This window comes from Arachis hypogaea, chromosome 1, assembly GCF_003086295.3.
Source record: "Arachis hypogaea cultivar Tifrunner chromosome 1, arahy.Tifrunner.gnm2.J5K5, whole genome shotgun sequence".
Lineage (NCBI taxonomy): Eukaryota > Viridiplantae > Streptophyta > Magnoliopsida > Fabales > Fabaceae > Arachis > Arachis hypogaea.
The window spans coordinates 89,590,828-89,735,006 of NC_092036.1; the positions used below are offsets into that span (position 1 = coordinate 89,590,828).

Here is a 144,179-nt window from a genome sequence, read left to right on the forward strand (position 1 = left end):
AAAGATCTCCTCTAGCTCTGATTCGAGACTCTCAGTCATATTGACCTCTTTTACCAGAGATTCAATAATATCAATGCTCATGCAGTCACTTGGGGTGTCTGGATGTTGCATAGCTTTGACAACATTCAACTTGAACTCATCCTCATTGACTCTTAGGGTTACTTCCTCTTTTTGGACGTCAATAAGAATTCGGCCAGTTGTTAGGAGAGGTCTTCCTAGAATGAGAGTTGCACTTTTGTGCTCCTCCATTTCCAGCACCACAAAGTCAGTGGGAAAGGCAAATGGCCCAACCTTGACAATCATGTCTTCAATCACGCCTGATGGGTATTTAATGGAGCCATCAGCAAGTTGGAGATATATCCGGGTTGTTTTAACTGCATCAGTCAACCCAAGCTTTTTGATAGTAGATGTAGTTATTATGTTGATACTTGCCCCAAGATCACATAGAGCTTGCTTGGTACAAGTACCCTCTAATGTGCATGGTATCATAAAGCTTTCGGGATCCTTAAGCTTCTCATGTAAGCTTTTCAGGATAACTGCACTGCATTCTTCAGTGAGGTAAAATTTTTCAGTTTCCCTCCAATCCTTCTTATGACTTAAGATCTCTTTCATGAACTTAGCATAAGAGGGTATTTGCTCAAGTGCCTCTGCAAACGGAATCTTTATTTCAAGAGTCCTGAGATAGTCTGCAAAGCGGACAAATTGCTTATCCTGTTCCTCTTGGCGGAGTTTTTGAGGATAAGACATTTTGGCTTTGTATTCCTCAACCTTAGTTGCTGTAGGTTTATTGCCTACAGATGTGGGTTGAGAAGCCTTTTTAGAATGGTTATTATCAGCATTTGTATGCATGTGTCTGATCTCCCACTGGCAATTGAATGCCAGGGGTGGAAGTTGGAGTAGCGTTAGACGCCAACTCCTTATCTATTTCTGGCATCTGAACGCCAAAACTGTGCCTCTTTGGGCGTTCAACGCCAATTCCTTGCTTGTTTCTGGCATTGAACGCCAGGATTGAGCATGGTTTGGGCGTTCAACGCCAGCTTCCCACCCATTTTCTGGCGTTTGAGCGCCAGAATCATTCCTCTCTAAGCTCTTACTTTCCTCAGATGGATTTTGGGTAGTTTGCTCATTTCTTGGCTTCCTGCTACCTTGAAGTGGGGTATTTAATGTTTTCCCACTTCTTAATTGAACTACTTGGCATTCTTCTGTTATTTGTTTTGACAGTTGCTGTTCTGTTTGCTTTAACTGTACTTCCATATTTATATTAGCCATTCTTGTTTCTTGTAGTATCTCCTTGAATTCGGCTAGCTATTTCGTTAGAAAATCCTGTTGCTGATTGAATTCAGTAACTTGTTCTGCAGGACTGAGTTCCGCAGTTACTGTTTTAGCCTCTTCTTTCATGGAAGGTTCACTGCTTAGGTACAGATGCTGATTTCTGGCAACTGTATCAATGAGCTCTTGAGCTTCTTCAATTGTTTTTCTCATATGTATAGATCCACCAGCTGAGTGGTCTAGAGAAATCTGAGCTTTCTCTGTAAGCCCATAATAGAAGATGTCTAACTGCACCCACTCTGAAAATATTTCAGAGGGACATTTTCTTAGCATCTCTCTGTATCTCTCGCAGGCATCATAAAGGGATTCATTATCTCCTTGTTTGAAGCCTTGGATGCTCAATCTTAGCTGTGTCATCCGTTTTGAAGGAAAATAGTGATTCAGGAATTTTTTTGACAGCTATTTTCATGTCTTTATGTTGTCCTTAGGTTGGTTATTTAACCACCTATTAGCTTGGTCTTTTACAGCAAATGGAAACAGTAATAATCTGTAGATATCCTGATCTACTTCCTTATCACGTACTGTGTCAGCAATTTGTAAAAATTGTGCCAGAAACTCTGTAGGCTCTTCCTATGGAACACCGGAATATTGGCAACTTTGCTGCACCATGATAATGAACTGAGGATTCAACTCAAAGCTACTAACTCCAATGGAGGGTATACATATACTACTCCCATATGAAGCAATAGTGGGGTTAGCATATGACCCCAGAGTCCTTTTGGACAGTTCATTTCCACTTAAGTCCATAGTGGAGAAAGGGAGATGATGTGAACTTATTTTATTTATTTTACTATATATAAAAATTTCAAAATAATAATAATAAAATAAAATAAAATAAAGACGACAATAAAAATAAAAATAAAAATAAATAAAAGTAAAAATAAAAATAAAATAAAAATAAAAAAGAGAATTTAAAAATATTTTATGAAGATTTTTGAAAAAGTGAGGAGAGAGAAAGTGGTTAGGATATTTTTGAAATTGAAATCTAAAATTTTTATATAAAAAAATTAAAAAATATGCCTTAAAAATAGTTAGAAAAGATATTTTTTTGAATTTTGAATTTTATGATGAAAGAGAAAAACACACAAAAGACACAAGACTTAAAATTTTTAGATCTAATGCTCCTTGTTTTCGAAAATTTTGGAGGGAAAACACCAAGGAACACCAAACTTAAAAATTTTAAGATTAAAACACAAGAAAGACTCAAGAACACCTTGAAGATTCACAAGAACACCAAGAACAAAATAAAGAACACCAAACTTAAAATTTTTAGAAAACCACAATAAAATTTTTGAAAATTAAAGAAAGATTAACAAGAAAACACCAAACTTAAAGTTTGGCACAAGATTTAATCAAAGAGAAATTATTTTCGAAAAAAAAAAGATTTTAAAAAGAAGATACCCAATTACCAAGAACATAAACCAATGCTCTAGACAATTTAGCTGTAAAGGTAACACTTGTTTTAAAGAAGTATTTTTAATAACTAAAACTAAATTTTTTTCCGAAAACTGATGTTTTGAAAAAGCACAAGAAAAACAAGAAAAGACACAAAACAAGAAAAACTAAAGATCAAACAGGAAAAATAAACAAGAACAACTTGAAGATCCAGGAAAGACAAAGAACACAAATTCGAAAATTTAAAGGAAAATATAAAATATGCAATTGACACCAAACTTAAAATATAAAACTAAACTCACATAAAAATTAAAAATTAATAAGGAAAAAATAATATTTTTGAAAAATTTTTGAAAAGAAAATAAAGGACTCAGATTTAATGACTCTATAGCATCAAAAATAAATTATTCCTAATCTAAGTAACAAAATAAACATTTAGTTGTCCAAACTCGAACAATCCCCAGCAACGGCACCAAAAACTTGGTGCACGAAATTGCAATCACACTTTTGCAATCCGCACAACTAACCAGCAAGTGCACTGGGTCGTCCAAGTAATACCTTACGTGAGTAAGGGTCGAATCCCACTGAGATTGTTGGCTTGAAGCAATCTATGGCTATCTTGTTATTCTTAGTCAGGATACCAATTATGATTATCAGTTGACTTGCAAATGAACAAAAGGACATGGATTAAATAATACAAAGTTGGAATAAAAATAGTAAATGATGTTGAAAAATTCGAATTACTTATTATGCAATAATGGGGAATATGTTGGAGTTTTAGAGATGCTTTGTCTTCTGAATTTCTGTAACATAATGCTTCCTCACTTTCAAAAGTGCAAAGTTCCTTCCATGGCAAGCTGTGTGTAGGGTGTTACCGTTGTCAATGGCTACTTCCCATCCTCTCAGTGAAAATGGTCCAAATGCTCTGTCACAGCATGGCTAATCATCTGTTGGTTCTCGATCATGTCGGAATAAGATCCATTGATCCTTTTGCGTTCGTCACTACGCCCAACAATTGCGAGTTTGAAGCTCGTCATAGCCATTCAATCCTTGAATCCTACTCAGAATACCACAAACAAGGTTTAGACTTTCCGGATTCTTATGAATGCCGCCATCAAATCTAGCTTATACCATGAAGATTCTGATTAAGAGATCTAAGAGATACTCATTCAATCTGATGTAGAACAGAGGTGGTTGTCAGGCACACGTTCGTGGATTGAGGAAGGTGATGAGTGTCACGGATCATCACCTTCTTCATAGTGAAGCGCGAATGAACATCTTAGATAGGAACAAGCATGTTTGAATGGAAAACAGAAATAATTGCATTAATTCATCGAGACGCTGCAGAGCTCCTCACCCCCAACAATGGAGTTTAAAGACTCATGCCATCAAAGAGTATAAAATTCAGATCTAAAAATGTCATGAGATACAAAATAAGTCTCTAAAAGTTGTTTAAATACTAAACTAGTAACCTAGGTTTACATAAAGTGAGTAAACTAAGATGGATAGTGCAGAAATACACTTCTGGGCCCACTTGGTGTGTGCTGGGGCCGAGACTTAAGCTTCTCACGTGCCTGGGCTGTTTCTGGAGTTGAACGCCAGGTTGTAACCTGTTTCTGGCGTTGAACTCCAACTTGTAACCTATTTCTTGCACTGAACGCCAGACTGCAACATGGAACTGGCATTGAACGCCAGTTTACGTCATCTATCTTTGCGCAAAGTATGGACAATTATATATTGCTGGAAAGCCCTAGATCTTTACTTTTCAACCCAATTAAGATTGTGCCAATTGGACTTCTGTAGCTCCAAAAAATCCATTCTGAGTGCAGGAAGGTCAGAATCCAACAGCATCAGCAGTCCTTTTTCAGCCTAAATCAGATTTTTGCTTAGCTCCTTCAATTTCAGCCAGAAAATACCTGAAATCACAGAAAAATACACAAACTCATAGTAAAGTCCAGAAATATGATTTTTGCCTAAAAACTAATAAAAATCTATTAAAAACTAACTAAAACATACTTAAAATCTACATGAAATTACCCCAAAAAGCGTATAAAATATCCGCTCATCAAGAAGCTCCCCATTCTCTCTAGAATTAGGGTTTCTTAGTTTAATTTCTCTTTAACGTCAGTATTTAATTCTTGTTTTAGTGTGATTTTACTTATGTTTTCATGCTCTCTTGCTTTGATCTTCTTAATTTCTTTTGTAATTTTCTCAATTTTGTCATTTTTAGTTTATGGATACTCATACTCTTGTCAATTTTGATTTTCTTTAATACAATTTTGATATTTTGTCTTTCTTTAATATACTTTTTGAGTTTTTATTATTATTCTCATGCAATTGGTAGTTTAGATTTTTTTTAATTACAATTTATGATATTTTTCCTTTTATGCATACTAGGTGTTTGAAAAAATGTATCTTATAGTCTTTGTATAGATTTTCATACTCTTGGATAGGAATTGGATAATTAGGTGACCTTGAGTCATAGATGTCCATTCGATATTGTGATTAGGATTGTTAGTTGGTTTGGTTTCCACTAACGCTAGTCTTTCACTAAGTTAATTAGTGAGTTGATTAGGACTTGTGGATTGAGATCAATTATGAACTTTTGAATTATTCTTGATGTTAGGATAGACTAGTTGGGATTAATTCTTAGCAATTATCATGTTTGTGTTTTATGATTATGATAGGAATCCTCAATTCCCCAATCCTTGCCAAGAGTCCTTTTGGCAATTACATTCCATTTTTGATTTATTGCTTTGAGTTTAATTCCTTACATGCTTATTTAATTTCTTACCTTTTAAATTTCTTGTCAATTTCCATCAAAACCCCCTTGTTTCTTCCATAGCCAATAATAGGACACTTTATTGCAATTCTTAGGGAGAACGACCTGGGACTTAAAACTCTCGGTTATTTTGTGTTGATTATGACATCTATTTTTAAACTTTGATGTTGGTTGATTGTGGATTTGGAACTATATTTGCAATGCCAATTCTATTTTGATAAAAATTCCTAACCCACTTTGGGCCACCATCAACATCACTCGGTAAGTCCAACAGTCTGGGGTCATCAAGAACATGCTGTCCAGATAGGTGTCTAACGCAGCAGGCCCCCAATACCAATCCCAATACTCTTGGGTGGGCCGATAGTACATGAACGGATGAATTAGATCCTATGTCCCTCCTCAAACCAAGCCCTAAAACGATTATATAACTCCCAGAGCTTAGTCGGCCAGCAGACGTCCTCGTCCCGTCTTGTGTAGGTTAGGAACCTGTCGACGTTGACCGGGGGTCCTTGGTACTGGTTGCTTTCCTCCAAACTGTGTTTTACCCGGTCTACGTGGTAAAACTCAACTATATTGAAACAGACGAGGGGCACAACAGACATCCATGTCTCCCACTCTGCTTCATTCTTCAGCTACAGCGGGCAGAGCTCCTGTAGAGCTAGGTTGTCGTACGGGTCCCCAAAAACTACAACAGAATATGTACAATAATGGGCAGTATCATTTTCCAACGCACTAAGTAATTTACTTTTTTGGTAACTAAATTAAAAAATTAAAGTTTACCTCATCCAACTGTAACAGGTCCAACTCACGACGCCATCGGAGGATTCTCTGCTCGTGTTGGTCCCAACTTTGCTGCGCAATACCTATCAACCTGTGGATACTCAAAAGAATGACAAAGCATCAATTTATTGCATATCATATCGTATTACATAAACGATGAATAAGAAAACTATAAATCACATTTACCTCGCAGCCATGAGATACGTATAAAGTCATCCCTCTGGTAGACACCACTGGAAAAATCTGTGGTATACCTAAGAGACTAGCAGCAGAGTGCATCGTGCAATGTCCATGATCGTCCGATGTGATGTAGAGCATAAGGAGTGGTACGTCCATGCAAGCACCGTAGAACCCTAAGATAGAGAACAACACTGCTGAAAGTCATCAAGGAGTGGTAACCATCGGAGATGGACCTGATTGTTTGACTTATCAATCATCAGATAACCCCAAATCAACAACATAATGTAGCACCCCTGGTGTACTGTCGGAGGGTAGCTGGGTCATCCATAATGGGCATCGGCCGGAGTTGCTCCCGAAGCCATGTCAACTTGAGTGAGAAATACTCCTTCCTTTGTGCGCGCTGCTGCTGAACCATTAGAGGCCAAGCACCAAGTAGCCACTCCACCAACTCCTAAGTCTCCATCCCATACCATGTATGGAAATAACGAAAATACCCACATACTAACTCTCCATGCACCCGTAACCCGACATGGTATGTGACGTTCTATAGGGTGATGGTGCCCGTAACCTAGTGGAATACATCAACTCTGTCTTGAAGGGTGCACGCAATTTTCCTATCACTGCACTTGTCAAAGCAACATTCTACAGGCTTAATGAGTTGTTCACCCGAAAAAGAGTCGAGGCAGATGCTCGAATTAATGTTGGACATGTTTTTTTTAGCTTGTGACCTCAAAATTGCATGCAAATCAACTTACATCAGGAAACATCTAGGTTAATTGCTTCGACGGGCAGAATGAGGTCTTTGAAGTGCGTGAGATGCCAAATGGATTGGAGTATGATGTTGACCTCAATCGACAATAATTTGACTGTGGCGAGTTCTAGGTGGACCGAATTTCATGTCGACATGTGTTTGTATGTTGTGCAAATCAATAGGTAGATTGGCAAGTGTATGTTCATGATGTTTATAAGATGGACCAAGTTCGAAGGGTTTACCGAGCTAGGTTTAGGCCACTGGAGAATTATACTTCATGCCATGCTTACAACGGGCCTCGATTCGTACCAAATCTATTCCTAAGACGAGTTACCAAAGATCACCCAAAGATGACACATTTCTTGAATGAGATGGACACTCAAATGTTACGTGGTCCTAGGCGATGTAGGCAATGTGGGGCCGAGGGCCACAGCCGTAGTAGATGCCATCATTCGGGTGATGCAAGTGCCAGCAATAATGCTTGGTAGAGTTATATATTTTACATTCTATGCAAGTACTCCATGACATTTGTAACTTTCGTTTTATCAAATTACTCTATGACATTTGCGACTTTATGTTTTATCCAAACACTCTATGATAGTTAAAACATTCTATTTAATCAAATTACTCTATGACATTTGCGACTTTATGTTTTATCCAAACACTACGAAATTTGAAACTTTATAATTTATCCAAATACTCTATGACATGCATAGTAATGATACACAGAAAAGTTAAGTACACAACTACTTCCTCATCGCCCACTTTACATATTTCACAAAACTCTTGCACTTCTTGGAGGCCCTTTTGAACATGGACGGGTTGAATTGATTAGTGCTACGATGTGGTGGATCAACTCTAAGATTGTACCCTTTGCCTATTTCATTTGGAGTTCATGCCTTATTTATATATAATTTAATTAAACAAACCATCCAAATATGAATATAATATTTGCAATAAACAGAACCTCCAAATATGAATACAATATAATCAAAAAATAGAATATCTAAATATGAATATGAATCATCATTGTGGGATTGTTGATCCTCATCCATATCCTCATCTTCACCCTCCTCGTCATCCTTATCATTTGGTTCCTCTACTAGATAGTCATCGGTCTCTTGCTTAATTGCCTTAGTATTTTCTTCAAAGAGACCCATTGAAACCTCAACCACCGTCATTCCTACTAGAGTCTACAGATACTAACCCTCGAGAAGTATCCGAGGAAGTGCGGCATGGATGCCTCACATCCAAAGAATACCTACCCGTCATCATATCAAGCTGATGGCTAGATTATGATTGGCTTGGATCTGTAGCTATGAACCTAAGTAACCAATTAAATGAAGCTCTGTCTCCTATGTCAAACTGTGGAGTACTCCAATACTGCTGATGTAATGGGTATGACGAGATAAACTGTGTTTGAGGTACATATGGGATCGAGGACTGTGGTTGTTCTTGTGGAGGTGGAGGTGGAGGTGGCGATGATTGTGGCTCTTGCTCTTGATTGTTATAATCCCTAGCTGGATTACCCTCATCATTCTCTTGCACCATAAGATCCGATAAGTTCAAGTGATTGCCATACTTTGTATGGTACCAATACATGTAAATCTCTAAGGGTTGCTGTGGAGGCACGGGAAGCTCAGTAAGAACATGATTATACCTGTTCGTCTATTGCATCACCCAAAATGAATGAGTCGTGGTTGTGGACTGGTGCACGAAATTGTGATCATCAATGGCGCCATCAACATGGTACGCTCAATTGCAATCTCAACTCTTTATCACAACTTCGCACAACTAACCAGCAAGTGCACTGGGTCGTCCAAGTAATAAACCTTACGCGAGTAAGGGTCGATCCCACGGAGATTGTTGGTATGAAGCAAGCTATTGTCATCTTGTAAATCTTAGTCAGGCAGATTCAAATGGTTATGGATGATATATGAATAAAGCATAAAGATAGAGATACTTATGTAATTCATTGGTGAGGATTTCAGATAAGCGAATGGAGATGCTTTGTCCCTTCCGTCTCTCTGCTTTCCTACTGTCTTCATCCAATCCTTCTCACTCCTTTCCATGGCAAGCTGTATGTAGGGTTTCACCGTTGTCAGTGGCTACCTCCCATCCTCTCAGTGAAAATGTTCTACGCACCCTATCACGGCACGGCTAATCATCTGTCGGTTCTCAATCAGGTTGGAATAGAATCCAGTGATTCTTTTGCGTCTGTCACTAACGCCCAGCCTTCAGGAGTTTGAAGCTCGTCACAGTCATTCAATCATTGAATTCTACTCAGAATACCACAGACAAGGTTTAGACCTTCCAGATTCTCTTGAATGCCGCCATCAGTTCTAGCTTATACCACAAAAATTTTGATTAAGGAATCCAAGAGATAAACATTCAAGCCTTGTTTGCTTGTAGAACGGGAGTGGTTGTCAGGCACGCGTTCATAAGTGAGAATGATGATTAGCGTCACATATCACATTCATAGAGTTCTTGAGTGCGAATGAATATCTTGGAATAAGAACAAGCTTAACTGAATAGAAGAACAATAGTAATTGCATTAATACTCGAGGTACAGCAAAGCTCCACACCTTAATCTATGGTGTGTAGAAACTCCACCGTTGAAAATACATAAGAACAAGGTCTAGGCATGGCCGAATGGCCAGCCCCCAATGATCTAAGAACTAGATGTCCAAAGATGATCCTAAGATTGAAAATGATCCAAAGATGAAAATACAATAGCAAAAGGTCCTATTTGTAGAGAACTAGTAGCCTAGGGTTTACAGAAATGAGTAAATGACATAAAAATTCACTTACGGGCCCACTTGGTGTGTGCTTGGGCTGAGCATTGAAGCATTTTCATGTAGATACTTCTCTTGGAGTTAAACGCCAGCTTTTATGCCAGTTTGGGCGTTTAACTCCCATTCTTGTGCCAGTTCCGGCGTTTAACGCCGGGCAGTTTTGAGCTGATTTGGAACGCCGGTTTGGGCCATCAAATCTTGGGCAAAGTATGGACTATTATACATTTCTGGAACGCCCAGGATGTCTACTTTCCAACGCCGTTGAGAGCACGCCAATTGAGCTTTTGTAGCTCCAGGAAATCCACTTCGAGTGTAGGGAGGTCAGAATCCAACAGCATCTGCAGTCCTTTTCAGCCTCTAAATCAGATTTTTGCTCAGGTCCCTCAATTTCAGCCAGAAAATACCTGAAATCACAGAAAAACACACAAACTCATAGTAAAGTCCAGAAAAGTGAATTTTAACTAAAAACTAATAAACATATACTAAAGATTAACTAAAACATACTAAAAACATACTAAAAACAATGCCAAAAAGTGTATAAATTATCCGCTCATCACAACTTACTAAAAACGTCCATTGAGGTCTTCCTCAGTGGCGTTCACTGCCTCTTCCTCCTCTCCAAATTCGGCCATGTAGGTCATGTTAATGGCCTTGCATTCTCCTTTTGGATTCTCTTCTATATTGCTTGGAAGAGTGCTAGGAGGGAGTTCAGTAATTTTCTTACTCAGCTGACCCACTTGTGCCTCCAAGTTTCTAATGGAGGACCTTGTTTCAGTCATGAAACTTTGAGTGGTTTTGATTAGATTAGAGACCATGGTTGCTAAGTCAGAGTGGCTCTGCTTAGAATTCTCTGTCTGTTGCTGAGAAGATGATGGAAAAGGCTTGCCATTGCTAAACCTGTTTCTTCCATCATTATTGTTGTTGAAACCTTGTTGAGGTCTCTGTTGATCCTTCCATGAGAAATTTGGATGATTTCTCCATGAAGAATTATAGGTGTTTCCATAGGGTTCTCCCATGTAATTCACCTCTTCTATTAAAGGGTTCTCAGGATCATAAGCTTCTTCTTCAGATGAAGCATCCTTAGTACTGTCGGGTGCAGCTTGCATTCCAGACAGACTTTGAGAAATCAAATTGACTTGCTGAGTCAATATTTTGTTCTGAGCCAATATGGCATTCAGAGTATCAATCTCAAGAATTCCTTTCTTCTGATTCGCCCATTGTTCACATGATTCTTTTTAGAAGTGTACATGAATTGGTTATTTGCAACCATTTCAATGAGCTCTTGAGCTTCTGTAGGCGTCTTCTTCAGATGAAGAGATCCTCCAGCAGAGCTATCCAATGACATCTTGGACAGTTCAGACAGACCATCATAGAAAATACCTATGATGCTCCATTCAGAAAGCATGTCAGAGGGACACTTTCTGATTAATTGTTTGTATCTTTCCCAAGCTTCATAGAGGGATTCTCCTTACTTCTGTCTGAAGGTTTGGACTTCCACTCTAAGCTTACTCAATTTTTGAGGTGGAAAGAACTTTGCCAAGAAGGCATTGACTAGCTTTTCCCAAGAGTTCAGGCTTTCTTTAGGTTGTGAGTCCAACCATATCCTAGCTCTGTCTCTTACAGCAAAAGGGAATAGCATAAGTCTGTAGACCTCAGGGTCAACCCCATTAGTCTTGACAGTGTCACAGATTTGCAAGAATTCAGCTAGAAACTGATGAGGATCTTCCAATGGAAGTCCATGGAACTTCCAATTCTGTTGCATTAGAGAAACTAATTGAGGTTTAAGCTCAAAGTTGTTTGCTCCAATGGCAGGGATAGAGATGCTTCTCCCATAGAAGTCGGGAGTAGGTGCAGTAAAGTCACCCAGCACCTTCCTTGCATTGTTGGCATTGTTGTTGTTTTCGGCTGCCATGGGTTCTTCTTCTTTGAAGATTTCTGTTAGGTCCTCTACAGAGAATTGTGCATTAGCTTTCACTTCAAGGTCCTTTCAGGTTCAGGGTCAGCCTCAACAAGAATGCTTTTGTCTTTGCTCCTGCTCATATGAAAGAGAAGAGAACAAGAAAGTATGGAATCCTCTATGTCACAGTATAGAGATTCCTTAAGGTGTCAGAGGAAAAGAAAAATAGAAGGAAAAAGTAGAAGAATTCAAACTTATCAAGAGAGATGGAGTTCGAATTGTTCATTGAGGAATAGTGTTAGTCCATAAATAGAAGGATGTGAGAAGAAGGGAAGAAATTTTCGAAAATTAAGTAAAAGATTTTAAAAACATTTTGAAAAAAAACTTATTGATTTTCGAAAACTTAAGATTGGAAAAAAAGAAATCAAGTGATTTTTAAAAAAGATTTTGAAATTAGAAAGTAAAAAGATATGATTGAAAACTATTTTGAAAATAATGTGATTAAAAAGATATGATTTAAAAGATATAGTTTTAAAAAGACATGATTGAGAAGATATGATTTGAAAAACAATTTAAAAAGATTTGATTTTGAAAATTAATGACTTGGCTAACAAGAAAAGATATGATTCAAACATTAAACCTTTCTCAACAGAAAAGGCAACATACTTGAAATGTTGAATCAAATCATTAATTGATAGCAAGTATTTTTGAAAATGGAAAGAAATTGATTTTGAAAAAGATTTGATTGAAAAGATTTGATTTGAAAAAGATTTGATTTTGAAAAAAAAATTGAAAACTTGAAAAAAAAATTTGAATTAAAAACAAAATCTTCCCTATTGTGCCATCCTGGCATTAAACGCCCAAAATGGTATCCATTCTAGCGTTTAACGCCCAAAACACTACCCTTTTGGGCGTTAAACGCCCAGCCAGGCACCCTGGCTGGTGTTTAAACGCCAGTTTGCCTTCCTCACTGGGCGTTTTGAATGCCCAGCTTTTTCTGTGTAACTCCTCTGCTGTATGTTCTGATTCTTCAATTCTCTGTATTATTGACTTGAAAAGACACAAATTAAAAATTTTTTTGGATTTTTAATAATGAGGAATAATCACAATGCAACTAAAATCAAATAACAATGCATGCAAGACACCAAACTTAGCAGTTTGTATACTACTGACACTAACAAAGTGAGAATGCATATGAGAAACAACAAAACACTTAAGTCAAGAGAATTTAAAGATCAGAGCAATGAAATCATCAAGAACATCTTGAAGATCACTTAAGACACATGAATGAATGCAAGAAGAACAGAAACATGCAATTGACACCAAACTTAACATGAGACTCTAGACTCAACAAGAAGCATACAATATTTTTGGTTTTTATGATTTTGTAATTTTTTTTTGGTTTTTTCGAAAATTAAGTGGAAAAGAAAATAAAGATATCAAAATTCTTAATGAGAATTCCAGGAATCATGCAATGTTAGTCTAAAGCTTCGGTCTAAAGGAATTAGACATGGCTAGCCAAGCTTCAGCAGGACATTGCATTCAAGAGCTAAATTGATGAAGATCAATCAGCTTTGGTGATGATAAGAACATCACCTTGAAACACTAGAATTCATTCTTAAGAACTCTGAAGAAAAACACCTAATCTAAGCAACAAGATGAACCGTCAGTTGTCCAAACTCGAACAATCCCTGCCAACGGCGCCAAAAACTTGGTGCACGAAATTGTGATCATTAATGGCGCCATCAACATGGTACGCTCAATTGCAATCTCAACTCTTTATCACAACTTCGCATAACTAACCAGCAAGTGCACTGGGTCGTCCAAGTAATAAACCTTACGCGAGTAAGGGTCGATCCCACGGAGATTGTTGGTATGAAGCAAGCTATGGTCATCTTGTAAATCTTAGTCAGGCAGATTCAAATGGTTATGGATGATATATGAATAAAGCATAAAGATAGAGATACTTATGTAATTCATTGGTGAGGATTTCAGATAAGCGAATGGAGATGCTTTGTCCCTTCCGTCTCTCTGCTTTCCTACTGTCTTCATCCAATCCTTCTTACTCCTTTCCATGGCAAGCTGTATGTAGGGTTTCACCGTTGTCAGTGGCTACCTCCCATCCTCTCAGTGAAAATGTTCTATGCACCCTGTCACGGCACGGCTAATCATCTGTCGGTTCTCAATTAGGTTGGAATAGAATCCATTGATTCTTTTGCGTCTGTCACTAACGCCCAGCCTTCAGGAGTTTGAAGCTCGTCACAGTCATTCAATCATTGAATTCTACTCAGAATACCACAGACAAGGTTTAGACCTTCCGGATTCTCTTGAATGCCGCCATCAGTTCTAGCTTATACCACGAAGATTTTGATTAAGGAATCCAAGAGATAAACATTCAAGCCTTGTTTGCTTATAGAACGGGAGTGGTTGTCAGGCACGTGTTCATAAGTGAGAATGATGATGAGCGTCACATAATCATCACATTCATCATGTTCTTGAGTGCGAATGAATATCTTGGAATAAGAACAAGCTGAATTGAATAGAAGAACAATATTAATTTCATTAATACTCGAGGTACAGCAGAGCTCCACACCTTAATCTATGGTGTGTAGAAACTCCACCGTTGAAAATACATAAGAACAAGGTCTAGGCATGGCCGAATGGCCAGCCCCCAATGACCTAAGAACTAGATGTCCAAAGATGATCCTAAGATCGAAAATGATCCAAAGATGAAAATACAATAGCAAAAGGTCCTATTTGTAGAGAACTAGTAGCCTAGGGTTTACAGAAATGAGTAAATGACATAAAAATCCACTTTCGGGCCCACTTGGTGTGTGCTTGGGCTGAGCATTGAAGCATTTTCGTGTAGAGACTTCTCTTGGAGTTAAACGCCAGCTTTTATGCCAGTTTGGGCGTTTAACTCCCATTCTTGTGCCAGTTCCGGCGTTTAACGCCGGGCAGTTTTGAGCTGATTTGGAACACCAGTTTGGGCCATCAAATCTTGGACAAAGTATGGACTATTATATATTGCTGGAAAGCCCAGAATGGCTACTTTCCAACGCCGTTGAGAGCGCGCCAATTGGGCTTCTGTAGCTCCAGAAAACCGACTTCGAGTGCAGGGAGGTCAGAATCCAACAGCATCTGCAGTCCTTTTCAGCCTCTAAATCAGATTTTTGCTCAGGTCCCTCAATTTCAGCCAGAAAATACCTGAAATCACAGAAAAACACACAAACTCATAGTAAAGTCCAGAAAAGTGAATTTTAACTAAAAACTAATAAACATATACTAAAAACTAACTAAAACATACTAAAAACATACTAAAAACAATGTCAAAAAGCGTATAAATTATCCGCTCATCATGGACCAGTCAAGATTCTTAGGACCAGTCAGGACTTTTCCGTGTGCCTCATCCAGACTCCGTTCTTGATGAGGAACTCCCTGAATGAAACCAAACTATCGCCTAATGCTATCAGTTGTATGCCGCTCAATGCATTCAAATGATACCAATGGCACCGTTGCACTCCACACAATTGAGTGCATGTAGATGTCTACAAGAATTATATTTGGCTCAATGCAATCAACACCATAGGCAACCCACACAAACTGCACACAATAAAAGAAACAGATGATTACATGCCAAATAATAATAAGAATAAACCCGAAACAAATACTTCTTTATTGAAAACATACCTGGCCTTCCTAAAGATCATCCAATGACTTTCTAAAGTGAGCAAGACTAAGATATCTATAGCGTTGGTCTGCACGCTCCTAGTTACGCCACCTAATATGATTTATTTCATTAACACACTTGGATTCTAAATATGAAGATACGATGTAAGTCGATAATGTTTCCTATTTGCAGGCAGAAAACTATGGGGTTCGGTAGGAACCGACGCAAGAAATGATACACGGATCAAAGCCCAAGCTAGAAGAAATGTTAATGGACCATTGATTTTCTTGCAGTCAAAATGAGATTCCCTACAAAACACCCTGTACAGGTGTGCAAGGCATGCCGATCCCCAATTATGCTGTCCGATACTGCCAAAATCACAAAGCAAAGGCAGAAACTTCAAATACATAGCTGTCCCAGACTTGTCTACAAATAAGATCATATAAATAACAACATAATGTGGTACTTCATGTACCTCTAAATGCTGTTTGCATCAATCTACTGTAAACGTTCTTTTAAATATCAAAGCCATGTCAATTTTATGAAGCCTACAAGAGAGGGGTATGTTGGTATAAGGAGATCACCGTCCCAAGGAGAAATTCATGCATGACACGTGGCAAGGAGGACACAAATCAGACGATCTAATTTGTGCACCTTATATCAGACCGTCCGATTACTTACCTTGAACTCGAACTGTCCGATTTCTTTGATCCTAATACCAAACTCACGTAAAGTATCTATACACTCCATAACTGCGTTCTATCCCATTCTCGCTTCCATATCTAAATTAAAAAGTGTCATATGGACTAAAATCCTTCACCAAAATTTGATTTTGCAAGATCATATGGCTCCAACAAATTACGCTTCCAAAAATTTTTCATTTATGGAGGCAAGAGTCAATATACATCACAATATAATCATTTTAGGCAACCATATCATTTTTTATCATACTTGAATTTTATAAAAATAAAGAATTAAATAAATCATCACATTTCAATTTTTTTGGGTTAAAAGAATTAGGAACATTGTCCCACAACTTTACCATCAACAAATCATTAGAAACTTTTTCAAGGGACAACTTTTTTGTTTGATCCACCTAGCAAATGAACCAAAAACCATCATGGCAAAATAATTTGTTTAGAGTCATTGCAACTAAGTTCATCAGGCTGCAAAAGTCAATTATATATCATTTTATGACCTTTTTTTCAGAGGCTCAAACAAGCATTGCATCAGGTTGAATTAAAATAATTCAAACTCCAAAGTCACATGCAATTTCCAAATCATCTATAATAAAAGAGGAAAAAATAGTACATTCCAAACTTAACAAGATCACAAAACTTTATTAATGGATAGAGAAATAACTGGAACACTTTTTTAAAAAATAGAAAAATTTGCAAAATCAATTCATCTCTAAGATAATAAAAAAGTAACGCCAACAATAAGAAGCAAACAATTTTCTTGGACTAAAATATTTTCATAATAGAAAATATTTGCAAACAAGAAACTATCTTTATAAAGAACCGTTATGTGAAGCAACAAAAAGTACCTGGCAACAGAGAGAAAACTTTAAGAGGAGCAAGAACCACATATAATGAAAGCACATCCAAATTGCGAAGTGAAATTGAGAAGAGAGACTCACAGTGCTATGTAGATTGCTAATGGCTTGTTTATTCACTGCGTGGATTCTACGCAGCAAAAATTTCTTTAGTCAGTTAACTATCGTTTGTTACTACTTTTTTCTTTGTAGATCTATGCATTTAAGTTTGGTGAGGCCTCACGTGCACGTGTCTTCACTTTAAGTTAAATTGATCATTGAAAATTGTCAGATAATTTGACATATGTTTGACTATATTATTATTGAATAATTTTTAATTATTAATTTCACATAAATATATAATTACACGTGAATTTTCACCTTTATGTTTTGTTCATACCCTAACAACTCAAATCCAAATCCAAAATGACTAAACTTCATTTTAAAGTCCAAAGCCACTCTCTTTACACGCGCATCCAACCTCATTTGTCTGATTTAGTATGTAGAGTCTTAACTACACCTACAAACATGCTCATATATTTAAATATGAGATCTCAACAACCCCAAAATAAAAGAAAAAATAACCACCCACCATTATAGGTGGATAAGTTACAGGAAGATAATAATTTATCTTCCTTACTATATAAATACCACATCAAACTCGGGTATTGCTCAACTCTAATTTACTAAAAAACTAGCCTAAAATACTTGCTAACTTAAGTATCAGAGTCCATTACAGGTGCCACCCCTAACCTGATCGAAGAATTCAGACAGCATCACTTCGCTAGAGGAGACATTGGAGTATTCCACCAAAAAAGAACTTAGACCTCACATTCAGACCTAAATTACACTAATTTCAGGTAAGCCTTGGAACACTAGCGTCGTTTCTAGGGAGCTGGAATTCGACACCCAACCATGGAGGATGATCACCCAAAAGAGGGACACACGGAATCCGAATCAGAACACCTAGAAGAAGGGCAGATCAATGACAATCAAGCACTTGTAGTCCCTCTACAAAGAAGTAGGGAGACCAATGAAGGAAGAAACATGAACGACCCGGAAGGACAAAGGTTAAGATCCAAAGTTCATAGACCTGGAATGCCAGGAGATAAAGACGCAATAGAATTAATTGGTTTAGTCCAAGGACACAGTCTAGCTAGAGCAACTCGAGATCGAGCCAGAGCATAACGTGAGTCTGAGAGAGCCTTAAGACGAGAAATAAGATGGCATAGGGAGTTAGAACACAAATTGGTGAGATTGGAATCTAACCTCAAAGGTAGGAGATCTCGGGTACAATGAGAAACCACACCCTTGGGGAGTGAAGATCCATTCTCAAAAGAAATTATGTGGGCTAAAGTTTTTAGAAATATCAAAAGCCCAGACATGGACCTCTACAATAGAACGGCCAACCCCCGACATCTCCTAAGCAATTTCAAAAGTTGAATATATTTGATCAATGCGTCGAATGCAATTTGGTGTAAAGCATTCCTGACTACCTTAACTAAGGCAGCTAGCAAATGGTTCGACAATCTCCCTCCCAAGTTAGTCACCTGTTTCGACGACTTGGTAAGGAGTTTCCTCACCCGATTCTCCAACCAAAAGGATAAAGTCAAGCACACTCCAAGCCTTTTGAGTGTTAAACAATAGGTCAGAGAGTCCCTTAGGGCATATAAGGAAAAGTTCAAGGCATGCTTAGAAATCAAAAGTTTTCCCACTAAAGCAGCGATCATAGGGCTAGTTAATGGCACTCGAGCTCTTTGTATGAAGTTCAAGAACGAACTGAGAAATACATCAACATGGAAAAAACTAGAAAGTTGAGGAAACCTACATCAGGACAAAGCATTCAATATCAATCTCGAGAAAAAGACAAAGAATCAAAGAAAAAGGAAGAGTACAACTCAGACAAGCCTAGGAGATACCATTCCTACACCCATTCCGAGTCTCTCTAGTCGATGTCTACAGAGAGATATGCCATACTAAAAAAGTACCGCTTCTTAGACCCATCCGAAGCAAGAAAGGGAAAATTGATCTGAATACTGTGAATACCACAATATTTAAGGCCATTCAACTAATGAATACTATGATTTAAAGAATATGATAGAAAAACTAGTCATAGAAGAGAGACTAGATAAAAGTTTTTCTACACCCTTGTTTTAGCCCCTGGGAGATTGTGAGCTTACTTCCAAGCTCATACTATCAAATTCCAAACTAATCAACCCATGAATCATATCAAACAAAAAATATATATTTTTGGATGAATGTTACAATGGGCAGCGGAACTGTTTGAATTTGACTTGAAATATAAAGCTTTGATGGCTATCAAGTCACAATACTTAGGGGACTTCTTGGTAGAGTACACGAAAAACAAAAAAGGGTATTCCACCACTTGGAACTTGTATTAGATGGCTTATCAAACAAAACTGGCAGTGGTGTAAGAGTTAATTATCCTTGAGAATGAAGAAGGAACTCGGATAGAGCTCTCACTAAAGTTTGACTTTCTAGTCTCTAATAACCAAGCTGAGTATGAAGTTGTGCTTTCCGATCTCCGAATGGCCAAAGAGGTCGGCACCTTGAAGGTCGTAGTCTTTAGCGACTCACAAGTAATAACTTCACAAATAAATAATGATTACTAAGCCAAATATCCTAACATGAAAAGGTATCTAGATAAGACGTTAGCTAAACTAGCCAAGTTTCAAGAAGTTGAGGTTAGACATATAACTTGACAATTGAATGGCCAAGTTGACGCCTCTCCAAATTGGCCAGTACTAACCCAGGAAAAATAATAGAAATTTGATCTAGGAAGTTCTGCAATCACCATCAGTGGCCAAAAAAAGATGACAAGTCAGATACCTTGGCTAGCACTAAGCTGATGACCCTTATTATTGAATATCTTAAATTTTATATCATTCCCAAAGAAGGAAGGGAAGCAAGGAGATTAGTATGGAAAGCTCAGAACTTCAACCTGGTTCATAATGTCCTCTATAGAAGGGGAGTATTCACACCTTTACTAAAGTGTATCCTGACCTTAAAGACAGAAGAAGTCTAGATAAAATCCATAATGGTACCTGTGGAAATCGTCTAGGGGTAAGGTCACTGGAAATGAAAGTGCTACGAGCTGGCTTTTATTGGCTGACTTTACGGAGGGATGCAACTGACTTTGTCATAAAGTTCTCGTCCTATCAACTACACGCTAACTTCCATGTGACATCGCCAGAAAAGCTTATTAGTGTCACTTCTCCATGGCCCTTTGTAAAATACCTCGGGTCATTTTTCCAAGCATCCGGATAAATGAAATACCTCATAGTAAGATTTGACTACTTTACCAAGTGGATTGAAGTAGAGACACTGGCAACCATCACAACTCAAAAAGTCAAAAGTTTCTTTACAAGAACATTGCCACAAGATTTAAAGTCTCAATCTCAATTACTACTGATAACGGAACTCAATTTACCGACTCAACATTTTGAAATTTGGTGGCAAAGCTAACCATCAAGCATCAATTCACATTAGTAGAGCATTTCCAGGCCAATGGACATGCAGAAATTGCAAACAAAGTCATATTGGTTGAGCTTAAAAGAAGACTACTAGATGCTAATTGAGCACGGGCTGAAGAGCTTCCACAAGTCCTATGAGAATATCGGACAACTCCCCAATCAACAACTGAAGAATCCCTATTCCGACTTGCATATGGCGTAGAGACCATGATTCCTATTGAAATCAGTGAAGGAAGTCCAAGGAAAAGATTCTACAATGAAGTTGGTAACTGGTGCACAAAATTGTGATCACACTTTCAACAATTCCGCACAACTAACCAGCAAGTGCACTAGGTCATCCAAGTAATACCTTACGTGAGTAAGGGTCGATCCCACAGAGATTGTCGGCTTGAAGCAAGCTATGGTCATCTTTTAAATCTCATTCAGGCGGATTCAAATGGTTATGAGGATTTGATAATTAAAAGATAAATAAAACGAAAAATAACATAGAGATACTTATGTAATTCATTGGTGGAAATTTCAAATAAGCGTTTGGAGATGCTTTGTTTCTTCTGAACCTCACTTTCCTATTGTCTTTATCCAATCATGCGTCCTCCCTTCCATGGCAAGTTGTATGATCCTCTCAGTGAAAATGGTTCGGCTACGGTTTCTGTACGGCTAATCAACTGTCGGATTTCTCGTCTCGAATGAAAAATACCAGGCACAGCTACCACAGGGCTAATCATCTGTCGGTTCTCAATTGTGTCATAATAGGATCCCTTGATCATTTTGCACACTGTCACTGCGCCCAACAGTCGCGAGTTTGAAGCTCGTCACAGTCATCCCGTCCTAAACCCTACTCGGAATACCACAGAAAAGGTTTAGACTTTCCGAATCTCAAGAATGCTATCAATTATTTCTAGCCTATACCACGAAGGTTCTGATCTCAAATTCAGATGCTCTGTTGTCAGGAGAAATGATGCGAATCGCGGATCAGAGACCCAAGAGAATATACACCGGCTGTCATCCAATGACTATGTTAAACATCATGTAGACCGCTTGTTGTTGTCAGGAACGCAGATCTTGGTTAAGCGAGTAATGAAGATAGTGGGTGATTGTCACGGGTCACCCCTTCATTCTGACTTAACTGAATTAAGTATGAGAGTATATCTTAGAGAAGAAGTAGGTGTGAATTGAAAGAGAAACAATAATACTTGCATTAGTTCATGAAGAATAGCAAAGCTTTTCACCTTAATCTTTGAGGTGTAGAAACTCCACTATAGAAAATACATAAGAGAAGAAGGTCTAGGCATGGCCGAATGGCCAGCCTCCATCAAAGTGATCAAAAGATGATCCAAAGATCAAAAGATGATCCAAAAGATATTCCAAAAGACCTCAGATACAATAGTCAAAAGTGCTATTTATACTAGACTAGTAACCTAAGTTTACAGAAAATGAGTAGATAGTGCAGAAATTCACTTCCGGGGCCCACTTGATATGTCTTTGGGCTGATCTTTGAAGCTTTCACGTGCATAGGCCATCCTTGGAGTTAAACACCAGCTTTAACGCCAGTTTGGGCGTTTAACTCCAGTTCTGGTGCCAGTTCTGACATTTTACGCCAGAAAAGGGTCTTTGGTGGGCGTTTGGACACCTGTTTGGACCATCAAAACTCGGGTAAAGTATAAACTATTATACATTGCTGGAAATCCCAAGATGTCTACTTTACAACGCAATTGAGAGCGTGCCAATTGGGCTTCTGTAGCTCCAAAAAATCCACTTCGAGTGCAGGAGGGTCAGAATCCAACAGCATATGCAGTCTTTTCTCAGCCTCTGAATTAGATTTTTGCTCAAGTCCCTCAATTTTAGCTAGAAGATACCTGAAATCACAGAAAAACACATAAACTCATAGTAAAGTCCAGAAATGTGATTTTTTCATAAAAACTAATAGAAATATACTAAAAAGTAACTAAAGCATACTAAAAACTACCTAAAAATAATGCCAAAAAGCGTATAAATTATCCGCTCATCAGTAACATTCGAACCCATAAAAAAAACTTCGACCTTCTCCAAAAATTCCAAGAACAAGCTCAGATAAAGGAAGAAGCATTGAAGTAAAAAATGGCAACAAGGTACAATAAGAAAGTCATAAGAAGAAACATTTCCGCAAATAACCTCATCCTTATCCGAAATGACATCAGAGTACAAAGGTCGAGCGAAGAAAAACTGGCAGCAAATTAGAAAGGACCTTACAAGATTATAAAATCCTTAGGAAAAGATTATTACAAAGTGTCCGACCTCGATCAAAAGTGATGAACTACCCAAGTCGTGGCATGCTTGTAATATGAAGAGATACTACAGCTGGAAATCGAACCTTGTTCCCTGGTGTACTATTTTTTACGACTTTATAATTTTTTTCCCAAAAGGATTTTCCTGAAAGGGGGTTTTAACAACGTTTTAAAACAAGGACTAAGAGTTAAAACATGAAAAACTCTTGGTAGTAGCAAAAAATAGTTGTAAATTATTTTTTATTAATGATATCATCTTTTCCTATTAAGTTTCTCTACAAATTACTCACATCAATTTAAGCTCGATAAAATGCAAAACTCACGACCGACTTCTTGTGGTCGGCATGATAAAGCGATGAGATCCAAGATGGTGTACAAGTTATATAAGCAAGTCATCATTCGACCTCAAAGTCATCTCCAGCAAAGAGAGTTGATAAAGAAGCAGAACTATAAATGACTTGCAAAAATAACTTAGAATGGTACATTCTCAAAATATATACTACATCATGAAAAAGCGCTATACTAATTATTATAAAAATGATGCAAAAATCATAAAAATAATAAGTAACAAAGCAATATGCACAGAAGCAAAGTGTAACTCGAAAGCCAAAAAGCAAAAAATAGTATCCAAAAGTGCAAATAAATTGTCCATCAGCCCATAAACTTGGGCACCACACTTGTACATATAAACAAAATAAAAGAAACTATAAGACGCGGGGGCAGACTGGTCAACACTGGCAAAGGTCTCTAGTTTGGGTTCAGGAAGCTCGATCTCAGACTCGAGGGCAACAACCTCAAACCGAAAGCAGCAGATGGGGTCCCCAACTCGGTCACAAAAAGCTCGGCCTCAGAAGGAGATGTCGGCATGGTAGGGGAAGGAAAGGGTATCTTCGAACTCTCAAAAGTAGGAGCATCCTTGTCATTCTCAAGAATATCAACAATTTGGCCATCAACGACCATCTTATCAGGGTACACCGCAGATAGGTCGAGGTCGAGAGCAAGGACGTGGACTTGAGCTTTCACATTCTCTATAGCTTCGTCTAAGCCCTTGGTAGAATCATCCTCCAACTCTTCGTACCTTTGCTTGAGTTCTTTATAGTCCTTGGCCAGGGACATCTTCTCTTGGTAAATTCAAACGTTCCTCGCCATAACATGCTTTCCCTCAACGACAGTTTTGGTACACTTCTTATTCGCCGACTTAACCATCTCTGTCAGCTAGGTAGCAGCCGACTTCATGGCTACTTCCCTGGCCTTCCATGAAGCATTAGCCTTCTTTAGCTCCTCCACCTCTTTTCTCAACTCAGAAGCCTCCAACTTAAGAGCACTAGGAGGCACCTCCTTCAGCCTCTTCATCAAAGTTGTACACATGACGAATCGGATTCTCTATCGGTAAAGAAATTCACAAATATAATCGCGTTGTAAGTATAGCTTCTAAACCAACAGAAAATCCTTTCGTACAAACGTTTGGTTGTCACAAGAAACAAAACCCAATAAATTTATAAACCAAAGTATTCAAACCTCAGGTCGTCTTCTCAAGGAATTGCAGGGAGGTGTGCTTTATTATTGGTTATGAAAAACAGTATTTTTGGGTTTTGAAAAAGTTTTGAGCAAGAGAAATAAATTGCAAGAGTTAGTAAATTAATAACTAATAAAACTCTTGGCAAGGTATGAAAACTGGAAGTCCTATCCTAGTTATCCGTATCAATGGTGATGAGAATTATATTTTTGCTCCCACTTAGTTAACCTCTAACTATGAAGGTAAGTCAAGTGGACAAATCAATTTAACACATAAAGTCCTAGTCAACTCCTAAGGAAAGACTAGAGTTATAGGAATCTAAATCAATCAGCAAAGATACAATTATCAATCACGATGAGTTTGATAACTCAAGAGTCACCAATTAATCAACTAAAGCCAAGAATATAAGAAACTAAAAAAAATCATATGTCTGAAATACCTCAATTATTAATAAAAGAAATCATATTCAACATGGAAAAATTCATAAGTCAAATTGAGAAAATAAATAAAAGGAACATTTGAACCTGTGATGAAGAAATAATCCCAATAAGATAAATCCTAATTCTAATCCTAAGAGAGAGGAGAGAACCTCTCCCTCTTAAAAACTACATCTAAATCCTAAAACTATGTATGAATGTATGTTGTATCATCTATATTGATGAATCGATGGATTCCCCAATTTATAACTTTTAATTTGTGTTCTCTGTGCTTGGATCTGGACCAAAAAGGGTCCAGTAGTCGCTGGGGCCGACTTCTGCAATTTCTACAGATCGCGCATGTCACGCGTCCGCGTGGGTCACACGATCGCGTCATCTGGAGTGTTGCTTTTCCATGCGGTCGTGTCAGTCACGCGTCCGCGTCATCTGTGTTTCGCATGAGCCACACGTTCGCGCCATGCACATGTTCGCGCATATGCCACTTTTCACAAAGCACGCATTCGCGTCGTCCATGCAGACGCGTCACTGCTAGTTTCTTCAATAACTCCATTTTTTGCTTTCCTTCCATTTTTGTATGTTTTCTTTCCATCCTTTAAGTCATTCCTGCCCTATAAAACCTGAAAGTACTCAACGCACAAATCACGACATTGAATGGTAATAAAGGATAATTAAATTTAATATTTTTCAAGCATAGGAAACATATTTTCTCATATGTCATATCAGAAGGAAGGAATTGTAAAACCATGCAAATTCATATGAATAAGTTGGTGAAGAGTTGATAAAAACACTCAATTTAAGCACAAGATGAATCATAAAATAGGGGTTTATCAACCTCCCCACACTTAAACAATAGCATGTCCTCATGCTAAATCCAAGAGAAAAGAGTAAAGGTGAAATGGTGGAATCTTATGCAATGCAATCCATTCTAAATGCAAGCTACCTCAATGAGTCATGCAATTCTAGTTATTATTCACTTGTATATAAGGCTTACATGTAGTTAAATTAATTTATATCTTCAAGGAATCATATATGTACTATTAGGGCCAAATCATATTAAAGCACAGTTACAATTGAGTTGAGTTAAGATAATTCACAACTTGCAAGACAATTAATAATTAAATGTGGATATATGAGAATGAGCTATTGAACCCTCACTGGATTTTGTGTTTACGCTCTAATCACTCAGTGTTTGGGGTTAATCACTCTCTTCTTTTCTTAGTCATGCTTTCTAAAACTTTGTTTTTCATCTAACCAATCAACAAATATGGAATATAGACATACAAAAAATCATGAGGTCTTTTCTCAGGTTGTAATGGGGCTGAGGTAAGGGTAAGGATGTATATATAAGGCTAAGTGAGCTAACAAAGTGAATCCTTGATTAGTCTAAGATCTCACCTAACATATACATACTTTATATAATTTAAAATGCTTTACCTAGCTACCCAAATATTTTCCACTTTTGTATTACATGCTCTTGTATCAAATTTATTTTTGTATTTTGTCCCATGTGCATTGATTCTTTTTATTTTGCATTAGGAAAATTTTTGTATCCCCTTATTTAATTACTCAATTTTTTTTGTTTCTTTTATTTTTATCTATGCACATGGTAACTTAATTTATTTTGATTTCACATGAGCATGCTTCCAAAATTTTTTTAGATAACTTATTCAATTTAGTTTCCCTTTTTTTATTTTTTTTTCATCCCATGTTCCCATAAAATTTCCCATACTTAATTTATACACAATATCTATCTTAAGCTAACCAAGGATTCAACTTGGAATTTTTATTTTGTTTTTCTGCTTAAGGCTAGTATCGTGGTTATAAAATAGAAAAAGCGGTAAAAAGGCTTAAGGGGGCTAACAGAGGTGATTGCAAGGGTAGGCTATTTGGGATAAGTGAGCAAAAATAAGTAATGGCCTCAATCATCTCTTAGTATGTATCTATATTCTATAATTGGACATACATATTAAAATAAAATCAAGATTGCAAGCATAGAAAAGAAGCGCGAAACACACAGGAATAAAATTTATAGTTTGATGTAACCATACAATTAAGCTCAAAACTCGCGGGTTGTGTGTTCTCAAGCTCAGAAATCATATATCAGTTATGTATGTCATGCAAATAGAAATCAAGAGTTTCCATTCAACTCAATGTAAATCTTAAGGTGCCCTTTAAAATCTTAGTGTTCCTTCTTGAAGAAATGTTGTTAACTAACTAACATGTAATGCTATATATACAAGGTGTGTGGATTGTTTTAATTTACTAAAGTTCCTAGTTTACTCTTTTATTTTCAATTAAACCAACTTATCATATGCTTAAAGGGCAACTATACTAATTAATCCACTTAATATATAACTAGTAAACTAAAAGTGTAAATTAAGCTAAAATATCTAAGATATATACAGCCCAAAGTGTAGAATACAAAAATACAGCAAAAGCAAAAAAAAAGAGGAAAAATGTGCAAATAAAATACAGAAAATGAACAAAATAAGATAAGAGTCTGTAGTGGTTCACCAAAAAATATATGCTAGAGATGGCGACCTCCCCACACTTAAATAATAGCATCGTCCTCGATGCTCACTCAAACTGGGTGTGAAAAAGTGTCATCTCCGGAAGGATGGGCTGCCGGTGTCTCTGTGAGTGGAAGGGGGTCTGTCTGCTGAAGGGGAGGCTCAGTCTGTAGAGGGATCTCTAGGTCAGCTGGCTGTATCGGATGGGGCTCCTCATGGCGTTACCTGGGTATGTGCCTCCTCCTCAAGATCACTCACCTCTAGATGTCTCTGAAGGTGTGTCGGGCTCTAAGGGGATGTCGCCACAGATCGGATCATCAGCTTGAGGTGCTCATAGCGTCTCTTGTGGCGACGCTCAGACCTCTCAAAACGTCACCTGTTGTGACATTCAGACCTCTCAAATTGCTGCTGGTGGTGGCGCTCCATCTGGTCTAAGCGGTCAAAGAGTCGGTATACCAGAAGATAAACTGGCTCAGGAGTAGGTGGGGATGCAGTGGATGGAGCTGGGGCAGCAGATGCTGAAGGGTCAGCTGAAGATATAGCTATCTCAGCAGAGTCAGTGAGAAACGAAGGTTAGTAGCCAAGAGCCTGAAACTTTCTACTGTGAGGGATGATCTTCCTACAGTCCACGGCAGATGACTTTTCATCAGTAATTTCCCAAGGTACCTCAGCTCGGCGACCCAACTGAGTAATCAGGAATGGAAATGGGAAGGTGCCTCTCACATGGACCCTGGTCATGTAATGCCAGATGAAGCGGGCAGATATAGGTCTTTACCCTCCATCACATACCAGATGAGGGTAATCATAGCAGCTGGCACCTCTGTCTCATGAGTGATCGGTATTACGTAGTTACTCAGAATCTGCTACCATAGTCGAGCCTCATTATTCTGATATATTAGCCTGATTTCCTTGGGTACCACTGTGCTCTTTCCCATTACCCATGGAACAGTAGGATCAAGAGCTATAGCCCGTTTCACTGCATCCCAGTCAAATCTCAAGAATCTCATATCCTCCTCAGCCTTTTGGTAACCGTTTGGCTGATCTAATTTAGGTGAGAGCTAGAGGATGTCTTCTATGGCTTCCTCAGTAACCAAAATTTGCTTGCCTCTGAGCTGTACTGCATCCAGGGATGTTTTAAAGTAGTTACAGTAGAATTCTCTGACCCAGGATGAGTTGATCTCAGTCAAGTTTTTCTCTAGGAAGAACCAGCCTCACTGTTTAATTTGGTCTGAAGTGTATTGCTTGAGTTCTTCCAGAATTTTGAGAGTGTCCTTTCCAAGTATAGGTTCCTGGATGTGGCAAAAACTAGGTACCGCAGCTCACAGTATTTGTTTGCAAATTTTACTGGGTCAGCTGTAGGTACTAACTGATCAGCCTTTTCCTGCGGGGTAAAGTTCTTCTCCCGCCAGGAATCATCATGTAAGATGCCAAGGATGGACATAGAGGATTCGCCTCTTTTTCTTTTGCCAGTGGTTGCTTTGTCCTTTCCTTTGCTTTGAAGGTCAGACATCCTAAAAAATAGAAATTCCAGGATATAATGGAAGAATAAAAGCAGGAAAATAAGTAGGCAAATAGAATAATAGCAATATAAGCACAGAGTGGCAAAAGAGCAAGAGAAGCATGAAATGAGTTAAATATATGTGCATTGTGGATTGTATGCAAGTGGAAATGTCTGAAAATAGAAATCACAATCCAAAATATATGATAAGTGGAAGTCATTTTAATTAGGAAAAACAACGATCATGCCCTGAGTTAGAGAGTTAAAGTAGTCAGGTAAAAAGAGAAGTTGGAAAGTTAAAATGGTTAGTAGGTAAAAAGAAGTTAGAAAGTGAAAATAGTGAGTTAGTGATAAACCCCATTTGTAGGGTTTATCTTGTATTGATTTTAGGAGATTTTAACACCTTTTACCCACATTTATTCAATGAATTCGCATGGTTTTGTGATTCTCCCTTAATTTGTGCTTAAGTGTGAAAACATGCTTTTTAGGCCTTTAACTTGATGATTTTAATCTCCCTTTGATTCCACTAGATGTCTTGATGTGTTTGTTAGTGATTTCATATTGAAAAGGCTAGGAACGGATCAAAGGAGTGAAGAGCAAATAATGCAAAGTGGAGAAATCATGAAATGCCAAAGAATTGAACTCGCCCATAGACGCGCGTGCGCACCAGGCGCTTACGCGTACCTTGCGAAATGGCCCATGGACGCGTACGCGTACTGTGCGCGTACGCGTCGATGTTGATACTTGATTTTTAAGTGAATTCGCACCCAGCAAATTCTCAGGAGTTGTGGGGCCCAATCCCAACTAACTTTGGCGCCAAAGATGCTATTTAAAGCCAAGGAATCAAGAGCAAAGGGATTTTTAGTTCATTCATACACATTAGGATTAGTTTAGAGTTAGTTTTTAGAGAGAGAAGCTCTCTCTTCTCTCTAGAATTAGGATTAGGATTAGGTTAAAATTTCTTAGATCTAGGTTTTGATTCATTTTCTTCTACTTCTAACTTTTAATTCTTTGTTGTTACATTCATCTTCCTCTATTCTTTTGTTGTAATTTCCTTTATGTTGTTTCTATGCTTTGTTGTAGATCTACTATTGTTCTTTCCATTTTCATTCAATTCAATTCAAGGTAATTCATAATAATTGTGTTCCTTTTGATTGTTGTTGTTGATTTCTTACATTCAATTGTTGTTAGATTCTACTCTTGTTATCAATTTACTTTGCTTTTCTTTTGTACCTTCCAAGTGTTTGATGAAATGCTTGGTTGGATTTTAGTATAGATTTTGTTCCTCTTGGCTTTAGTTGAGTAATTAGTGACTCTTGAGTTATCTAATTCCCTTGTTGATTGATAATTAGAAGTTGCTAATTGATTTGAATGCCTCTAATGCTAGTCTTTCCTTTAGGAGTTGATTAGGACTTGAGGAATCAAATTGTTTCATCCACTTGACTTTCCTCCATGGTTAGAGGTTAACTAAGTGGGAGCAATGAAAAATTTGTGGTCATAATTGAGGAGGATAACTAGGATAGGATTTCTAGTTCTTATACGTTGCCAAGAGCTTTGTTAGTTGTTAGTTTATTTTCTTTGCCATTTGTATTTCTTGTCTAAAATTCCAAAAACCCCAAACATACCTCATAACCAATAACAAGGCACTTTATTGTAATTCCTAGGGAGAACGACCCGAGGTTTAAATACTTCGGTTTATAGATTTAGGGGTTTGTAATTGTGACAAACAAATTTTTGTATGAAAGGATTATTGTTGGTTTAGAGACTATACTTTACAATGAGATTTCATTAGTGAAATTCTAAACCGTCAAAAATCCAGTTATCAAAATGGCACCGTTGCCGGGGAATTGCAATGGTGTTATGTTATTGGTTATTGTACATATGTGAATAGTGTGAATATCTTGCTTTTTGCTTTATTTGCTAGTTGTAGAATTTTGTTTCTTTTATTTTCTATTATCTTTTGATTTTTGTTTTCTCTTTCCATTATGAATTCTCATTTTGGCTATGAGTGTGATTACAACTATGTTGTAGGTGATGGAAGCTACAATGAGGATGTGTATCAAGGATAGGACAACCAAAGGTGGGAGGAGCCATATGCATATGATCAATCTTCATGGCAACAACCTCCACCAATGCACTATGAAGAAGAGTCATTCTATGATGCATACCAATCCAATGGCTATGGTGAATCTCCTTGTGACTTTCAAAAACCACCACCATATGCCTATGAGCCATATCCCCAACATAACCCTCAACCATACTCACAAGCCCCTTCTTACCAACCACCTTCATATGACCCTAATCCATATCCATCCTACCAACAACCATATGAGCCATATGAACCACATATAGAGCCACCACTATTCCAACATCAACACTTTCAAGAGCCACCCCCTCCATGTTATTACCAAGATGAACCACTCCCAATATATGAAAATTTTCAACCACAAGATGCATTCTACCTTCCACCACGACCTCACATGGAAGAATATTTATTTCCATCGATCCAAGAGCCCTATGATCCTACTCATGATATCCAAGAGGAACAAGAGTCAAGGGATCGTCTCAAGGAAGCATTGGATCAATTTCAAGCAACCATGGAGTGTGTTGTGCAACAAGTGGAAAGAATGGAAAATATTGAACAACCACAACTCTACCAAGAAGAACTACCTTCCTACTATGAACCCTTCCATCCACCCTAATCTCTAATGGATGAAACCCTTGGTGTTCTTGTTCAAGGGCAAGAAGAGATGAAAAAGGATGTGCAAAATTTCATGGCCGCCTTGGATGCGGTAACAAATCAATTAGCCTCCCAATGCTTAAACACTCAAGGAACTCCTACATGTGGAGAACCGAATGAAGAACATAGCATCAAAGAGAGATTGGAAACTCCGGTGGGAAATGAGGGAAGTTACTTTGTGTTGGAACAATTAGAGGAAGCTAGGATTATCGAAGAAAAATAAGAAACGATTGAAGACTTAGGAGATGCGGAACCTCTATGGGAACCTAGAGTTGAAGAAGACCCCTCCAAAAAGATTGAAATTGATGTTGAGGAGGGATGTGCACAACCTCCAAGGCATATTCCATATGAAGATTGGATGGGGTAGAACAAGAATTGAGTTTCCATGGCAATGAAGAGCAAGAATCAAATTCTAGTAGTGGTAGATCCTTTGAACTTGAAGAACCTGCTCCCGATGAGATGGAAAGTAATGTGGAGGTAAATTTCTCTCACCCTTCCATTTATGAATTGAGTAAGGGAAAAGGTTTAGACAAAATTGTTGAACAAAGAATTGAGATTAAGAGATCTTGTGAGGAGATGGAAGTCCTTAGAAATAGAAGGCTGGGAGTGGAATGCGCTTTGTCAAGAACCTTGGAATCATCTTTGCCTAGGTAGCCATCTACTCCTTCACTTGAGTGGGTAAAACTCATTTCTATTAGCTTTATTGTCCCACTTGAGTATGGCTTGCTTGAAACGGATGGTCAACTTAGGGAGCTTTGTGGGATGAAGCGTAAACAAAAAAAGTCTTGTGGTTGGCATTGCAAATCAAGGCTCATTATGGTTGATGCTTCAAACATGAGATATAAAGGTTGGAGTAGTGCTCAACTAGATGGGTCTAGGAGGATTGTTGACCACTATATTGAGAATTCATCATGCCTACCACCCAGATGGACTAATAATGATGATCAACTTCAATACGGGTGTGAAAATAAAGTGTGGGATCCCAGATTATAAAAAGATGATCAACTTTGGGAGCCCCAAGCTTGTGAAGAACTCCATCAACACTTGGCTCAATCCATAAGAAATCTTGGGGCACAATGGAGAACCAAGCATTGGTGGGAGTTCCAAGATGAATTCAAGCACAAGCCACCTTGAGAGGAGCTCCCCATAAGTCCAACTTAAGGACAATAAACAAAAATGCTAGGTGGAAGACACCCCACCATGGTCAATTCTTTTCATTTTCTCTTTTTGTACATATTAGTAATTAGTTTAAATTCATGTTTTTGGTTGATTTGTTGAGTATAATTGGTAGTATAATATGCTAAATAAGGTTTTAGGGTGTTTTGGTAGCTGTTTGGAGGTTTGGAATGCTTGGATTGGTGCAAAAACATAGAAAAATTTTGAAAAAATAGAGCACCATCCACGCATATGCGCACTGCACGCATACGCGTGCATCAAGCATTTTTGCCAACCTACACGGACGCGCAATGCACGCGTACACGTGGATCGAGAAGTTCCACCTTCCATACATTAACCCGAGAGTTAGGCATGCACTGTGCGAAAGTTAGGTCTAAGGCACAAACCAATTCGTGCGTACGCACACCTGGCGCGTACGCGCCCTTTTGGCAACTTGCGGATTGACGCACAAGCGCACCGTGCACGCGCGTGCCGATAGTGCCACCTGCCCTCCTGGTACATTGATGAGAGATCTTTTGCATGGTCTAGAATTCAGAATAAATTCCCGTTGCAAGTATAGCTTCTAAACCAACAAAAGTCACTTCATACAAATGTTTTGGTTGTCACAAGTAACAAACCCCTTTAAAATTGATAACCGAGTATTTAAACCTCGGGTCGTCTTCTCAAGGAATTGCAGGGAGGTATGTTCTTATTATTGGCTATGAAAAAGGTAAAATTGGGGTTTTGGAAATAAGGAAGAAGTATGACAAGTAATTCAAATGACAATTAAAATAAATAAATACTGTAAAGCAAACCCTTTGGCGAGGTATGAGAAATTGGAAGTCCAGACTTAGTTATTCTTATCAATAATAATGAAAGTTGAATCTTAATTCCACTTAGTTAACCTTTGCTAAAGCAAACAAAAGTCAAGGGACTAGTTAGTTTGATCTTCAAATCCTATTTATTTCCTAAGAAAAAGTTGGGATTATTGAAGTTCAATTCAATTAGCAAAGATAACAGTTATCAATTATGTTGAGCTAAGATAACTCCTGAGTTACTGATTTCTTAACCAAGACCAAAAAGGTGGAAAGCCAAATTGAAATCATAAATCTAAAAACATCTCAATAATTTATAATCCTAACATGAAAAGTTCATAAGCCAATTGGGCGACACAAATCAAATACCAATAAAAGCATTAAAGTATCTAAGATAAGAGATAAATATAAAGTAAAGGAAATATTGAACCTGATGAAGAGTCGAATTAAATTCTAATTTCTAAAAATCCTACCTAAATCCTAAGAGAGAGGAGAGAACCTCTCTTTCTAAAAATTACATCAAAAACTAAAATTATGAATTATGAGAGCATGATTATGAATGGATGCACTTCCCCACTTTATAGCCTCTAATCTGTGTGTTCTGGGTTGAAAACTGGGTCGAAAACAGCCCAGAAATCACTCCCAGTGCTTTCTGGTCCATACAGGTCGCGGAAGAGTGACGCGGAGGCGTCGTCCACGCGTTAGCGTGGGTTGTGTTCCTGCCAGGTCAAGTGGCCGCGTGATCCATGCATTTGCGTTATCTGGCGTCAGAGCTACTATGGCAAATTATATATCGTTGCGAAGCCCCGGATGTTAGCTTTCCAACGCAACTGAAACCATCTCATTTGGATCTCTGTAGCTCAAGTTATGGTCGTTTGAGTGCGAAGAGGTCAGGCTGGACAGCTTAGCAATTTCTTCAACTTCTTGTATTCCTTCCACTTTTGCATGCTTCCTTTCCATCCTCTGAGCCATTCATGCCCTGTAATCCTTGAAATCACTTAACACACATATCACGGCATCTAATGGTAATAAAAGAGGATTAATATTAACAAATATAAGACCAAAGAAGCATGTTTTCAATCATAGCACAAAATCCGGAAGGAAAACATAAACTCATGCAAATAGTATGAAATAAGTGGGTAAAGAGTTGATAAAAACCACTCAATTGAGTATAAGATAAACCATAAAATAATGGTTTATCGACCTCCCCACACTTAAACAATAGCATGTCCTCATGCTAAGCTCAAGAGAAACTATAAAGAGATGAAGAGGAATGATAGAATGTATGAGATGCAACCTATGAATGCAACTAAATGCAAAATGTTTCTACCTACTTGGTTAAAAGTAAATAAGTTCTTCAAGACAAATATGAATTAAATTCCACTAATTCAAATCACAGAATAAAAAGCAAGTAAACTTGTTAGAAGATAGCTAATGAAAGCAGGGAACATAGAATCAAGCATCGAACCCTCACTGGTAGTGTATATCACTCTAATCTCTCAAGTGTCTAGGGTCAATCACTCTATTCTTCTCTAATCATGCTTTCTAAACTTCTTTCTTCATATAACCAATCAACAAATATTTAATATACTAATGCAAACATCATGAGGTCTTTTCAGGGTTGTAATGGGGCTGAGGTAAAGGTAGGGATATGTATATAAGGCTAAGTGAGCTAATTAAGTGAATCCTTGATTAGTCTAAGATCTCACCTAACATACATACTTTGTAAAGCAAAGATTCTTTACCTATTCTCCCATATTTTTTCCACTTTTGATGTTACATGCTCATGCATTAGTTTTAATTTTGTCCCATGTGCATTGCTTTATTTTGCATTTGGGGAATTCTTTTGTATCCCCTTTATTCAAATACTGAATTTTATATATATATATATATATATATATATATATATATATATATATATATATATATATATATTTAATGTCATGGTAATTCAATTATTTTGATTTCACATGAGCATGCTTCCCAAAAATTTTATTTTTAATTATTTCATTCTTTTCAACTTCCTACCCTTTGTTTTTATCATCTATGTTCCCAATAGGTTTCCCACACTTAAACAATTACACAATTTTTTTATCTTAAGCTAACCAAGGATTCAACTTGGGATTTTAAATTTGTTTTTCTGCTTAAGGCTAGTGTTGTGGTTTATAGAATAAGAGGGAATTAAAGGCTCAAGGGGGCTAACAAGGGTGATGTAAAAGGTAGGCTAATTTTGGGATAAGTGAGCTAGAATCAAACAATGGCCTCAATCATATGCAAGCATGTAAATATATTAAATATTGGACATATAGAATGGAACAAAGCAAAGATTACAATTATAGAGAAGAAAACACACAAGAATAAAAATTTATGGTTAAATAATGTAACCATGTAAATAAGCTTAAAATCTCACAGGTTGTGTGTTCTTTGGCTCAAAAATCATGTTCCAAATACAACTTCAAACAAATTTAACACAAAAAATTTTCAATTTAAATTAGTGAAATATTATAAAATAAAGTCTTGAAAAGAAATTTATTACTTCAACCAAGTGGTAAAATATGCAATCAAACATGCAAATGCAATAACTAACAAGGAAAATAAACCATTGGTGTTGAGATAGAAGAGTAACTAACCCATGGAGATCGGTATCGACCTCCCCACACTTAAAGATTGCACCGTCCTCGGTGCATGTTAAGATGTGCAGGTGGACGGGTTGCTCCAACTGATGCTTTTCTCTAAAGATTGAGCAGATGAATTTGTTTGTCTCCCCAGTAAGAAGCTTTTCCTCTCCCTTTGTGGTGGCCATCCTGAAAGAAAAGGGAGAAGAAGAAAAAGTAACCCAAAAATAAAAATAAGAATATAAATAAAGTCTGGGTGGGTTAATGCCAAATAATGGGAGTCTCAATTACATGGTAGCTACAACATGCAAGTGAGAAAATAGTAGAGACACATGGCATATCAATAATATAAAAATTTACAAAAATTAGGGAAGAGAGTGTGGGTAAGGAGAGATAATATTAATTCATGTCAATGCAAAAGTGATACAGGTATAAAAGATTGGCATTGATATAAATAATATTACCTAACCAGAATAAAACAAGTCACTAAGCATTCAAAATAATTCAAGAGAAGATGCAACAGTTAAATAAGAAAATTCAACACCAAAGGAAAAATAATGAAGTTAGAAAAGAAGGAAGAATATACACTAAATTAAAATGCAATGAATGGAATATGCAAATAAATAAAATGAAAGATAAGATGAATGAGAAGGGAAAGAAGTGAGTAAGAAAGGAGGGAGGGAAAAATTAGGATTGGGGAAGAAAAGATAAGATATTTGGCAAATTAGGATAAGGTGTGCGGCACAAGTGATGAGCGGATAATTTGTACGCTTTTTGGCATTGTTTTTAGTATGTTTTTAGTATGATCTAGTTAGTTTTTAGTATATTTTTATTAGTTTTTAGTTATAATTCACTTTTCTGGACTTTACTATGAGTTTGTGTGTTTTTCTGTGATTTCAGGTATTTTCTGGCTGAAATTGAGGGACCTAAGCAAAAATCTGATTCAGAGACTAAAAAGGACTGCAGATGCTGTTGGATTCTGACCTCCCTGCACTCGAAGTGGATTTTCGGGAGCTACAGAAGCCCAATTGGCGCGCTCTCAACGGCGTTGGAAAGTAGACATCCTGGGCTTTCCAGAAATATATGATAGTCCATACTTTGCCCAAGATTTGATGGCCCAAACCGGCGTTCAAAGTCACCCTCAGAAATCCCAGCGTTAAACGCCGGAACTGGCACCAAAATGGGAGTTAAACGCCCAAACTGGCATAAAAGCTGGCGTTTAACCCCAGGAAGAGTCTCTACACGAAAATGATTCATTGCTCAGCCCAAGCACACACCAAGTGGGCCCGGAAGTGGATTTTTATGTCATTTACTCATCTCTGTACACCCTAGGCTACTAGTTATCTATAAGTAGGACATTATACTATTGTATTTGGAATCTTGGTTCTTCTGGTTCCCTCTCTAGGACCGAAGCCAATGATCACTCTTGTTCTTATGTATTTTCAACGGTGGAGTTTCTACACACCATAGATTAAGGTGTGGAGCTCTGCTGTACCTCGAGTATTAATGCAATTACTATTGTTCTTCTATTCAACTCCGCTTGTTCTTGTTCTAAGATATCACTTGTTCTTCAACTTGATGAGTTTGATGATCCGTGACACTCATCATCATTCTCACCTATGAACGTGTGATTGACAACCACCTCCGTTCTACCTTCGATTGGGTGAATATCTCTTGGATTCCTGATACACGATGCATGGTTGATCGCCTGACAACCGAGTGCTCGCCTGACAAACGAGCCAGCCATTCCGTGAGATCAGAGTCTTCATGGTATAGGCTAGAACTGATGGCGGCATTCAAGAGAATCCGGAAGGTCTAACCTTGTCTGTGGTATTCTGAGCAGGATTCAATGATTGAATGACTGTGACGTGCTTCAAACTCCTGAGGGCGGGGCGTTAGTGACAGACGCAAAAGAATCACTGGATTCTATTCCGGCCTGATCGAGAACCGACAGATGGATAGCCGTGCCGTGACAGGGTGCGTTGAACATTTCCACTGAGAGGATGGGAGGTAGCCACTGACAACGGTGAAACCCTTGCGTAAGCTTGCCATGGAAAGGAAGAAGAAGGATTGGATGAAGATAGTAGGAAAGCAGAGAGACGGAAGGGAAGGCATCTTCATACGCTTATCTGAAATTCCTACCAATGAACTACATAAGTATCTCTATCTTTATCTTTATGTTTTATGCGTTTATCACCATACCCATTTGAGTTTGCCTGACTAAGATTTACAAGGTGACCATAGCTTGCTTCATACCAACAATCTCTGTGGGATCGACCCTTACTCGCGTAAGGTTTATTACTTGGACGACCCAGTACACTTGCTGGTTAGTTGTGCGAAGTTGTGTTTATGCCATGGTATTGAACACCAAGTTTTTTGGATTCATTACCGGGGATTATTTGATTTGTGAAAAGTATTGATCACAATTTCGTGCACCAAGTTTTTGGCGCCGTTGCCGGGGATTGTTGAGTTTGGACAACTGACGGTTCATCTTGTTGCTTAGATTAGGTATTTTTCTTCAGAGTTCTTAAGAATGAATTCTAGTGTTTCAAGGTGATGTTCTTATCATCACCAAAGCTGATTGATCTTCATCAATTTAGCTCTTGAATGCAATGTTCTGCTGAAGCTTGTTTAGCCATGTCTAATTTCTTTAGACTAAAGCTTTAGACTAACATTGCATGATTCCTGGAATTCTCATTAAGAATTTTGATACCTTTATTTTCTTTTTCCACTTAATTTTCGAAAATCACACAAAAAAAATTACAAAATCATAAAATCCAAAAATTTCTTGTTTGAGTCTAGTGTCTCATTTTAAGTTTGGTGTCAATTGCATGCATTCATTCATGTGTCCTAAGTGATTTTCAAAGTTATTCTTGATGATTTACTTGCTCTAATCATTGAATTCTATTGACTTGAGTGTTTCGTGTGTCTCATATGCATTCTCATTTTGTTAGTGTCAGTAGTATACAAACTGCTAAGTTTGGTGTCTTGCATGCATTGTTATTTGATTTTAGTTGCATTTTGATTATTAAAAATCCAAAAATATTTTTAATTTGTGTCTTCTCAAGTCAATAATACAGAGAATTGAAGATTTAGAACATACAGCAGAGGAATTACACAGAAAAAGCTGGGCGTTCAAAACGCCCAGTGAAGAAGGACAGACTGGCAACGCCAGCCAGGGTACCTGGTTGGGCGTTTAACGCCCAAAAAGGTATAGTTTTGGGCGTTAAACGCCAGAATGTGCACCATTCTGGGCGTTTAACGCCAGGATGGCACAAGAGGGAAGATTCTGTTTTCAATGCAATTTTTTTTCAAGTTTTCAAAGTTTTTCAAAATCAAATCTTTTTCAAATCATATCTTTTCAATCATATGTTTTCAAAATTGATTTCTTTCTATTTTCAAAGATACTTGCTATCAATTAATGATTTGATTCAACATTTCAAGTATGTTGCCTTTTCTGTTGAGAAAGGTTTAATGTTTGAATCATATCTTTTCTTGTTAGCCAAGTTTTTAATTTTCAAAATCAAATCTTTTTAAAAAAATGTTTTTCAAATCATATCTTCTCAATCACATCTTTTTAAAACTAATCATATCTTCTTAACCACATCCTTTTCAAAATAGTTTTCAATCAAATCTTTTTTACTTCTAATTTCAAAATCTTTTTCAAAAATCACTTGATTTCTTTTCCACTTTCATTTTCAAAAATCAATTAGTGTTTTTCAAAAATGTTTTCAAACTCTTTTACTTAATTTTCGAAAATTACTTCCCTTCTTCTCAAATCCTTCTATTTATGGACTAACACTATTCCTTAATGCAAAATTCGAACTCCATCTTCTTTGACAAGTTCGAATTTTCTACTTCTGTCTTCTACTTTTCTTCTCCTCTGACACCTAAAGGAATCTCTATACTGTGACATAGAGGATTCCACATTTTCTTGTTCCCTTCTCCTTCTTATGAGCAGGAGCAAGGACAAAAGCATTCTTGTTGAGGCTGATCCTGAACCTGAAAGGACCTTGAAGAGAAAGCTAAGAGAAGCCAAAGCACAACTCTCTGTAGAGGACCTAACAGAAATCTTCAAAGAAGAAGAACAAATGGCAGCCGAAAACAACAACAATGCCAACAATGCAAGGAAGGTGCTGGGTGACTTTACTGCACCTACTCCCGACTTTTATGGGAGAAGCATCTCTATCCCTGCCATTGGAGCAAACAACTTTGAGCTTAAGCCTCAATTAGTTTCTCTAATGCAACAGAATTGCAAGTTCCATGGACTTCCATTGGAAGATCCTCATCAGTTTTTAGCTGAGTTCTTGCAAATCTGTGACACTGTCAAGACTAATGGGGTTGACCCTGAGGTCTACAGACTTATGCTATTCCCTTTTGCTGTAAGAGACAGAGCTAGGACATGGTTGGACTCACAACCTAAAGAAAGCCTGGACTCTTGGGAAAAGCTAGTCAATGCCTTCTTGGCAAAGTTCTTTCCACCTCAAAAATTGAGTAAGCTTAGAGTGGAAGTCCAAACCTTCAGACAGAAGGAAGGAGAATCCCTCTATGAAGCTTGGGAAAGATACAAACAATTAATCAGAAAGTGTCCCTCTGACATGCTTTCTGAATGGAGCATCATAGGTATTTTCTATGATGGTCTCTCTGAACTGTCCAAGATGTCTTTGGATAGCTCTGCTGGAGGATCTCTTCATCTGAAGAAGACGCCTACAGAAGCTCAAGAGCTAATTAAAATGGTTGCAAATAACCAACTCATGTACACTTCTGAAAGAAATCCTGTGAACAATGGGACTAGTCAGAAGAAAGGAGTTCTTGAGATTAACACTCTGAATGCCATATTGGCTCAGAACAAAATATTGACCCAACAAGTCAATATGATTTCTCAAAGTCTGTCTGGAATGCAAAATGCACCAAGCAGTACTAAGGAAGCTTCATCTGAGGAAGAAGCTTATGATCCTGAGAACCCTTCAATGGAAGAGGTGAATTACATGGGAGAATCCTATGGAAACACCTATAATCCTTCATGGAGAAATCATCCAAATTTCTCATGGAAGGATCAACAGAGACCTCAACAAGGTTTCAACAACAATAATGGTGGAAGAAACAGGTTTAGCAATAGCAAGCCTTTTCCATCATCTTCTCAGCAACAGACAGAGAGTTCTAAGCAGAATACCTCTGACTTAGCAACCATGGTCTCTGATCTAATCAAAACCACTCAAAGTTTCATGACTGAAACAAGGTCCTCCATTAGAAACTTGGAGGCACAAGTGGGTCAGCTGAGCAAGAAAATTACTGAACTCCCCCTTAGTACTCTCCCAAGCAATACAGAAGAAAATCCAAAGGGAGAGTGCAAGGCCATCAACATGGCCGAATTTTGGGAGGAAGGAGAGGCAGTGAACGCCACTGAGGAAGACCTCAATGGACGTCCACTGGCCTCCAATGAGTTTCCCCAAGAGGAACCATGGGAATCTGAGGGTCAAAATGAGACCATAGAGATTCCATTGGACTTACTTCTGCCATTCATGAGCTCTGATGAGTATTCTTCCTCTGAAGAGGATGAGTATGTCACTGAAGAGCAAGTTGCTAAATACCTTGGAGCAATCATGAAGCTAAATGACAAGTTATTTGGAAATGAGACTTGGGAGGATGAACCCCCTTTGCTCACCAAGGAACTAGATGACTTGTCTAGGCAGAAACTGCCTCAAAAGAGACAGGATCCTGGGAAGTTTTCAATACCTTGTACCATAGGCACCATGACCTTCAAGAAGGCCTTGTGTGACTTAGGGTCAAGTGTAAACCTCATGCCTCTCTCTATAATGGAGAAGTTAGGGATCTCTGAGGTGCAAGCTGCAAAAATCTCACTAGAGATGGCAGACAATTCAAGAAAACAAGCCTATGGACTTGTAGAGGATGTTCTGGTTAAAGTTGAAGACCATTACATCCCTACTGATTTCATAGTCTTAGAGACTGGGAAGTGCATGGATGAATCCATCATCCTTGGCAGACCCTTCCTAGCCACAGCAAGGGCTGTGATTGATGTTGATAGAGGAGAGTTGATCATTCAAGTGAATGAAGAATCCTTGGTGTTTAAGGCTCAAGGATATCCATCTGTCACCATGGAGAGGAAGCATGAAGAGCTTCTCTCAAAACAGAGCCAAACAGAGCCCCCACAGTCAAACTCTAAGTTTGGTGTTGGGAGGCCACAACCAAACTCTAAGTTTGGTGTTGAACCCCCACATTCAAACTCTAAGTTTGGTGTTGGGAGGTTCCAACATGGCTCTGAGCATTTTTGAGGCTCCATGAGAGCCCACTGTCAAGCTACTGACATTAAAGAAGCGCTTGTTGGGAGGCAACCCAATATTATATTTTGACTATTTTCCTTTGTTATTTTATGTCTTTTGTAGGTTGATGATCATGAGAAGTCACAAAATCAATGAAAAAAGCAAAAACAGAATGAAAAACAGAAAGAAAAACAGCACACCCTGGAGGAAGAACCCACTGGCGTTTAAACGCCAGTGAGGCTAGCTGTTGGGCGTTTAACGCCCAGTCTGGCACCATTCTGGGCGTTTAACGCCAGAAAGGGGCACCAGACTGGCGTTAAACGCCAGAAAAGGGCAAGAAGCTGGCGTTAAACACCAGAATTGGGCACCAGCCCGGCGTTTAACGCCAGAATTGGCTAAAAACGCAATTTTGCTTGCCATTTGGTGCAGGGATAACTTTTCCTTGACACCTCAGGATCTGTGGACCCCACAGGATCCCCACCTACCCCACCACCCTCTCTCTTCTTCACCAATCACCTCAACACCTCTTCCCCAAAAACCCTTCACCTATTAAATCCCTTCTTTCTCTTCACCACTCACATCCATCCTTCATAAAACCCCACCTACCTCACCATTCAAATTCAAACCACTTTCCCACCCAAACCCACCCTCACTTGACCGAACCTTACCCTTCCCCCTCTCCTATATAAACCCATCTTCACTCCTTCATTTTCACACAACCTAAACACCACTTCTTCCCCTTCTTGGCCGAAAACAAAAGCCATTCCCATCTCCTTCATTTCTTCTTCTTCTACTCTCTTTTTTATTAATTTGCTCGAGGACAAGCAAACCTTTTAAGTTTGGTGTGGTAAAAGCATTGCTTTTTGTTTTTCCATAACCATTTATGGCATCCAAGGCCGGAGAAACCTCTAGAAAGAGGAAAGGGAAGGCAAAAGCTTCCACCTCCGAGTCATGGGAGATGGAAAGATTCATCTCAAGGGTGCATCAAGACCACTTCTATGAAGTTGTGGCCTTGAAGAAGGTGATCCCCGAGGTCCCTTTTTCACTCAAAAAGAGTGAATATCCGGAGATCCGACATGAGATCCGAAGAAGAGGTTGGGAAGTTCTTACCAACCCCATTCAACAAGTCGGAATCTTAATGCTTCAAGAGTTCTGTGCCAATGCATGGATCACCAAGAACCATGATCAAAGTGTGAACCCGGATCCAAAGAATTATCTTACTATGGTTCGGGGGAAATACTTGGATTTTAGTCCGGAAAGTGTAAGGTTGGCATTCAATTTGCCCATGATGCAAGGAGATGAACATCCTTACACTAGAAGGGTCAACTTTGATCAAAGGTTGGACCAAGTCCTCACAGTCATATATGAAGAGGGCGCCCAATGGAAGAGAGATTCAAGAGGGAAGCCGGTTCAATTGAGAAGGCATGACCTCAAACCTGTGGCTAGAGGATGGTTGGAGTTTATCCAACGCTCAATCATTCCCACTAGCAACCGGTCCGAAGTTACCATAGACCGGGCTATCATGATTCATAGCATCATGATTGGAGAAGGAATAGAAGTTCATGAGGTTATATCTCAAGAGCTTTATAAGGTGGCGGACAAGTCCTCTACCTTGGCAAGGTTAGCCTTCCCTCATCTCATTTGTCACCTCTGTTATTCAGTTGGAGTTGACATAGAGGGAGACACCCCTATTGATGAGGACAAGCCCATCACTAAGAAGAGGATGGAGCACACAAGAGACCCCACTCATCATGAGATCCCTGAGATACCTCAAGGGATGCACTTTCCTCCACAAAACTATTGGGAGCAACTAAACACCTCCCTAGGAGAATTGAGTTCCAACATGGGACAACTAAGGGTGGAGTATCAAGAACACTCCATCATCCTCCATGAAATTAGAGAAGATCAAAGAATCATGAGAGAGGAGCAACAAAGACAAGGAAGAGATATTGAGGAGCTCAAGCACTCCATAGGATCTTCAAGAGGAAGAAAGAGCCGCCATCACTAAAGTGGACCCGTTCTTTAATTTCCTTGTTCTTTATTTTCCTGTTTTTCGAAAATTAATGCTTATGTTTGTCCATGTTTGTGTCTTGTGATCATTAGTGTGTTAGTGTCTATGCCTTAAAGTTATGAATGTCCTATGAATCCATCACCTTTCTCAAATGAAAAATGTTCTTAATTGAAAAAGAGAAGAATTGCATGAATTTTGAATTTTATAACAGTTTAATTATTTTGATGTGGTGGCATTACTTTTGTCTTCTGAATGTATGCTTAAACAGTGCATATGTCTTTTGAATTTGTGGTTCATGAATGTTGGCTCTTGAAAGAATGATGAAAAAGGAGACATGTTACTGAGGATCTGAAAAATCATAAAAATGATTCTTGAAGCAAGAAAAAGCAGTGAATAATAAAAAAGAAAAAGAGATAAAATTTCGAAAAAAAAAGAGAGAAGAGAAAAAGAAAGAAAAAGAAAGAAAAATAAAAGAAATAAAGTTGTGATCCAAGGCAAAAAGAGTGTGCTTAAGAACCCTGGACACCTCTAATTGGGGACTCTAGCAAAGCTGAGTCACAATCTGAAAAGGTTCACCCAATTATGTGTCTGTGGCATGTATGTATCCGGTGGTAATACTGGAAGATAGAGTGCTTTGGGCCACGGCCAAGACTCAATAAGTAGCTTTGTTCAAGAATCATCATACTTAACTAGGAGAATCAATAACACTATCTGGATTCTGAGTTCCTAAAGAAGCCAACCATTCTGAATTTCAAAGGATAGAGTGAGATGCCAAAACTGTTCAGAGGCAAAAAGCTAAAAGCCCCGCTCATCTAATTAATACTGATCTTCATAGATGTTTTTGGAATTCATTGCATATTCTCTTCTTTTTATCTTATTTGATTTTCAGTTGCTTGAGGACAAGCAACAATTTAAGTTTGGTGTTGTGATGAGCGGATAATTTGTACGCTTTTTGGCATTGTTTTTAGTATGTTTTTAGTATGATCTAGTTAGTTTTTAGTATATTTTTATTAGTTTTTAGTTAGAATTCACTTTTCTGGACTTTACTATGAGTTTGTGTGTTTTTCTGTGATTTCAGGTATTTTCTGGCTGAAATTGAGGGACCTAAGCAAAAATCTGATTCAGAGACTAAAAAGGACTGCAGATGCTGTTGGATTCTGACCTCCCTGCACTCGACGTGGATTTTCTGGAGCTACAGAAGCCCAATTGGCGCGCTCTCAACGGCGTTGGAAAGTAGACATCCTGGGCTTTCCAGAAATATATGATAGTCCATACTTTGCCCAAGATTTGATGGCCCAAACCCGCGTTCAAAGTCACCCTCAGAAATCCCAGCGTTAAACGCCGGAACTTGCACCAAAATGGGAGTTAAACGCCCAAACTGGCATAAAAGCTGGCGTTTAACTCCAGGAAGAGTCTCTACACGAAAATGCTTCATTGCTCAGCCCAAGCACACACCAAGTGGGCCCGGAAGTGGATTTTTATGTCATTTACTCATCTCTGTACACCCTAGGCTACTAGTTATCTATAAGTAGGACATTATACTATTGTATTTGGAATCTTGGTTCTTCTGGTTCCCTCTCTGGGACCGAAGCCAATGATCACTCTTGTTCTTATGTATTTTCAACGGTGGAGTTTCTACATACCATAGATTAAGGTGTGGAGCTCTGCTGTACCTCGAGTATTAATGCAATTACTATTGTTCTTCTATTCAACTCCGCTTGTTCTTGTTCTAAGATATCACTTGTTCTTCAACTTGATGAATGTGATGATCCGTGACACTCATCATCATTCTCACCTATGAACGTGTGATTGACAACCACCTCCGTTCTACCTTCGATTGGGTGAATATCTCTTGGATTCCTGATACACGATGCATGGTTGATCGCCTGACAACCGAGTGCTCGCCTGACAAACGAGCCAGCCATTCCGTGAGATCAGAGTCTTCGTGGTATAGGCTAGAACTGATGGCGGCATTCAAGAGAATTCGGAAGGTCTAACCTTGTCTGTGGTATTCTGAGTAGGATTCAATGATTGAATGACTGTGACGTGCTTCAAACTCCTGAGGGCGGGGCGTTAGTGACAGACGCAAAAGAATCACTGGATTCTATTCCGGACTGATCGAGAACCGACAGATGGATAGCCGTGCCGTGACAGGGTGCGTTGAACATTTCCACTGAGAGGATGGGAGGCAGCCACTGACAACGGTGAAACCCTTGCTTAAGCTTGCCATGGAAAGGAAGAAGAAGGATTGGATGAAGACAGTAGGAAAGCAGAGAGACGGAAGGGAAGGCATCTTCATACGCTTATCTGAAATTCCTACCAATGAACTACATAAGTATCTCTATCTTTATCTTTATGTTTTATGCGTTTATCACCATACCCATTTGAGTTTGCCTGACTAAGATTTACAAGGTGACCATAGCTTGCTTCATACCAACAATCTCTGTGGGATCGACCCTTACTCGCGTAAGGTTTATTACTTGGACGACCCAGTACACTTGCTGGTTAGTTGTGCGAAGTTGTGTTTATGCCATGGTATTGAACACCAAGTTTTTTGGATTCATTACCGGGGATTATTTGATTTGTGAAAAGTATTGATCACAATTTCGTGCACCAACAAGCGACGCGATCGCGTGGGGCACGCGGTCGCGCGACTTGCACTAATACTGATTGACGCGGTCGCGTCGGTCACGCGGTCGCGTGACACAATTCATGCTACTGGCACGAGTGCAGCCTCGCATTCGCACAACTCTCTGTTAGAATTGCATTTTGCCAAAAATCTGGGTGACGCGACCGGCCATTTTTTAAAGACGACGCGGCCGCGTGGGAGGGCTTGGGCTTCTAGCACGAGTCCAGCCCAATTCTAGCACAACTTTCGGCCATGCACCATTTTGACGTCGATTTTCATGGCACGCGGCCGTGTGGGTGACGCGGTCGCGTGGGAGGCCAAAGTTCCACATGACACGGTCGCGTGAGCGACGCGATCGTGTGGGGTCAAATTATGCTAATGGCACGCCTCCAGCCACGCTCTCGCGTGACTCTCTGTTCAATTCTTTTCTACCCGATGCACTAGTGACGCGGACGCGTCAACGATGCTGCCGCGTCGCGTGCGGGTTCCCTTTTTTTATACAATATGCAGAATGCAATGCTTAATATGAATGCTATGCATGATTCCAGGTTCAATAAAATTTCAAAAAAAAATAAAACATACTAGAATTAAGACTGAAAAGGGACGATCATACCATGGTGGGTTGTCTCCCACCTAGCACTTTTAGTTAAAGTCCTTAAGTTGGACATTTGGTGAGCTCCTTGTCATGGTGGCTTATGCTTGTACTAATCCAGGAATCTCCACCAATGTTTGCAATTCCAATATCCTCTGGGATCCCAAATCTTGTTTCTGCACCCGTCTTCAAGTTGATTATCATGATTCCATCCAGGTGGTTCAGCTTTAGAATTCTCACTGAAGTAACCAAACAGCTTCCTAGACCCATTCAGCTGAGCTCTATATCAACCTTTGCATTTAAACTTTGAGCTTCTAACCATGATGAACCTTGCAGGACAATTCTTACCACTGGCCATTTTCCTTTTACTCTTAATGTTACAAAGAGCTCTAAGTTGACCATCCGTCTCCAGTAGCCCATATTCACGTGGAATTAGATAGCTAAGGGATATGAATTTTACCCACTTGAATGTTGTGAAGGATGATGGCAACTTAGGGGGAGGTATTTTTAGTGAAATTGCAAGCTCCACTCCCTTGTGCTCTTCTTTGACAACTACCACCTCTTTGCAAGCTTTTTCAATATCAACCTCTTCCTCTTGGTAGCTTTCTTCTGATTCAATTTCCTCTTCATTGTTCACCAAGAGCATGGGAGGTTGTGCTTTTTCTTCTTGAATCTCCATCTCTTGATCAACCTCTTCCAAGTCTTCAACCATAACATGCCTTGGGGGTTGTACACCCTCCTCAACAACAAATTCAAACTCCTTAGAAGAGGGTTCTGTGACTTGAGGTTTCCGTGGAGGTTCTGCATCTCCTAAATCTTCAACCACTTCTTCCTCTGTAACTATTATGGCTTTCTCCACTTGTTCCAGTACAAAGTCATGCTCCTTATTGTCCACTGGAGTCTCTAGTGTCTCCTTCATGCTACGTTCTTCATTAGATTCTCCACATGAAGCAATGGGGGTCCTTTGAGTGTCCAAACGTTCGGAAGGTAATTGACTTATTGCTTGCTCCAATTGATGAAGGGTTGCATGAAATTGATCTACTGTTTCCTTGAAAGGATCCCTTAACTCTTGCTCCTCCTTGACGATTACCTTTCCATGACAACTCCCTTCAATTACTCCTTCACCTTCAAGGGTCTCTTCTACCTTTACCTTTAGTGCCTTCTCTAGCTCCTTATGAAGTATGGATTTGCGAAGACGATCCTCTCTCTCTTGTTCCATATCAATAGCATAGTTGGGATCATCTTGCTCTTGGATTGATAGATGTGGCTGTTCTTCCGTGGATGGTGGTGATGGGATATGTGGATCATTATGTGGTTGAGATGGAAGTGCATTGGAGCTTGAAGGTTGAATATTGAAGGTATTTGGTGGTCCAATTTGGTTGACGAGAGCTTGTATAGTAGAGTTTAGATCAGCAAATGCTTTCTCCATGGAGGTTTGGGGTGGATAGGAGGGTTCATTTATTGGGAGAAAGGATTCATGGTAGGAAGGTGGTTCATCTTGATACTGATAAGGAGATGGTGTATATTGAGGTGGTGGTTCTGTGTATGGTTCATTTGGCTCATAAGGTGGTTGGTATGGTGGATATGTGTTAGGGTCATATGGAGGTGAATGGTGGGAAGGGGCTTGTGAGTATGGTGGTCTAAAGTCATGTTGAGGATATCTATCATTTTTGTATGCATTGCAGAATGGTCTTCGTCTAGGATATCTTGGAAGGTATTGTTGCCTAAAGGGTTGATCAGATCCTCTTGGCTCCGTCCATCTTTGATTGCTTTGACCTTGATGCATATTCCTGTTCTCATTATAGTGTCCATTCCTAACAATAACATTGGAATCAAACTTGAAGCCAGAGGGGTGAGAATTCATAGTAGTAGAAAAAAATAGAAACAACAACTAACAAAAAGAAAATATTTTGAAAAAGATAAGATAAGATTTTGAAAAAGATAAGATTTTGAAAAAGATTAGATAGAATTCATAAGCCAATTGGGCGACACAAATTAAATACCAATAAAAGCATTAAAGTATCTAAGATAAGAGATAAATATAAAGTAAAGGAAATATTGAACCTGATGAAGAGTCGAATTAAATCCTAATTTCTAAAAATCCTACCTAAATCCTAAGAGAGAGGAGAGAACATCCCTCTCTAAAAACTACATCTAAAACTAAAATTATGAATTATGAGAGCATGATTATGAATGGATGCATTCCCCCACTTTATAGCCTCTAATCTGTGTGTTCTAGGCTGAAAACTAGGTCAAAAATAGCCCAGAAATCACTCCCAGTGCTTTCTGGTCCGTACAGGTCGCGGAAGAGTGACGCGGAGGCGTCGTCCACGCATTAGCGTGGGTTGTGTTCCTGCCAGGTCACACGGCCACGTGATCCACACGTTCACATCACCTGGCGTCAGAGCAGCTATGGCAAATTATATATCGTTGCGAAGCTCAGGATGTTAACTTTCCAACACAACTGGAACCATCTCATTTGGACCTATGTAGCTCATGTTATGGTTGTTTGAGTGCGAAGAGGTCAGGCTGGACAGCTTAGCAATTTCTTCAACTTCTTGTATTCCTTCCAATTTTGCATGCTTCCTTTCCATCCTCTGAGCCATTCATGCCCTATAATCCTTGAAATCACTTAACACACATATCACGGAATCTAATGGTAATAAAAGAGAATTAATATTAACAAATATAAGACCAAAGAAGCATGTTTTCAATCATAGCACAAAATCCGGAAGGAAAACGTAAACTCATGCAAATAGTATGAAATAAGTGGGTAAAGAGTTGATAAAAACCACTCAATTGAGCATAGGATAAACCATAAAATAATGTTTTATCATACATTTTCCAGAGACTTATGCCCACGCTGCGCCCACGCTGCGCCAACGCTGCGCCAACGCTGTGCCTTTGGCATAAATCCACACGCGCGTACGCACACCTACCGCATACGCGCCACTCTCAAAATAAGCCATCGACACGAACGCGTCATGTATGTGTATGCGTCGCATCCATTGCACCACCATCTGCGCACGCGCGGCATGCGTGCGTACGCGTGGATGCCCTTCCTTCCATCCACTTCTTTTCTTCTCCTCTTTCCATTTCCTTCCTCCTTCTTTCTTCTTCCCTTCTTTTACCCTTCATCCAACACTTCCAAACACCATTCGTAACCATTTATTTTAGTCAATTAATTAGTTAGTTGGTTAGTTAATTAGTTAGTTTTAGTTAGTTTTCATTTTTTTCTCTTTTTTATTGTAAGTGTTGGATTGTTATTCTTATTTACCATTAATTACTGCTGAATATTAAAAGGGGATGTTATCTTAACATCATTATGTTTACAATCTTTGTTGTATTCTATTGTTGAGGTTATATTTTGCTACTTGGTTTTGAGTTTTTCATGCTTAACTCTTGAAAAATACCAAGTGATGAGAATTGCCTTCGAGCCTGTAACTCTTCTTGAATTACATGATTTGGCCACCATGTGATTTGAACTCTCTCCTTGATTAGGCAATCTCTTGATGAATGATGTTGTGAAATTACTTTAATGCATTGTGTTTCATGATTATATGCATCCATATGTTTTTAGCTTGAATGCTTTCATGCTTCTTCAATGCTTGTTTCACCTTACAAGTTCACTTAAAGCATCTCAAGCACATTAGAATGAGTAAAGTGCATGCTTCTTTTGTGACATCGCTTTTCATGCTAGTGGATGTTCTAAGCCGCGCAATTTAGAATTCACACACTCACTTTTATTAATGTCACACTAATTCACTCACTAATTCCTAGTGGTTTACCTCATTCCAACAATTATGCTTCCTTGCTTTTGTTTTCTCATCTTATGGTGTTATTTTCTGTTTTACATGATTGATGCACCACAAGCAATAACGGAAGCAAGACTAAGAACACGCAACGCTGGTTGACCTACCAGCCGAAGGTAGCAATCCGGAGAGTCGCCGTACCCCCTTACTCATCTTTGAGTGCACCGAGGACGGTGTAAACTTTTAAGTGTGGGGAGGTCATCCGACCGGTCGGCGATTTTGGGTGACAAATTTCTAATCCCAACACTTTTGCATTTTATTCTAGGATTTTAGGATTTTTACTTGCATTCTCTTATTTTTGCATATGTATACACAATAAGCTTAGTCAAAATAATGAAATTTTTCAAGGATTTCTATCTATAGGGCACCTCAATTGATTTGAGTGAAACTTTTCATAGAACTTGCTTGAATTATATATCTTGTGGATCATGTTTTTGAGCTAAGAACACAAGCTTGTCAGGTTTGAGCCTAATAGTGTGGTTACATCTTATAACCACTTATTTTTCCTTCTTGTGTGCATTATTCTCTTTCTATGATTATAATCTTTGATTTGTTTGATTCTTTATGTCCATTATTTTGTGTATACATACATTTATATGATTGAGACCATCCTTTCATTAGCTCACTTACCCAAATAGCCTTACCTCTTATCATCCATTGTTAGCCAAATTTGAGCCTACGCTTAACCCACTTTGTTCTTTAATTTAGCACATTACAAGCCTTAGAGCGAAAAACAATAAATGTCCTTATTTGGATCTTTGATTAGCTTAGGCTAGTGTGTGTGAGTATCATTCAAGTGTGGGAATCTTGGGACATTGGGGGAATAAAAGGTTAGTTTTGTATTTTTATTGAAATTATGGGGAATTGGGTACATACTCATGTATTGATCAAATGAAAAACCTTATGCATTGATGCTCTTGTATATAGAAAGAAAAAATGAGAAAAACAAAAGAAAAAGAAAAGAAAAAAAGAAAAAAATAATATGGAAAAGAAAAGAAAAAAATAGAAAAGAAAGAAACAAAGAAAAAGAAAATAATAAAAAGGGGACAAAATGCCCCAAGTGAAGCTCAATAATAATCAATGCATATGTGTTGTGATCAAGGAAAAGAAAATGCATGAGTATGTGAAAAAAGTGAAAAATGAGTAGTTAGGTTAGAACTTAATTGTATAGAATGTCATAGGTTAGGTGGGAAGTTTAAACTTATCAAAGATTCAAATTTCAAGCTCACTTAATCATATATGCATCCTACCTTGGCCCTAACCCCATTACAACCTAAAGAAAAGACCTCATGATACTTGTATGCATGCATGAAATATATGTCGATTGTTAGAAGAAAAACAAATCCTAGAAAGCATGATTAGGAGAGAATTGAGAGAATCAACCCTAAACACTTGAGCGAATAGAGTGCAAATACATCCGGTGAGGGTTTGATGCTCAATTACATGTTTCCACCTACAATCATCACTTTTCATGTCAGTTTGTAAAAATATTTAATAACTCAATCCAATTGTGGATTAGACTTGCTAGTCCTTAGCCCTTGTGCATATATGCTTCTTGGAAATTGATTTATTTTGACCAAGCAATTGCATTTATTTAGATAGTTGCATATAGGTAGATTGCATTTAGTTAGTTTCCATTGAATAAATGCCATGCCCTTTACTTCATTCTTAGCTTAAGCATGAGGACATGCTTGGTTTAAGTGTGGGGAGGTTGATAAACCCCAATTGTAGGGTTTATCCTGTATTGATTTTAGGAGATTTTAACACCTTTTACTCACATTTATTCAATGAATTAGCATGGTTTTGTGATTCTCCCTTAATTTGTGCTTAAGTGTGAAAACATGCTTTTTAGGCCTTTAACTTGATTATTTTAATCTCCCTTTGATTCCACTAGATGCCTTGATGTGATTGTTAGTGATTTCAGATTGAAAAGGCTAGGAACGGATCAAAAGAGTGAAGAGGAAAGCATGCAAAGTGGAGAAATCATGAAAAGCAAAAGAATTGAACTCACCTATGGATGCACGCATGCATCAGGTGCTTACGCGCACCTTGCGAAATGGCCCATGGACGCGTACACGTGCTGTGCGCGTACGCGTGATGTGCGCGTACGCGTCGATGCTGATACTTGATTTTTAAGTGAATTCGCACCCAGCAAATTCTCAGGAGTTGTGGGGCCCAATCCCAACCAACTTTGGCACCAAAGATGCTATTTAAAGCCAAGGATTGAAGAGCAAAGGGATTTTTAGTTCATTCATACATATTAGGATTAGTTTAGAGTTAGTTTCTAGAGAGAGAAGCTCTCTCTTCTCTCTAGAATTAGGATTAGGATTAGGTTAGAATTTCTTAGATCTAGGTTTTGATTCATTTTCTTCTACTTCTACCTTTCAATTCTTTGTTGTTACATTCATCTTCCTCTATTCTTTTGTTGTAATTTCCTTTATGTTATTTCTATGCTTTGTTGTAGATCTACTATTGTTCCTTCCATTTTCATTCAATTCAATTCAAGGTAATTCATAATAATTGTGTTCCTTTTGATTGTTGTTGTTGATTTTTTACATTCAATTGTTGTTAGATTCTACTTTTGTTATCAATTTGCTTTGCTTTTCTTTTGTACCTTCCAAGTGTTTGATGAAATGCTTGGTTGGATTTTAGTATAGATTTTGTTTCTCTTGGCTTTGGTTGAGTAATTAGTGACTCTTGAGTTATCTAATTCCTTTGTTGATTGATAATTAGAAGTTGCTAATTGATTTGAATGCCTGTAACGCTAGTCTCTCCTTTAGGAGTTGATTAGGACTTGAGGAATCAAATTGTTTCATCCACTTGACTTTCCTCCATGGTTAGAGGTTAACTAAGTGGGAGCAATGAACAATTTGTGGTCATAATTGAGGAGGATAACTAGGATGGGATTTCTAGTTCTTATACCTTGCCAAGAGCTTTGTTAGTTGTTAGTTTATTTTCTTTGCCATTTGTATTTCTTGTCTAAAATCCCAAAAACCCCAAACATACCTCATAACCAATAACAAGGCACTTTATTGTAATTTCTAGGGAGAACGACCCGAGGTTTAAATACTTCGGTTTATAGATTTTAGAGGTTTGTACTTGTGACAAACAAATTTTTGTATGAAAGTATTATTGTTGGTTTAGAGACTATACTTTACAACGAGATTTCATTAGTGAAATTCTAAACCGTCAAAAAAGCTCTCACTTCTCCCTAGGATTAGGATTAGGATTAGTTTTAGTTCTTAGACCAAGGTTTTAATCTTTGCTCTCATCTACTTCTACCTTTCAATTCCTTGTTGTTACATTCATCTTCTTCTATTCTTTTGTTGTAATCTCCTTTATGTTGTTTCTATGTTTTGTTGTAGATCTACTCTTGTTCCTTCTCTTTTCTTTCAATTCAATTTGAGGTAGTTCATAATAATTGTGTTTCTTTTGGTTGTTCTTGTTAATTCCTTGCAATAATTGTTGATAGATTCTATTCTTATTGTCAATTTGCTTTGCTTTTCTTTTGTACCTTCCAAGTGTTTGATGAAATATTTGGTTGGATTTTAGTATAGATTTTGTTCCTCTTAGCCTAGGTAGAGTAATTAGTGACTCTTGAGTTATCTAATTCCTTTGTTGATTAATAATTAAAAGTTGCTAATTGATTTGATTGCCTCTAAAGCTAGTCTTTCTTTTAGGAGTTGATTAGGACTTGAGGAATCAAATTGATTCATCCACTTGACTTTTCTCCATGGTTAGAGGTTAACTAAGTGGGAGCAATGAACAATTTGTGGTCACAATTGAGGAGGATAACTAGGATAGGACTTCTAGTTCTCATATCTTGCCAAGAGCTTTGTTAGCTGTTAGTTTATTTTCTTTGTCATTTATATTTCTTGTCTAAAATCTCAAAAACCCCAAAATAACTCATAACCAATAACAAGAACACTTTATTGCAATTCCTAGGGAGAACGACCCAATGTTCAATACTTCAGTTTATAAATTTTAGAGGTTTGTACTAGTGACAAACAACTTTTTGTATGAAAAGATTATTGTTGGTTTAGAGACTATACTTTACAATGACTTCAATTGTGAAATTTTAGACCGTCAAAAATTCAATCATCAGTTAGTAAAAAGACAGTTAAGGTAAGTGGCATGATAATGGGTTTCCTAGTTAACAAGAAATCCATAAATTTAAAGAACAATCAACACAAATTCAAGCAAAGATATCATTTTATTGATGACAATTCAGATATGTACAAGAGTTGCAAGATAGAAATGAAATCATCAATAATGCAATTTAATAACCAGGAAATCAAAAGGGATAAAAATGCTAGCCCGTGCAGTCATAAATCGGCTTGGTTGAAATCAATGCAAAATATTAAGTTTCCTAACTCAATACATGAAAACAGGTTGCAGAAAATTGGGCAGCATTCCGTCTAAAATTGGATGTTCCCAGGTAATAAATAGCAAGAAAAAACAGTTCATATGAGAATAAAAGGTGCTGCCTAGAGTCACAAATACAGGAACAGTAAAGATCAGTGTAATAGCAGCATGAAACATGAAGAACAGCATATGAACAGAATTATTATCACAGCCAGATCAAAATTGCGAAATAGATAGAACAGGTAATCAAGAACAGCGCAATTATCAGGCCTAAATCCACTAACCACATCCTAACTACCTAACCACCTAGAATCCACTATAATCATGCATCTCTAACTATCCTAATTTGAATAGAATTTGAAAAATATGCAACTAACTAACTAATGAACTTGGTAAGGGAACGGTATTCGGCGGAACTTGGTGTAGGTAGGACCAGAATTTGAGACAGAGAGGGGAGTAGTGGCGCTGGTGGCTGCATGGCGGTGGCACGGTGGTGGCACGGCAGTGATCTGGATGGGGGTAGTGGCGTATGGTTGTGTGGTGGTGTTGGGTTAGATTAAGGGGGTGAGGAGGAAGATTGGGTCGAGGGTTGTGGTGGTGGCCGGCAGTGGTGGAAAGCGGCGGTCTGAGGTTGGGTCTCGGTGATCGGGTTTAATGGCGGAGGGAGAAATGGGTGAGAAGGGAGGGAGGTGAGGGAGGAGAAGAAGGGAAGAAGGAAGAGAGGGGGTGTCGCAGGGTGGTCTGGGTGGTTGGGGTGGTAGGCGCGACGGTGGGGTGGCTAGTCGGTGGAGGTTGGCAGTAGAAGGGGGTATTGCAGAGAAGGAAGGAGAAGGGGGTGGGGGCCCGATGGGTAGGGTTTCGCGTGATTTTGGGTTTAGTGGATTCAAATCCATGCGAACGCGTGAAGCACGCGATCGCTTGATTAGGACAAGAGGGGTATGGCGCGGTCGTGTGATTGACGTGATCACGTAAGTTGGGTAAAAGATGAGTGATGCAGACGCGTGAGGTACGCGAATGCGTCACTATAAATTGTGCTAGACGCACAATTCCAGCGTCGTTTTGGCGCAACTCTCTGTTTCCATTTAGGGGGCCATAATATCCATGCGACGCGGACGCGTCGCTTATGCTTTCGCGTGGGATGAGTGTTGTGCAAGTGACGCGTTCGCGTCAGGGACGTGAATGCATGGGCCGTTTTGTGCTAAACACATACCAGCCGCACGATTCCTGCCCAACTTTCTGGGCGTTGGATCTTTACACCGATTTCCATTCCAAGCCCACGCGTGGCCTGCGCGCTCGCGTGGGGTGAAATATTTTTTTTATGCAGTATGCAGAATGCAATGCTAATTATGAATGTTATGCACAATGCCAGGTTCAATCAAAATTCAAAAACAGACTAAAATAGAAAAGGAACGATCATACCATGGTGGGTTGTCTCCCACCTAGCACTTTTAGTTAAAGTCCTTAAGTTGGACATTTGATGAGCTTCCTGTTATAGTGGCTTGTGCTTGAATTCGTCTAGAAATCTCCACCAATGTTTGGAATTCCAGTAGCCTCCGGGATCCCAAACTAGGCGCAGAAAGCCTTCAAGTAAGTTAAAGCAAGTGACAAGGCCCCAAGAGTGTTGATTGCCAGAATGAATTCCAGGGTCCCAAACCTTGCTTTTGTACCCGTCTTCTTGTTGATCATTATGATTCCATCTGGGTAGTGATGAGCGGATAATTTATACGCTTTTTGGCATTGTTTTTAGTATGTTTTAGTTAGTTTTTATTATATTTTTATTAGTTTTTTAGTTAAAATTCACTTTTCTAGACTTTACTATGAGTTTGTGTGTTTTTCTGTGATTTCAGGTATTTTCTGGCTAAAATTGAGGGACCTGAGCAAAAATCTAATTTAGAGGCTGAAAAGGACTGCAGATGCTGTTGGATTCTGACCTCCCTGCACTCGAAGTGGATTTTCTGGAGCTACAAAAGCCCGATCAGCGCGCTCTCAATTGTGTTGGAAAGTAGACATCCTGAGCTTTCCAGCAATGCATAATAGTCCATACTTTGCCCGAGATTTAATGGCCCAAACAGGCGTTCCAAGTCAGCTTAAGAATTTTGGCGTGAAACGCCGGAACTGGCACAAGAATGGGAGTTAAACGCCCAAACTGGCACAAAAGCTGGCGTTTAACTCCAAGAAGAGTCTCTACACGAAAATGCTTCAATGCTCAGCCCAAGCACACACCAAGTGGGCCCGGAAGTGGATTTTTATGTCATTTACTCATATTTGTAAACCCTAAGCTACTAGTTCTCTATAAGTAGGATCTTTTGCTATTGTATTTTCATCTTTTGATCACTTGAATCTTTTGATCACTTGAATCTTTTGATCACTTTAGATCTCTAGATCATCTTTGGACGTCTAGTTCTTAGATTATTGGGGGCTGGCCATTCGGCCATGCCTAGACCTTGTTCTTATGTATTTTCAACGGTGAAGTTTCTACACACCATAGATTAAGGTGTGGAGCTCTGCTGTACCTCAAGTATTAATGCAATTACTATTGTTCTTCTATTCAATTTAGCTTATTCTTGTTCTAAGATATCACTTGTTCCTCAACTTGATGAATGTGATGATCTGTGACACTCATCATCATTCTCACCTATGAACGTGTGCCTGACAACCACCTCCGTTCTACCTTAGATTGAGTGGATATCTCTTAGATCCCTTAATCGAAATCTTCGTGGTATAAGCTAGAATTGATGGTGGCATTCAAGAGAATCTGGAAGGTCTAAACCTTGTCTGTGGTATTCTGAGTAGGATTCAAGGATTGAATGACTGTGACGAGCTTCAAACTCGCGATTGTAGGGCGTTAGTGACAGACGCAAAAGAATCACTGGATTCTATTCTGACATGATCGAGAACCGACAGCTGAATAGCCGTGCTGTGACAGAGCGCGTTGAACATTTTCACTGAGAGGACGGGACTGTAGCCATTGACAACGGTGATGCCCAACATACAGCTTGCCATGGAAAGGAGTAAGAAGGATTGGATGAAGACAGTAGGAAAGCAGAGAGACGGAAGGGACATAGCATCTCCATACGCTTATCTGAAATTCTCACCAATGAATTACATAAGTATCTCTATCTTTATTTTATGCTTTATTCATAAATCATCCATAACCATTTGAATTTGCCGGACTGAGATTTACAAGATGACCATAGCTTGCTTCATACCAACAATCTCCGTGGGATCGACCCTTACTCGCGTAAGGTTTATTACTTGGATGACCCAGTGCACTTGCTGGTTAGTTGTGCGAAGTTGTGATAAAGAGTTGAGATTGCAATTGAGCGTACCATGTTGATGGCGCCATTGATGATCACAATTTCATGCACCAGGTAGCAAACAATCTGAATTCTCACTAAAGCGGCCAAACAATTTTCTAGACCCATTCAATTGAGCTTTACACCAACCCTTGTATTTAAACTTTGAGCACACAACCATGTTGAACCTTGCTTGACAACTCCAACCACTAATCATCTTCCTCTTACTCTTAATGCCACAAAGAGCTCTAAGTTGACCATCCGTCTCTAGAAGCCCATATTCAAGTGGGAAAGTAAAGGTGAAGGAAGAGAATTTTACCCACTTGAATGTTGTATTGGACGGTAATGGCTTTGGGAGAGGTGTTTCTAAGGATCTTGCAAGCTCTACTCCCTTGTGCTCTTCTTTGACAACTTCCACCTCTTTGCAATCTTCTTCAATATCAACCTCTTCCTCTTGGTAGATTTCTTCCAATTCAATCTCTTCTTCATTGTTCACCAAGGGCATGGGAGGTTGTGCTTCTTCTTCTTTCATCTCCATGTCAAGTCCAATGGGAGAGGATTCAAATGTAGATGAGAATTCATCAATGATCGATTCCATCTCTTGATCAGCCCTTTCAAATTCTTCAATCATGAGATGCCTTGGAGGTTGTAGACCCTCCTCAATATCAGTTTCAAACATCTTTGAAGGAGGCTGATGTGTGGAAAATGATCCAACACAAAACTCACCGGCAAGTGTACCGGGTCGCATCAAGTAATAAAACTCACAGAAGTGAGGTCGATCCCACAGGGATTGAAGGATTGAGCAATTTTAGTTTAGTGGTTGATTTAGTCAAGCGAATCAAGTATTGGTTGAGTGATTTTGTATCCAACAGTAAGTAAATAGCAGGAAATGTAAAGGGAGAGGGATGATTTGCAGAAATTAAAGAGAATTGAAAGTAGAGGTGCTGAATCTTAAAGAACAAGAAATTAAACGACTGAAACTTAAAGTGCAAGAAATGTAAATTGCGGTAACTTAAAGTGCAAGAAATATAAATTGCTTGAATGAAAAAGGGATTTAAGGACTGGGAATTCAGAATTTAAGCCAGAGAAACTAAGTTGCAACAATTATCAAAGCAAGATAAGAATCAAAATTGGCTAGATCTCAAACAGAAATGGAAATTTGAATGCAGCAGTGGTTCAGCAGAAGAACCATAAAGAAAATCAGATCTCAGGACTCCAGAGACTAGATAGCAGAATCTAGATCTCAATTGCCTTCCTAGATCCAAGTTCACAAAGCAAGTAAAGAGAAATTGAAGATTGAAGCAGTAAAGGAAATGAAATTTAACTCAATTATGCAGAAGTTCCTCAATTCTTCACACTCAAGACTCAAACAAAACCCAGTAAAGAAAACAAAAAGATCAGAGGAAGAAGAAGTGAATTCTCTCCTCCAATTCTCAAGCTATTACAGAAAATAGAAAAATGGAAAGTGAGCTCTCAAGTTGACTAAGGATGAAAATTAAAATGAAAGTAAGTTCCTCCTCTAATCCTAACTAACACCTATTTATACACATTCTATTTTGGATCTAATAATTTTGAGTGGGCTTGAAAGATGGGTGAAGAATTGAATTCAATTGGATTTTTAGATGAGTTTCAGCCCATATTGCTCCCAAGAGGCTGCTTTGCTCTTGTGGAGGGCAGAGTAGGGAAGCCTTGCATGTGGATCCAATTAGCGTGCCAAGTATGGGAGAGGCATTAGGATGCTGCCCTGCCCTTGTGGAGAGCAGGGCAGTGGTGTCATGGTGCGTGCCTTGCTTCCCTGCCCGTGCTGTGATGCGCCAAGGATGTGCGCCCAAGCTCCCTTGTTGCGCGTCAATTCTGCGTGCTGGCCGTGCCAAATTGTGCGCCATGCACCAAGGAATGCTGCTCTGCCCTCCTTGTGGGTAGCGCAAGCTTTCCATGTTCTTGGGTGAGGTCCCAAGTTCGAAACTTGCTGGATGGCTTTTGTTGCCCCTTTTTTCTTGGTTTTCTTGGCACCAAAGTAGCGCCTAGTTTCTTGCTTGCTCAAGGTCTTGTGTTCGATCCTTGGAGGTTGAAAACAAGCTAATTTTGGTTTGTTTTCCTTTCATTTGAACGCTACTTCCTTCCCTCTTGAGCTTGGTTCGAAACCCATGGGTGGCACTTGGAGAACAATTTCCTTGAATTTTTCCATGAGGAGCCCGAAATTGCTCTTGAGGAGGGCAGGGCAGAATTTTTCCTTCTCTTATTTCTTGGCCTTGAATTGTGCTCCGCCCTCAAGGAGGGCAGGGCAGTGAAGCCTTGAATGCTTGGTTCATTGTTGTGCTCCCTTGGAGGGCAGTGTGCTCTTGTGGAGAGCAGTGTGGCTTCCTTCCTTCCATGCGCCACACTCTTTTCTTCCTTGGGCCACGCTTTCTTAAGCCACGCTTCATTCTTTTCTTCTTTTCTTCACCTACAAATAATCAAAACAACCAATCAAAGTATCATTAAATTCACAAGGCTTATAAATCAATTAAAATTCAATTAAATTTAGCTTAAACCTCATGATTTAGCATCAATTAAATGGTGGTTGTTTGATTCAAATAAAACATGCAATTTCACTCTAAATTGCTTACTTATAGTACAAGAAAGTGCATAAAAACTAGTGAAACAAGTGAAATTAGCTTGAAAAATGGGTATATGATGACTTGTCATCACAACACCAAACTTAAATCTTGCTTGTCCCCAAGCAAGCATCAAAATTAAGAGAAAATGAAATGAAAAAGAAAAGCATACATATCCTTATTAGGCAATTAGTAGAACTTGGTTCATGGAGTTTTTATGCAGACAATGATAACTCAGTTATTGTTTGTTGTTACATAATATACACTTTTCCTCAAAGGCTTACTAAGCTTGCTATTATAAGGTTTACTTTTTACTTGCTCCTTTGCTAACTTTTCTTTTCTTATTTTGCTTAACAAGCTTATTATTCTTTGAAGGATTGGTGTCAAATGTTGCAACAGCCTTTGGCTTTATTTTTACTCAACATTTCTTCACCACAGACACATGGCTCACTATTTCCTCCTAGGATCATTGATGCCTAGCACCTCTTTGGATAACTAAATGTTTTGTAGCTAGGTTGCTCTTTATTGTGGACTTTCAATTGGCCATCCCAAATCAGTTGATCTAAGTGGCCAGGTTTTGAAATATCCCTTAGAATTTACTTATCCAAGCATATCCTAGTACAAGAACACCACAGGCATGTGTCCTAGGGTCCAAGCTATTGGTGCCTAGCCTTATTATTTGTTTTTCTTGCCACATTGGCTTTTTCTTCTTCCTTTTCTTTCTGTTTTGTTTTGTTCTCAAGGGATTCTTTTTTTTCTTTACTGATAGAAACCTTTATGACAGCAAGCTAGTTCACACTTCAATGAAAATGACATTATGCAGCATCTATTTCATGAGTTATGCATTTAATCAAACACATATACCACCATTAACTTCCATTCTAACTTATGCAACTTTGGACATTTACTTTCTAATTCAAACATTTCTCTTTTATTCAAGCATATGGGAAACAAAACAAAATTTAAAGCTAAGTGATGAATGACAAGCATTATGCAGATAAGCATACTTAATCAAACAACTTCACTTGCAACTAGATGAACACTTTAGCAAGACATACAAGAATTCCTGAATTAAAACATTTCACAACAATAAGGATTAAGTGTAGATACAACCTTTTGGGTTGCAGCTTTTCATTCTTCCTCTTGTTGTATCCCTTTTGAGTCACAATGCAAATTGTCTTCAATTGTTGGCTAATTTCCTGCATAATTCTCAAAACTTTCTTGCTTCTCAAGCCCTTAAATGAATGGTTAGTATGCATAAATTGAGTGTGTCTTTTGGATTAATTTTGGTGTAGGAACACCAAACTTAATTGCTTGCCACTGCCTCTAATGCAACAAGTTAACCATATGTGGAACCTTGTGTCCTTGCTAAAGGTTATGGGATTAAAACTAGAAAGCAGTTAAATAGTTGAATAATTTGTCTGATTGCTTGGAGCTAGCATTGTGCAAGAAGTGAGAATGTGTTTTTAAATGAGATTTTGGTGGAACACCAAACTTAGAATCCTTCATTCTTCCTTAAATTGTTTTGGTGTGCAACACCAAACTTAGCTCCTTGCAATGCATACTAATTATTCAACATTTTTATTGAAAAAGCTATGAAAAGAAAACTACCTCAAGTTGGGTTGCCTCCCAACAAGCGCTTCTTTATTGTCACTAGCTTGACATCCTTCATTGTTGCTTCAAGAAGGCTGTAGGCTCTGAACATCTTTTTCCTAGTCCCATTGTCCTCCTAGGTATAGTTTTGCTCTGTAACCATTTGCTGTGAATTGACTCTTCGTTGCTTCGTCTAGCAATTCAATACTTCCATAAGGAAAAACCTTGATTACCAAATATGGACCAGTCCACTTAGATTTAAGCTTGCCAGGGAACACCTTGAGTCGTGAGTTGTACAAGAGTACTTGCTGTCCAGGTTTGAATTCTTTCTTCAAGATCTTCCTGTCATGCCACCTCTTGGCTTTTTCCTTGTATATCTTGGCATTTTCATAGGCTTCTAGCCTAAATTCATCCAGCTCATTTAGCTGTAACAACCTTTTCTCCCCTGCTGCTTCAGAGTCAAGATTTAAGAGTTTAGTAGCCCAAAAAGCTTTGTGTTCAAGCTCTACAGGGAGGTGACAAGATTTGCCATATAATAGCTGAAAGGGGGACTTCCTAATGGGAGTTTTGAAAGCTGTTCTGTATGCCCAGAGTGCATCTTCTAACTTCCTAGCCCAATCCTTTCTTGTGCTTCCTACTGTCTTCTCTAGAATCTTCTTCAATTCTCTGTTTGCTAATTCAGCCTGCCCATTAGTCTGAGGGTGGTAGGTGTGGCTACTTTATGAATAACTCCATATTTATGAAGAAGTTTCTCCATTTGTTTGTTACAAAAATGACCACCACCATCACTAATAAGACCCTTGGGCACTCCATATCTAGTGAAAATATGCTTCTTGAGGAATTGAAGGACAATTTGCGCATCACAAGTAGTTGTGGCTATGGCTTCCACCCACTTTGACACATACTCCACTGCTACCAAGATATATCTGAAAGAATAGGAAGGGGGAAAGGGTCCCATAAAGTCAATTCCCCATAGATCAAATAATTCTAATTCCAAAATAAAATTCTGCGGCATCTCATTCCTTCTTGTCAATCCTCCTGCTCTCTGGCATTCATTACATTGGTGAACAAACTCTCTGGCATCTTTGAAGATAGTTGGCCAATAGAAGCCACTCTGCAGTATCTTTGCAGCTATTCTTTCTGGACCAAAGTCTCCACTTTCTGGACCAAAGTGTCCACCATAAGCTGAGCCATGGCAATGCCACAATATATCCCTTATTTCACTCTCAGGGACACACCTTCTAATCACTCCATCAGAACATCTCTTGAACAGGAAGGGTTCATCCCACAAGAATTTCCTTGCTTCATTGATTAACTTCTTCACTTGTTGCTTAGAGAACTCTTGAGGTATCTTCCTCCCCACTTTGTAGTTTGCTATGTCAGCAAACCAAGGTGTTTGCTGGATCTATAAAAGGTGTTCATCTGGAAAGCTTTCATTCACGGGTTGGGAGGCTTTTTGAATTGTTTCTTGTGGTAGCCTCGACAAATGATCAGCAACTCGATTTTCAGTGCCCTTCCTGTCCTTTACTTCAATGTCAAACTCTTGTAGGAGCAATATCCACCTGATAAGTCTTGGTTTAGCATCCTGCTTTGACATCAAATACTTAAGGGCAGCATGGTCAGTATAAACCACAATTTTGGACCCTATCAAGTATGATCTAAACTTATCAAATGCATAAACTACAGCTAATAATTCCTTCTCTGTTGTGGTGTAATTTTTTTGAGCCTCATTCAACACCTTACTTGCATAATATATGACATGATGCAAGTTTCCCTTCTTTTGTCCAAGCACAGCACTAATTGCAATATCACTTGCATCACACATGAGTTCAAAAGGTAGTTTCCAATCCGGGGGTGTGATGATTGGTTCTATTGTGAGTCTGTTTTTTAAAGTTTCAAAGACATGCTGGCAGTTTTCATCAAAAACAAAAGGATTATCAATCATTAACAGATTACTCAAAGGTTTGGCTATTTTAGAAAAATCCTTGATAAACCTTCTATAAAATCCTGCATGCCCCAAGAAACTTCTAACAGATTTCACATTAGTTAGTGGAGGGAGCTTCTCTATGATCTCCACTTTTGCCTTGTCAACCTCTATCCCTTTTCTTGAAACTTTGTGACCAAGAACAATCCCCTCGGGCACCATGAAATGGCACTTCTCCCAGTTCAAAACCAAATTAGTTTCTTGGCACCGTTTCAAGACAAGAGTTAGATATTTTAGGCAAGCATTGGAATTGTCACCAAAAACAGAAAAGTCGTCCATGAAAACCTCTAAAAACTTTTCGACCATATCTGAAAAAATGTAGAGCATACACCTTTGAAAGGTGGCTGGGGCATTGCATAGCCCAAACGGCATCCTTCTATAGGCAAAAACTTCAAATGGACATGTGAATGAAGTCTTTTCTTGGTCCTTTGGATCTACCACTATCTGATTATACCCAGAATAGCCGTCCAGGAAGCAAAGTAAGCATGGTTGGCCAATCTTTCAAGCATCTGGTCAGTGAAGGGGAGTGGGAAGTGATCTTTGCGTGTGGCGTCATTCAGCCTCCTATAGTCAATACACATCCTCCATCCTGTCACAGTTCTTATGGGAATGAGTTCATTTTTCTCATTAACAATGACTGTCATCCCACCCTTCTTTGGTACCACTTGAACTGGGCTTATCCATGAGCTATCAGATATAGGGTAGATTACCCCTGCATTCCACAACTTCATTACTTCCTTCTGGACAACTTCCTTCATTGTGGGATTTAGCCTTCTCTGAGGTTGAACCACTGGTTTGGAATTGTCCTCCAAGAGGATTTTATGCATACACACTGCAGGGCTGATACCTTTCAGGTCATCAATGGTCCATCCTAAAGCATCCTTGTGAGCTCTGAGTACATCAAGAAGTTCTCCTTCTTCTTTTTTTGTCAGGGATGAATTGATGATCACTGGGAAACTCTCTGATGTGCCAAGGAATGCATATTTGAGATGGGTGGGTAATGGCTTCAGTTCTTGTTTTTGTACTTCTTCCTTCTTGCTTGGTTTCACCTCTTTGTCAATAGAGATCTCAGCTGCTTGTTCCTCTCTTGTCTCTTGATTATTTTCCTCTTCTTGCTCATGATGATTAATGTCTAACATTTCTTCCACCAGGCTTTCTATCATGTCCACTCTCAGGTAATCCTCTTGCTCAGGAGGGTGTTGCATTAACCTGAAAACATTTATGACCATTTGCTCATTGTGTACTCTGAAGATCATCTCTCCCTTTTCCACATCGATAATAGCTCTTGCAGTTGCTAGAAATGGTCTTCCCAAGATGATTGAATTATATCCTTCCTCTTCAGTGTCCAAGATCATAAAATTCGCAGGGAAGATAAACTCCCCAACCTTTCTAACAGATTCTCCACAATTCCATTAGGTGTCTTGATTGATCTATCAGCCATGACTAGTGACATCCTAGTGGGTTTGAGTTCTTTTATCGCAAGCTTCCTCATCATGGACAGGGGCATTAAATTGATACTAGCTCCAATATCATAAAGAGCCTTGTCTAATGTCATTTTGCCTATGGTGCAAGCAACTACAAAACTCCCTGGATCTTTAAGCTTTGGTGGGATTCCCTTTTGAAGCACAGCGCTACATTCTTCAGTGAGCAGCACAGTCTCCTTCTCCAGCCAACTTCTTTTCTTGTTGATAAGTTCCTTCAAGAACTTGGCATATAAAGGCATTTGCTCCAATGCCTCAGCCAAGGGTATGTTGATCTCTAGCTTCTTGAAAGTCTCGAGGAACTTATGAAAGTGCTGATCCTTTTCTTCTTTATGGAATCTCTGTGGATAAGGTAGTGGAGGTATAAGACTCTTCTCCACTTGCTGCTGTCTTGGATTTGGCTCTTCCATGATCTGCTTTCCCTTCTTTAAATTCTGTGGTTGGTTGTTCTCTTCTGTGAGCTTTTCTGGGACATTCTTGCTTGTTATGTTCTTGTCGTTAGCTCCCTCTTTCTCTGTTGGTTCTTTGTCACTCTCCATAGGCTTCTTGGTTGCCCCTTTGTTGCTGTCCACCAATGTCTTTTCACTCCTTAGTTGCACAACTTTGCACTCTTCTTTCGGATTAGGAATGGTGTCGCTTGGTAGTGTGCTTGAAGGTCTCTCAATAGAAATATGCTTGGTAGTGTCCAATCTGCCTCTCTAGGCTCTTCATGGAAGCTTCCTGGTTCTTTGTTGTCATTTCTTGGTTCTTCATCATCTTCTCAATGAGCATCTCTAGATTAGTAATCCTCTGAGAATCTTGTGAGATTGGTTGGTTTTGGGGTGTTGATGGATGATGGTAAGTATTTTGGTTGATGGTTTGGTTATTGGATGGATAATGGCTGGAGTTGGGGTAATTACTTTGAGGTTTTCTGTAAGGATTTTGGTTAGTTGGCTGCTGGTTGTAATTTTGGTTGTTTCTTGGAGTGTTTTGAGCTAAGTTCCTCTGCCATGGTTGTTGGTTTTGGTTGTGGTTATCTCCCCACCTAAGGTTTGGGTGGTTCTTCCAAGATGGATTGTAGGTGTCACCATACACCTCATTTGATCCGGAATTTTGGTTGTGCATGTACTGCACTTGCTCTTGTTGATGTTCTTCTTGGTTCTCCTCATTCTGCCCCCAAGGATTTGATGGTTGGCTTGTGGCACTCATTGATGCAACTTGTAGGCTATCAATTCTCTTGGCTATTTGCTCAAATTGTTGCTGAATCTGCTACTGCATCACTTTGTGTTGAGCCAAAATTGTATCCACTCGTTCCAATTCTAGCACCCCCTTCCTCTGTGATGGTTGGCGTTGCCTTTGGTGAGCAAAGAAGTATTGGTTGTTGGCCACCATATCAATGAAGTTTTGAGCTTCCTCCACAGTTTTCATCAATTGCAATGATCCTCCAGCTGAGTGATCAAGTGCCTCTTGAGCTTTTAGAGTGAGTCCTTCATAGAAATTCTGCAGCTTATCCCACTCAGTGAACATCTCTGGTGGACATTTCCTCAGCAGGGCCTTATATCTTTCCCATGCCTCATATAGATTTTCAGCATCCATTTGGGTGAATGTCTGCACCTCAGTCTTCAATCTTATGATCCTTTGAGAGGGATAAAATTTGGCAAGAAACTTGCTCACCAAATTATCCCAAGTGTTGATGCTCTCCTTTGGAAATGTTTCTAGCCATTGAATGGCTTTGTCCCTGAGAGAGAATGGGAATAATAGCAACTTGTATATGTCAGGGTGCACTCCATTGCTTTTAACTGTGTCACAGATCCTCAAGAAAGTGGATAGATGTTGGTTCGGGTCCTCCAATGGTCCTCCTCCAAAAGAGCAGTTGTTTTGGACCAATGTGATGAGTTGTGGCTTCAGTTCAAAGTTATTTGCATTGACATTAGGGGAGAGAATGCTACTCCCATAATGTCTAGCATTTGCAAAAGTATAGGAGGCCAGTACCCTCCTCTGTTGTGGGTTATTGTTGGCCCCTCCTTCTGGTGGATTGGTTGAACGTTCCTCCATGTCTTGAAATTCTTCTTCTGACTCCTCCTCTCCAACAATGTTTTTCCCTCTTTCAGCTCTTCTTAATCTCCTAATGGTTTGTTCGTCTTGTTCATGAAAGGTGGGTATAGCTCTTCTTGTATCTGTCATATAAACAAAACACAAGAAACACACAGAACCAGAAAACCAGTGAAACTTCAATCTATTGCTAGAATGAGGTTTTGTTTAGCTTAGGTAACTAGTCAAACAGTTAATATGTTAGTTAAGAACAAAAGAAAAAAAATGCTTAATCTAGATCTCCACTTCACTTAATCATTGTCAATCTATTTCAATCCCCGGCAACGGTGCCAAAAACTTGATGTGTGGAAAACGATCCAATACAAAACTCACCGGCAAGTGTACCGGGTCGCATCAAGTAATAAAACTCACGGGAGTGAGGTCGATCCCACAGGGATTGAAGGATTGAGAAATTTTAGTTTAGTGGTTGATTTAGTCAAGCGAATCAAGTATTGGTTGAGTGATTTTGTATCCAACAGTAAGTAAATAGCAGGAAATGTAAAGGGAGAGGGATGATTTGTAGAAATTAAAGAGAATTGAAAGTAGAGGTGCTGAATCTTAAAGAACAAGAAATTAAATGACTGAAACTTAAAGTGCAAGAAATGTAAATTGCGGTAACTTAAAGTGCAAGAAATATAAATTGCTTGAATGAAAAAGGGATTTAAGGACTGGAAATTCAGAATTTAAGCCAGAGAAACTAAATTGCAACAATTATCAAAGCAAGATAAGAATCGAAATTGGCTAGATCTCAAACAGAAATGGAAATTTGAATGCAGCAGTGGTTCAGCAGAAGTGAGGGAGATCGGAAGGGTGGCGTATAGGTTGCTGGCACCTATGGATAACGGAGTCTTCCGGTTTCGACTATTCGAACTTCAAGGGGACAAGCATGTGCCACTGATGTTCGACATTCATGGGAGAATCATGGTGGAGCAGGTAATGGAGCTTTCCGCTGAGGTAGGACACAGTGGTGGTGGGAGTTCCGTACACTCGACCTATGTACAGGACGACCGACCTCTCGCACCACCGCCCATTCATGTCGCCATTCCAATGGATGAGGCAGAGGAGGACGAGGAGGAGTCGGACGATGATTACGTGGCGGACAATGCAGACAGCGACTCGTCCGATGGTGGGAATGAGGATGAATGTGTTCCGAAGACACTTATCCAGACTGTGGCGCGCCATGTCCTACCTCCACCTCACCCAATTCCGGCACTATCGACAGTGTATAAATGACTATCACTATCAGAATAACAAACATCTAAACTCATATAAGTTTCGAACATTAATACACCATTCATACCTGTCAAGATTCACCGGAGTGCCTTGCACTTGCTGCTCCCCATTGAACTTCCATTTCCCCGATCAACGTGGTGAAACCGTACAATATTGAGCACACTAGGGAGACAGCTGACAACCACGTCCCCCACTCCTCCTCGTCACGGAACCATGGCGGGCACAAAGCCTGCATCGCAGGGTCATCGTAGACTCTCCATGCAAACTGAATTGAAGATTTACTTACATAATTAACCACATGATATCTATGTAAATATAAAAAATTTAATGTAAAACTATACATAACCTCATAAAATCATAATATATTATATTTCATGGCTTACCTCGTCGAACCATAACCGATTGATCGAAACTCTCCAATGCAGGACCCTGGCCTGATGCTGATCCGTACTCTACTGCTGCAATCCAACCAACCTGACAGGTTCCAAGAAGATATATATAGTTCGTTAAGTAACATCCCATATGAGGTGACAACAATATATAATGGAAATACATAAATAAACAGTTGCTACCTTGCAGCCAGCGGATACTGGTAGATTCCTCTATTTGGTGGACACCACTGAGAAAATCTCTGATAGATCTAACTCATCAACAACGGAGTGCAACCGGCGATGTCCGTGACGCCTCGTTGTGCCGCCGAACAAAGTGACTGGTACGTCTAGGCCAGCACAGCCGATCCCCAGGAAAGTGCCCTACACTCCCCAAAGTCCCGGAAAAGCGGTAGCCAACGTATGTGCACCAGGTTGTTGGACTTGTCTGTCATCAAATACCCTCCGATAAGTAACATAATATAGCACCTAGCGTACTGTCGGAGGGTCTTCGGGTCTTCTGTTCGGGGCATCTGGCAGACATGATCCCGCAGCTACACGAGCTTAAGCGTGAAGGACTCCTTCCTCTGCACAGTCTGCTAGCTTGGCACCAAGCAGCTGCTCCACCATAGCCCACGTCTCCGTGCCGTACGACCTATTGAAGTCACGAAGGCACCCCCCAACGCGGTTACCGTGTGCGCGTAGGCCTAGGTGGTACGCCACGTCCTGTAGGGTGATAGTGACCTAACCCCACGGGAGATGAAACGTGTGCGTCTCCGAATGCTGTAACTTCACGAGTGCCGAAATCAGGAAATTGTCAAAAGTGAAGTCCCTGAGTGGCACCGTGTCGCCAAATCTGGCCTCAGGCAAATACGGGACGATGGCGTCGGGTGGAGGAAGGGTATGGCTCACTCGCGTGGGGCAGTAGAAGGCAAGACCTCTGAAAAATAAAAAAAATCAACCTTATAAACAGATGATCATAAATTTATGCACATTACTGAATTCTTACTTTTTTTTTAGTAATTAAATCACCTTAACGTGCTACACAGCAAATATTTCTATCTAACTTACAGTTACTTCTACTTAAGAACATACTTCCATGTTTCTAACCTATACATGTCTCTAAATTACATATGCCAGAAAGCTTTCCTAATTAGAACGTTATAAATACTAACAACCTACCACAAGAAAAACAGAGTTCCTTCTAGAGACCTATCACTAAACCATTTAACTACGTTCTTGTCACTTCAGGACTACTCTAACAATGACCACATACTTAGATTAAACAAAAAGAACGCAACTAACCTCAAAGTCGGCCGCCCCAACGTAATGCGACATCTCGTTCAGCTTGTTGATGTCTCCGTCGTTCCCGGCTTGGCACGTCATCACCGTATCAATCTAAAATAGAATAGAAAAGGATCAAAAAAAAGGAAGAAAGAGGTTGACTAAGTCAAATTGGGACCCAAGCTATAAACGACTTCTACTTATAGGCGTAATCATGACTTATCTCATGTAAACGAGATATATGAAATATCATCTCGTTTACACTATAAACGAGATAAACGAGATAAGACAGAAATTTAAATCTGTAAATATTTTTTAAATTATTTATTTTAGTAATTATTACATTTATTTTATTTGTTAAAATAAAAAATTCATCATTAAAATATGAATATAAAAATACAAAATTATGTTTAACCAATAAAATATAATCACAAACATTGTACTTTAAAATACTAAATATATTTTATATTCTTTTAATAGAAGAAACAAAAAAATACTCTCAAAAAATACACCTTAATTTTTTTTCATTATTCATATCAATCTTCTATAATTATATTTTTATCATTATATTTATTTCTAAATTTCTTTTATGAAAAATGAGAATTATTTTTTTATAATTTATGTTTTTATATTTAATTTTCTCGCTAAATAAATATAAAAATATTAATTTTAATATCTCTATCCTTTTTGTAATGTTTTTAATATTCTGCCTTATTCTATTTTCTGTTTTCCTAACCAACTGCAACCTTTGAAATACTAGTAGACGTCACTTGGTGTTGAGTGAGACGGTGAGACCGACTCACTTACCACATAATTGTGAGCTTCTCTTTCAATTCAACTAACACTTCAAAATAGTCTCCAGCCTACGTTATTACCACTAGTTAGCTCTATACAATACAAGTTCTGAGCATCAAAGTTCAAACTGGTTCTTTACAATAATTCAATAAAGGACAGGAGTTATTATCGTCACATTTCTCTCTTTGCTTGTTACCCTTTTTACTTGTGCATTTACGGCAAAGCTTCCCATGTGTATACATGAGACAATTCAGGTCAAATTTAAGTTCATTTGGGATCCTTTCGTTTAGATGAAGATATGTCTTGTTTCTGTCAGCAGCAGCTGGCACCCAACCAATTGTTTTTGCTATCTCAAAAATCTGCATAAATATTCAACTGTGTTAGGAATAGAAAAACGAATTCATGTTCTGTAAACAGAATGATTAAGTCATAATACTTACGTGAGTGTCAACGGGAAAATCATCTAGCTGAAGATTGAACATCAACACACAAGCCACCTATTATCAATTCCATACTTTAGCAAACACAACACAAACCAGAAATGGAAGACACATCTGTGTTAGATCGAATCCTACTCCCTCTATTCCTTTTGTATCTATTGCTGTTACCTTTTGGTGCGTTATTTGAACAATGTATCTTAATGGGTTGACTCCAGACATGATTTATGACAAAATGCAATGGCGTCATTTGAAACATATAGCTGATCCCACTTAGTGGGATAAGGCTTTGTTATTGGTTAACTGTTTGTTTAAGTTGAACAACATATCTTAATACAATTTGTATCAAAATCAATTGATTTAAAGATGCACCAAAATGTAATGGTGATAAACAAAAGGGAGTAGAGGGAGAAATTTTAGAATTTCAGCATGATAATACTAACTACTAGGAAGAAATGGAATCATCACTGTTATTAGCTTTCATGTTTTAAGGATTATTAGCACAATAAACTATTAAACACATACCATGAGAGGCAGTCATTATTTTTTTTTCTTGGTTGTAAAAAAGGAAGCAATTTCCATTACTATTACGAATCGAGGAGAATGAATGTGTATCCAATATATCCCCAAAACAGGTCTTTCTTAATTAAGACATGAATAGAAAATTCTCCTCCTATTGGTCAAAAGATTAATGAAGATAACAGTGTCATATAACATAAGCAATATGATGACAGAAAAGCTGATTATGTCCAAACCATATTCGGATAAGAAAATCCAACATGCATTAAAAAGGATGGTCAGAGCAAAATTTTAACCCTACAATATTGTGCTGTGATCAGTCACAGCAATTACAGAACACAAGATCCCAATAAAGACACATGCCCATCAGCCTCCTTTTCTAGTTGTTTTGTAATTAAGTTTTTCCTTAAAATATGTCAATCCATGTAGCTGACCGTACTTAGTCAAGACTCAGGACTTCACTACTATTCAAAAGTTGTTCCTAGAAGCCAATCTACCAAATGATCCCGAATCCCTATAACAAATGAATCTTGGTAGGACTGTAGGATAGAATGTAAACTGCCTCCTCTATACCAAGCTCCTCTGTGTTAACAGATTGATCAAGTCCTATTCCATTTATTTAATCAAGCCAAATACCACATATTGTTAGAACAAAGTTTCTAATGCAATACACAGATGCAATCTTGCTCAAACTACCAGGAAATACTTCTAACTAAGATATGCTGCATTAATTAAAACATGTTCCTACAATATGCTGCATTGAGAAACATTAGCAATCAATAAGCTGAAAACAAAAGACAAAAGGGAAAAGAATATTTACAGTTTTGGGACCAATTCCCTTGAAAAGAGAGAGCTCAGCCTTAACTTCATCAATGGACAAGTCTCGCAAATACTCCAAGCACAACTTGCCTCTCTTCTCCAGCAAGCAACGCAACATGTTCTTAATACACGAAGCCTTCGTGGGTGCCAAACCCCCGCATCGAATCGCATTCTCCAACTCCTTCGAATCCGCACCAAGCACCTTCCACCCAAAAAAAGAGGAACGAATTGGAACAGCAGATAAGTAATTTTATAACTACACTAAAAACCCCCAATGTGAATTATCAGGGCACAAATAGAAATGGAATTACGTACATGTTCCCAGGTGGGGAAGGATGATTTGAGGGAATCGAACGCCTTTTGGGAATTGGACTCGGTGGTGTTCTGAGAGAGCACTGTTCGGACCAAACCGTCGAGCACGGTTTCCGGCGGGATGGTGGCGGCGTGGTGGTGGTTGTCGTCAACGTGTTGTCGCTTGCGGTACTTGGCGAATTCGGGAGGGAAACCGTGGAGGGCTAAGAGGGTGTCTCGTAGGGAGAGGCATTCTTGTGGAGTGGGGCCACTGTGAGAAGAGTATGGATTCGTGGCGGTGGTGGTGGCGGTGGTGGCTGATTTAGAAGAAACACGAACTGATTTTGATTTTGGTTGCTGGTTAGGGAGGCGGTGGAGCTCCGCCTCCACTTGCAGCTGATGCTGCTTCCTCTTGAGGATCTTCTTTTTATCCATTCTTATGTGTCACGCTTTAATCTTAGTTTGTCTCTTTCTAGTAACCAATTAAGCAGGGTTAATAATCAAATTAATATATATAAAAATATTTTATAAAAGCTATTGTAAAATTTTATATATATTTTTTCAATGCAATTTTTTAAAATTTATAAATTAATCATTTTTTTATTATTCTATTAATAATTTTCATCAACAATTAATAATATAAAATATTAGCTGACAATATATATAACACTTAATATATTTAATTGAACATTAATCTAATATGTTTACGAAAAATTTATCTAGTCACTATATTATATTGGGATTAGAATTTATATAAATAAAAAAATATTAAATTGATAGATTTTCATAAACACATCTAAGTAATATCTAATTAAATATATGAAATATTATGTATACTATCAATTAACGTTTTATAATATTAATCATTAATAAAAATCGAATAAACATGATTAATTTGTAATGTTTGAAGGACTAATTTAATTAATAAACATTTTTAAGAATAAATTTAAAAAATAATTTATTTTTCATGACTAATTTAACTATTAACTCCAATTAAACTAAACACAAGCAACATTAATTTTTAAAAAAAAATTAAATCAATTAATTAATTAATTAATTAATATCAGTATAGTATTTATTATTAGTTAACTTTTATATGGTTAACGTAAATTCAATTAGTTTAAAACTATATTTTTATGTGAATAATTTCTTTTTTATAAGATCATAGTTGAAATATAATATTTTTAAATAACTTAATTACATAATGAAATTATTTAATAATTTTTACATATTAGTTTTAGAGTAAATCTCATAAATAAAATAATTTATTCCTCCTTAAATGCACATAATCTACGAATGTCGTCTATGATTTTTCTTTAGGGACGACTCAAATTCAGACGTATAAAACGTTTTAAAAAACAGAAACAGACATTCTAGCAATGATGATAGGATACGTGTACTTTACTAAATTTTGTTTGCATGATAATGTGATTTTAAAAGTTTTTTTTTTGCAAAGTCTATGGTATGGATGTCATGAAACATCCAGACGTATAGATGCCAACTGTGTATCCTTATTGCACAATGCATATGAGATTAGACGGACCTAGTAGTCAGCATGTACAGACACTACCATGACAAAATACGCAATAAAAAGTCCTTTTCAGAAGTGGGCCAGTCATATGGTAGAAGATTAATCGTAAGTTGTCATTGTTAATGCAACTATGTAACTAAATATTTTTTTGCTAGGATGCCTTATGGGTCGATCTGTTTGAACGCGTTGTATTGGGCCATGTAATTTTGGCATGATTACTCAGTGAAATATTATTTTGTTTTGTAATTTTTGAAATGGGGCCAATAGTTAGGGGATCGTTGGTTTTATCAACCTAATAATCTAGAAGTAGAAAACATGAGTAGAATTCAGGTAGGGTTAAGAGGTAAATAGGACTGTAAATTAATATAATAAAAAAGGGCATTGTAAATTAAAAAAATAAAGAAGAAGACGTTCATCAATTACGATTGAAGGGAAAGAAACCTCAAAATCCTAGCCGTTCTACTCAGATGGTGCAGCAGTTGGAGTGTGGATTTCATTATTGCCAAAGAATATTTTATATCGTGGTTCGCCTAGTTAGCTAGCGCCAATGGAAATTTCATATACACTAGGAATCTATCACAAAAGGTATGTTATGGTTTCTCTCTCCCTATTAATTTCTTAGGTGGAGTAATTGTGTAGTGAATGTGATTCTATGGCTAGTAGTTTACTACTATTTATTTTGGAACATTTATGTGATTTAATATGGATTTGGTATTTTGATGTGTACGTTTCAAGATATGGTTTTTACAAAAAAAATATGCAACAATGTCAGTACATTCTAGGTGGCAATGGCTATCGTGATGTGTGTGTGTAGACAAATTAGGCCATTGTTAAATGTTGTGGTATTGGTTTAGATAATTTCCTTTATCCGAAAGGAATATATCACCAACTGGATGGGTATAGAACCCTGTTTAGTTATATAGTTATGTGTGCACGACGTTAACAACATTTATGAATGTAAATAAGAGAATGTGTGTAGGGTTTGTTTGTGTGTTGTTTGTGTCACGTTTTATGTTTGTGATTTTCTAGATGGCAGCAGTCAATTTCAAAGATGTTTTGTATACAAGGAGTGACGACAGAATTGATTATGGATATGTTGCTTCTTTGACCAATGACGACATATTACGAAAGGTCTTTCAAAGTGAAGAAGTTGCATATGATTTCTATCAGAAGTTGGAAAAGTTTCATAGTTTTAAAATTTGAAAGGGGGTATGTTTAAGGACGAAGGAGGTAACCTAGTCAGGCAAAGATTTTTTGCAATTGGGAGGGGCTCAGACATAGAAAAAATTACAATTGGGTGGATAGAAAGAGGTCCCACAAGCCAGAGATAAGGACCAATTGTGAGACAAGGATGTGCATATACTTTACAAGAGCAGTAACATGTGGAGGGTGAAAAAAGTCATCATGAAGCACAACCATGTGCTTACACATCATAGCATAGTTCACCTAATCCCAAATTTTCGTTCGATGATAGAAGCAGAAAAAGCTCAAATAGATGGGATGCAAGGTGATGAGCGGATAATTTATACGCTTTTTGGTATTGGTTTTAGGTAGTTTTTAGTATGATATAGTTACTTTTAGGGATGTTTTCATTAGTTTTTATGCTAAATTCACATTTCTGGACTTTACTATGAGTTTGTGTGTTTTTCTGTGATTTCAGGTAATTTCTGGCTGAAATTGAGGGACCTGAGCAAAACTCTGATAGGAGGCTGACAAAGGACTGTTAATGTTGTTGGAATCTGACATCCCTTCACTCAAAATGAATTTTATGGAGCTACATAACTTCAAATATATAGACATCCAGAGCTTTCCAGCAATATATAATAGTTCATACTTTATTTGTAATTAGATGACGTAAACTGGCGCTCAACACCAGTTCCATGCTGCATTCTGGAGTCAAACGCCAGAAACACGTCACGAACCAGAGTTGAACGCCCAAAACACGTTACAACTTGGTGTTCAACTCCAAGAGAAGCCTTAGCTCGTGGATAGATCAAGCTCAGCACAAGCACACACCAAGTGGGCCCTGGAAGTGGATTTCTGCATCAATTACTTACTTCTGTAAACACTAGTAACTAGTCTAGTATAAATAGGACTTTTTACTATTATATTTTCATCCTGTATTGTATTTTTGATCCTGTGATCACGTTTTGGGGGCTGGCCATTCAGCCATGCCTGAACCTTCATCACTTATGTATTTTCAACGATGGAGTTTCTACACACCATAGATTAAGGGTGTGGAGCTCTGCTGTACCTCAAGTTTTAATGCAAGTACTACTCTTTTCTATTCAATTCGACTTGTTCTTATTATAAGATATTCGTTGCAATTCAACATGATGAATGTGATGATCCGTGTCACTCATCATCATTCTCACCTATGAAGGTGTGACTGACAACCACTTCCGTTCTACCTTAGACCGGGCACATATCTCTTGGATTCCTTAATTAGAATCTTCGTGGTATAAGCTAGAATTGATGGCGGCATTCATGGGAATCCGGAAAAGTCTAACCTTGTCTGTGGTATTCCGAGTAGGATTCCGGAATTGAATGACTGTGACGAGCTTCAAACTCGCGATTGCTGGGCGTGATGACAAACGCAAAAGAATCAAGGGATTCTATTCCAACATGATCGAGAACCGACAGATGATTAGCCGTACTGTGACAGAGCATTTGGACCATTTTCACTGGGAGGATGGAATGTAGCCATTGACAACGGTGATGCCCTACCTACAGCTTGTCATGGAAAGGAGAAAGAAGGATTGGATAAAGGTAGTAGAAAAGCAGAGATTCAGAAGGAATACAGCACCTCCATACGCCTATCTGAAATTCCCACCATTGAATTACATGAGTAACTTTATCTTTATTTTCTATTTAATTTATTATTATTATTCGAAAAACCAATAATCTCTTAAATTAGTTAAATCCGCCTGACTGGGATTTACAAGATGACCATAGCTTGCTTCAAACCAACAATCTCTGTGGGATCAACCCTTACTCACGTAAGGTATTACTTGGACGACCCAGTACACTTGCTGGTTAGTTGTGCGGAGTTGTGACAAAGTGTAATTTATGTTTGAGAGCGATACCAAGTCTTTGGAGCCGTTGTTGATGATCACAATTTCGTCCACCATGTTTTTGGCGCCGTTGCCGGGGATTGTTCGAGTATGGACAACTGACCGTTCATCTTGTTGCTCAGATTATGTAATTTTCTTTTTATTTTCTTTTCAAAAAGGTTTTCAAAAATCTTTCAAAAATTTTCTTTATTTTCGTTTTTCTAAAGAATGTTTTCGATAAAAATAATAATAATAATACAAAAAAATAATAAAATCATAAAAATCAAAAATATTTTGTGATTCTTGTTTGAGTCTAGAGTCAATTTTTAAGTTTGGTGTCAATTGCATGTTTTAAAAATCTCTTGCATTTTTCGAAAATTCTTGCATTCATAGTGTTCTTCATGATCTTCAAGTTGTTCTTGGTAAGTCTTTTTGTTTGATCTTGATGTTTTCTTGTTTTGTGTCTTTTATTGTTTTTCATATGCATTTTTGCATTCATAGTGTCCATGCATTAAAGAATTCTAAGTTTGGTGTCTTGCATGTTTTTTTTGCATCAAAAAATTTTTCAAAAATATGTTCTTGATGTTCATCATGATCTTCAAAGTGTTCTTGGTATTCATCTTGACATTCATAGTATTCTTGCATGCATCTTGTGTTTTGATCCAAAATTTTTATGTTTTGGGTCATATTTGTGTTTTTCTCTCTCATCCTTAAAAATTCAAAAATAAAAAATATCTTTTCCTTAATTTTCTCATAATTTTCAAAAATTTGAGTTGACTTAGTCAAAAATTTTTAAAATTAGTTGCTTCTTACAAGTCAAGTCAAATTTTCAATTTTAAAAATCTTATCTTTTCAAAACTTTTTCAAAAATCAAATCTTTTTCATTTTTCTTACTAATTTTCGAAATTTTATTTTTAAAAATGTTTTTCAAAATTTTTTTTCTTAATTTTATCTTTATTTTCGAAAATTATGCTAACAATTAATGTGATTGGTTCAAAAATTTGAAGTTGTTAATTTCTTGTTAAGAAAGGTTCAATCTTTAAATTTTAGAATCTTATCTTTTAGTTTCTTGTTAGTCAAGTAATTAGTTTTAATTTTAAAAATTAAATCTATCTTATCTTATCTTTTATATCATATCTTTTTCAAAATTTTATCTTTTTCAAAAATTTAATTTTAAAATATCTTTTCTAACTTCTTATCTTCTTATCTTTTCAAATTTGATTTTCAAATCTTTTTCAACTAACTATTTGACTTTTTGTTTGTTTCTTATCTTTTTCAAAACCACCTAACTACTTCTCCCTCTCTAATTTTCGAAAATATCTCATCCCTTTTTCAAAATTCTTTTTAAATTAATTGATTGATTGTTTTAAATTTTAATTTTAATTCTATTACATCTTTAATTTTCGAAAATCACTATCTCCTTTTCAAAATTAATTTTCGAATTCTCTCTCTCATCTTCTTCTATTTATTTATTTATTTACTAATACTTCTCTTCACCTCTCTTCATCTCCAATCACTTTCTCTATCCTTACCCTTGTGTTTGGATTATTCCTTCTTCTTAATCCTTATCCCCCTTTTTCTTCTACTGATAATAAGGATCCTCTTTACTGTGACATAGAGGATTCCTCTGCCTTTTCTTTTTCTCATCTCTTTCATATGAGCAGGAACAAGGAAAAATGTACTCTTGTTGAAGCTGATCCTGAACCTGAAAGGACTCTGAAGAGGAAACTAAGAGAAGCTAAATTACAACAATCCAGAGGCAACCTTTCTGAAATTTTTGAACAAGAGAAGGAGATGGCAGCCGAACCCAACAACAATAATGCAAGGAGGATGCTTGGTGATTTTACTAAACCCACGTCCAAGTTTGATGGAAAAAGCATCTCAATTCCTGCCATTGGAGCAAACAATTTTAAGCTAAAACCTCAATTAGTTGCTCTAATGCAACAGAACTGCAAGTTTCATGGACTTCCATCTGAAGATCCTTACCAGTTTTTAACTAAGTTCTTGCAGATTTGTAAGACTGTTAAGACAAATGGAGTAGATCCTGAAGTCTACAGGCTCATGCTTTTCCCTTTTGCTGTAAGAGACAGAGCTAGAACATGGTTGGACTCACAACCTAAAGATAGCCTGGCCTCCTGGGATAAGCTGGTCACGGCCTTCTTGGATAAATTCTTTCCTCCTCAAAAGCTGAGCAAGCTTAGAGTGAATGTTCAGACCTTCAAGCAAAAAGATGGTGAATCCCTCTATGAAGCTTGGGAAAGATACAAGCAGATGACCAAAAAGTGTCCTTCTGACATGTTTTCAGAGTGGACCATGTTAGATATATTCTATTATGGTCTATCTGAGTTTTCCAAGATGTCATTAGACCACTCTGCAGGTGGATCCATTCGCCTAAAGAAAACGCCTGCAGAAGCTCAGGAACTTATTGACATGGTTGCAAATAACCAATTCATGTATACTTCTGAGAGGAATTTCGTGAATAATGGGACGCCTCAGAGGAAGGAAGTTCTTGAAATTGATGCTCTGAATGCCATATTGGCTCAGAATAAAGTGTTGACTCAGCAAGTCAACATGATTTCTCAAAGTCTGAATGGATGGCAAAATGCATCCAACAGTACTAAAGAGGCATCTTCTGAAGAAGAAGCTTATGATCCTGAGAACCCTGCAATGGCAGAGGTAAATTACATGGGTGAACCTTATGGAAACACCTATAATTCATCATGGAGAAATCATCTAAATTTCTCATAGAAGGATCAACAAAAGCCTCAACAAGGCTTTAATAATGGTGGAAGAAATAAGCTCAGCAATATCAAACCTTATCCATCATCTTCTCAACAATAGACAGAGAATTATGAACAGAATACCTCTAACTTAGCAAATTTAGTCTCTGATCTGTCTAAGGCCACTTTAAGTTTCATGAATGAAACAAGATCCTCCATCAAAAATCTGGAGGCACAAGTAGGCCAGCTGAGTAAGAAAATCACTGAAACTCCTCCTAGTACTCTCCCAAGCAATACAGAAGAGAATCCAAAAAGAGAGTGCAAGTCCATTGATATAATCAATATGGCCGAATGCAAGGAGGAGGGAGAGGATGCGAATCCCAATGAGGAAGATCTCATAGGACGTCTCTCAAGCAGGAAGGAGTTCCCTATTGAGGATCCAAAGGAATCTGAGGCTCGTATAGAGACCATAGAGATTCTATTAAATCTCTTTCTGCCATTCATGAGCTCTGAAGATTATTCTTCCTCTGAAGAGGATGAAGATGTAACTGGAGAGCAAGTTGCTCAATATCTAGGAGCCATCATGAAGCTGAATGCCAAGTTATTTGGTAATGAGACTTGGGAAGGTGAACCTCCCTTGCTCATTAGTGAACTTGATACATGGGTTCAGCAAACTTTACCTCAAAAGAAACAAGATCCAGGGAAATTCTTAATACCCTGTACCATAAGCACCATGACCTTTAAAAAAGCTCTGTGTGACCTAGGGTCAGGCATAAATCTTATGCCACTCTCTGTAATGGAGAAGTTGGGGTCATTGAGGTACAGCCTGCCTTATTCTCATTACAATTGGCAAACAAGTCAGTAAGACAAACTTATGGATTAGTAGAGGACGTGTTGGTAAAGGTTAAAGGCCTTTACATTCCTGCTGATTTCATAATCTTAGACACTAGGAAGGAAGAGGATGAATGCATCATCATTGGAAGACCTTTCCTAGCCACAGCAAAAGCTGTGATAGATGTTAACAGAGGAGAATTAGTCCTTCAATTGAATGGGGACTATCTTGTGTTTAAGGCACACGGCTATCCTTCTGTAACAAGGGAGAGTAAGCATGCAGAGCTTCTCTCAGTACAAAGACAAACAGAGCCCCCACAATCAAACTCTAAGTTTGGTGTTGGGAGGCCACAACCAAACTCTAAGTTTGGTGTTGAATCCCCACAACCAAACTCTAAGTTTGGTGTTGGGACTATACAACATTGACTTGATCACCTGTAAGGCTCTCTTGGAGCCCATTGTCAAGCTAGTGACATTAAAAGATCGCTTGTTGGGAGGCAACCCAATTTTTATTTATCTAATTCTATTTTATTTTCATTGTTCTTTTATGTTTTATTAGGTTCATGATCATGTGGAGTCACGAAAAAAATATTAAAATTAAAAACAGAATAAAAAATAGCAGAAGAAAAATCACACCCCGGAGGAAGGACTTACTGGCGTTTAAACGCCAGTAAGGAGCATCTGGCTGGCGTTCAACGGCAGAACAGAGCATGGATCTGGCGCTGAACACCAGAAACAAGCAACATCCTGGTATTTGAATGTCAGGAATATGCTCTGAGGAAAGCTGGCGCTGAACGCCAGTAACAAGCATAGAACTGGCGTTCAACGCTAGCAACATGCTACACATGGGCGTTGAACGCCCAGAATGAGCATCACTTCGGCGTCTAAATGCCAGAATTGCATGCAAAGGCATTTTACATGCCTAATTGGTGCAGGGATGTAAATCATTGACACCTCAGGATCTGTGGATCTCACAGGATCATCTCAGGGTCTGTGGACCCCACAGGATCCCCACCTACCATATTCTCACCTTACCTCCTAATAATCCTATAACACACTTTCCCAAAAATCCTTCACCAATCACCTCAATCTCTCTTCCCCATTACCTCTTCACCACACACATCCATCCACTCTTCCCTATTACCTCTTCACCACTCACATCCATCATCTCTTTCCCACCCAAACCCACCCTACATAGCCGAATACACACCTCTCTCCCTCTCCTCCATATCTTCTTCTTCTTTTATTCTTTCTTCTTTTGCTCGAGGGCGAGCAACATTCTAAGTTTGGTGTGGTAAAAGCATAGTTTTTTTGCTTTTCCATAACCATTGATGGCACCTAAGGCCAGAGAAATCTCAAAAAAAAAGAAGAAAAAGGGAAGACAATTGCTTCCACCTCTGAGTCATGGGAGATGGAGAGATTCATCTCAAGGCTCCAAAGCTCAGTAATAGAGCATTTGACTGCACATCAAGAGAGCATGAGGAATTCCCTCATCAAGAAATCTCTTAGATACCTCAGGGGATACATGTTCCTCCACATAATTATTGGGGGCAACTAAGGATAGGAGCACCAAAATCACTAGGGATCATGCAACAAAGGCAAGGAAGAGACATAAAGTGGCTCAAAAAGCATCATTGGCTATTCAAGAAGAAAGCGCCACCATCACTAAGGTGGACTCATTCCTTGTTCTTAATTTTTTTTTTGTTTTTCTATTTTTATGCTTTATGTTTGTTTATGTTTTGTGTCTCTACTTCATGATCATTAGTATTTAGTAACTATGTCTTAAGGCTATAAATAAATCCATGAATCCTTCACCTCTCTTAAATGAAAAATGTTTCTAATTCAAAAGAACAAGAAGTACATGAATTTCGAAATTATCCTTGAATTTAGTTTAATTATATTGATGTGGTGACAATACTTTTTGTTTTCTGAATGAATGCTTGAACAGTGCATAATTTTGATCTTGTTGTTTATGAATGTTAAAATTATTGGCTCTTGAAAGAATGATGAACAAAGAGAATGTTATTGACAATCTGAAAAATCATGAAATTTGATTCTTGAAGCAAGAAAAAGCAGTGAAAGAAGCAAAGGCTTGCAAAAAAAAATTTGGAGAAAAAAAAGAGAAAGAAAAAGAAAAAGCAAGTAGAAAAAGCCAATAGCCCTTAAAACCAAAAAGCAAGGGTAAAAAGGATCCAAGGCTTTGAGCATCAATGGATAGGAGGGCCCAAGGAAATAAAATCCAGGCCTAAGCGGCTAAATCAAGTTGTCCCTAACCATGTGCTTGTGGCATGTAGGTCCAAGTGAAAAGCTTGAGACTGAGTGGTTAAATTCGTGATTCAAAGCAAAAAGAGTGTGCTTAAGAGCTCTGGAAACCTCTAACTGGGGACTCTAGCAAAGCTGAGTCACAATCTGAAAAGATTCACCCAGTCATGTGTCTGTGGCATTTATGTATCCGGTGGTAATATTTGAAAACAAAGTGCTTAGGGCCACGGCTAAGACTCATAAAAGTAGCTGTGTTCAAGAATCAACATACTTAACTAGGATAATCAATAACACTATCTGAAATTCTAAGTTCCTAGAGAAGCCAATCATTCTAAACTTCAAAGGAAAAAGTGAGATGCCAAAACTGTTCAGAAGCAGAAAGCTACAAGTCCCGCTCATCTAATTAGAATTAATATTCATTGATATTTTGGAATTTATAATACATTCTCTTCTTTTTATCCTAATTGATTTTTAGTTACTTGGGGACAAGCAACAATTTAAGTTTGGTGTTGTGATGAGCGGATAATTTATACGCTTTTTGGCATTGTTTTTAGGTAGTTTTTAGTATGATCTAGTTACTTTTAGGGATGTTTTCATTAGTTTTTATGCTAAATTCACATTTCTGGACTTTACTATGAGTTTGAATGTTTTTCGGTGATTTCAGGTAATTTCTGGCTGAAATTGAGGGACCTGAGCAAAACTCTGCTAGGAGGCTGACAAAGGACTACTGATGTTGTTGGAATCTGACCTCCCTGCACTCAAAATGGAATTTTTGGAGCTACAAAACTCCAAATTACACGCTCTCAACGGCGTTAGAAAGTAGACATCCAGAGCTTTCTAGCAATATATAATAGTCCATACTTTATTCGTAATTAGACGACGTAAACTGGCGCTCAACGTCAGTTCCATGCTGCATTCTGGAGTCAAACACCAGAAACACGTCACGAACCAGAGTTGAACGCTCAAAACACGTTACAACTTGGCGTTCAACTCCAAGAGAAGCCTCAGCTTGTGGATAGATTAAGCTCAGCCCAAGGACACACCAAGTGGGCCCTGGAAGTGGATTTCTGCATCAATTACTTACTTCTGTAAACCATAGTAGCTAGTCTAGTATAAATAGGATTTTTTACTATTATATTTTCATCCTGGATTGTATTTTTGATCCTGTGATCAGATTTTGGGGGCTGACAATTTGGTCATGCCTGAACCTTCATCACTTATGTATTTTCAATGGAGTTTCTACACACCATAGATTAAGGGTGTGGAGCTCTGCTGTACCTCAAGTTTTAATGCAAGTACTACTCTTTTCTATTCAATTCGACTTGTTCTTATTCTAAGATATTCGTTGCAATTCAACATGATGAATGTGATGATCCGTGACACTCATCATCATTCTCACCTATGAACGCGTGACTGACAACCACTTCCGTTCTACCTTAGACCGGACGCATATCTCTTGGATCCCTTAATCAAAATCTTTGTGGTATAAGCTAGAATTGATGGCCGCATTCATGGGAATCCGGAAAGTCTAACCTTGTCTGTGGTATTCCGAGTAGGATTCTGGAATTGAATGACTGTGACGAGCTTCAAACTCGCGATTGCTGGGCGTGATGACAAACGCAAAAGAATCAAGGGATTCTATTCCAACATGATCGAGAACTGACAGATGATTAGCCGTACTGTGACAGAGCATTTGGACCATTTTCACTGAGAGGATAGAATGTAGCCATTAACAACGGTGATGCCCTACATACAGCTTGCCATGGAAAGGAGAAAGAATGATTGGATGAAGGCAATAGAAAAGCAGAGATTCAGAAGGAATACAGCACCTCCATACGCCTATCTGAAATTCCCACCATTGAATTACATGAGTAACTTTATCTTTATTTTCTATTTAATTTATTATTATTATTCGAAAAACCAATAATCTCTTAAATTAGTTAAATCCGCCTGACTGGGATTTACAAGATGACCATAGCTTGCTTCATACCAACAATCTCTATCGGATCGACCCTTACTCACATAAGGTATTACTTGGACGACCAAGTACACTTGTTGGTTAGTTGTGCGGAGTTGTGACAAAGTGTGATTTATGTTTGAGAGCGCTACCAAGTCTTTGGAGCCATTGTTGATGATCAGAATTTTGTCCACCATAAGGGTATAGACTTTCAACGTCTAAGACGATGTAGTATTTAGCTGGCATGGCTGGAGGGTATTCGTTAGATGAAGTTTTGAAGAAGGATGCTTACAACTATGTTAACAAGAGTACACGTGTAAGGATAGATGATGGGAATGCGAACTCGACTATAGTGTACTTGGAGGGAAAAGTGAATGCGAACCCTATGTCTATGGCTAGATATAATGTTATTGTAGATGACATGCTTGCAAATTTATTCTAGGCTAACGGTGGCAATAGGCTTGACTATCAGTACTTCGGCAATGTCCTTGTTTTCGACTCGACATATAGGAAGAATAAATACAAGTAGCCTCTGGTGATTTTTTCTGGATGTAACAATTACAAGCAGACTTGCATATTTGGGTTCGAGTTGGTGCTAGACAAGAGCATCACATCATATACATGGTTGTTAGAGAATTTTTGGGAGGTCATGTGCAACAAGCCGTTGTCAGTTGTTATTACCGATAGAGATAATTCGACCAGAGAGACTGTTAGGATAGTTTTTTCAAAGGCCACCCATCAACTATGTGCATGGCACATTGAGAAGAATGTCACGTCTAACATAAAGGATGTGGCTTTACGTAAGCTATTCAACAGGTGACTTTATGCAAACATAGGCATCGATGACTTCAAGACTGAGTGGGGCCAAGCATCAGCTGAGTATGAATTGCATGATACATTGTGAGAAAATCAAGTGTATGGAAAGGATATATGAGACAATACATACCTACGTGGTAAATTTTGTGCCGGGTTGAAGACTACCTCGAGGTATGAGGGTATTAAGAGCGTCGTGAAGAAGTTTCTTCAATTTAAGCACACAATGTTAGAGCTTGTTCAAAACCTTGAACTTGTTCTACGGGAGTTTCGAAATAATGAGCTACTCTCTTAGTTCATATCTATTATGGTGACTCAGTCTTGACGACATTGTTAGACTCTATCGAAGAGTTTTTCACTTCGGTGTACACGAGGGCTTTCTTTGTTGATGTGAAGAAGGAAATAGAAGTTGTTTCGTTAGTTAACTTTGTGCGGGTTCGGTGGTCACTTACCACCAAGGTGCATACGGTTGAACAATATGGTCATCCTAGGCGGCATGTTGTGGTGTTACGCGATAAGAATATGGGAAGGTTGGAATGTGATTGCTACTTTTGTGATACACGCAAGTTCTCATGCAAGCATATGTTCTTTATGATGAAGCATAAGCACTTCATGAAGGTCCCAGAATGGTTGGTATTGAAGCGATGGACGAAGCATGCAAAATGTCTTGACGATTATGTTGAAAAACCATCGAATGATGGTGACTGGGGATTTCTACTTCGTCATGGGATCTGCATTCTACGTCCCATTGGTTGTTCTTTCTTAGGGATACAATAATTTGATCTATTTATGGTTTCCATGAAGAGGATATAGGAGTTATGTACGAAATTGGAATATGTGTTCTAACAAGCTAAACGGCAAGCTTGATGTGCCGTTGGTGGACATCCGTGATCCCGATATTGTGAGAACTAAGGGAGTACCTCGGGTGCCAAAAAAGAAATCGTTGCAATGGAAATGTGCGACGTGTAAGAGATAGGATCATACCAAATGAACCTGTCTTGAACGCACTGGTCATAAGGTCGAAAAGGCTCAACGTGGGGAGTTGGATCATCACAATATCCATATTGATTCCATAAGAGAGAGTGGACCACATAGACAGGTTATTTGATTTACTATCATTATATGTCTGTTGGGTTTAGATTCTCCAGTGTTAGAATGATATATGCGGGACGTGTGATGTGGATAACATAGTATATATGCATTAGTAGGTTGAATTGGTTTGTTTTTTCATTCATGCAAGTGGATAATTTTGATGTTACTGGCTCAAACGTACCTTGGACCATCGTACTCTACTCATGATCCTCAATGTGCGAGCGATTTCAATTGGTAGTGTGGAGATATCTCGAGTGAAAAGTTTGGGTCGGGGTTCACTCTCACATGCTATTCAAGATGGCGCAGATGGCAGAATGAATGTAGATGCGGACATAAAGGGCAGGGTATGCTTGGTAATGCTAGTGTCGTGAAGTCTAATGACTGTTTATGATGAATGCACTCTTCATATTCATTTCTTTCTACTTGTGATGCCTGCCACAGAAGATGGAGATGATAGCCTCTCTTGATACGCCATCTAGTGTTGGGGTTACTAGTAAGTGATCAATGTACTCTATTGTTCTAGCTTGACATTCCATTTTAAGATTGAATTCTCAGTGGAATTTTTTATAAGTTTATGGATTTTTTAACCGTTGCCAGTGTATCCATGGCATAAAACGACTAAGTATTGTATGTTGCGTTGATGTCAACATGAGCGTTCCTTGTAAAAAAAATTGAAAAGACCTGAGCGACGTTGTTGACTCTAAATATTGTCTTCAACTAAGCCCCAATCATTATGGTTGTTTATTACTTATTGCCTCCTAATTGATTATGTATTTTTTTTCAAATGGAATATTCGCGATGCTATCAGTTGGGGGCTCACTTGATAGTGTTAATTAAAAACGGTCCCAATGATGTGGAAGAAATTTCAACAACGTATTAGCATTCAATGGTGTAGGATTTTTTTTCCAATCTGTGTGGGCCGAACATGAAAAAATTAGAATACCTATTAAGGGTTCCATTTTTGGTGGACATGATTGGGGGAATGATTTCTGGTTTCGATCATACTAGTTCATAAAAATAATTCATTTGGACTGTTAGTCCAAAGGCATCGTTCAACATGTCTTCATGGTTTACCCATAAGTCTTTGCAACCCATTTATTTATGGGAAATTCTAAGGTATGGATGAAATAAAACATTCATACCAATGGATCCAACGTGGCCTACATCCTCTCTTTGACGTATTTGTGGGATTTTGTTGTTAGGATTTCCTAAAGCTCGAAGGAACCAGTAGGAGTAGGTAATGTCAGTAGTAGTTCAGTATTTGTTAGGAGTGTCTGCTATTAAGAAAATTTGATTAACACCTATTTTCATTATGCGTTTTTTGGTAGATAGGCCGAAAATTTGAAATGGATTTCTTTCGTTTTTTTTTGGATAATTAGATGACATGACATATTGTTACCAAGTCCCAAAAATGGCTTTGGAGAATTTTAAAACTACTATGATATTTGAGTTACTCAAAAAATAAGGAGTGGTGATCAAAGAAAAAATAATAAGTGTCACAAAAGAATTTTTATCTACAAAAGATTTATGCATGAAATATTGGTGAGATTAGTATTTGGTTACTAAAGGAGAAGTGATGCTTATGATTGATTTTGTGAGAGTGTTTTGATGAATTTTATTTGACAGTACTTTTGGAGAAAATATTCATGAGTGTGACATAGTTGTGATAAGACAAGAAATTTATTTGCATGTTACATGCATGGGCAATATTTTTTATTTAATAAGCCTTGTGTTTTGTGTGCTTATAATTTTTTATCTATCAAAAAAATCTTATTATGTTTAGATAATAATAGTGTAAGTCGTTGTGTCCTATTGAAACCGATAAGGAGAAGTAATTAAGCTACAAGTGATGAGCGAAAATTAAAGCTCACGGATACTAGCAAGTGCACCGGATCGTTCAAGTAATACCATGGTAAGTGGATATCGTTCCTACGAGGATTAAAGGATTCAGTAATTAAAGGACAGATTAAATACATAATTAGATCAAAAGAACCTAATTTGAAAGGGGGCAAGATTGTATCTTGCTGAGAGCTTGAGAACCTTTAGTGCTTGAATGCTTATGAACAGAGAGCTTGAATGTTGATTTGAGAGAAAACAGTGATGATGAGAGTCAAGGACTTCGGAGATGTTTATGCTTTTAGAGAAATCGAACCTTGTTCACTTATCTTGAAGTTTGCAAAGATTTTTCACGATAAATCTTTAGTAACTGATTTAAAGTCCTTGGCTCCTCAGTTTCTCAAGCAATAATTATTAGTCATCAATTAATTAATCAAGAGATTAAGCACAAAAATTTATTTAGTTTTCTAATAAGATTTAAAAGTAGTCCTTAGGTCAAATTACATATCACATATTCAAGCTAGTCCTGTCCGATTACATCTTAGAAGAAAAACACAATTTTCAAAAATTGTTCTAATCCGAATTATATGTCACTTATTCAAAATTAGAGTGATTGAAAATCATGCATGTGTCGCACATTAATTGAACCACTATTCCTAGCCAAATTCAAAGAGTCATGTGAAAGAATTTTCAAACTTTAATTCAAATATCAAATTTTTCGATTACAATAAAAGAATTCAAAAGAAATTAGCATACCTTTTGATACCACTAATCCGAATGAAGAACGAATAACTCAATCATGAAATAGATCAATGCAAAACTTCAGAATAAAATAAACCAAGATTAATAACCCATAGAAAACATAAACAGAGCTCATAATCCTTTGACAAAGAATTAGTTACCCATGGAAAAGGAAAGAAAACAATGAAAAGAGATTACAAAGGAGCTTAATGTTCTCTCTATGAACTAGGTTCACTTATTTTAATCCTAATTTTAGAATTCAAATTCAAACTAAACTAATCTTATCTTTTGGAGAGGAAGATAAGATAACTAATCTACTGACTTGCAAATTCAAATTCAAAATAATTCAAATCAAATATAACAACCGAATCTATTATGTTTCTAGAAAGAATTAATAACTAATCTTATAGAGTCTTCAACATTCTATATGTAATTAAGGTTTCTAATGATATGGATAACTAAGTTTGGGCCTTAATTATTGCTTCTAAGAGTTGTAGTTATCCTTAATCCGGGCTTTCATTAGAAGAAAGTTGGGAAAAAAAGGCCTAAAATTACATCTTCCTTGGGAGGACCCCGCTGGGGCGTGGAAAGGGAGCCACAAGGCATGCTGGGCATGGAAAGGGAGGCCGTTGGGCGTGCAACAAGGCCGCCGGGTGTGCAGGTCTTCCGTCGGGCGCACAGGTCTTCCGCTAGGCATGGAGTTGATGCTAAGCATGTCCTTGCATGTTGCTTTTGGCTCTGTTTCTTTTCCTTTAAGGCACACTTTTGATTCCTTAGGCCACGCTTTTACTGCATTTGTATTTTCTTTGTGAAAAAGCTTCAATTCTTGATTGTTTTTGAACCCAAAATTCCTAAAAACATAAAAACACTATCCCAATTCAAAATATTTGATTATTTATTAAATTTTCTTGGAAAACATAAAAAATTTGATTAAAACCTAAGAAAATAAATGAAAAAGGACCTTAAAAATCATTTAAGATAACGTGTCATCACAACACCAAACTTAAAACTTTGCTTGTCCTCAAGCAAAAAGAAAGATAAACAGAGTTTAGCTTAATGAAAACGATCTAAAAGACTTTCAAGCTTGAAAACAAAAGTGGGATTTATGATAATCCTTGTGGTTACATTCGGCTTCTCTTATCCTTTATAATCTTGCATACTTAGGATTTAGGAATTTTCAAAACTGAAATTCGAATTATATTATGAAAATCCTTTTAAATTTGTATGACTTGAAGGCAGTTTACTTCTTATTTAGGTTAGGGGAGAGATCTTTGCGGGCTTTTGACTCTTAGTGTTTTGTCACAAGGTAGCTCTTAACAGACTTTCAATCGATAATCTCGAGCCAGTTGGCCCAAGTTACCGAGTGAGAAAGTACCCCTCGGATCTAATTATCCAAGTCTCTCTTTGACATAGTCACACCACAAGCACATAACTAGGGTTTTGACTGGACATCGATGCTCAGAGCCTCTTTGGACTTCTTAATATTTTGTTTCAAGGTGACTCTTTAAGTAGACTTTCAATTGATAATCCCAATCCAGTTGGCCCAAGTTATTGGCTGATAAAGTACCCCTCGAATTCACTAGGCCAAGTCTATCCTTAAAATAGAAATATCACATGCACATATCTGGCCCTAATCATTTGATTTTTCCCTCTTTTTTTTTTTGAATTTGAAACTGCATCAAGTAATTGATGGTCGAATCTTCATAATACTTCTTTAAATTTTTGTTTTTTTTAAGATTCTTTTTTCACTTCCACAAGATTCAAGCATTTCATATTTTTCAAATGTAACCACATATACTTAAGCACCTCCACTATTTGTTTTTGAATTATTTAATTCAATCCTTTTATCAAGATATCCTGCATAAAAATAGTTACTAGAGGAATAAGTATTCAAATTTTAAGTTTAAGATAAGAAAAGAAAGATAGAATATGCTATGTATGCAGGAAAAAAAAAGTAAATAAAAGAGAAAAACAAGAAAAACTAAAATAGAAAAGATGAAAGTAAAGGAGAAAGAAAATAACTAACCACAAATAGTAAGGATTTATCTTATTCTAATCTTTCCCAAGTCTACTCAGTCATCTCTACTACTTCTTGTGCCAGTCCTTTATGATCTATGGTGTTACCAACACCAAATTGAATGTTTATGATTTAACGTTTAGGGTTTAGGGGTTAGGGTGTAGGATACAAGGTTTATACTAAATTAAATATTTAGAATTTATGGTTTAGGGTTCAAGGTTTAGGGTTTAGGGTTAAGTGTCTAGGGTTGAGGGTTTAGGGTTTAAAGTTTAGTGTTTAGGATTTAGGGTGTAGGATACGAGGTTTATACTAAATTGAACGTTTGGAGTTTATGGTTTAGGGTTCAGGGTTTACGGTTAAGAGTTTAGGGTTTAGAGTTTGGGGTATAGAGTTAAGGATTTAGGGTTTAGAGTGTATTATACAAGGTTTATACTAAATTGAATATTTAGGATTTAAGGTGTAGGATACACAGTTTATACTAAATTGAATGTTTGGGGTTCATCGTTTATGGTTTAAGGGTTATGGTTTAGTGTTCAGGGTTTAGTGTTTAGGATTTAGGGTACAAGGTTTATACTAATTGAATGTTTGGGGTTTATGGTTTAGATTTTAGGGTTTACGATTAAGGGTTTAGGGTTTAGAGTTTAGAGTTTAGGGATTAGAATTTAGGGTTTAGGGTGTATGGTACAAGGTTTATACTAAATTAAATTTTTATGGTTTAGGATTTAGGGTGTAATCTACAAGGTTTATACTAAATTGAATGTTTGGTGTGTATGGTTTGGGATTTAGAATTTAGGGGTTAAGGTTTAGACTTTAGAGTTCAGAGTTTAGGGTTTAAGGTGTAGGATCCAAGGTTTATACTAAATTGAATGTTTGGGGTTTAGGGTTTAGGGTTTGCGATTAAGGGTTTAGGGTTTAGGGTGTATGATACAAGGTTTATACTAAATTGAATATTTGGGGGTTTAGGGTTTAGGGTATAGGTTTTAAGGTTTAGGGTTTATGGTGTAGGATTTAGCGTTTATAGCTTTAGGATTTATAGTTTAGGATACATAGTTTGTACTAGATTGATAGTTTGGTGGTATAGGATCTATGGTATATGGTTTAGGGTTTAGGGTAAAATTTTAAGAATTACTCTCAATAATATCAAACGCAAAAATACAAAAAATTAAAAAAATTTAAAATTAGAGAAACGGTTCTAATTTCTTTGTTTCCAACCATAACCAGTAATGCGCAAGGTCGCAAGTCACTCACTTGACGGTCCCTGTAACTGGGTTCGTTTCCACTTGACGCGTGTAACAATAGTTTTCGCTACCATTGACACTTATAACCATGTAGAAAATTCGCTAGTACTTAGTTAACATCATCCTATGCATACATGTTAGCGGTATTCTGTACATATCTTATTAAATAGTGGAAAATAATATATTTTATAATTTTCTTATTTTGCGCACGATGCCAAAATTTATAACTCATTGGCTAAAAGCATGGAGACAATTATATGAATAGATGTTGTATATTTTATAGGAAATATATATATATATATATATATATATATATATATATATATATATGCTTAAACGAGTATAGCCCAAGCAATTGACAAACCGTTTAATATGTACGATGGGAAGAAAACTGGATCGCTAAAAGCATCGAATTTACAAGCTATTTTGACTTTATCCCAACTCCCAACGGATGCCTTTTAACAAGGTAAATTCATTACGCCTATGGCATATGTAGCTCGCATTCCCATACCACTACGAGGTAACTGACATGGGATAAATGCCGGCTTAGAAATTTTCAAAGGATTTTCAACTCAATGTCGTAAGTATAGCCTAAACTGACAAGTGATCCACAATCAAAGTTTATAAGAATGTCACAACAATCAAATCAATTATTGGGAGTAGAATCCTGAGTCGTTTTTTCTAGGAATTGCAATAGGACATATATCATTGGTTCGGAATTTTGGGTGGTTTTTGAATTGATTGTGGAAAAAGTAAGGTGACAAGAATCTAAAAGCAATGAACAACAAACAACTAAATTGAAACAACTAGAACTATCAATCAAACAGTTGATTAACTAACAAGCATGTAATAAAAGGATAGCAATAATATTGACATATAACTAAATATATGAAAAGCTAAGAGAGCTAAGAGATCAAAGTCAATAAGGGAAATGACACTCACTCAATATAAGAAACCTTGGCTAGGGGTGAGAATTAGAATTTCTATCCTTATTGTCTTCCTCAAGTCTGATGGTAAATGCCTATTTCTCTCACTTAGTTATCCTCTAACAATTGAAGGAAAATCAAGTGAGCACAATTAACTCTAGTCCACAAGTCCTAGTCAATTCCTAGTGAAAGACTAGATGTAATGGAGTTCAAGCTAACTAGCAACCTTCAATTACTAATCAACACTAGATTATTACAATTCAAGAGTCTCTAATTACTCAACCCCAAAGCCAATAATAGAAATCTACTCTATAATCATAAATGACATTTTCTCAAACAATTAGTGAGCACTGATAAAAGACATCATAAAATTGAGAAAGCAATCCAAATTAAAGCTACCCACTATCAACAATCAACAATAGTAAATCAATTAACACAAATAAAACAAGAAAAACCTCAATGCATTAACTAGAAATTAAATCCAACAAGATCCAAAATCATAACCCAAATTAACTAGAGTTGTAGGAGTGCTAAGTAAAATTAATGAAGAGAAAATACAAGTATAGAAATAAAATTAAAATAAACAAAGGTGTAATCCATAGATTGAAGTAAGAGTGAACAAAGAACACTAAAACCTAGAGAGAAAGAGGAGTTTCTCTCTCTAGAAGTCAAAACTATGTAAAATCTAACTAATGGAATGTTGTGTCCAAGCTTCATTCACCCCTCAGCCTCTAATCTTCAAATTGGGCTTGAAACTGGGCCAAAAAGAGTTCAAAAATCTCCCTCAGCATCTTTCTATTAATGAGGCCCATGCAAGCATTCCTGCATACGCGGCAATGTGGTCCGCGTACATGGACGAGGAACAAAACGAAAGATACGTACACGGCATCAAGGATGCGTACGCATGTCTGTAGAAATCTCAAATCTCATTTCTTCATTAATTTCCACTATTCCTTGCTTCCTTTTCCATTTCTTCCAATCTATCCTCGATTCCTAAAACCTGAAATTACTTAACAGACATACCAAGGTATTGAATAGAATTTAAAAAAAATTAAAATTAATATTTTTGGAGCCTAAAAATCATGTTTTTACAATTAAGTGCAATTTGGAAGAAAATCACAAAGGTATGCTATTTAAGTGAATAAATGTGAGTTTATGTGATGAAATCTATTCAATTTAAGCCAAAATTTATCATCAAATATGGATTCATCAGTAACCTATTAAAATAAAGCACATATGTATTATTGTGGGACGAAGGCATGGTTAGAGTTTGTGCCATAATGGAAGCTTGTTGATAGGATTGTATAGGTTTGACCGTAATCATCTCCGAGTAAGTGATTGCAAAAGGAAATTTCTTAGTATCGGAGTGCTCAGAACTTTCATATTTGGAAACAGAACAAATCCTTGAATGATCCCGCAGACGAAGGTACCATACAGGCAAAAGCTTCGACGCATAGTAGACGACTAGAACGAATCCCCATGACTCCACCCATGATATTCGACCATCAACATATCATACACCCAAAACGGACCACAAATCCATCAACATTAATAGGAAGCGTTGGATTTAAATAAGCCAACCCATCCTTCTAACCTACCATTACTCGAAACACAAACAACAATGGGCGACAAAGCTCCACAATCAACTTTTAAATGTGATGCATAAAACAGGTTAGATAAGTTGTATTTATCACATTTAGAATACAAAAAAATGCATTACGTTACACATGCATGCTAGACAAATATTCACCGTAACAACCACGTGTGGGATTCATGCAGGAACGTAAACGACGAGGTCCCCGATGAAGAAATCGGTGACCTATCACAACTCCTGCAATTTTCTGAGGTAAAATTTTTTCTAGTGTAGTAAACACACTCTCCATCAGAAATATAATTTTTCAACAAATAACTTATTGTTGGCATCATTTTGTCATGGTATTTAGCTTCCCGGTGGAGCCAAAGCTACCACCAAAACCACGGACAGATCTCCACAGTCGAAAGAAGTAAACGTTGTCAAAGATATTCAGTTCCAAGCCGAGGATGAGTGGTCGTTTCCAAAGATCGGTCTCATCAGCAAGGACTTAATGAGGGGCCTTGTTGAAAAAGTCCAGGTTTAAGTTAACCACTTGGTCTGGTATTTCACGTGTCTTGCATGTATCACGTATCTTAAACAGTTTAACATGTGACCTTTGACAGAGAGACCTCGAAAAGGAAACTAACAACCTAGTTAGTGCAAGCCATGAAAACACCATCGTCATACTTGACTCTGACGGGGAGACAGATGAACAGTCAATCCCACAGTCCATGAAAGTTGGGACAAGCATCGCAAGTGGAATGCCGTTTTCCCCGAATTTGGCTGGGAAAAATACTCCACCCGTAAGAGACACCGACAACATCATGCAAAAGTTATTCTGCACACCACCGTCAGCCACTAGGAACATGAAACGACCACGACTCGATGAAGGAACGAAGAGATCTGTGCGGACGAGCTCCAGCAGCGGAAAGTCTACTCAATCAACGAGCAAGAAGGTAAACATGCTACTAAATGGTATACCGGTTGAAATGAAAATAAAAGGTTAGTTAGTTTAACCCTAAATGTGACAACGGACTAACCCTAAACATAAACTTGTGTCGTAGATGAAGTTTAGGATCACTCCTACAATGGACTTCAACAACCGTGAGTCGGCCTTATTCGCCTATATCTTTGATGGAAGTCTTGACCCTTGGTAATACTTCACGCCTCGGTATTTAAACTAGCCTAGTGCAGATATATTAACGTGTTTACACTTTTTGCCTCATGTAGCAAGTAACTTTGTTTCAGAGACAAGTCAACAGCTAGAATTGATATACACAACTTATTACTGGGAAATGACATGGATGAGAAGGTATGGCACCTATTTAACCTTGCTCGACGAGGAAAAAACATAAATATCTTATGAAGGTGTTAACCTCAAATGCCGTTATGCTGTTGTTGGTAACCAGATCATCTATATGGTAGCCCTGACAATGATCGGTGCTGAGATACTATCCACGTCTCCCTCATATTGGTGCCTGCCTTCGCCAGTCACAGTAAGTTAACTCTGTCTGATATTGGTCCTCAAAATGAATCAGTTACGCCAATAACGTTTGTTCTCAGTCATCTCCACTTGAAAATGACAACTGATTTTATTCGTCAATGTTGTCATTGTAGGAGGATATTTTGAACGGAAAGTCGACAGAACTAATGCTCAATCAATACATGGAACAATGGATGAGGCTTTCCAGATTCCTTGAACTTGTCTGTTAATGGAGGAACATATTTAATTGCATACTAACCACGCACAAGTGTCTCACCTGACTAAAAAATAAGTGTTCATTTTTACAGATATATGTCCTCATGTTGTACGCGTTGGGCCACTGGTTTCTGATGGTCGTGTTGTTTAAAGATTGGGTAATTTACAATCTTGATTCATCGCCTAATCAGTTTGACATGCCACACCGGGAAGACCATATCCGTAAAATAATAATCCCATAACTTTTAGCCTCGTCAACACTTTGGCATAACATACAACATGACATACATATCTGCGGATTGACTTATTTTGTGTCCTCCGTGTAAGCAAAGGTCTTATCCCACATGACGCCAGCTGTCTACGATAAGGAGTTAATGAATCCACCAAGCAACTTCAGAGAATTCCTAGTACAGAGTCTCGTTGGGATATCAAATTATGGACAGAAGTACGCAACCCAATAGAATATGCATGCATGCCATTTAAACCTTTCATGAGTTCTCCTTAGTAATCATAGTAATGATCTATTTGTCTGATCAGCATGCAACACGAACTCCGAGATCTGGGTCATAGGGCAGCTCAACATTAGAGACAATTTCGACCCAATCATGGATGGGAGTGTAAGTGTGCGTAAATAAAAAATGACATTATCACTATTATAGTATCCAGACATATTAAATGCAATTGTCATTCGTTTTACAGTTACGAGAGAACGAGATTAGGACAATAACTGCAGTGAATCTAACCAGTACACCGTTCAACAAACTTAAAGAGTGTGTGTTGAGCAAGGTAGAGGCATGGAGCAAGAAATCAAAAAAGCATACATAAGTCCAGATGATGATAATGGATGCATGGATCAAGGAACTTTGTCGCTACTGGCTTCCAAGTTATTATAATGCTTCCTTTTGTTATTCTTTATTTACATCGTGTGAATGATTGGAGACTGGTCTTATTCGTAAATTAATATTACATGTGGTTATGGTCTTTATCTTTGTGTCATGTACTCATGTCGCACTTTCCAACACTGATTATATATATATATATATATATATATATATATATATATATATATATATATATATATAGCCAAACATGACTAAGAGTTGACCATTCAATAAATAGATGACATGTGGTATGTAGAATTTAGTAGATAAATTTTGTATTATGAGCTAACTTGTAAAACACACAGTTTAAAACAGTAAAAGAAAGAGAAAAATATTAACACCTTATAACTTTGTAATTTAAAAAATTAAAAAACAGTGATCATAAATTTATAGTGATTTAACTAATTCTTTAACTTAACAAAGTAAATTTAAATTTTGATTTAAAAACTATGATAAAATTTTTAATAAAATTTTGAATTTAAATTTTACACATACGGATATAAATTTATGGTGATCTATATAACAATTTAACTTAACGAATTGAATTAAAATTTTGATTTAAAAATTATGAAAAAGTTTTTAAATTTGCGTTGAATTTAAATTCTTACGAAAATGGCAACAATGTTTAAATTAATAATAATGTAACTTAAGAAACTGAATAAAAATAAAAGAATAAAGTTACGAATATTATCAAGAAAATTGACTGATCATTAATTAATAATTAATCTAAAAATAAAAAAAAAGACATGAGGATGAAATATCCTTTTTTTTTTAAATATATCATACTTGTGAAATATATATTAAAAAAAGACTTATTAATAAAAATTTAATTTAATTTTATTATATTGATAATATAAAATATTTTATATAGTTGTTTAATTATAATTTTTTTTAGACAATTATTTATATGGTTAATAAAAAAATAATTATTTTTATTGACATAATAATACATAATTGTTAAATGTTTGTATAAATTATTTTATATTAACAGTGTATCAAAATTAAATTCATAAAAATATGAGAAAATTTTATTCTCCTCCCCTGCGAGATGTTAAAATGATACTCTCCTTCTCTCTATTTATAAAATGTACATTCTCCTTCCTTATAACTTTTAAAAAACTTCCTCTTTAATTCATTTTATTTTTTTGTATTAACTAATTTTAACTTTATCCACTTTTAAAAAATCTCCTCTTTAAAAAATTTAATAATTAAATTATGTTTTCTAAGATACCCTTCAATAATTTTTTAATTATTAAATTATGATTTTACTAAAATTTTTGTTAACATTTTTTTTTTATATTTTACTATTAATTTTTCAATATTAATATATTTTATTTTAATATTAAAAAACTCTTAGTAAAATTATTTTTCAACATCAATATATATTAATTATTATACATATTAACAATGGTAAGATTTTTTTATTTAATTTTAAAATAATATACATTGATATCGAAAAATTAATAGTAAAATATAAAAATTATTAACCAAAATTTTGGTAAAATTATAATTTAATAATTAAAAAATTATTGAAGGGTATAGAAAAATATAATTTAATTATTAAATTTTTTAAAAAATATTTTGGTAAAATCCAATTTAATAAATAAAAAATAATTTATTAAATAGTATTTTGGTAAGCAAAATTTAATAATAAAAGAATAAAATTTTTGTTAAAGGTATTTTTGTAAAAAATAAATTTTTTTTTGAAAATAGATAAAAGTTAACCTTAGTTAACACAAAAAAATTAAAATAGATTAAAGAGGAGATTTTTTAAAAGTTATAAAAGAGGGAAATGTATATTTTGTAAATAGAGGGGAGGAGAGTGAAATTTTCGCTAAAAATATATATAAATATATAATTATACATTAAAAATTTAATTAGAATAATAAATAATAATTAATTATACATTTTAATTTATTTAATCACAGGTTTATTTTTATCTATTAATTTTAAATTTAAATGTTACTAAGATATTTTTGAAAAGTAGCTATTTTTTCTTTAGTGTTTAGTAATCATGTTTATTAGGGTCAAATCATGATTCATTCAACTCCAAAATTTGCCACATGTCAAATTTTGATTTATTCTTTGATCTTAGCTATCTTAGCCACTCAATCTTTATAGCCACCAGAGACAAACCCTTTATTTATATATATATATATATATATATATATATATATATATATGATTACTAATTAAAAAATTTTAAAATTTTATTTTTTAACTATCAAGTAAATATACACTAACCAATAAATATAAATTTAAAAAATTCTTAATTAATAAGGTTATTTATCTTCACAGGTTAATTATAATATATATATATATATATATATATATTATATTTTATATTTTATATTTTTGTGGCAAAAGTATAGTTGTCTTTTTTCTCTTTCGTATAAAACTGTAACAAATGTATCTACTTTTTTTTCCTCTTTTCCTAAATCTTAATAAACACTAAAATTACCAAGAAATGTAGTTTCCCTTATTTAGGGTTTTTTCTTGACTTTTTAGTTTTTCTTTTTCTATGATCGAAAACGATTAATAAATATATATTTCGAAAAAAATAAAAAAAATCTAAAAGGATAAGATGCGACGGTTTAGGCTGAGGGAACAAGATTCGAAAGGACGCAGTGGACTTATAAATATGGTAGCACACTTATTTGCTACACTCCATATCCAGAGCAGTATATACATATCCCCTTCCAAGCTATCGTCTAATAGAAAGTGATAATGAAACGTTTCTCAAATACCCTCTACCTTCCCCATGACATTTGGGTTGCTATAACCGTTAAAATCGCGTCAAACTCCATTAAGGACCTGTGCAGTCTCAGAATGACATGTAACGCTGCGCGTGAGGTGGGAGATGAGGATATTGTGCACACCAGTATTTCTATACCCGCTCTGCATGCCATGAGATGGTGGTGGTACCGCGACCCGGACGCAATAAGATTCTTCAACCGGTGCATGGAGAGTGGCCACCCGAAGCTTCTGTTTCGGGAGACACTACGTGAGCTCTACATGCGATGTAACCACGTCATTGGGTTGGAAATGCTACAGAATGTCGCAAGCAAGGGCCATGAAGCTGTCAAGTATGCACTATCAATGATGTTGCTCCTTCGTAGGGACGACAAGGAGGCAAAAAAGAATGGAATCGAACTATTTCACGCGCTTGATGCAGCTGGTTTACTCACGTGTGTGAAGCAAGGTGCTTTGGGATTCTGTCAATTTCGTGGCCATCTGAAGTCCAAATGTCTAAAATAGATGAACAACATTTGGTGTGTGACTCGACGAATTCTTCGACCCGGGACCATATGAATTTTCTGTATGACTATCGCTGAAGGGCAGCAGAGTAGAACTCCATCCATGGTTTGGAGTTGCTGCTCATATCCCCTGCATTCACTGTCGCGCCGACTATGAGTTAATACTATTTGTCAACCTCCCTTGCGTTGGGTTCGCATATCAGTTTAATGTTTTGTTATTTAAAGTTTAGGGTTTAGGATTTAAATAAATTGATATAAATAGTGATTTTATATAGCAAAAGTACACTTGCCGTTTTTCTCTTTCGTGTATGAGGAATATTTTGTGGTTTATTATCTGATGAATGCAATGTTTTTAATGGTATTCTCTTGTTTTTGGTTTGTCATATAATTTCTTCAGGTCTAAAATAGTTAACAATGATTTATATCATCTAACGTATTTCATAACCAAGTTGGGTTGGTCTAGTGGTTAGCTCACTAGTCCGCTTAAGCAAGTGTCGGGGGTTCGAATCTCGCCTTGTGCATGCAGCAACCCATTGGCCAGCGGCAAACCCTTAAATGGAGCTCAGTACCGCGACGGATTAGTCCTTGACCTGCCGGGTTGGGGGATACCGTGGGAAACAAAAAAAAATCTAACGTATTTCATATATATAAATCTGAAAATAACTAAATCCCAACAATAAAAACAAAAAACAACCAAACTACGTTTTGTTTAAATTCATAATAGTTAAAAAGACAAAGAAAAAACATAGTAGTTAAAAAGAAAAAAATTTAAATCAAACAATCACAATTTTTTTTTTTTTTTACATTTGGTCTAAATAATCAAATGTCTTTTTTTGTAAATTAATGATTCAATTTTTTTATTTAATTACAGAATTGATATTCTATAAAATTTATGGTAGAAATTTTTTCAACGAAAATAATCATTGTATGTTAGTCTAAACATAAAATAAATAAAATAATAAAATTCAATAAATGATATATATATATATATATATATATATATATATATATCAATTTTAGGAAAACTATTAAACACTAATAAAATATTTTATATTTGAGAAGTTAAACTTAGCTTTACTTAATTAATTGATTTGCTAGAGTGACAATTATTATTATTATTATTATTATTATTATTATTATTTGTTTGTGTTTATTATGAGTAAATTTGATTTTGTGAATACTAATAAATTAAATTTATATAATACAATAATTTTTATTGGTATGTTAATATTTAATGATATAAAATTTTTTAACGCATAAATAATTTTTTTTAAGTATAGGAGCAAATACGTACACATCACAACAAAGATATATATATATATATATATATATATATATATATATAATACTTTTTTTTTTCTAAAAACTCAAAGGGGGGCAAATGAATAGGTAAGTCCGTGCCTATTCATACCTATACTAATTAGATATAACAATACAAAAAATAACTAAAACCAGAAAACTAAAACGAACAAATGAAAAAAAAAAGACCCTAATAGGCTAAGTCACAAATTCGAAATAAATAAAAAGAGAAAAACTTTTATCGAGTAAGAATTGGGTACCATTTTCCCATAATTATTTTTACAACAGCTTAGGTATCGTTGTCTAATTTGCGTTTTGTAATAAATTTTAATTTTTTAAATATTATTTAATTATATATTTTGTTTATTAAATATTAATTTATAATCTTTTTTGGTAAGTAGACATCACCTTTTACATTGTTCATTTTTACATATACATACATGATATTAAATTAGAGTTATTCTTCATATACAAGCGTTTTTTCATACAAGTCATTTATATTCACGCGTTTTTCACGTTTTTCTCCGTGCCTCCTCTTTTTCTTCTCCTTCTTCTTTCTCCGTGCCTCCTATTTTTCTTCTCCTTCTTCTTCTTTCTCCGTGCCTCTCTTCTTCTTCTTCTTCTTCTTCTTCTTCTTCTTCATGCCTCTTCTTCTTTTTCGTAATTTTTCTCTCTCGTTATCGTCGTCATCAACACCACCTCTTCCTCCTCCTTCTCTTCTTCCTTCTTTTTTCATTGAAATTTCTTCTCCTCTTTTCATTTTTCCTTTCTCCTTCATCTTCAGTTATCTCGTTGTTGAAGATAATAAATAATTCAGGTTCAGATTGTCAACTGAAGCAGAACGAAATTGATTATTGTTTTGAATCCAAGGCTAAGGTGTGGTTCAATTTAGAAGAAAAAATATAGCATTAGAGGAAACGTTTTTCTGCAGCAAATTTGGGTGTAGTACGAGAATATTTGGGTGTAACACGAAGATATTTGGGTGTAGTTTAAGAATTTTTAGGTGTATTTTTATTCTGATAAGTTTTGCATAATTCAAAACTCTTCCTCTTCTTCGTTCTCATCTTCTACTTTTTCTTCTTTTTTTAATCATCATCATCACCATCTTCTTCTCTTTTTTATTCATCTTTTTTTTTTATTTTACCTTCTCAAGTTTCTTCTTGTTTTACTCTCTTAACAAGAATAAAAACAAAAAAATTAAACAAAGAAGAAGAAGAAACACATAAAGCTGTAAAATTACTTGAAAGAGGATGAACTTACATTCATTTAACTAAAAGAAAGAAAGAAATAAGGAAAAAAGAAGAAGAAAAAAACTTAGAGAAAATATTTTTCTGTATTTGCAGCAAATTTGGGTGTAACACGAAGATATTTGGGTGTAATACGAAGATATTTGAGTGTATTTTAAGAATTTTTTGGTGTATTTTTATTCTGATAAGTTTTGCATAATTCAAAACTTGTCCTCTTCTTCATTCTCATCTTCTACTGTTTCTTCTTCTTTTTTTATCTTCATCACAATATTTTTCTTCTTCTTTTTTTCTTATTCATCTTTTCTTTTTTATTTTACCTTCTCAAGTTTCTTCTTGTTTTACTCTCTTAACAAGAATAAAAACAAAAAAATCAAACAAAGAAGAAGAAGAAACACATAATGCTATAAAATTACTTGAAAGAGGATGAACTTACATTCATTTAACTAATAGAAAGAAAGAAATAAGGAAAAAAAGAAGAAGAAAAAAACATAGAGAAAATATTTTTCTGTATTTGCAGCAAATTTGGGTGTAACACGAAGATATTTGGGTGTAATACGAAGATATTTGGGTGTATTTTAAGAATTTTTGGGTGTTTTTTATTCTGATAAGTTCTGCATAATTCAAAACTCTTCCTCTTCCTCCTTCTCATCTTCTACTGTTTTGTTCGTTACCTAGGGACCTCGGGCTCTCGGCCGGTCGACTGATTGTGAGAAGGGGAACGTGCGAGACCCTGAGCTGACATGGAGTGAGGACAAACACGTGTTGATGACGCCGGAGGTAGTGTGGAGCGTGGGGGTGGCCACCTGCAAAGACACTCCAACGAGCAAGTCAGTGTCCGTACAAGTTGGTAGCCAAATTAGGTAAGGTGATGTGTACCTTGGGGGGGTGTGCTGTTGGTGCACGAAATTGTGATCAATACTTTTCACAAATAAAATAATCCCCGGTAACGAATCCAAAAACTTGGTGTTCAATACCATGGCATAAACACAACTTCGCACAACTAACCAGCAAGTGTACTGGGTCGTCCAAGTAATAACCTTACGCGAGTAAGGGTCGATCCCACAGAGATTGTTGGTATGAAGCAAGCTATGGTCACCTTGTAAATCTTAGTCAGGCAAACTCAAATGGGTATGGTGATAAACGCATAAAACATAAAGATAAAGATAGAGATACTTATGTAATTCATTGGTAGGAATTTCAGATAAGCGTATGAAGATGCCTTCCCTTCCGTCTCTCTGCTTTCCTACTGTCTTCATCCAATCCTTCTTCTTCCTTTCCATGGCAAGCTTAAGCAAGGGTTTCACCGTTGTCAGTGGCTACCTCCCATCCTCTCAGTGGAAATGTTCAACGCACCCTGTCACGGCACGGCTATCCATCTGTCGGTTCTTGATCAGGCCGGAATAGAATCCAGTGATTCTTTTGCGTCTGTCACTAACACCCCGCCCTCAGGAGTTTGAAGCACGTCACAGTCATTCAATCATTGAATCCTACTCAGAATACCACAGACAAGGTTAGACCTTCCGGATTCTCTTGAATGCTGCCATTAGTTCTAGCCTATACCACGAAGACTCTGATCTCACGGAATGGCTGGCTCGTTTGTCAGGCGAGCATTCGGTTGTCAGGCGATCAACCATGCATCGTGTATCAGGAATCCAAGAGATATTCACCCAATCGAAGGTAGAACGGAGGTGGTTGTCAATCACACGTTCATAGGTGAGAATGATGATGAGTGTCACGGATCATCACATTCATCAAGTTGAAGAACAAGTGATATCTTAGAACAAGAACAAGCGGAATTGAATAGAAGAACAATAGTAATTGCATTAATACTCGAGGTACAGTAGAGCTCCACACCTTAATCTATGGTGTGTAGAAACTCCACCGTTGAAAATACATAAGAACAAGAGTGATCATTGGCTTCGGTCCCAGAGAGGGAGCCAGAAGAACCCAGATTCCAAATACAATAGTATAATGTCCTACTTATAGATAACTAGTAGCCTAGGGTGTACAGAGATGAGTAAATGACATAAAAATCCACTTCCGGACCCACTTGGTGTGTGCTTGGGCTGAGCAATGAAGCATTTTTGTGTAGAGACTCTTCCTGGAGTTAAACGCCAGCTTTTATGCCAGTTTGGGCATTTAACTCCCATTTTGGTGCCAGTTCCGGCGTTTAACGCTGGGATTTCTGAGGGTGACTTTGAACGCCGGTTTGGGCCATCAAATCTTGGGCAAAGTATGGATTATCATGTATTGCTGGAAAGCCCAGGATGTCTACTTTCCAACGCCGTTGAGAGCGCGCCAATTGGGTTTCTGTAGCTCCAGAAAATCCACTTCGAGTGCAGGGAGGTCAGAATCCAACAGCATCTGCAGTCCTTTTCAGTCTCTGAATCAAATTTTTGCTCAGGTCCCTCAATTTCAGCCAGAAAATACCTGAAATCACAAAAAAACACACAAACTCATAGTAAAGTCCATAAAAGTGAATTTTAACTAAAAACTAATAAAAATATACTAAAAACTAACTAGATCATACTAAAAACATACTAAAAACAATGCCAAAAAGCGTACAAATTATCCGCTCATCACAACACCAAACTTAAATTGTTGCTTGTCCTCAAGCAACTGAAAATCAAATAAGATAAAAAGAAGAGAATATGCAATAAATTCCAAAAACATCTATGAAGATCAGTATTAATTAGATGAGCGGGGCTTTTAGCTTTTTGCCTCTGAACAGTTTTGGCATCTCACTCTATCCTTTGAAATTCAGAATGGTTGGCTTCTTTAGGAACTCAGAATCCAGATAGTGTTATTGATTCTCCTAGTTAAGTATGATGATTCTTGAACAAAGCTACTTATTGAGTCTTGGTCGTGGCCCAAAGCACTCTGTCTTCCAGTATTACCACCGGATACATACATGCCACAGACACATAATTGGGTGAACCTTTTCAGATTGTGACTCAGCTTTGCTAGAGTCCCCAATTAGAGGTGTCCAGGGTTCTTAAGCACACTCTTTTTGCCTTGGATCACAACTTTATTTCTTTTATTTTTCTTTCTTTTTCTCTTCTCTCTTTTTTTTTTCAAAATTTTCTCTCTTTTTCTTTTTTTATATTCACTGCTTTTTCTTGCTTCAAGAATCATTTTTATGATTTTTCAGATCCTCAGTAACATGTCTCCTTTTTCATCATTCTTTCAAGAGCCAACATTCATGAACCACAAATTCAAAAGACATATGCACTGTTTAAGCATACATTCAGAAGACAAAAGTAATGCCACCACATCAAAATAATTAAACTGTTATAAAATTCAAAATTCATGCAATTCTTCTCTTTTTCAATTAAGAACATTTTTCATTTGAGAAAGGTGATGGATTCATAGGACATTCATAACTTTAAGGCATAGACACTAAGACACTAATGATCACAAGACACAAACATGGACAAACATAAGCATTAATTTTCGAAAAACAGAAAAATAAAGAACAAGGAAATTAAAGAACGGGTCCACCTTAGTGATGGCGGCTTTTTCTTCCTCTTGAAGATCCTATGGAGTGCTTGAGCTCCTCAATATCTCTTCCTTGTCTTTGTTGCTCCTCTCTCATGATTCTTTGATCTTCTCTAATTTCATGGAGGATGATGGAGTGTTCTTGATGCTCCACCCTTAGTTGTCCCATGTTGGAACTCAATTCTCCTAGGGAGGTGTTGATTTGCTCCAAATAGTTTTGTGGAGGAAAGTGCATCCCTTGAGGCATCTCAGGGATTTTATGAGGAGGAATTTCCTCATGCTTGCTCCATCCTTTTCTTAGTGATTGGCTTGAGGTCATGCCTTCTCAGTTGAACCGGCTTCCCTCTTGAGTTTCTCTTCCATTGAGCGCCCTCTTCACAAATGTTTATGAGGACTTGGTCCAACCTTTGATCAAAGTTGACCCTTTTTGAGTTTGAAAGGGATCTCGGGGATCACCTTCTTCAAGGCCACAACTTCATAGAGGTGGTCTTGATGCACCCTTGAGATGAATCTCTCCATCTCCCATGACTCGGAGGTGAAAGCTTTTGCCTTCCCTTTCCTCTTTCTAGAGGTTTCTCCGACCTTGGATGCCATAAATGGTTATGCTTTTACCACACCAAACTTAAAAGGTTTTCTCGTCCTCGAGCAAAAGAAGAAAGAAGAGAGTAGAAGAAGAAGAAATGAAGGAGATGGAGGGGGCTTTGTGGTTCGGCCAAAAGGGGAAGAAGTAGTGGTTTGGTTGTGTGAAAATGAAGGAGTGAAGATGGGTTTATATAGGAGTGGGGGGGCTCATGGTTCGGTCATGTATGGGTGGGTTTGGGAGGGTAAGTGGTTTGAATTTGAAGGGTGAAGTAGATGGGGTTTAATGAAGGATAGATGTGAGTGGTGAAGAGAAAGATAGGATTTGATAGGTGAAGGGTTTTTTTGGAGAAGAGGTGTTGAGGTGAATGGGTGAAGAAGAGAGAGAGTGGTGGGGTAGGTGGGGATCCTGTGGGGTCCACAGATCCTGAGGTGTCAAGGAAAAGTCATCCTTGCACCAAGTGGCAAGCAAAAATGCGTTTCTGGCCAATTCTGGCGTTAAACGCCGGGCTGGTGCCCATTTCTGGCATTTAACGCCAAGTGCTTGCCCTTTTCTGGCGTTTAACGCCAGTCTGGTGCCCCTTTCTGGCGTTAAACGCCCAAAATGGTGCCAGACTGGGCGTTAAACGCCCATCTGCTAGCCTTACTGGCGTTTAAACGCCAGCACGTTCTCCTCCAGGGTGTGCTGTTTTTCTTTCTGCTTTTCATTCTGTTTTTGCTTTTTTCATTGATTTTGTGACTTCTCATGATCATCAACCTAAAAAAAAACATAAAATAACAAAGGAAAATAGTCAAAATATAACATTGGGTTGCCTCCCAACAAGCGCTTCTTTAATGTCAGTAGCTTGACAGTGGGCTCTCATGGAGCCTCAGAAATGCTCAGAGCCATGTTGGAACCTCCCAACACCAAACTTAGAGTTTGAATGTGGGGGTTCAACACCAAACTTAGAGTTTGGTTGTGGCCTCCCAACATCAAACTTAGAGTTTGACTGTGGGGGCTCTGTTTGGCTCTGTTTTGAGAGAAGCTCTTCATGCTTCCTCTCCATGGTGACAGAGGGATATCCTTGAGCCTCAAACACAAAGGATTCTTCATTCACTTGAATGATCAACTCTCCTTTATCAACATCAATCACAGCCTTTGCTGTGGCTAGGAAGGGTCTGCCAAGGATGATGTATTCATCCATGCACTTCCCAGTCTCTAGGACTATGAAATCAGTAGGGATGTAATGGTCTTCAACTTTTACCAGAACATCCTCTACAAGTCCATAAGCTTGTTTTCTTGAGTTGTCTGCCATCTCTAGTGAGATTTTTGCAGCTTGCACCTCAGAGATCCCTAACTTCTCCATTACAGAGAGAGGCATGAGGTTTACACTTGACCCTAAGTCACACAAGGCCTTCTTGAAGGTCATGGTGCCTATGGTACAAGGTATTGAAAACTTCCCAGGATCCTGTCTCTTTTGAGGCAGTTTCTGCCTAGACAAGTCATCTAGTTCCTTGGTGAGCAAAGGGGGTTCATCCTCCCAAGTCTCATTTCCAAATAACTTGTCATTTAGCTTCATGATTGCTCCAAGGTATTTAGCAACTTGCTCTTCAGTGACATACTCATCCTCTTCAGAGGAAGAATACTCATCAGAGCTCATGAATGGCAGAAGTAAGTCCAATGAAATCTCTATGGTCTCATTTTGAGCCTCAGATTCCCATGGTTCCTCTTGGGGGAACTCATTGGAGGCCAGTGGACGTCCATTGAGGTCTTCCTCAGTGGCGTTCACCGCCTCTCCTTCCTCCCAAAATTCGGCCATGTTGATGGCCTTGCACTCTCCTTTTGAATTTTCTTCTATATTGCTTGGGAGAGTACTAGGGGGGAGTTCAGTAATTTTCTTGCTCAGCTGACCCACTTGTGCCTCCAAGTTTCTAATGGAGGACCTTGTTTCAGTCATGAAACTTTGAGTGGTTTTGATTAAATCAGAGACCATGGTTGCTAAGTCAGAGGTATTCTGCTTAGAACTCTCTGTCTGTTGCTGAGAAGATGATGGAAAAGGCTTGCTATTGCTAAACCTGTTTCTTCCACCATTATTGTTGTTGAAACCTTGTTGAGGTCTCTGTTGATCCTTCCATGAGAGATTTGGATGATTTCTCCATGAAGGGTTATAGGTGTTTCATAGGGTTCTCCCATGTAATTCACCTCTTCTATTGAAGGGTTCTCAGGATCATAAGCTTCTTCCTCAGATGAAGCTTCCTTAGTACTGCTTGGTGCATTTTGCATTCCAGATAGACTTTGAGAAATCATATTGACTTGTTGGGTCAATATTTTGTTCTGAGCCAATATGGCATTCAGAGTGTCAATCTCAAGAACTCCTTTCTTCTGACTAGTCCCATTGTTCACAGGATTTCTTTCAGAAGTGTACATGAATTGGTTATTTGCAACCATTTCAATTAGCTCTTGAGCTTCTGTAGGCGTCTTCTTCAGATGAAGAGATCCTCCAGCAAAGCTATCCAAAGACATCTTGGACAGTTCAGAGAGACCATCATAGAAAATACCTATGATGCTCCATTCAGAAAGCATGTCAGAGGGACACTTTCTGATTAATTGTTTGTATCTTTCCCAAGCTTCATAGAGGGATTCTCCTTCCTTCTGTCTGAAGGTTTGGACTTCCACTCTAAGCTTACTCAATTTTTGAGGTGGAAAGAACTTTGCCAAGAAGGCATTGACTAGCTTTTCCCAAGAGTCCAGGCTTTCTTTAGGTTGTGAGTCCAACCATGTCCTAGCTCTGTCTCTTACAGCAAAAGGGAATAGCATAAGTCTGTAGACCTCAGGGTCAACCCCATTAGTCTTGACAGTGTCACAGATTTGCAAGAACTCAACTAAAAACTGATGAGGATCTTCCAATGGAAGTCCATGGAACTTGCAATTCTGTTGCATTAGAGAAACTAATTGAGGCTTAAGCTCAAAGTTGTTTGCTCCAATGGCAGGGATAGAGATGCTTTTCCCATAAAAGTTGGGAGTAGGTGCAGTAAAGTCACCCATCACCTTCCTTGCATTGTTGGCATTGTTGTTGTTTTCGGCTGCCATTTGTTCTTCTTCTTTGAAGATTTCTGTTAGGTCCTCCACAGAGAGTTGTGCTTTGGCTTCTCTTAGCTTTCTCTTCAAGGTCCTTTCAGGTTCAGGATCAGCCTCAACAAGAATGCTTTTGTCCTTGCTCCTGCTCATAAGAAGGAGAAGGGAACAAGAAAATGTGGAATCCTCTATGTCACAGTATAGAGATTCCTTTAGGTGTTAGAGGAGAAGAAAAGTAGAAGACAGAAGTAGAAAATTCGAACTTATCAAAGAAGATGGAGTTCGAATTTTGCATTAAGGAATAGTGTTAGTCCATAAACAGAAGGATGTGAGAAGAAGGGAAGTAATTTTCGAAAATTAAGTAAAAGAGTTTGAAAACATTTTTGAAAAACACTAATTGATTTTCGAAAATGAAAGTGGAAAAGAAATCAAGTGATTTTTGAAAAAGATTTTGAAATGAGAAATCAAAAAGATTTGATTGAAAACTATTTTGAAAAAGATGTGGTTAAGAAGATATGATTAGTTTTAAAAAAGATGTGATTGAGAAGATATGATTTGAAAAACATTTTTTTAAAAAGATTTGATTTTGAAAATTAAAAACTTGGCTAACAAGAAAAGATATGATTCAAACATTAAACCTTTCTCAACAGAAAAGGCAACATACTTGAACTGTTGAATCAAATCATTAATTGATAGCAAGTATCTTTGAAAATAGAAAGAAATCAATTTTGAAAACATATGATTGAAAAGATATGATTTGAAAAAGATTTGATTTTGAAAAACTTTGAAAACTTGAAAAAAAATTGCATTGAAAACAAAATCTTCCCTCTTGTGCCATCCTGGCGTTAAACGCCCAGAATGGTGCACATTCTGGCGTTTAACGCCCAAAACTATACCCTTTTGGGCGTTAAACGCCCAACCAGGTACCCTGGCTGGCGTTTAAACGCCAGTTTGTCCTTCTTCACTGGGCGTTTTGAACGCCCAGCTTTTTCTGTGCAATTCCTCTGCTGTATGTTCTGAATCTTCAATTCTCTGTATTATTGACTTGAGAAGACACAAATTAAAAATATTTTTGGATTTTTAATAATCAAAATGCAACTAAAATCAAATAACAATGCATGCAAGACACCAAACTTAGCAGTTTGTATACTACTGACACTAACAAAATGAGAATGCATATGAGACACACGAAACACTCAAGTTAATAGAATTCAAAGATCAGAGCAAGTAAATCATCAAGAATAACTTTGAAAATCACTTAGGACACATGAATGAATGCATGCAATTGACACCAAACTTAAAATGAGACACTAGACTCAAACAAGAAATTTTTGGATTTTATGATTTTGTAATTTTTTTGTGTGATTTTCGAAAATTAAGTGGAAAAAGATATCAAAATTCTTAATGAGAATTCCAGGAGTCATGCAATGTTTAGTCTAAGACTCCGGTCCAGGAATTAGACATGGCTTCACAGCCAGCCAAGCTTTCAAAGAAAGCTTCGGTCCAAGACACTAGACATGGCCAATGGCCAGCCAAGCCTTAGCAGATCACTGCTCCAAAAGCAAGATTGATAGAAATCAACAAGCTCTTGTGATGATAAGTTGAAACCTTGGTCCAATGAAATTAGACATGGCCTCTCAGCCAGCCAGACTTCAACAAATCATCATGAAACTCTAGAATTCATCTTCAAGAATTCCGAAAAAAAAATACCTAATCTAAGCAACAAGATGAACCGTCAGTTGTCCAAACTCAACAATCCCCGGCAACGGCACCAAAAACTTGGTGCACGAAATTGTGATCAATACTTTTCACAAATAAAATAATCCCCGGTAACGAATCCAAAAACTTGGTGTTCAATACCATGGCATAAACACAACTTCGCACAACTAACCAGCAAGTGTACTGGGTCGTCCAAGTAATAAACCTTATGCGAGTAAGGGTCAATCTCACAGAGATTGTTGGTATGAAGCAAGCTATGGTCACCTTGTAAATCTTAGTCAGGCAAACTCAAATGGGTATGGTGATAAACGCATAAAACATAAAGATAAAGATAGAGATACTTATGTAATTCATTGGTAGGAATTTCAGATAAGCGTATGAAGATGCCTTCCCTTCCGTCTCTCTGCTTTCCTACTGTCTTCATCCAATCCTTCTTCTTCCTTTCCATGGCAAGCTTAAGCAAGGGTTTCACCGTTGTCAGTGGCTACCTCCCATCCTCTCAGTGGAAATGTTCAACGCACCCTGTCACGGCACGGCTATCCATCTGTCGGTTCTCGATCAGGCCGAAATAGAATCCAGTGATTCTTTTGCGTCTGTCACTAACGCCCCGCCCTCAGGAGTTTGAAGCACGTCACAGTCATTCAATCATTGAATCCTACTCAGAATACCACAGACAAGGTTAGACCTTCCGGATTCTCTTGAATGCCGCCATTAGTTCTAGCCTATACCACGAAGACTCTGATCTCACGGAATGGCTGGCTCGTTTGTCAGGCGAGCATTCGGTTGTCAGGCGATCAACCATGCATCGTGTATCAGGAATCCAAGAGATATTCACCCAATCGAAGGTAGAACGGAGGTGGTTGTCAATCACACGTTCATAGGTGAGAATGATGATGAGTGTCACGGATCATCACATTCATCAAGTTGAAGAACAAGTAATATCTTAGAACAAGAACAAGCGGAATTGAATAGAAGAACAATAGTAATTGCATTAATACTCGAGGTACAGCAGAGCTCCACACCTTAATCTATGGTGTGTAGAAACTCCACCGTTGAAAATACATAAGAACAAGAGTGATCATTGGCTTCGGTCCCAGAGAGGGAGCCAGAAGAACCCAGATTCCAAATACAATAGTATAATGTCCTACTTATAGATAACTAGTAGCCTAGGGTGTACAGAGATGAGTAAATGACATAAAAATCCACTTCCGGGCCCACTTGGTGTGTGCTTGGGCTGAGCAATGAAGCATTTTCGTGTAGAGACTCTTCCTGGAGTTAAACGCCAGCTTTTATGCCAGTTTGGGCGTTTAACTCCCATTTTGGTGCCAGTTCCGGCGTTTAACGCTGGGATTTCTGAGGGTGACTTTGAACGCCGGTTTGGGCCATCAAATCTTGGGCAAAGTATGGACTATCATATATTGCTGGAAAGCCCAGGATGTCTACTTTCTAACGCCGTTGAGAGCGCGCCAATTGGGCTTCTGTAGCTCCAGAAAATCCACTTCGAGTGCAGGGAGGTCAGAATCCAACAGCATCTGCAGTCCTTTTCAGTCTCTGAATCAAATTTTTGCTCAGGTCCCTCAATTTCAGCCAGAAAATACCTGAAATCACAGAAAAATACACAAACTCATAGTAAAGTCCAGAAAAGTGAATTTTAACTAAAAACTAATAAAAATATACTAAAAACTAACTAGATCATACTAAAAACATACTAAAAACAATGCCAAAAAGCGTACAAATTATCCGCTCATCAGCTGTCCTCTTCCCTTATATACTGTGCTGGGTGGGCCTAGAGGTGATCTGACCCACTGGCTAGAATGCTTGCGATATCCCCGCGCACGTGGGGAGGAGCTGGTCGTTCTAAACGTCGGGTCGGGGTTTCGGGTCCTGCACTGGTGAGTCCGACCCGACCGTTCTTGATAGTCGTGGGGTTCGGGCCGTGGTGTTACGGCCGCACGTCGGTCGGGTCGGGTGTTCAAGGACCAACCCTATTGAGGTCTCTTGGATAGATTGGGCCTAGGTCAAAGATGGTGCCCCGATCCGGTGACCAGTTGGACTGGGCTTGTAGCAGTCCTGTAACAGTGCCCCCAACGCGCTAGCCTTGAGGTTTTGGGGCTCGTGGCTAGGCGCGTTTGTCTTTCTCACCGAGAGGGGATGTGTTCTTCTTATCGGGAGTCCGTTGATGGTGCTTCGTGTTTCACACGCATGGTTGCCTCATCTTGATGCTGCCTCCTTGGCTTTCGTTTGAGGCATTAAATGCCCCATCATTTCAAAGTTCGTGAAATGACAGGTATGCCCCTATCTTTTGGCACTTTTCCTCGGCGGTTACATGTTTCTCCCTATTTTTACTTTGTAACCCCCTCACAGTTCCATTTTCTTTCTTCTTCTCTCCTGCGCCGCTGATGTTTCCTACTTCCTTCTTATGCTGCTTTGATTTGCTTTTTGCTTCTGGTGCCCCTTCTCTTGCTTGGATCCTCTTTTGCTGCTCATCATTTTTCGGATTCTATATTTCTGGTACGTCATTTTTGTGGTTTTTCCCCTTTTTGGTTGTTTCCTTGATTTTTTCATGTTCTTTATGCATTTTTGCATGCATGCCTGGGTTTTGTTTGTTGTTGCTTTCTTTTTCCTTTTAGATGGGGCGCCATTGGATTTTTTTGGGGATTTGCTTCTAGGTTTTGGTTTAGTGTTGGGCTAATCATAGGGGATGATTTGAGGAGTTTTTTAGTTTGCTTTTGCTTCTTTGTGGGTTCCCGACCTCTTGTTCTGACTAATCGGTGCCCCCGCTGTAGGTATGGCCGAGTGCCCCATTCTCCCGAATCAGGCTCAGTGACCGCTAGCCGATTTCGTTGACCATTACGCTTGGGTGTCTTCCGACGTGAGGGACACCCCTTCTCAGGTCACGAAGGAGGGTCTTCAAAATTTGCGCCAGGCGGGGCTCTTATGTGGGGGTGGTCCCAAGGAAGCGTTTTATCAGGCTTATGTTCCTGCTGCTCGGGAGCGCGTTTGCCAGAAAAATTTGGCAGCTCCCCGTGTTGCCGATTGGATGTGGGTTTATGAGCCCATGTTCACGACTTTGGGAGTTCGTTTACCCTTCTCCCCAATCGTCATGGGTTTGTTGAACCGCTGTGACATTGCTCCATCACAATTGCATCCAAACAGCTGGGCTGCCATCTGATGCTTCGAGATGGTGTATGAATATCTGGAGCTCCCGACTTCTGTGAGTGTTTTCCTTTACCTCTTTCTTCTCACAAACCCTTCTCGCTAGGGGAAGGTGAAAAAGGGATATATGTTCTTTAGGGCCCAACAAGGTCGTAGGATCTTTGGCCTTTTTAAGGATTCCTACTATGGCTTCAAATATACTTTTTTCAAGGTTAGGCCCATTGAAGGTCATCAGCCCTTCTGGTTAACTGCCAAGGGGGAGAGATGGATCCCGACTTATTGGAGTTTCAGAGCGAGGTCCGATTATCTGATAAAAATTTCTTATGATTGGTTAAGTCCGGAGGATCGTAATATTGTTGATATCTTGTTGGCAATTTTTGGGGAGAGAAATCTTAACCCTCGTATAGTTATGGGGGATCGGGAGGCCGGTCAGTCTTATGTTGGTGAGTTCTTTACTTTTTACTTCTTGTGCTTTCACCCTTCCATTGGTCATACTTTCCCTTTTTTGCTTTCAGTTTCTATGGCTGGCGGGAAGAAAAATTTGGCCGATTTGATGAGCCTTATCCAAGGAAATGATGAGGGTGGTGAGGACTCATCGGCGACCCCTTCGGCGAGCCAGATCCATCAGGTTGCTGGGGAGGGCAGTGGTCTGGCTGACGGGTTTGACCAAGGTCAGCTGGACTAGGTTGAGGCCCCTGTTGGGAATCCTTCGGGGAACCCAAGTGTGGAGGCGGAGGTGGTTCTTGATGATGATTTAGGGTTTGATGATGACGTGAAGGTCGTCAGTAACCTTAAGAAAAGAAAACATGACTCCGGGAAAACACTCTCGGTAATGGAGAAAAACTTTGACGATGGGGGTTTTATTGAGTCCCAATTGCCCCCTGGCACCGACGAGTTTTTCCGTGATGCCGATCTTTCCGGGCAGGCGAGGTGGATCTATCGCAACCTTCTTCGAGCAGCGACTATTGCGAAGAAGGTGGAGCCTGTTTTGGGAAATTATCATAACATGGAGGTGAACCGTCGAAACTCCCAAAAAGACTTGACGAATTCAAGGTCTCGGGAGGAGTCTTTGAAGACAAAGCTATCCGAGTTGGAGGAGAAGTCCAAGGAGTATGTCGAGGAAGCAAATAGGATGGTGGAGTGGGATGTTACTTTGATGAAGGACTTAAACACTTCTCGTGGTGAAGCTGCCGCAACTAAGAAGAAGGTTGAGGAGTTGGAAGAAAAGCTTAAGTTGGCGGAAAGCTCGGCAAAGGCTGCCCGTAAGGATAAAGAAGAACAGGGAACTTGCACAGGGGGATCGGGAGGCTGTAAAGTTGACCGAAGAAGGGATCAAGCTTCAGGTGGCTATGCTGGCTCCCGATCTCGATCTTTCCCATGTTGGAGCTCTCAAGACTGTCAAGAATGGGAAGATCGTTGATATCTTGAAGTCCTGAGGTGGTGGTCTCTCCTAGTTTTCTGTTTTTCCTATCTTTCGCTTTGTAGTTGATGCCTTTTGTTTCTGGGCCTGTTTAGGCGCCTTTGTTTGTAATGAACACTTTTCCTTTTCATGAGTTTATGTTAATGTTTGTTTGCTTCCTTGGGCCGTCGCGGCCTTGCTTTATTTATTGCTTTTGATTTTCCGGATCATCGTGGCCTTTTTGGTTATTCGCCTGTTCGAGCTGTCGCGGCTTTGCTTTTATTTTATTACTTTCGTTTATTCTGGCCGTCGTATCTTTTTATTTATTCGCCTGTTCGGGCTGTCGCGGCTTTGCTTTTATTTTATTGCTTTCATTTATCCGGGCCGTCGTGGCTTTTTGTTTTACCGTTTTTATGGTATTTTACCACCCTTTGTCGCTTGTTTTAAACTTAGGTCCCTTTGGTTCTCGGGGAGATCAGTCCCGAGCTTCCATTAGGTCGACCGTTTGCTATTAGTGCCATTATGTTTCTCTGTCGAAAATCTTGCAAAGAACAAAGTTCATTATATATATGCATACGTGAAACTTTAAAACAGAAGGGTAATATAATATGTATATATACATAAATAAAGGAGTAAAATTAAAGGGACTAAGGTGGATGTGGCCGTGTTGTCGGGCCGTCATGTCACTTCCCTTATGAGTAGAACCTTTTTAGGTTTACCATGTTCCATGTTCTCGGAACCTTTCTTCCATCTAGTTTTTCCAGCTTGTACGCGCCTTTGCCGAGGACTTCTTTTACCCTGTAGGGTCCTTCCCAATTCGCAGCCAACTTGCCTTCTCCTGGGGTTGGTGGTTGATGAGAGAACTTTTGCGTGGTCTAGAAATTTGCAGATAAATCCTCGTTGCAAGTATAGTTTCTAAACCTTCAAAAGTCCTTTTCATACAAACGTTTTGGTTGTCACAAGTAACAAACCCCCTTGAAATTGATAACCGAGTATTCAAACCTCGGGTCGTCTTCTCAAGGAACTGCAGGGAGGTATGTTCTTATTATTGGTTATGAGTTTATAAATTAGGGGTTTTAGAAATTAGGGAGCAGTATGTTGCATAAGAAGAAATAAAATAAATAAATAACTATAAAATAAACTCTTGGCAAGGTACGAAAACAGGAAGTTCTATCCTGGTTATCCTTATCAATTGTAAAGAGAATTGGATTCTTCTCCCACTTTGTTAACCTCTAACTATGAAGGTAAGTTATGTGGATGAATTAATTCTGATTCCTCAGGTCCTAGTCTTTCCTTGGGAAAGACTAGAGTTATTGGAACTTGAATTAATTCTTGAAGAATTCCAATTTTCAATCAACAATGAGTTTGATAACTCAAGGGTCACCAATTATTTAACCAAAGTCGAAAGGGAAAAATAAATCTAAATTGAATTGAAAGCAATCTTAAACAGAATAAAACAATCATAATCTGAAATACCTCAAAATGCATTAATAAAAGAAATCAATTCTAACATGAAGTTCGTAAACCAACATTAACAAACTGAAATAAAATAATAGAATAAATAAAGAACCCGGGATTGAGAGCCACTCCTAAAACTAAGAGAAATCCTAAATCCTAATACTAAGAGAGAGGAGAGAACCTCTCTCTCTAAAAACTACATCTAAAACATGAAAAGTGAATTATGAGAGCCTCCTCATGAATGAATGGATTCCCCCACTTTATAGCCTCTAATCTGTATTTTCTAGGCCGCAAACTGGGTTAAAAACAGCCCAGAAATCGCCCCCAGCGTATTCTGGATTCCCCCAGCGTATTCTGCCCAGAAAACTGGGCAGCTATGGCAAATTATATATCAAATCGAAGCCCCAGACGTTAGCTTTCCAACGCAACTGAAACCGCGTCGTTTGGACCTCTGTAGCTAAAGTTATAGCCGTTTGAGTGCAAAGAGGTCAGGCTGGACAGCTTAGCAATCTCTCCAACTTCTTGTATTCCTTCCACTTTTGCATGCTTCCTTTCCATCCTCTGAGCCATTCCTGCCCTGTAATCTCTGAGATCATTTAACACACATATCAAGGCATCTAATGGTAATAAGAGAGGATTAATAATAAGCAAATATAAGATCAAAGAAGCACGTTTTCAATCATAGTACAAAATCAGGAAGGAAATATAAAACTATGCAAATATTATGAATAAGTGGGTAAAGAGTTGATAAAATCCACTCAATTGAGCACAAGATAAACCATAAAATAGTGGTTTATCAACCTCCCCACACTTAAACACTAGCATGTCCTCATGCTAAGCTCAAGAGAAACTATAAAGATGAAGAGGAATGGTAGATTAATATGAAATGCAATCCTATCTATATGAATGCAACTACATGCAGAATGTTTCTACCTACTTGGTTAAAAATAAATAAATCTTTCAAGAACATATATGAACTGGATTTCACTGATTCAAATCATAAAAATGAAGTAAAAGTAAACTTGTAGAAGAAAATAGCTCATGAAAGCCGGGAACAAAGAATCAAGCATCGAACCCTCATTGGAAGTGTATACACTCTAATCATTCAAGTGTTTAAGGTTCGACTCTCTCAATTCTCTACTAACCTTGCTTTCTAAGGCTTGCTCTTCATCTAACAATCAACAAAAATTTAATGCATAAATACACATATCAAGAGGTCTTTTAAGGGTTGTAATAGGGTTAGGGTCAAGGTAGGATTGTATTTGGCCAAGTGGACTAAAAATCTTAATCCTTAATTAACTTAAACTTTTCCACCTAACTTAGACAATCCATGTAATCATAATACAACATCTAACCATCCATTAACTATGTTTTCCACATATTCATACATTCTAATTTCAAGTACAACTCATATGCATTGCTTTCACCACTCACTTTGGGGCATTTTGTCCCCTTTTATTTGCTCTTTTTCTTTTCTTTTCTTTTCTTTTTCTTTTATTTTTCTCTCTTTTTTTATATTATTTTTCTTTTATTTTTCTCAATGCATATGATTAAATTATTGAATGCATAAACATGTCCTAAACATTTCTTTCACATTTTCAGAAATTTCTAACATACTCAATTCTCAAACCAAATGTTTCCAAACACAATTTTTTCACACTTAAATCATAAGCACTTTCACTAGTCTAAGCTAACCAAGGATTCAAATTAAGGACATTATTGTTTTTCGCTTAGAGTTGATGATGTGCTAAAATAAAGAACAAATGGGTATAATAGGCTCAAAATTGGTTTGCAAGGGATAATGAAAGGTAAGGCTATATGGGTATGTGAGCTCAGTGAAACAAAGGCCTCAATTATGTAAGTGCATGTATACATCAAATAATGGAAATATAGAATTAAGCAAGACAAAGATCACAATTTTAGAGAGAAAAACACACATCAAAAATAAATTATTGGTTGATAAAATACAACCAATCAATTAGGCTAAAAAATCTTACAGGTTTTGTGTGTTCGAGCTCTAAACCATGTTCCAATATAATATTTCTTCAAACAAGTGTAACAAAAAATTTTATTCAAATTAGTGAAATACTTTAAAAGGTTTCTTGAAAAAGAAAATATTACTTCAACCAAGTGGTAAAATATGCAAAAAATCAAACAAATATGCAATCAATTATGCAAATGCAACAATGAACAAACAAATAAAATAAAAAATTTTTGGTGTTGAGTCAAGAAATAACTAACCCATGGAGATCGGTATCGACCTCCCCACACTTAAAGATTGCACCGTCCTCGGTGCATGCTGAGATGTGCAAGTGGATGGGTGTTGTGGTTTCTCAGCTGAGCTCTTTTTGTTCCTTTCCTTGCCGGCGGTTTGGGAGTAGCTTTCTCCTTTCCTTCCTTGGTGGCCATCCTGAAGAAGGGAAGAGAAATTAAATTAAATTCAAATAGATATATAGCAAGGAAGAGAACGGAAGAGTGGTGATGGATGCACATTAGGATGTAATTGACATTAACACATGCTCGTGAGTACATGTGAAAAGCCATCAATTGAAAATAGCTAGTGCATATAAGGACAAGTGAATGCAAGGTGTTTATTGGCATGCCGGCAAAGGGCATGAGTAGCATAGACCAAACATCACTTGTAATAAATCACCATGTTTGTATTGACAATTATATTCAATTAATAAAATAGTAAAGGGAGTTTATGAAAAGCAAGCATTGAATAGTATAAAGTATAATAGAGAAGTGCATAATGCCATATGGGCTTTTTCACAAACACATAGCATGTATGGTAAATAAGCTATTGAAAGTATTAAATTGAACATGCAAGCAACCCTTCAAAAAGTAATATATAATTGTCAAACAATTTCATAATAATTTACAAGAAAATAATTTCCCAATTAAATTTTTAACACCAAAATAACAAATTTAGAAAAGAAAATAAAAATATGCACAAAATAAATAAATAAAATGCAATGAATGAAAGTATGCAAATAAATTAAATAAAATAGAATGGAAGTGAGAGAAAATAAGAAAGGAAGAAGAAAGAAATAAGAAAAGATAAGAAGAATAAGGATTCGGAGAAGAAAAGATAAGAAAATTGGCACTAATCTGGAGAGGTTGTGCGACGCTGGCGACGCGGTCGCGTGGGTGACGCAGTTGCGTAGTGCGCAATAAGGTTAGGCGACGCGGACACGTGGAGCACGCGGACGCGTGGGGCACGCGATCGCGTGACTTGATTTGTGCTAGTGGCGCGAGTGCAGCCTCGCGATTGCACAACTCTCTGTTCAAAACTTAGTATTGCCAAAATCCGGGGTGACGCGGTCGCGTGGTCAACGCGATCGCGCGGGTGGCCTTTTTCTTAAAATGACGCGGCCGCGTGGGGCACGCGGTCGCGTGGTAGGGCTTGGGCTTCCAGCACGAGTCCAGCCCAATTCCAGCTCAACTTTCGGCCATACACCTTGTTACGTCGAAATCCAGGGCCACGCGGTCGCGTGGGTGACGCGGACGCGTGGGGAAGCGATTTTGCAAATGACGCGGCTGCATCAGTGATGCGGTCGCGTGGGACAATTTGTGCCCTTGGCACGCCTCCAGCCCTGCTCCTGCGTAACTCTCTGTTCAATTTCTTTTCCTCCTAACGCACATACGACGCGGACGCGTCAGCGACGCTGCCGCGTCGCGTGCGTAAATCCCTTTTTTTTTTGAAAAATGAAGAATGCAGTGTTAATATGAATGTGACGCAAAACTCCAGGTTCAATATAATAAAATAAAATAAAACTAGAAAACAAATAAAACTAAATAAAAATGAAAAATGAACGATCGTACCATGGTGGGTTGTCTCCCACCTAGCACTTTTAGTTAAAGTCCTTAAGTTGGACATTTGGTGAGCTTCCTGTTATGGTGGCTTGTGCTTGAACTCATCCAGGAATCTCCACCAATGTTTGTGATTCCAGTGTCCTCCGGGATCCCAAATTAAGCATGTAAAGCCCTTAAGAAGCTTCAAACAGATTCTTAGGCTCCCGGGGTGACAAATGCCAGAACAGATTCCAAGATCCCAAACTTTACTTTTACACCCGTTTTTGTCTCGATCTGCATTTTTCCAGCCGGGTGAAAGGTGATTTGAATTCTCACTGCAGCGACTAAACAACTTCCTAGACCCATTCAGTTGAGCTTTATACCAACCTTTGCGTTTAAACTTAAAGCTTCCAACCATGATGAACCTTGCAGAACAATTCTTACCACTGACAATCTTCCTCTTACTCTTGATGCCACAAAGAGCTCTAAGTTGACCATCCGTCTCCAGTAGCCCATATTCAAGTGGGATTAGAAAGCTAAGGGATATGAATTTTACCCACTTGAATGTTGTGAAGGATGATGGCAACTTAGGGGGAGGTATTTTTAATGAAATTGCAAGCTCCACTCCCTTGTGCTCCTCTCTGATAATTACCACCTCTTTGCAAGCTTCTTCAATTTCAACCTCTTCCTCTTGGTAGCTCTCTTTCAATTCAATCTCCTCTTCATTGCTTTCCAAGGGCATGGTAGGTTGTGCTTCTTCTTCTTGAATCTCCATCTCTTGATCAACCTCTTCCAAGTCTTCAACTATGATATGCTTTGGAGGTTGTACACCCTCCTCAGCATCAATTTCAACCGTCTTGGAAGGAGGCTCTATGTCTTGACTTTCCCATGGAGGTTCTGCATCTCCTAAGTCATCAACCACTTCTTCTTCTTCTTGAACAATGACAGTGTCTTCTACTTGTTCTAGTACGAATTCATTCTCTGTCTTGTCCACTGGGGTTTCTGGTATCTCCGTCATGCTACGCTCTTCAGTAGACTGTCCACATGGAGCTGTGGCTGATCCTTGTATATTTGAGCACCTAGAAACCCATTGAATTACTACTTGCTCCAGTTGTTGAATGGTTGCCTGAAATCGATCCACTGTTTCCTTGAAGCGATCCTTTGTCTCTTGATGTACTCGGCTTTCATAAGTAGGATCATAGTGCTCTTGGATTGATGGATATGGAGATGATGAATATTGAAGTGGTGGTTCTTGGGAGTAATTGGGTTGGAATTGGGGTGGTTCTATATATGGTTCATATGGCTCATAAGGTGGTTGGTATGGGGTTGAGGGTTAGGGTCATATGGAGGTGAATGGCGGAAAGGGGCTTGTGAGTTTGGTGGTCCAAAGTTATGTTGAGGAAAGGGTTCATAGGCATATGGTGGTGGTTGTTGATAGTCCATTGGAGGTGGTTGTTGCCATGAGGATTGATCAAGTCCTTGTGGCTCCTCCCATCTTTGATTGTTCCAACCTTGATGCCTGTTCTCATTGTAATTTCTTCTTCCTGCAACATTATTGTAACCAGACTCATAGCCAAAGGGGTGAGAGTTCATGATAGCAAATAAAAAAAATTAAAAACAAAAATAAAAACAAATTGAAATTAAAAGGTTATTTAAATTTTGAATTTGAAAATTAAATTTTGAAATTTGAATTTTAAATTTTGAAATTTGAATTTTTAATTTTTGAAATTTGAATTTCTTTTTGAAATTTGAAAATTGAAAATTTTTAAATTTGATTTTTGAAATAAGATAAGATAAGATAAAAATTTTAAAATAAAAATCAATAACCTCTTAATTTACAAAAAAGCAAATAAAAATAAAAAATAAAAACAAATCAAAAAGCAAATATTTACAATAACCAATAATAAGGCACACGTTTGCAATTCCCCGGCAACGGTGCCATTTTGATGAGAGAACTTTTGCGTGGTCTAGAAATTTGTGGATAAATCCTCGTTGCAAGTATAGTTTCTAAACCTTCAAAAGTCCTTTCATACAAACGTTTTGGTTGTCACAAGTAACAAACCCCTTTGAAATTGATAACCGAGTATTCAAACCTCAGGTCGTCTTCTCAAGGAATTGCAGGGAGGTATGTTCTTATTATTGGTTATGAGTTTGTAAATTAGGGGTTTTAGAAATTAGGGAGCAGTATGTTGCATAAGAAGAAATAAAATAAATAAATAACTATAAAATAAACTCTTGGCAAGGTACGAAAACAGGAAGTCCTATCCTGGTTATCTTTATCAATTGTAAAGAGAATTGGATTCTTCTCCCACTTTGTTAACCTCTAACTATGAAGGTAAGTTATGTGGATGAATTAATTCTGATTCCTCAGGTCCTAGTCTTTCCTTGGGAAAGACTAGAGTTATTGGAACTTGAATTAATTCTTGAAGAATTCCAATTTTCAATCAACAATGAGTTTGATAACTCAAGGGTCACCAATTATTTAACCAAAGCCGAAAGGGAAAAATAAATCTAAATTGAATTGAAAGCAATCTTAAACAGAATAAAACAATCATAATCTGAAATACCTCAAAATGCATTAATAAAAGAAATCAATTCTAACATGAAGTTCGTAAACCAACATTAACAAACTAAAATAAAATAATAGAATAAATAAAGAACCCGGGATTGAGAGCCACTCCTAAAACTAAGAGAAATCCTAAATCCTAATACTAAGAGAGAGGAGAGAACCTCGCTCTCTAAAAACTACATCTAAAACATGAAAAGTGAATTATGAGAGCCTTCTCTTGAATGAATGGATTCCCCCACTTTATAGCTACTAATCTGTGTTTTCTAGGCCGCAAACTGGGTTAAAAACAGCCCAGAAATCGCCCCCAGCGTATTCTGGTACGTACAGGTCGCGGAAAAGTGACGCGGCCGCATGGCTCACGCGGCCGCGCGGGTTGTTTTCCTGCCAGGTCACGCATCCGTGTGACCCACGCGTTCGTGTCGCCTGGCATCGGGGCAGCTATGGCAAATTATATATCAAATCGAAGCCAAGAATGTTAGCTTTCCAATGCAACTGGAACTGCGTCGTTTGGACCTCTGTAGCTAAAGTTATAGCCGTTTGAGTGCAAAGAGGTCAGGTTGGACAGCTTAGCAATTTCTCCAACTTCTTGTATTCCTTCCACTTTTGCATGCTTCCTTTCCATCCTCTGAGCCATTCCTGCCCTGTAATCTCTGAGATCACTTAACACACATATCAAGACATCTAATGATAATAAGAGAGGATTAATAATAAGCAAATATAAGATCAAAGAAGCACATTTTCAATCATAGTACAAAATCAGGAAGAAAATATAAAACTATGCAAATATTATGAATAAGTGGGTAAAGAGTTGATAAAATCTACTCAATTGAGCACAAGATAAACCATAAAATAGTGGTTTATCAGTGGTCCTATGTTGTTATGTCGCAAGACCAGGTCGCCTTCCCCGAGGTTTCTTTTCAGCACTTTACCGTTGTATCTTAAGGCTATCCTTTGTTTAATCGCTGTCTCTGTCAAATGCTCCATTTGCCTTATTTCGTCAACTAGGTCTTTCTCAACTACCTCATTTCCTGCTTCGAGGAGTAGCCTTGGGCTCGGATCCCCTATTTCGACCGGGATGACTGCTCGACCCCGTATGTGAGTCAGAAGGGGGTTTCGCCGGTAGATGATTGGGGGGAGGTTCTGTAAGATCATACGACTGAGGCTAGCTCGTCTGCCCATGAGCCTTTCTTCCATTCAAGTCATTTTTTTAGCCCTTTCAAGATGATTTTGTTGGCTGCTTCCACCTGTCCGTTGCTTTGAGGGTGCTCTACGGAGGAGAACATTTGCTTAATTCCTAGTCCCGAAAGGAACTCTTTAAACTTTTTGTCGGTGAACTGTGTTCTGTTATCCGATATGACGGACTCTATGATCCCGAACCTAGTGATGACTTGCCTCTAGAAAAATTTTTGACAGTTTGTTGCGGATATGTTGGCTAGTGATTCCGCTTCCACCCACTTGGTGTAGTAGTCTACGGTCACTATCATATATTTTACTTTTCCTGGCCCGGTTGGGAATGGCCCCAAGAGGTCGACTCCCCATTGGGTGAAAGGTCGTGGTGCCATCATCGAGCTGAGTTCCTCGGGTGGGGCTTTGTGGAAGTTGGTGTTTTCTTGGCATTTCCTGCACTTCCTAACGAACTCCTGAGCGTTCGACATCAAGGTGGGACAGTAATATCCTACTTGGATGATCTTTCTTGCCAACGACCTTCCTCCAATGTGATGACTGCAACACCCCTCATGGACTTCGCTCAAGACGTAGTCCATTTGGTCAGGTCGAAGGCATTTGAGCAAAGGTTGATGGAGTCCTCGCTTGTACAACTACCCTTGTATAGTCACGTATTTGGGAGCCTCTCTTTTGATGGCTTGTGCTTCCTATTCGTTTGGTGGTGTTTCGCCTTTCTCCATATATCGGAGGATGGGGTCTATCCAGGAGGGGGAGCCTGGTGCTTGGTTGCGCATAAAATGATTGCTGGCTCGGTTGCCAGTCCTTGGATCAGCGACCTGTTTCTTGTTCCGGGCTTAGTGCTTGCTAACCTGGAGAGGAGGTTTGCTCGGGCATTTCTCTCTCTGGGAACATGCTGGATTATGACTTCATCGAAGTTTTTGCAAAGTTCTTTTACCTTCTCTAGGTATTTCTGTAGTAGTGTATCCTTGGCCTGGTAGCTGCTGTTTATCTGGAAAGTGACGATCTGGGAATCACTACTTACCTCAATCCTTGACGCTCTGACTTCTTTAGCTAGAATTAGCCCTCCTATCAACGCTTCGTATTCTGCCTGGTTGTTGGAGACTGGGAAGTCAAACCTGATTAATTACTCGTAAGCTATTCTCGTCGAATTTTCCAGGATGATCCCGACCCCTTCGAACGCTTGGTTGGAAGCTCCGTCTATGTGGAGTTTCCTCCGTGTGTTCGGTATGTCGGGTGCTTCTCCTGTGACTTCTACTAGAAAGTCCACCATTGCCTGGGCCTTGATTGTTTGCCTGGGCTCGTACTGCAAGTCATATTGGGATAGTTCTGCTGCCCATGCCATCATTCTCCCCGCAAGGTCGGGTTTCTGGGGGACCTGGCGAATCGCCTGGTCAGTTCTTAGGATGATCCTATGCCTTTGGAAGTATTGTTTGAGCCTTTTTGACAAGGTTAGCAAGGCATAGGCTAACTTTTCCAGCTTGGTGTATTTCAGCTCCGCTCCTTGGAGCACTTTGCTAATGAAGTGTACTGGGTGCTGAGTCCTTTCTTCTTCCCAGACGAGGACTGCCACCACGGCTTGTGTGGTTATCGCCAGGTAGAGGTAGAGGGGTTCTCCTTCTTTGGGCTTGCTGAGTATGGGTGGTTCTGAGAGTATCTTCTTGAAATGGCTAAATGCTTCTTCACATGCCGGGGTCCATTCAAAGGCGATTCCTTTCTTCATTAGATTAAAAAATGGGAGCGCTTTCCCAGCCGAGGCTCCGAGAAACCGGGATAGGGCCGTGAGCTTCCCAGTTAGTCGCTGTACATCTTTGATGCACCATGGGCTTGTCATTTTGAGAATGGCTTCGCACTTGTCCGGGTTAGCCTCTACCCCCCCCTTTGTGTTATCATAAAGCCCAGGAATTTCCCAGCCTCCATAGCGAACACACATTTGAGTGGGTTGAGTCTCATATTGAATTTTCTCAGTGCTTTGAAGACAGTTTGAAGGTCGTCTATAAGGCTGTTTGGTTCCGCCATTTTTACTAGGACGTCCTCGATGTAGAACTCTACCGTCTTGCCAATGAGATCATGAAAAACTTTGCTCATCAGTCTTTGGTAGGTGGTCCCCACGTTTATTAATCCAAACGGCATTACTTTGTAACAATACGTGCCTCTTGGTGTTATAAATGTTGTCTTTTCCTGGTCAGGTTGGTGCATCGGAATCTGATTGTACCCGGAGTATGCATCCATGAAACTGAGGAAACGGTACCTTGCCGCCGAATCTACAAAGGTATCGATGTTTGGGAGGGGGAAAGAGTCTTTTGAACATGCCTTGTTCAGGTCCGAATAGTCGACACACATTCTCCATTTGCCGCTAGCATTTTTCACCAGCACGACGTTAGATAACCCTGTCAAGTACTCAAGCTCTTTGATGAACCCAGCTTTAAGGAGCCCAGCTGTTTGCTTAGCGACCTTATTGGCCCTTTCTTGGGACATCTTTCTTCGCCGCTGTGCTACTGGCTTTACGTCTAGTTTGACGGCTAGTCGGTGACACATGACTTCGGGGTCCAAGCCCGGCATATCTGACGGCGTCCATGCGAAAAGGTCGCCATTTGCCCTTATCACTTCCACAAGGGGGCCTTTGAGTTCATGGGGTAAATTTTTGTTTACGAAGGTAAACTATTCTGCTGACTTCCCTATTTAAAATTTCTCCATGTCCCCCTCTGGCTCTGGCCTTGGCTTGTCTTCCATTCTTACATCTAGGTCGGCTAAGAACACGCTGGCCATTTTCTTGGACTCCTTTCTTAGGGAGAGACTGGCGTTGTCGTATGCAATCGCCACTTCTAAGTCTCCCCTAATGGAGCCAACCATTCCTTTGCCTGTCATAAACTTCATTGTTAGGAATTTGGTGCATATCACAGCTGAGAATTCGTTGATGGTTTTTCTTCCTAAAATGATGTTGTAGGTCTGGAATCTCTGAGGACTACAAAGTTTGCCATTACCGACCTTCTAGCGTCACCAGCTCCTAAACAGATTGGGAGCGAGATCGTCCCGTCGAGTTTGATGTAGTTATCACCTAGCCCCATGACACCGAGTTGGTGAGTCTTGAGGTCGGACTCCCTGAGTCCCATAGCGTCAAACACGTTTCTGAACAGGATATTGGAATCAGCTCCAGTGTCGATGAGGATTCGGCTGACCAACTCGGTCACAATCATTGCCGTGATCACCATGGGAGGGTTCTCAGGGAGGTCGTGGAACCATTGGTCTTCTGGACCGAAGGATATCATGGGAGGTCCTCCGTTTGAGGTAGTAGGACCTCCTATCAAAATGGAGAGGATCTGGGTATCTTTCTTTGCTGCTAACTTGGACGTGGGGGGATGTCACGTCCTACCACGACGTTAACTACAAAAGTTGGGGGGTTGTTAGTGGCCCCTGTGCTTCCTTTCTCGCCTTGACTGTCCTGCTTCGATCTTCTTCTGAGTGCTCCCGTTCTCGTCTTCTCGGTTCCCGGATAAGTCAGGAGAACTCGCTCAACTTGCCTTCTAAGATGGCCTGTTCTAAGGCATCTTTGAGGTCAAAATAGTCTTGGGTCTTGTGCCCGAAGCCCTTGTGATAATTGCAGTAGAGGCTTTTGTTGCCTCCTGTTCTCTCCTTCAAAGGTCTGGGTCTGGACAAGATTCCCTTATTCACGATTTGTTGGTAAACTTCCACTATGGGTGTCGTGAGTGGCGTATAGTTTGTGAACCTTCCGATATGCGGAGGTTGTTTGTGTTGCTGAGCTGGGGCTTCATCCTTGGGGGCCTCCTTGTATCTGTTGACCTGGGAGACCTGTCTGGCTGAAGGGTTAGGGAGCTGTCGCTTATTGGCTGCTATAACCTGACTTACTTCCTCACCATTGATGTATTCCTTGGTCACGCTTTGAATCTCCTGCATAGTCCACACAAGCTTAGTTGTGAGGTGCTTCCTAAAATCCTCATTTAGCAAGCCGTTTGTTAGGCAGAGACTAGCAACCGAGTCCGTGAAGCCGTTAATTTCCAAGCATTCATCGTTGAACCTGTCCAAAAACTTCCTGGTCGGTTCCCTAGGTTTCTGGGTGACCCCTAACAAGTTAATCGAATGTTTCACCTTGGCTATGCGTGTTGTGAACCGAGCCAGAAAGCTCTGGGAGATGTTTGCGAAGGTTGTAATAGACCTTTGTGGGAGGGCGTTAAACCATCGGATCGTTGGGTGACGTGGGCGAAAATTGGCAGATTAAGAATTAATTGGAGAAATGGCGTTGTGAGTATAGTTCTTACCAGCGAAAATCCACTGGTCAATTTAGAAAATGGTTGTCACAAATTTTAGAAATAAAATACTGGGAGTATGAGTCCCAGGTCGTCTCCCAACGAGTTATAGGAAGATGTGCTATTTTATCAATCAGAGGTTCTCAAAATGGGTTTTGAGTTTGATGAACAGAAAATTAAATTAGAGAATTTATATGATTTAAATAAAATCTTGACCGGGAGAAGATTAATTGGAAGATCTAACCTTGTTGGAATTTTATCAAGATCAATTAATAATTAGTCATTGTTTTCATTTAGTTAACCCTCAACGAATGAGGAAAAGTCAAATTAAAAGTCAACTTCTATTCACAACTCCTAATCCTCTCCCTTGGGAAGGATTAGAGTTAGTGACTAACAAGCCAACCAACAATGAACCAATTACAATTGAACTCTTGAGTATTCCAACTCAAGGTTCTCCTTTTAATCAACTCCCAATCAAGTTGGGGAACTACTCCATTATTATAAATGTAAACTTCACAAAATCAATAGAGGAAATAAGAAGAGACATAATAAATAATGATGAAAGAGATTAATTAAAAGTAAAAATAGTTTTGCATTAATAAACTATGAAAATAATCCAATATCAACTCTGGACAGATTGAGAATATGGAAGAGTAAATTAAAAGTAAATAACAAACTATATTAACCAGTACCGGAGGTAGACTCTTCTCAAAAGCTAAAGCCAAAAATTTTCAAATCCTAATTTATGAATGTCAAAAAAGAGAAACCTAGGGAATGAGTAAAATCTGATCTAAAAATTTGAAAAAAAATGCAGAATGAATTGTTGCCTTTGTCTCTATATGTTCCCTTGCTCTAATATGTGTTTCTTGGCCAAAAAATGGGTTGAAATGCGGCCCAGAAACTATGCCAGTGACTTTTGTAATTCTGTAGATCACGCACGTCACGCGGCCGCGTCGTCCACGCGTTCGCGTCACTCAGCATTTCTAGTACCACGCGTGCGCGTCGTCCATGCACTCACATCGTTCGTGCAGCTTCCAATCCATGCGGTCTGATAAACCCCATTTGTAGGGTTTATCTTGTATTGATTTTTGGGGATTTTATCACCTTTTATCCACATTTATTCAATGAAATAGCGTGGTTTTGTATATTCTCCTTTAATTGTGCTTAAGAGTGAAAACATGCTTTTTAAGTCTTAAAATAGCTAAATGTAATTTACCTTGATTCCATTAGATTCCTTGATATGTTTGTTAAGTAATTTCAGATTTAGGAGGGAAAGATTGGATCAAGGGGATGAAGAAAAAGCATGTAAAGTTGGAGAACTCATGAAGAAATGATGGAACCAAAAAGCTGTCAAGCTTGACCTCTTCGCACAATTGACCATAACTTGAGCTACAGAGGTCCAAATGATGCGGTTCCAGTTGCGTTGGAAAGCTAACATCTGGGGCTTTAAAACAATATAAGATTTGCCATAGTTGCATCACACATAGGGGCGCGCACACGCACGGTATGTAGACGCGCCGATTGTAGCACATGACCCACTTAATGCAACACGTGGCCAGCGATTTTAGAAGCTTTGTGGGCCCATTCCAACTCATTTCTGATGCTCTTTAAGCCAAGGATTAAAGGGGAATCAACATACTTTTGATCATTAGTCATAGTTTAGTTTTAGAAGCAGTTAGAGTTAGAGAGAGAAGTTCTCTCTTCTCTCTAGAATTAGGATTAGGAATTAGGGTTAGATTAGGATCTCATAGTTCTAGGTTTAATTCAAGTCTCCTTCTACTTCTACCTTCAATTGATGATTGCTACACTTTGGTTCTTCTTTCTATCCCTATCCTCTTGTTGTAATTTCTCTTATTTTGTTTCTAGGTTTTGTAATTGAGATACTCTTGTTCTCTTTGTTTTCTTTTAATAATGCAATTTGAGGTAGTTCATGATAATTGTGATTTCCTTGATTGTTGTTGTTAATTCTTTGTATTCAATTGTAGTTAGAATTCATTCTTGTTGTGATTTACTATACTTTTCTTTTGTGCCTTCCAAGTGTTTGATTAAATGCTTGGAAGAATGTTAGACTAGAATTTTATGTTCTTGGCTTGAGAAGGTAACTTAGGATTTCTTGAGTCACTAGTGTCCAATTGATTGATAGTTGATAGCCATTAACTCTAGCCTTTATTAATCCAATTAGTGGAAAGCTAGGATTTATGGACTAGGATTGATATAACTCACTTGACTTTCCTTTGTTAATTGATTTAAAGATGACTAAGTAGGATTAATCCTTGCAACTACCATACTTGTGGCTAGTGATAATGATGAAGACCCTTGACAACCAAACCTTGCCAAGACCATTTTGTTAATAAAGTTTTCTTACCATTTACTATTCATATTTCTCATCCAAAACCCCAAAATAAACAAGTCCATAACTAATAACAAGAGCACTACCCTGCAAGTCCTTTGAGAGAGGACCCGAGGTTTAAATACTTCGGTTTATAGATTTTAGGGGTTTGTACTTGTGACAAACAAATTTTTGTATGAAAGGATTATTGTTGGTTTAGAGACTATACTTTACAACGAGATTTCATTAGTGAAATTCTAAACCGTCAAAAATCCAATCATCAAAATGCCGCCGTTGCCGGGGATTTGCAATGGTGTTGTGTTATTGGTTATTGTACATATGTGAATATTGTGAATAGGTTTATCTTTTGTTAGTTTCTTAATTTTTGTTAGTTTTATTTTGTTCTCTCACTATGAATTCTCACTTTGGCTTTGAGTTTGGTTCTAATTGTGTTGTAGGAAATGTGGACTTTAATGGCAACATGTACCATGGATGGAACCATCAAAGATGGGAGGAGTCTCAAGGAATTGATCACTCCTATTGGCAACAACCTCCGGACACTAATAGGTATAATCACCATCCTAATGCATGTCAATTCAATGGCTATGGTGATTCCTTTTATGATAATCAACCACCACCATACGCCTATGAACCTTATCCTCAACATGAACCTCAACCATACTCACAAGCCTTTCCACATCAAGCACCTTCCTATGATCCATATCCACCATATGACCAATCATCCATGCCATATTCTTATGACCATTATGAGCAAGAACCTTTAGAACCACCACAACCCTATCAAGATTACTCCCAAGAACCACCTCAATACACACCATCTCTACAATTTTATCAAGAGGAACCAACTTCCTACCATGAATCCTCTCTCCAAAATAATGAACCTTCCTACTCACCCCAAGCCCCAATGGACGATTCTCTCACTTTGTTACTTCAAGGGCAAGAAGCCATGAAGCGGGATACATTTGAGTTTGTGACCAATTTGACCAAGGTGGTGCATGCTCTAACCCACCAATGTTTGAATACTCAAGTTTCCCCCATAGCCACATGTGGAAACCCTAAAGAAGAGCAAATCATGAAGGAGAGATTGGAAACTCCGGTGGGGGATGAGAGATGCCATTTTGTATTGGAGCAACTAGAGGAAGCCATGATTATTGAAGAAAAGGAAGAAGTGGTCGAAGATTTAGGAGATGTTGAAAGTCCAAGGGAATGTAGCATCATGGAGCACTCTTCCAAGAAGCTTGATATTGACGTCGAGGAGGGTGCGCAACCTCCAAGGCATATCATCGTTGGAGACTTGGAAGAGGCTTATCAAGAGATGGATTAAATCATGGATGAATTTCTCTCTACAACGGAATCCTCTCTCATTGGACATGAAGTTGAAATCATAAAAGAATGTGCACAACCTCCCATACCCTTGGTGAGCAACGAAAAAGAGAGTGAATTGGAGGAGAGCTACCAAGAGGGAAAAGTTGGCATGGTGTATATCGAAATTGAAGAATATGAAGAGGTTGATCAAGAGATGGATTCATTCATCAATGAATTCCTATCCAAAATTGAATCACCTCCTATTAGGCAAGATGAAGTTTTTGAAGACAACACCAAGCCAAGTGAAAAAGGGGAAAATGTTGAAATTGAAGAAGCTTGCAAAGAGGTGGAAACAACTAAAGAAGAGCCTAAAGAAGTAGACCTTGCATTGTCTAAGTGTGGGGAGGTCTCCCTCCCCAAGTCACCATCCAACACAACATTCAAGTGGGTAAAACTCTTATCCCTAAACTTTACTTTCTCACTTGAATATGGTTTAATTGAAAATGATGGTCAACTTAGAGCTCTTTGTGGAGTTAAAAGTATAAGAGAGTTGTGTATTGGTTGGAAACATCATTCTAAGCTCATGACGGTTGCAAGCTCAAAATTCAAGAGCAATGTTTGGTGTGGAACCAAATTGCATGGGTTTAGGAAGTTGTTTGGAAGCTTCTTTGAGAATTCCAAGGCCATACCACCCGTACGGAAGAGTCATGAGACTCAACTCACGGATGGGTGTGAAGATAAGATATGGGATCCCGGTTCGCTAGGTAAAGACCAAGTATGGGGACTCATATCTTCGGTAGAAGTCTACCCTAGATTGGTGAAGATGGTTGGAAATTCTGTCAACCATTCAAGAAGCAGAGGTCCTTGGAGATTCAAGGATGAGTACAAACATAAGCCACCATGACAATGAGCTCCTCAAAATGTCCAACTTAAGGACAATAAATAAAAGTGCTAGGTGGGAGACACCCCACCATGGTAAACGCTTTCCATTCTCTTTTAGTTTTGTTTAATAAGTGATTTGAGTTGCCATTGTAGGTAGATTTTCATTTCATATTGATTTGTTTGTAAAGATTGGATTGTTAGTATGTTGTATTCACTAGTAGTAGATGAATAAATCCTAAAATCAAATTGCATTTTTGTGAATTGTATGATATTTGATTGAATAAAGAAGAGTGTAGGCATTATAGGGAGCTCTTGGGCATTTTTTTCTGCTTAAAAAAAAAAACGGGCAACGGCGCGCTAGCACGCTGTGCGCGCGCGCGCGGATTGCACTTCCGCAACTTCTAGTACAAAAACCAGAGAGTTGTGCGCGCTTTGTGCTAGCACTGTGCTGGGAGCACAATCTCATCCGCGCGTAAGCGCGCTGTGCGCGCGCGCGGATTGTCCCTGCTGCATCCACGCGTAAGCGCGCTGTGCGCGCGCGCGGATTTGCTCCCTACTTTTCTCCTTCCTCCTTTCTCCTTCTTTCCTCTTTTCTTCTTCTTTCTTTCTACTTTTTTTTCTTTTTTATTCTTTCTTCTTCCTCTCTTGGAAAATTTTTTTCTCTTTTAATAAAAAAAAATAATAAATAATAGTAATAATAATAAATAAATAAATAAATAAATAAATAAATAAAATACTAAAAAAAACAAATTTCTTTTTTTCTTTTCCTCCATTTTCTTTTATTGCATTTGCTTCTTTTCATTCATTGCATTCTAGTTTTATTTTTCTGCCTTGTTCTCATTTTATTTTCTAAAGTTTCTCATTTTAATAATGGTGTTGCATTTTTCCATTCAATTGTTGAGAATTTCTTGCATTATTTTGGTGCCTCTTGACTTGTTTGATTTTGTTGATATGCCATTAGCCCATATTATTTTTTTACTCACATGCTTAGCTAACATGTAGTGTGAGAACCCTACTTTTATTTGGTATTAGCCCCCGCCTATGCTCTGTTTATTTTGTTATCTTTGTAATAGGCTTAATTTTCTTTCTTTCTTTCCTTTTGGGTTGGCCACCAATACGGAAGGAAAGGAAAGTTTCAAAATGAGGCAACAAGCAAGTCATCCTCACAACCTTTTGAAGAAGCTCATCAATTGTAGCAACCCGTCCACCTTGCTCTCCTTTGCGTGCACCGAGGACGGTGCAATCTTCAAGTGTGGGGAGGTCGTTCGACCGATCTCCATGGGTAACAATTTTCTTTTTTTCAACACCAATGTTAGTTAGTTGTTGCATTTGCATGATAGGTTGCATGTTAGTTAGAATTTATACATATTTTACCACGTCTCTCCTATTAGGACTACTTGGTTAGGGTGATGATTTCTTTTCCAAGAAACTGTTTTAGGGCACCCTACCAATTTGAAAAAAAAACTTTTGATGCTAAGCTTGCTTGGAGATTGTACTTTGGAACATGGTTTTTGAGCCAAGAACACAAGCAAGTGAGATTTGAGCCTATTGATGTGGTTACATTTTATAACCACTTATTTTTCCTTCTTGTGTGCAATTACTCTCTTTCTAAGATTGCGATCCTTAATTTGCTTGATTCTATATGTCCATTTATTCCTTGTATTCATGCATTTATATGATTGAGGCCATTATTTCATTAGCTCACTTACCCAAATAGCTCACCTTTTATCTTCCATTGTTAGCCAAATTTGAGCCTACGATTAACCCACTTTGTTCTTAATTTAGCACATTACAAGCCTTAAAGTGGAAAACAATAAAAGTCCTTATTTGGATCTTTGATTAGCTTAGGTAGTGTGTGTGAGTATCATTCAAGTGTGGGAACCTTAGGACATTGGGTGAATAAAAGGGTAGTTTTGTATTTTTATTGGAAATATTGGGAATTTGGTACATACTCATGTATTGATCAAATGTAAAACCTTATGCATTGATGTTCTTGTATATAGAAAGAAAAAGAATGAAAAATGAGAAAAACAAAAGAAAAAGAAAAATAATATGGAAAAGAAAAGAAAAAAATATAGAAAAAGAAAGAAAAAGAAGAAAAAGAAAGAAATAAAAAGGGGACAAAATGCCCCAAAGTGAAGTCCAATAAGAGTCAATGCATAAGTATTGTGAAATGAAAAAGAAAATGCATGAGTATGTGAAAAAGTGAGAATTATGGGTAGTTAAGTTAGCTTTTAATTGTATTAGGTCACTATATAGGTTAGGTGGGAAAGTCTAGGTTAATCAAAGATTCAAATATTTAGTCCACTTAACCATATACAATCCTACCTTGACCCTAGCCCCATTATAACCAAAGAATAAGACCTCATGATAATTATATGCATGCATGAAATAATTGTTGATTGTTAGATGAAAAACAAATTTTGGAAAGCATGATTAGGGGAGAATTGAGAGAATCAACCCTATACACTTGAGCGACTAGAGTGCAAACACTTCCGGTGAGGGTTCGATGCTCAATTCCTTGATTCCCGGCTTTCATGAGCGTTCTTCTTGCAAGTCTACTTGAACTTCATTTTGATATTTGAATTGGTAGGATTCATGAATCGTTATATGATCTTGGCCCTACTTGTGCATGTATGACTTGGAGGAGGGATTCATTTTTAACCAAGTAGGTAAAACCATTCTGCATTTAGTTGCATCCATTTAGATAGTTGCATATAGTTTAGGTTGCATATAGTTTATTTACATGGAATAAATGTTGATACCCTTTGTTTCTCTCTTGGCTTAAGCATGCGGACATGCTTGGTTTAAGTGTAGGGAGGTTGATAAACCCCATTTGTAGGGTTTATCTTGTATTGATTTTTGGAGATTTTATCACCTTTTACCCACATTTATTCAATGAAATAGCGTGGTTTTGTATATTCTCCTTTAATTGTGCTTAAGAGTGAAAACATGCTTTTTAGGTCTTAAAATAGCTAAATGTAATTTACCTTGATTCTATTAGATGCCTTGATATGTTTATTAAGTAATTTCAGATTTAGGAGGCAAAGATTGGATCAAGGGAATGAAGAAAAAGCATGTAAAGTTGGAGAACTCATGAAGAAATGATGGAACCAAAAAGCTGTCAAGCCTACCTCTTCGCACTTAATTGACCATAACTTGAGCTACAAAGGTCCAAATGATGCGGTTCTAGTTGCGTTGGAAAGCTAACATCCAGGGCTTCGAAACAATATAAGATTTGCCATAGTTGCATCGCGCATAGGGGTGCGCACGCGCACGGTACGCGGACGCGCCGATTGTGGCACATGACCCACTTAATGCAACACGTGGCCAGCGATTTTAGAAGCTTTGTGGGCCTATTCCAACTCATTTATGATGATATTTAAGCCAAGGATTGAAGGGGAATCAACATACTTTTGATCATTAGTCATAGTTTAGTTTTAGAAGTAGTTAGAGTTAGAGAGAGAAGCTCTCTCTTCTTTCTAGAATTAGGATTAGGAATTAGGGTTAGATTAGGATCTCATATTTCTAGGTTTAATTCAAGTCTCTTTCTACTTCTACCTTCAATTGATGATTGCTATACTTTGGTTCTTCTTTCTATCCCTATCCTCTTGTTGTAATTTCTCTTATTTTGTTTCTAGGTTTTGTAATTGAGATACTCTTGTTCTCTTTGTTTTCTTTTAATAATGCAATTTGAGGTAGTTCATGATAATTGTGATTTCCTTGATTGTTGTTGTTAATTCTTTGTATTCAATTGTAGTTAGAATTCATTCTTGTTGTGATTTACTATACTTTTCTTTTGTGCCTTCCAAGTGTTTGATTAAATGCTTGGAAGAATGTTAGACTAGAATTTTATGTTCTTGGCTTGAGAAGGTAACTTAGGATTTCTTGAGTCACTAGTGTCCAATTGATTGATAGTTGATAGCCATTAACTCTAGCCTTCATTAATCCAATTAGTGGAAAGCTAGGATTTATGGACTAGGATTGATATAACTCACTTGACTTTCCTTTGTTAATTGATTTAAGGATGACTAAGTGGGATTAATCCTTGCAACTACCATACTTGTGGCTAGTGATAATGATGAAGACCCTTGACAACCAAACCTTGCCAAGACCATTTTGTTAATAAAGTTTTCTTACCATTTACTATTCATATTTCTCATCCAAAACCCCAAAATAAACAAGTCCATAACCAATAACAAGAACACTATCCTGCAAGTCCTTTGAGAGACGACCCGAGGTTTAAATACTTCGATTTATAGATTTTAGGGGTTTGTACTTGTGACAAACAATTTTTTGTATGAAAGGATTATTGTTGGTTTAGAGATTATACTTTACAACGAGATTTCATTAGTGAAATTCTAAACCGTCAAAAATCCAATCATCACGGTCGCGTCAAGCACGCGAGTGCGTCACTGTGATTTCTTTCATTTTGCGCGGTCGCCTGAGCCATGTGCCCGCGTGACTTCTCGTTGGTCATCTCCTCAATTCCTTGTGTTCCTTCCGCTTTTGCACGCTTCCTCTTTATTCCTTATGCCATTCCTGCCCTAAGATGCCTGAAACACTTAACACACAGATCACGACATCGAATGGTACGAAGGAAAATAAAAATATACAACTAAAAGGTGTTTAGGAAGCAAGTTTTCAATTATATAATATGTTTAGGAAGGAATTGTAAATACATGCAAATCATATGAATAAGTGGGTGAAGACTTGATAAAACCACACAATTAAACACAATACGAATCATGAAATAGCGGTTTATCAACCTCCCCACACTTAAATATTAGCATGTCCTCATGCTAAGTTGAAGGAGATAAATATGAATGAATATGGACATGTAAGACTCATGCAATGCAATGCAACCTATATACATATGAATGAAACTATATGAGTTTGTCTATATGATTAAAAATAGATAAGTTCTCCAAGACAAAACATGGGACAGATTTCACTAATTCAAATCATATTGTAAAAGCAGATAAATTTGTAAGAAGATAGCTCATGAAAGCAGGAAATACAGGACCGAGAATTGAACCCTTACTGTTGGTGCGTGTGCACTCTAATCATCTCTAGTATATGGGGTAATCACTCTATCCTTTTCTAATCATGCTTTCAAAAATTTTGTTTTTCACCTAACCAATCAACAATTTTAAAATGCCAATGCAAACATCATGAGGTCTTTTCATGGTTGTAATGGGGCTAAGGTAAGGTGAGGGTACACATATGACTAAGTGAGCTTATACATTGAATCTTTAATTAACCTAAGCTCCCATCTAACATACATATACTCTATATAATTTCAACATTCATCTTAGCTACCCAAAATCTCCTTTTCACATTCCATACTCATGCATCAACCTTTATTTTAATTTTATCACATGTGCATTGATTATCAAACTCTGACTTATCATTGGGGTGATTTTTGTCCCCTTATTCACTAAAATAAAGGAATTTTTTTTTGTAGCTTATCAATGCACATAGATTTGTAATCTTTCTTTTATGGTTCCACATGAATAGGTACCCAAATTCCCTTTATTTTATCATGACATATTTTTCTATTACCCTTTATTCCCACAATTTTCCCATACTCAGTTAACACACAAATTCTATCTTAAGCTAACCAAAGATTCAATTGGGTTTTTCCATTGTTTTTCTGCTTAAGGCTAGTAATGTGGTAAAATATAGAACAAATGGGATTAAAATGGCTCAAAGTGGTTAACAAAGGTAATTAAAAGGGTTGGCTTATTTGGGATACGTGAGCTAAACAAACATTGGCCTCAATCATATGCATGCATATAACACATTAACATTAGACATATAGGATAAAACAAAATTCAGATTATAGTCATAGAGAAGAAAACACACGAGAAATAAATATGTTTATGGTTAAATAGTGTAACCATGTATTTAGGCTCAAAGTCTCACGGGTTGTGTGTTCTTTTAGCTCAAAAATCCTGTTCCAATTTTAACTTCAAACAAATTTAACATGAATGTTTTTATTTAAATTAGTGAAATTTTCAAATATATATATATATGGTCTTAAAAGAAAATTATTATCTTTTCAATCAGATAGAACATGCATGCAATTAACCTACTAATATGCAATCTATCCTATTCTAAAGAAAAAGAAATTGGTGTTACGGGGAAAGAATTACCTCCGGAAGTCAGGTACTGACCGACCTCCCCACACTTAAGGCTTTGCACCGTCCTCGGTGCCATCTGTCAGGAACAAGGGTGGGCTGGTGGCAGTGTCTCCACAGATGGGACCGTCACGGCTCCTTGTGCTGGTAAATGAAGTGGAGTCCGGAGTGCCTGGGTCCTCGTCAAGTCTGTGGTTACCTGTGAGTAGCTCCTTGAGGTATTTGAATCGGCGGTGGTTACGGCGCTCTCGTAGCTTCGCTTTCTGGTCTTGCCGGTCCAACCTCTCCAGTATTTGATGCAGCAGTAGACTAGTAGAAGGTGGAGTGTCTACAGTATGTTCTGCTGACTGGCTGGTAGTGGCTAGTGGTGGCCTGAGATATCTCCCGTTAGGGACGTATTGATCATCCCGTGGAAGTATGGCTTTGGTGTCCCCAGCTCTGTAGGAGACTCCGACTACTGAGACAAGATCAGAGACCAAGGCGGGGAAAGGTAGGTTGCCTACGATTTGCACATGTCCCATAGCATTCTGGATGTGTCTTGGTAGATTTAGAGGCTGGTCTGTGAGGATGCACCATAGTAGAACGACCATGTCTGCAGTGAAGGAAGACTCATGAGTGCTCGGAAAGACGTAATGGGACATAATCTGTGCCCATACGTGAGCCTCTAAGGTGAGTGCGGAAGCCGATATTCCCTTAGGACAGGAACGATGGTATCTAAAAATCCATTTGCTGCCAGGTTGTGTGATAACTCTGAGAACAGCGTCCCAGTCAAATTTGTACGCCTGGCGCTTGAGTGCGGCTTCTTGAAATGCGTCCAGTCCTTCTGGAGCAGGGGGAAGATCTAAGGCTCGCTGAATGGCCTCTTTTGTAATGAGAACTTACTTCTGACAGACATAAACAGACTGCAGGGTCGGCAGGTGGAAATTGGAGTAGAACTCAACTACCCAAGAAAGATTAACCTGTCGTGGCTGTCTCTGTAGGAATCCCAAATGTCTTTGTGCAATTTGTGGCTCAACAAATTCGGCAATACGAGATGAAAAGATAAGAAGGTGTTCGTTGTTGTAATTCCGAGCTGCCAGAATGGAGAACATCTGCTCACAGTAACGATTGAGAAATCGTGCAATGTCCTTTGCTGGGAAGGCTTTCTCCTTTTCATCGACCTTTATAATCCTTTTAATTCTTTTTGTTGAGGGCTTAACTGCAGTTGAAGATGGCTCTGCTACTAATGCTCTTTTAG

The 144,179-nt window shown here is 38.1% G+C and overlaps 2 protein-coding genes across 6 annotated transcripts; one reads left to right on the plus strand and one right to left on the minus strand.

Moving 5' to 3' along the window:
- Nucleotides 1–60,439: 60,439 nt before the first annotated feature.
- Nucleotides 60,440–75,103, minus strand: LOC112695848 (putative DNA glycosylase At3g47830). 5 transcript variants are annotated; one of them, XM_072199401.1, is made up of 10 exons: nucleotides 74,639–75,095; nucleotides 74,325–74,525; nucleotides 72,989–73,045; nucleotides 72,745–72,907; nucleotides 71,775–71,867; nucleotides 70,674–71,409; nucleotides 70,485–70,575; nucleotides 70,169–70,366; nucleotides 62,854–68,954; nucleotides 61,248–61,589 (listed from the first exon to the last, which is right to left on the minus strand). In XM_072199401.1, the coding sequence occupies exons 1-5, from the start codon at nucleotides 75,047–75,049 to the stop codon at nucleotides 71,863–71,865; spliced, it is 837 nt and encodes a 278-aa protein (XP_072055502.1). In that variant the 5' UTR covers nucleotides 75,050–75,095; the 3' UTR covers nucleotides 61,248–61,589; nucleotides 62,854–68,954; nucleotides 70,169–70,366; nucleotides 70,485–70,575; nucleotides 70,674–71,409; nucleotides 71,775–71,862. The 5 variants fall into 5 exon arrangements, with proteins under 5 accessions (XP_072055505.1, XP_072055502.1, XP_072055495.1 ...); XM_072199404.1 differs by lacking the exon at nucleotides 62,854–68,954 and having other exon boundaries at nucleotides 60,440–61,589; XM_072199397.1 differs by lacking the exons at nucleotides 61,248–61,589; nucleotides 62,854–68,954 and adding an exon at nucleotides 69,488–70,080.
- A 27,408-nt stretch (nucleotides 75,104–102,511) lies between these two features.
- Nucleotides 102,512–103,042, plus strand: LOC112745353 (putative F-box protein At1g67623). The gene has a single exon (XM_025794866.1). The coding sequence runs from the start codon at nucleotides 102,512–102,514 to the stop codon at nucleotides 103,040–103,042; it is 531 nt and encodes a 176-aa protein (XP_025650651.1).
- The last annotated feature ends 41,137 nt before the right edge of the window (nucleotides 103,043–144,179 follow it).

Excerpts from the sequence above, each read along its gene's own strand:
- LOC112695848 (XM_072199394.1), bottom strand. The coding sequence starts at position 68,961 with ATGACAGATACAAGAAGAGCTATACCCACCTTTCATGAACAAGACGAA.
- LOC112745353 (XM_025794866.1), top strand. The coding sequence starts at position 102,512 with ATGAAACGTTTCTCAAATACCCTCTACCTTCCCCATGACATTTGGGTT.